At 38.7% G+C, this 144,179-nt stretch overlaps 6 protein-coding genes across 11 annotated transcripts; 3 read left to right on the plus strand and 3 right to left on the minus strand.

Moving 5' to 3' along the window:
- Positions 1–2,410: 2,410 nt before the first annotated feature.
- Positions 2,411–5,709, plus strand: LOC306863644 (neuroguidin-like). Its single transcript, XM_079407137.1, has 11 exons — positions 2,411–2,467; positions 2,683–2,742; positions 2,853–2,924; positions 3,016–3,153; positions 3,790–3,874; positions 3,965–4,017; positions 4,349–4,463; positions 4,585–4,759; positions 4,915–5,062; positions 5,196–5,256; positions 5,343–5,709. Exons 1-11 carry the CDS (start codon positions 2,444–2,446, stop codon positions 5,360–5,362), a joined length of 951 nt encoding a protein of 316 aa, XP_079263263.1. The 5' UTR covers positions 2,411–2,443; the 3' UTR covers positions 5,363–5,709.
- Positions 5,710–6,597: 888 nt separating this feature from the next.
- Positions 6,598–18,790, minus strand: LOC306863243 (polyadenylate-binding protein 2-B-like). Of its 3 annotated transcripts, none has more exons than XM_079406487.1 (7): positions 18,176–18,635; positions 16,602–16,710; positions 16,235–16,302; positions 15,982–16,088; positions 15,228–15,315; positions 13,364–13,515; positions 6,598–7,268 (listed from the first exon to the last, which is right to left on the minus strand). In XM_079406487.1, exons 1-7 carry the CDS (start codon positions 18,308–18,310, stop codon positions 7,073–7,075), a joined length of 855 nt encoding a protein of 284 aa, XP_079262613.1. In that variant the 5' UTR covers positions 18,311–18,635; the 3' UTR covers positions 6,598–7,072. The 3 variants fall into 3 exon arrangements, 2 of the variants coding, with proteins under 2 accessions (XP_079262613.1, XP_079262614.1); XM_079406488.1 differs by having other exon boundaries at positions 6,605–8,241; positions 18,176–18,790; XR_013783663.1 differs by lacking the exon at positions 6,598–7,268 and adding an exon at positions 12,671–12,734 and having other exon boundaries at positions 13,269–13,515.
- A 949-nt stretch (positions 18,791–19,739) lies between these two features.
- LOC306863478 (uncharacterized protein) lies at positions 19,740–32,054 on the minus strand. 2 transcript variants are annotated; one of them, XM_079406822.1, is made up of 5 exons: positions 31,915–32,054; positions 29,194–29,352; positions 28,993–29,050; positions 23,198–27,255; positions 19,740–22,253 (listed from the first exon to the last, which is right to left on the minus strand). In XM_079406822.1, the coding sequence occupies exons 1-5, from the start codon at positions 31,918–31,920 to the stop codon at positions 21,879–21,881; spliced, it is 4,656 nt and encodes a 1,551-aa protein (XP_079262948.1). In that variant the 5' UTR covers positions 31,921–32,054; the 3' UTR covers positions 19,740–21,878. The 2 variants fall into 2 exon arrangements, with proteins under 2 accessions (XP_079262948.1, XP_079262949.1); XM_079406823.1 differs by lacking the exon at positions 31,915–32,054 and adding an exon at positions 29,490–29,555.
- A 773-nt stretch (positions 32,055–32,827) lies between these two features.
- LOC306863538 (thiamine-triphosphatase-like) lies at positions 32,828–36,257 on the plus strand. The gene is made up of 4 exons (XM_079406935.1): positions 32,828–32,906; positions 33,273–33,349; positions 33,814–34,353; positions 35,101–36,257. Exons 2-4 carry the CDS (start codon positions 33,280–33,282, stop codon positions 35,199–35,201), a joined length of 711 nt encoding a protein of 236 aa, XP_079263061.1. The 5' UTR covers positions 32,828–32,906; positions 33,273–33,279; the 3' UTR covers positions 35,202–36,257.
- An 11,144-nt stretch (positions 36,258–47,401) lies between these two features.
- On the minus strand, positions 47,402–87,134 carry LOC306863118 (junctophilin-1-like). The gene is made up of 6 exons (XM_079406307.1): positions 86,438–87,134; positions 83,796–84,558; positions 64,172–64,290; positions 51,299–51,969; positions 51,121–51,217; positions 47,402–49,653 (listed from the first exon to the last, which is right to left on the minus strand). Exons 1-5 carry the CDS (start codon positions 86,814–86,816, stop codon positions 51,137–51,139), a joined length of 2,013 nt encoding a protein of 670 aa, XP_079262433.1. The 5' UTR covers positions 86,817–87,134; the 3' UTR covers positions 47,402–49,653; positions 51,121–51,136.
- On the plus strand, positions 81,521–98,290 carry LOC306863119 (ganglioside-induced differentiation-associated protein 1-like). Of its 3 annotated transcripts, none has more exons than XM_079406309.1 (6): positions 81,521–81,564; positions 93,069–93,261; positions 94,741–94,914; positions 95,909–96,003; positions 96,199–96,313; positions 97,474–98,290. In XM_079406309.1, exons 2-6 carry the CDS (start codon positions 93,156–93,158, stop codon positions 97,824–97,826), a joined length of 843 nt encoding a protein of 280 aa, XP_079262435.1. In that variant the 5' UTR covers positions 81,521–81,564; positions 93,069–93,155; the 3' UTR covers positions 97,827–98,290. The 3 variants fall into 3 exon arrangements, with proteins under 3 accessions (XP_079262435.1, XP_079262436.1, XP_079262434.1); XM_079406310.1 differs by lacking the exon at positions 81,521–81,564 and adding an exon at positions 86,629–86,774; XM_079406308.1 differs by lacking the exon at positions 81,521–81,564 and adding an exon at positions 92,289–92,650.
- Positions 98,291–144,179: the final 45,889 nt, after the last annotated feature.

The raw sequence follows: 144,179 nt of genomic DNA on the forward strand, positions 1-144,179 counted from the left end.
CGATTACAAATGATGACAATAGAAACAATCAAAACCAACAAAAGAGCAATAATATGCATGTGCTATGACAAGTCTTGCTTAGCCTAACGCAGTACACTTAGCAAGTTATATATATATATATATAACAAAAATAAAGATAAAACAAGATAGAATAGAAAAAGTATAGAGAAAGCTAGTGAATTATTAAGGCACACACACAACATTTATCTTAGTGTCTGAAAGAAGCATATATGTAAATGTATGATTCTTTGGTAACACTTAGATGAGGGAACACTATTCACATGTAACTAGTTGCTTACTAGCATGCATATTGGCTGTTTATTAATACTTATAAAGCACATATTAATGCCTTATTCTGCATAACTCTGCCTAACTGCAACAACTACTTTACTTGCTATAAATAAGCAAAAAAAGCTTAGTTAATAGTGAATTTGTGTTTAGTGTTACTGATTCTTCCATTAGGATAATATTTCTAAAGATTTTTTAAGAGATAATAATTTTAATACAATGGATTGCATTAGTTTTAAACATGTCTGTTTAATTAACTGTGTCATAATGTTACATTTGTCATAATACCTCTATTTTGGGCTTATTATCAAGCTAGACATTTAAATGAATCCTTTAGAAGAACTATAGACGGTGATTTAAAATTTGGAAAAATGTCCTTTTTTACTGTCCACTTTTTCCTAATACAAATACATTCAATTCATATAGTCTTAACTGCTTATAAAATGATTCCATGTAAGTTGTCATTACCATCGCAAATTCTGTATACACTGTAAAAAAAACATGTAAAAAAAAAGTTGAGCCAACTTAAAATTTTAAGGCAACCATCTTAGAGTTCTCTCAACTTATTTTTGTAGGAGATTCTCAACTATTTGTTGTATGAACTTAAAACAACAAGTTGAGAAAACTCAAAAATCTGCTGAAGCTGGTTGCCTTAAATTTTTAAGTTTAAAAACACTGGTACCTCCTTTTTGGAATCAGGAATCATTTGGCAAGTCATACAAAGAGGAGTGCAGATACAGTGAAAAGCATCAATAAGCTTCAAGAAAAAAAGACTTTCATTACACTACTGTAAAAAGATCTCAGTAGATGAAAAGCACTAGAAAAGAAAAACTCAAATAGCAAAAAAAAAATATATATATATAAACACACAATTCAGTAGGCTATAATATAGAAAATAAATAAAAAATTCAGCATCCTCAGCCAAATTATGACAAAATACTTTCCCTTCTTCCCATAAACAGTCATATCTCAGTTCTGCAAAAATACAGTACATGTAAGAAGTATTTAGCTACAAATCGATTCAATGATTACAAGTTGGAGGGTGTACAATATTTACAAAATTCTCTCATCTAAACTATTGTATCTCATCTACTACACTGTAATCTTACTGTATGTGTAGGTCTAATGGTATAAAAACCCTGTAGACGAGCCTGTAGGCTACTCTAAAGGTACTCTTCTGCTAAGAGTACCTTTGTTTCAAACAAGTTATTATTTCAGAATTTAAGATCACAAACAACTAATTTAACTTTATCTGCATATTATTGAGTTAGGCTATTCCAAACTATAATTATCTGCATCAGTAAGTACAAGGCTTACGCTATATGTGATTAATGTTATAACTAAAATGAAAAAAAGCATTTGAAGTTTCATTTTTTAAGTGACCAGAAATGTTCATAATGTAAGAATCATACAAATATGTAATGCACAGACTGCATTGACTCACATTCATCACTCCTGTGCTTCCTGAGGGATGTACTCATGGAGTCATCCGCCATCTTCTGGTGAAAGTCGAAAATCACTAATTCTATTTTAGAAATGTGAATTAGCAACAAATACATGCGTGCAATTTGAGCCTGCTCTGCTGTATTTATATTTGGTTAGTTACTGGGGTAAGTTATTTGGTAAACTTGTTTTATGAAACATGCCCCTGCTGAAAAATGCTCCCAAACTCGTCTAAAACCAGTCAACATCATCCTAAAACCAGCAAGAGAACCACCATATGCTGGATTATGAGTTCTAGCAGGAATGTAAACAAAAACTGGATTATGAGTTCTAGCAGGAATGTAAACAAAAAACTGGATTATGAGTTCTAGCAGGAATGTAAACAAAAAACTGGATTATGAGTTCTAGCAGGAATGTAAACAAAAACGGCCTTATGAGTTCTAGCAGGAATGGTAAAGAAAAATAGTGTTGAAAATGTATATTGTGACATGTCGTACTTGATGTATGTTTTTATTTTACTCTTAATGGCTCAAATATCAGCGTTTTCTGTCGTTTATCTTCGTGTATGTAATACTCTATATAATAATTCACGCATATTTGCACACGAAATACTCCTGTCCATCATGCTGACTTTTGTTTTAAAACGATTTTTGAATTGCGTGCTGTGAGTTTTGTCCTTACGTGGCATCCGTATCAACTTGGTTAATCCAAAATGGCGGCTACCACCGTTGGAAACGTGAGTTGTTCTTTAACTAAATAAATTTGTCCTTAATTGAACCTAAACATGGATGTGCCGTGATGTAACCGGTAGATTATACTGATTTTATTATGTTCTCGTTGAATTGTATATTATTTCACGGATAAATTACCAAATATAGTGAAACTGTCCAGTGGCTAACCTGATAGCCTTAATGATAATGTACTTAAAACTAATGTAGTTGTATTTTGCAGGAGCTTATAGACAATGATCTTCCCTCTGCTGTTCGTCTACTCAACAGTCTCACAGAACAGGTCTGTTATGTTAGATTCTATTATACGGTCTTATTTTGTGTTCAGCACCACAATTGTTATAATACACAAAGATATGAGAAGATGGTGATTGACACTTGTCTTATTTTCAGGTTGCTTCAGTAACAAGTCATGTCCGGGACCTGATAAAGAAAGTCCGAGAGAAAGCTTATCAAACTTCTAAGGTAGAAGTATTTTTATGATATTGATAACATATTAAATACAGTCACAATTTTCAAAACATGTTTGTGAGCTTTCCTATCTTTTTCGCTCCAGGGTTTGTCTTTTCTGGACTTGAGATATCATCTATTACTGTTTTACCTTCAAGACATCACACATTTGATGAGTTTAAAGACAGAAGGAGAAAGTCTGCAGGACAACAGCGCCATCCATAGGCTAGTCACCATAAGGACGGTACGATATTAAGCACATAACACTCAGAATTTGTATTCCCTTTGTTAAAACAAAACAAAGTGTCATCCATTTTTTGCCAAATTCCTCATCTGAATCAATTAATTCGCTAAATTAGTGCTGTCAAACAATTAATCGCGACTAACTGCATCCAAAATAAATTTTTGTTTGCATATGTGTGTATACTGTGCATATTTATTATGTTTATATATAAATACAAACACATGCATGTATATATTTTAAAAAAATATGTTACGTTTATATATTAAATATATGTACATAAAATATAAGAATATAAATGTATATACATGTAAATATTTTAAATATATATACTGTGTCTGTGTGTGTGTGTGTGTATATATATATATATATATATATATATATATATATATATATATAAATACATAATAAATGTACACATACATACATTATGTAAACAAAAACTTTTATTTTAAATGTGATTAATCACGATTAATCGTTTGACAGTACTACACTAAATAAGCTAATACAATACTGGCAATTCTGGCATTAAATCAAATATATTGATACCATAGTATTTTAGAAATGAATCCTGTCTGTCTCGGTTATTTCTGACTTCAATATATAATGTAAATGCAATTAAATGTTTTTGTTGTATAGGTTTTAGAGAAGATGAGACCCCTAGATCAAAAGCTTAAATATCAGATTGATAAATTAGTGCGGACCGCAGTAACAGGCAGCCTTGGTAAGTCTTTCATTCTTACATGTTTTGTCATTGATTGCGTATATTAAGAACACTGAAGTTTACTGACTCGATTGATGGTGTTTCTTTCAGCTGAGAATGACCCTCTACACTTTCGGCCTAACCCTCAGAATCTGGTCAGCAAGGTAATGTTTCATTTCATTAAATTGATTTAATTTGTGCATATTTTTAATTCTAGAAGCAGAGCTAGGTAGATTACTTACAAATTGTAACCCGTTACTGATTCCTAATTACATGACAAAAATTGTAGTTAGTATCATAATCCATACATTGCTGTATATATGTGTGTAATGTGTATATATATATATATATATATATACACACACATATACAGCAATGTTTAGGTAAATTTTTATATATATATATATATATATATATATATATATATATATATATATATATATATATATATATATAAAATTTACCTAAACATTGCTGCATTTCCTTCCCACATAGCTGAATGAATCTGAGAACTCCGATGAGGACGACGGAGGAGGAAAATCAAAGGGGCTAAAAGATCCCTCAGCCAGCAGGAAATACATACCTCCTCGAATTGCTCCAATGCATTATGGTAAGTCTTTTGATTTTGTAGCAGTTCACTTTGGTTACCTAACTTTAGGATTTAGATGTAGAGACATACAATAACATTGCTAGTTAATACTCATCCCAAACCCTGCCCTGTCCATACACAGACGGAGACATGACAGAAGCAGACCGGCAGAAGCAGCTGATCGATAAACAGAAGAAAGTGGCACTCCGCAGCTCTGTGATCCAGGAGCTCCGACAGCAATACAGCGATGCTCCTGAGGAGATCAGAGACCGCAGAGACTTCCAGACCGAACGGGAAAGCAGAGAAGAGCTCAACAGGTACATAATATGAAAGTTTATGGTAATATTATACTTTAGACATTAAATACAGTAGATTCTGTAAACAAACAGATATAATATTGATATCAAATAATATTGATTTTTTAATTAATATTTTTTTTCCCCTTATAATTTTGGAAAAATGTTCATAAAAGGAAAACCTATGAGGAGTCCATGTTGGTGCGACTCAGTACGACACGTGAGCAAAGACTCGGGAAGAGAGGAATGGTGGGAATGACATCACAGCTGAGTAAGATCACACGATTCAGTGACATCAGCGCTCTGACAGGGGGAGAAGCACAGGTGAGCTGGCGCATGGCATCATGGGTAGTTTTACATATCTTTTAGAAGTTCTAATGATCATTGTAGTGACGGTTTTTGTGTGTATTTCTATAACGGGTTGATCTATTCTGAGTGAATTTTCTCTTTTTGATAGGATATTGGTAATACTAAACCCAAGAAAAAGAAGAAAATTATCAAAAAAGGGAAAAAGAAAAGTAAGTATTTGTTTTGTAAGTTATGTGAGTGCTTTAAAAAAATAAGTGTCCAGTGTTGTATATTAATTCATATTTTATCTTTTCAGTTTTCAGGAAGCACAAGTAAACCACTGATGCTAAGGAGAGATTTTAAGATGAATTTCAACAAAATGATTCTTTTCATGTTTAAATATATCTTTCCTTTCATGAACAAGGGTGTGGAGCCTTATGTAAAAAGGTTAATCCGACTACCTTGATTTGCATATCTCTTAAATTTCTAATAAAATAAGGTGACTGCATGGCATGCTTATTTCTTCGTGTATTCAGTGGTGAAACATTTTTGTAAGTGGTGGTCTTTAGGATCTTAATACGGTTACACTAATTTCATATTGGATCTATTCAATCATTGTTTGATCTGATGAACAAAAATGTCCCAATTCTTGACAATTATGTTGAAATAAATGAAGACAAACTAAAATGAAAAGTAGTTAAAATATTCATTAGTTTCATCCTAGGCAGAGCCTGCATGCATTAGTTACAATGGCCGTCACTTTTATGGGGTGTTCTTATGTTTTTTGTCCCACTCAAATCACAAGTTTGCTGTACTGTGGCAAACCAAATTAACCATATAATTTTTGCTTTTTGAAAAGCAATATTCCTTTCAGATGAATCATGGTGGCCTGTGGCAAGCCAGAAAAATCCATACAATTCTATGTAAAAAATACATTATAAGGGTTTTGAAGTAAAGCTAAGGGATGACCTCAAAATTAGGAGATAAAACTTGTTTCACAGGATTTGTTCAAAGTTTAATGTAATGGACAGGGTCTAATAGGTGTACTGTATAACATTACAAAACCTATAAGTGTGATTTCAAGATGAAGGCACATTATCATTAACATGATTGTTGAAATAGACATTTGCTAAATTAGTCACAGCACAAAATGTGAAATTATTCAGAGGCTACTAGGATAAGTCGTCTTTTTTTGGAAAGAAAAAAAAAATAAGGTTATGCATAATTATCTGGCTTTTATTTTTTCTTCTATATTTTAAATTATGGTTATCCGATTACGTGTTTATCATTTATTGCATTAAGTAAAACTAAAGCATGTACAATTCAGGTTGGAATGAGTAAAATACATTGTACATCAAGTTGGCATGAAAACAAAAGCATAATCACTATGGTGAGTTTGGAATGAGTGACCAGTTTGGATAGAATTATCTTATGGACAAATTTTGTTTGCACTTGAGGATTTTACGTTCATTTAGGCTTTATTCTTATTTTACACTTTACCCAAAAACATGGAAACCTAGCATGGAAGTCATAGAATACCCCGAAAGAAAGACCAAACAAACACTTCAGATACTTTTTACACAATGTCTTTTATTTTTTTTCTAATTACAGACTCATGGGTTAAAAATAAAATAAAAAAAGGAAAACATCTTTTCTCTTTTTGTCCATACCCACTCCCCCATCTGAAAAAGGAAAACGAACAGAAACGAGAAACCCCTCCACATAAACCCCCCTCCCTCCCCCCGAAATAAAATCTCCGAAGCCCTCCTTAAGTAACCGATACCTGTAGCCCACGCGTTAGTGCTCCATCATGCCCTAACTGCACTGTGCACTGAGAAAGACAAGGCCCTAGAAGAACCCTCCCCTTCAAGCTCTTTCTAGTCCTGCCTCTCTCACTCACTCGCAATTTAAGCAGCCATTGCTCTATCATGGCTCTGCCTTCACGATATATAAATTTGTGTGGTGGATGTGTGTGGTGTATGCGGTGTCTGTATGTCTGTGTTAACATGGGCCTGGTGCATCTCTGTATATTCATGTTGGTAAAGCTCAGCGCTTGTTATTGTAATAAATGCCTCCCGCAGTGGGCCGGTGGTCGCCCTGTCCCCCTCCCCCGCCCCCCCACACGGAGAGGATGGGGTGAGTGTGCATAGCGGGTGCAGAAAGAGACAGAGACGCCGCCGAGACGGTAGGGGGCGCCGCGGCCACAGGAGGAGGGGTAGTCAGCCTCCACTGGTCCTGAAACCTGAAACGACAAGAAGTGGTCTAATATACAGAGAGAGAGAGAGAGAGAGAGAGAGAGAGAGAGAGAGAGAGAGAGAGAGAGAGAGAGAGAGAGAGAGAGAGAGAGAAAGATAGAGAGAGAGACAGAAGGGGAGAGGAGGAGAAGCGGCACAGGAACAGGGAAAGGATGGTCGAAAATGGCATATGGCAGTGTGAGACAAAATAACTTTTCAAACACAAAAGAAAAGATCTCAGAGCTCAGGCCATGCCATCTTACAATAGTCGTATGGTGTGGAAGATGGTTCAAGAACAGTAAAACGTAAAAACAACGCCCAACTCTAAACCACTGTTGGAATAACACAGGTGGAGGAAGTAATCCGAGTGAGGGATGAACGGGAAAGAAACCAGCACTGGGGGGGGAAAAGGGATTCCAGAGAGCAGACAAAATAATAGAGAATGTGATCTCAAATAGCACAACTTTGTGAAAACAAACAACATTCTTGCTATTAAATTGTTCACATATTCACGTTACAATCATAGAAAAAAAAAAAAAAAAAAAAAAAAAAGTTAACATTTTTTTTTTCTGTTTGCCTTTCTTGAGTGCAAACATAAGAGGTGCTGTTTGCTGAGAGAAAAATCACAGCCAGACAAAAGGACACATCTGCAGCCTGAGATTACATCATCATCTTCTCAAATTTAAACAAATGCCACCAAATCTCCCCGACAGCCATATTGTACCTTACCAGGGCGATCGCAACACCTCCTCACACGCACGCGCACACACAATCGCACACTGCGGCCAGTCAGTCTGTCTTTCCTGGAGATGCTCTTTTCTTTCTTTTTTTTTTTTTTGTCCTTTTTTTCTTCCTTTTTTGAGGGGTCTTTTTTTTTTCTTTACTAAAGGGATACAGGATGATAGTGGGGGGGGGGGATTTCATAGGGGGGTGGGGAGGTATTAGTAAGGGGAGTACCACGATGTTGTTCGCCCTCGGCCCCTGGAAAAGAGAGAGAAAAAGAGGGTGAGTTCTTTTTTGTAGTTTAAGACGACGGACACCAATTCAATTTTTTGGGGATATGAGCGTTTGTATGTCAGTAATATGCATTTTAAAGGGCCTTACAAGGTGGGTGAACGTTTGTGCACTCATGTATCAGGTATACACAATTCATAATATGAAATGCAATGTATACCCCTCTTCTAGTGATTAATGCAACCATGTATAAAGAAGGCTTAATATAAAGGGAAGCTGAGGAAGATTATCCAACAGCAAAATGTGTGTGTGTGTTATATTCAGGCTTTAGAAATTATCTAGTGTCCAGTGTAGGGGACAGTGAAAGCACGCTCTCCCTCTTTCTCTCTCTCTGAACGGGGCGGCTCCTGTGGTCTCTGTAAAGGAGAGATCCTGGGGACATGAACCCTCCTACACATGCACAGTTACAGGCGACGACACAGCTCTCCACATATGGACTGGGCCACACACACACACACACATTAATAAATGTAGGGGCATCCATTCAGGCAGCCAGAGACGCTCTTCATTCACACATACCCCCTCCAGGAACAGCCTGCGCGCTTTATGGCACAGAATCCTCTGTGTTATTGGTTGGATACTAAAACTGTCAATATCAGGCTGCAGGAATGAACCCTCCATTCTGGAAGTGAACATATTGTTAATCATGCGAGGGGGTGAAAATGAACCAAAATGGGCTTTTCTGAACCAAACGTGCCTGAGGTCAAACACACACTTGCCTTCAAGTTATTTAGAGCTGAGCTTGACATCAGCTACATGCTTGATGTGGTTTATCTTGTTTTACAGTTTAATCCCATTGGCTAACTGTAAAAATGTACAACCATATAATGACCTACTTAACATATTTCAAATCTGGGTATCAGGTTGGGTGTGGGATAAAATAAATATTTAAACTAGTGCTGTCAGACGATTAATCGCATCCAAAATGAAAATGTTTGTTTACATAATGTGTGTGTACTGTGTATATTTATTTATAGATAAATACACACATGCATATTTAAGAAATTTTACGTTTATATATTTATGCATGATATAATTTATGAATATATACATGTAAATATTATAAAAATATATGCTGTATGTGTGTGTATTTATATATACACATAAATATACACACACACACACATATATATTATGTAACCAAAACCTTTTGAATTTATTTTGGATGCTATTAATCGCGATTAATCGCTTGACAGCACTAATTTAAACCAATCAAAAAACATTTACAGAGCATTAATCCAAGCTCCACTCCAACAAAAAAAGTCAAAGTGTGGCACTGTACATACAAGATAGGGCTGGGTGATATTGCCTGAAGAAAAAAAAAAAAAAAGATTCACAAAAAATCTGACTTACGATTTAAATCGACCCCCCCCCCCTACTTAAAATCAATCTGCAGATGCCAAAGAAATTGTTCAAAACAAGTTCTAACTTTACGGAGTGTCTATTTACACTAAGTGCAAATAGCCGACTTTGTTGGCAAAGGCCATTTACACTAACTGTGCGTTCACACCACCGCCGGCGAGAGCGTCAAAAATCGCCCTGGCCGCCCTGACTGCGACGCTGTAGAAAAGATTCGTGGACGCGCTAACGCTCTGACGTAGATCGTACGCTCGTCTTGTATTTAAAGGAGCCGCAAAGGAAACAAGCAGGTTGATCTTGTGCAGACTGACCACAAGTAGAGTATAAGTTAACCTCATGAAATATTTTAAATGTGAAAGTGAGAAATTGATCGATGGAAAGAACTTAATTGTAGTTACATGTTTGCTAACCAAATAAACCAATTAAAAGCCATTTGTGTGGTGTGGATTTGTGTTCATGGTTAAGTGCTAGTCTAATTTCAACATTATAGGAGACATTTACTAGTCTTGGTCTTTAATTAACATTAATTTGTGTGCAGCCTACATTACAAACTGTCCAGATTGAAGTGTAGCCTTAATGCAATTGGTCAAATCAGTGTTGTTTTGAGCAAATAAATTGAATTCCCGCTGAAAAACAAACGTTGTAGCGGGAAAATGTCCTCTATAATTTTTATTTATTTATGTCCCTGTACACAAACAGGGACACGTCAAATATTATCGGGAAACCCGCCACAGCAATAATTAATCTCTCTTCCATTTTGCTTGGGAACTAATGTGGTCGGAACCAAAGTTTACAGGACTGCGTTCTCTGGAACCCTCTCAAGCGGAGGACTTCTACATTCCGATTGGTTGCCGCCCAACCGCGTCATAGCTCATTACCATAAAGTTGACCTGATTTCAACTCTCCTCGACGCTCTCACCGTCCAAGACTCGCCGCGCCGCTCTCGCCGGAGCTCGCCGCCGGCTCACATTGAAAATGAATGACTTCCGGCCACTTTGACGCTCTCGCCGCCGGCGGTGTGAACGCACAGTAACTCCGCCCCCCAACGTGCGATTGACTTAGTCAACAAAAAGATGCCCATATAGCATCAATTTCAGTGGTGTAGATGGTAGGCCTATGCTTTTTGATATAATCAACCCGAGTTTGAGACCCCTTATACCAAACTTTTTTTCTCCCTTTTCAAATCTCATATCGCATTGGAAAGGCATGTATTAAGGAAATAATCAAAAAGTTGAAAATAAAAGTATCTGGTAGGGTTAGGATAGGTGTAGGGAGGGCTTTATTGTCCCAATAAGGTGGCATCCATTTAATAATTTGAATTAAGCAAATACAATTTATTTATATAGCACCTTTCACAGACAAGGAGTCACAAAGTGCTTTACAACACTATCAATAAAACAAATATTCAGTATTCAGAAAGGCACAGGAAACAAATAACGATTGCTAACGGTTGCCTGTTACATTACCAGTGTTTCCCACAGACTTGGACTTTATTTGTGGCTGCATAGATGCAAATTAATTATCTGCCAGCAGGAGGCGCTTTTAGAGCAGGAGAAATAGCGGTTTCCCTGGTAACGCTGTACACAAATTAGCTCCACTCACAAACGCTGCTTTATCAGACATTATGCAAGATGAAATGAAAATGACATCCAAAATTTTCCGAAGAGAGTCTGTTTCCTTCAGAAATGCAGTGATATAAAGACACCTGCACTGTGATTCGATTCTGAAACGTGCAGTGCTTGCTTATTCAAAGTCAAAGCTTTTTGAAAAAAAAAAATCTATTTGTGGCGGTCAGTTTTGATATTGTAGCAGGCCGCCACAAATAAATCAATGTATGGGAAACACTGCATTACAGAACATAAAATTTCACTTAGCCTACCACATAGAGTAAGGAGAGATGACTGAGGACGATGACGAATGATTTGCAGATCCTGAGCACCATGACAAACATCTAATCTTGTAAAATGTGTGGTAAGTAGGCTACTGCCGCTCCATAGTAAAAACAGCGCACGTGCGATCGCCAATCTCGAAAGTGAAACTAAAAAGCCATCGTGCATTCAAAAGCAGTTTCAATGCCATGCATAATAGCGGCTCCCTGATGCCCGCAATTATGATTACCTAATGATATAACTGCGAGAGAAAGTATTGATATTTATCTCCTATCTCATATTTATTGGAGTTCTGTAGTATACATCTTTTTTTAGAAAAAACGATTTTCATTCAAACAAGTCGACAAACTACACATTCGAGTTAATCGATAAAATTGATTTATCACCCAGCCCTAGTACAAGAGTTTCCCAACAAACTGATGTACAAGATTCTGATTCATAAAATGCTTTCACCCTACCAGATCTTTCAATATAAAATCTTCTATTTACATCCCTTCATCGCCAAAACTTAAGTGCTAAATCCATTCAGAGGGCATAAGATTTGGGTTGTGTCCCAAAACCTACTGAAGCGCCTATCTAGAGAGGACCACAGGCCTGTTTAAAAATTCACCACTGTGTAAGCAGCTCACTCTGTTTTGAGACACAATGCAGAAATCATCTTCACATTGAGAAGCAGACTGACTTCTAAACCTCTGGTGAGTGTGAAGGCTCATTCCATGCTCAGAATCTTACACTGCAGGAGGGAAATGGACAGCGATGATGACGATGGCTGTGCATGTGTGTTTAATGGTTTGTAATTCTTCCTCAGTTTCTCTTTAAACATGACGACACAGGAGTTTGTACAGAGAGTGCAGACTACAAATAAGAGTGGTGCTGTTCTCTCCTCACACCCAGAGGCATTAAACAGGGGCATGCGTACATACAGAGGCAGACTGTCACAATTACAGATTAGAACAGAAATGGTAACAAGCTAAAAAATATATAATAATAATAATAATAATAATAATAATAATAATAATATGAACAAAAAAGGGGGGAAAAAAACTGATTGAAAAAGTAAAAAAACCCGACTGGCATGTTGTTATAAAACCAATAACCTGTAGTCTTGAAATGAATTTCATTTTCTGATACATTATTTTTCTTTTTTTGATACATTTTTCCAGCAGTGCTTAGCACAGCGGTTCTCAATTCCATTCCTCGTGCCCCCCCGCTCTATACATTTTGTATGTTTCTCTTATCGTTTCAGACGTTTGTTCTATTCGAACGTAAGTGCCCTGCGAAGTGGACATCACAGGATATTCCGCAATGATTCCAGTTCGAAGCGAACGTATGCATTTCATTCAAAGTGCATTGAAGTGTGCGAGACGTGAATTTAAATTGTATTTACAGAGGTATATGATGTCCACCCGTCTGTGTGTGAAGACGCTGCGCAGCGCAAATCCGTGAATGAATGTTTTCCGAAGTGAAGTAAACTTCAACGGATTTCCCCTGCTCAGGGAGTAAGGAGCAATGGACACCGTGTAGGGATCATGTCAATCGGAACACAGTTCATACACGGAGCTCACTTCTAACAAGCAGATTATCTGAATCAGGTGTGTTAACTAAGAGAGACATGCAAAATATTCAGAGCGGGGGGGCATGAGGACTGGAATTGAAAACCGCTGGTTTAACATGACAAGATGGGATAAATAAAATTAAGCATCGACATTTAGAAAACTTATTTTAGATTGTCCCCTGTCCCCCCACCCCGATGCACACACACTTTCACAGCAGCACTCTCTGTCAGGATGGAGCCTGTGTGTCAGTCACTGTCAAACGTGCAAGGCTGGCATGGAGCTCACCTGAAGGCCCGTCCTCTGCCTCTGGGGGGTGTGTAGCCACTGTAGTAGCGCGCCCGGGATGAAAAGTTTCCTCCCCGTGAGCGGAAACGGGCCCGAGGGAAACCGCGGTCTGTGGTGCTAATGCCAGGACGATTTGTTCTCTTGGCCCCAACCTGTAAGAACAGTTGGGAAATTTATGATTCAAATTTCAAAAGAATTTTAAATATTATTTTGTACAATCCCTAAAAATTTTGTATAAAGCCTCGTGCGCTTATCGCCAGCGTTTTTCGATGCATCTTTGTGTTCATACCCAAGCGATTTTCGCTGGCAATGAGCCGAGTGAACATGCAAATTCACTCCCTGACATTAGATGGCGCGCCATGAAAAACAGAAATACCCCGGTACACATCGTATCCTATCTGATCTGCAATAGACCCTACGTTCCATTCGGAAGGGCTCATCCCTATGCCCTAATGCCTTCAAAGGGTTTACCCTCCGGAGTGAGTGCTTCGAAGGGTGTAGGGGACCAAACAACTGTTTCTTGAAGTGCTCTTCAGCGTCATTATACAGAGGCGCCATCATCATGCAATGAATCAGCGCAAAGGATCATGGGAGCCCAAAGTGTCCATCGGTTGTACCTTTCGAAATCTTTCATTCTGAAGGGCCCTTTGAAGTGGCTAATTTTGAGCACTTCGGTTTGCAACGACACTTCAATATGGCGGCCATAACTGTTTTCACTCCGAAGTGCCCTTCAGAGGGCGATATTGCCCGTTTGGAACGCACCGAGAGTGGTGGAACTATGATCTCACTTTGTAGGCGAAAACCCGGAAGTTAGCATTTTGGCACTTCCGGTTCCATCGTCCCAGAGTCAATGGGTTTTTTGAATGGGATTTTAGTTAAATCCCTTAAATAAGGTCCATGGTTCACACAGGCTCAAGATACTTTCACGTTTTATTCTACAACATAAAACACGATTGCTAACAAGTTGCTAAATGGGACTACAGGCGCTGTCTGAGACATTCAACGTCATCACGCCGAACAGTTTATCAATTTACAGTATTTTCCAGTTGTAGTCAAAAATGTATTAGCAGTATTAAGCCCCTTTCACAATGCACGTTGGTCCCAGAAAATTGCCAGAGTGCCTTCTGTGTGAACGCAACCACGACCCGGGATTGATTCCAGGATCAGTGGGGGTGGTGATGGCTCAGTGGATAAGACACATGCCTTTGGTGTGAGAGACCCGGGTTCGAATCCACTGTGAGACACCAATGTGTCCCTGAGCAAGACACTTAACCCCTAGTTGCTCCAGAGGCGTGCGACCTCTGACATATATAGCAATTGTAAGTCGCTTTGGATAAAAGCGTCAGCTAAATGAATAAATGTAAATGTAAATGCAATCCCGGGTTGGGGACCTAGTAATATTGCCGGGTTCAGTCCCGGAACGAGCACTGTGTGAACAAAAGCCGGATAAATGCTGTAAAGGCTGATGACGCGCGTTATCGTGCAACTCTTTTACCGGGTGTTTTGAAGGCAGATCAACATTCACACAACAAAAAATGTGTAAACTGGAATGAAGCAGCGATCGGAGCCCCTCACTATCCGCGCAGAAGCTGAAATCGTTCGCCAGTTTAGCTTTTTTTTTTTTTCTCCGTTCACCAGTTTAGTGAAATGGTGCGCGGCGCATTATATAGGTCACATGAAATGTCACGTGTCTTTACTGGATCTTTACGGGTTGTATGTGAACGCACGCACAGATTCCGGTAAATCACTGGCAGTGTGAATGAACCAAAATCTAACAATCCGGGAACAATTGCCGGAACACATTACCCGTGTATTTCCGGAATCTCTGTGTGAAAGGGGCTTTAGTTGTAATGCCTCATCTCACCTTAATCTGCCTTCCTCTGAATAAAGACTCATCCAGTGCCATGGCTGTCCTAACAGACTCCTTGTCTGCGAACTCTATATATGCAAACCTGAAACATGAAGAGGGCAAATGATCAAATGAGGGCAGCTGAGGTCAATTAAAAAAAAAAAAAACAGGAAAGCATACGCTGAAACCACTATGAATTATTTATTGTTGTAAGCATATATGCGCACACACACACACATATATATATATAAATAATCAAAAAACTAAATATGCATAGTGTTAAATTTATAAAGATATGAACAGTGTTCAAAGTAGCAGTGATTAAAGCATTGCATCAAAAGTTACCCCATGCAATGATTCAAATTATTAATGGGAGCAGCTTGAAAATACTGTGCACCAGAATAGCACAATAGCTAAAGAACAATCTCACACTTCACAGTCTCGAGTCCACATATAAATAGCGTAAAATCATGCCATGTAACAAAAGGCCATATTAATTACTGCAATGTGGCCATTCAAAAGAATAAATAAAGGTCAAATAATTTGTGATTAATAATGTGCTTTATTGTTCAAAATTTCTGAACATTTGAATAATATTTCAGTGGCTACTGTTCATTTTGTGGGTTGAGGTGATGCATCAATGCCTACTCTAAACCTACAGTGCCTATTCGGAGCAGATGCTTTAAAGCAGAAGAAAATAAGATGCCCAAGATGATGACGAATGTTGTAAGTTAAGAAAGAAAAACCAACAGAGGAACGCATGAATTACCCTTTGGGGTGTCCTGTAAACTTGTCACATAAGATGGTGACTCTGTTTACGGAACCACAGCCATGGAAATGCGCCTCCAACTCCTCTGCCGTCGCACCATAATCCACCTGCAAGAGACAAAATCGAATCAACACCACTTCGAAGATGTCATTAAATCAAGCATGTTAAGGAAAATATTACATGAGACATATAAAGGCAACAAATACATGAATACAGCTGGTAGCCAAATAGGTATAAAAATTATTGCACATACATTTCCAACGTAAATAGATCTCCCATCTGCTTCCATCTTCTCTTCAATGGACATAATGACAGGGCCAGCTGCAGAGAGAAAACACTGTATTCCCATGCAGCTCCAACACTCATGCATTTGTGATTTAACACAGAAAAGAGTGTCTGCAAGCTTACTTCATAGCTTCACAGCTGAAATCTAGGTTACATTCTGTTTCTAGTCATATCTTGATTGACCTCAAATGGTCCACAACTAGTTTTTCTTCTCCCTCTAATGCAGTCCTATTCATCAGTACTGTCTGTTCTGCAGTGCTCTCCTTAGAGCTCAATCTTCCCTAGACTTGCCCGTTCACCCTCCCTCATTCATTCATTCGTTTAGTCTCACTTACCAGGTGGAGGACTGAGATTCATCTGTTTCTCCACCTCGTTCTGAAGCTCCTTCAGTTTCTCTGCCTCCTCCTCCATCTCTCTCACCCGGGCTTTAATTGCCTCCAGCTCCTGAAAAGGCAAAGAAATGCACATATTGACTTCAACCATCAAAAACAAAAAACAAAACACAGATTGTTAAGACATTTAACAGAACTGGAATGGAATATTTTGCATAACTCCATCCTGAATAAATGATTTTGGCTTCCCTCATCGACAGCTACATTGGATCTATATTGCATCAATATGATGTGTTGCTGCTAAACCCATTTTGAAATGCGCAGCCGATTTCTTCCCAGAATGCACACTCATTCATTCTTCTCACCAGTGATCGTGGACACAGCATGCACATGCACTTTCACACGTGATTGTGCACCGAGCTCTTTCAAACCATCATTTATTATTGTCCAGTCAGCAAGACGCCCTAAGCATGATGCCATCCGCGCACGCATTGTTGTGCGCGAGCAAACACACTTTTGGTGTGTGTTCACACGCACGCACACAAGTTTGAGCAGTGCTGCATTGCAGGGCAGTGGGAGTCGCGCTGGATCGCGAGTAAAGTAACCCAGCATGGATGTGATGGCCTCTTTCACGCAGTTAAAACAAGATTTTGCATGATACGAGCTAGCATTCACAACCGATCACAAGCGCAACCAACAGTGACTAATCATTTAAATACTACACATCCTCATTGCATGATGAAATAAAGTAGACATGCATTCAGCATGCAAATGCATGACCTACTCTAGCTCCAATAATGTTAATGTGCACGAAGAGAAACGCACCAGCCCAGCCCTAATGCACCATCTCCATCACAAAATCACCAACAAATGATGCAATACATCACGAGCGGCATTTAATCTTTAGCGCACATCGAATAAAATGATCACGGCGATGCAGATGTGCATCAAATACAGTGCGCTTTGCCCACCGACAACGCTGTAGTTTTCCTTAATGTTACCAATTTGACGCAAAATCTGAAAATAAAAGCATCTCACGTCTCTTTCAACATGTCACGTCGCATAAAGATTTATTCCATTGCAGAGGCCAACTACAATCACGCGCAGTTACCAACGCGACTTACTCTTCCACGCCACAAATATTACTGATCAGAAAAGAGGCGTGTTTACCGGGAGCCGTCTGCTTCTTTGCGGATGGACCCACACTGCTGAGGCTAATGGCGGCCTGTCCTACCCTCGCCCCTGTCTCTTACATCTCCCGTCTCGCATTTTTGCGATGAAGATTTTTTTTCCCCCCGCTAGGTCGACAGATCTGGCGCAGAGAAACCAAGACCGATGTTGCGCCAACATGGCGGCCAGCAGCACGCATGCCACTCACTAATTCTACTGCACTGCGTGAGCCACAATGGCGGACAAACCGACTTGGCAAAACCGGTTTTGCGTAAACATGAGTATTTGGTTTTCGTATGAAATTCACACATTTCTTTTAAATGTAACACTGGGGGAAGGAATTAGGATGAAAACCTATACAGAAAATGAAACGTTGTTAAAGCGAGGAAAATGCGTCCTTCACTCACCGGGTCTTCAATAGCGGCCTCTCCCTCATCTAATCCCGGTTCTTCATCGCCGACGCCTGGGTCTTCAAGTTCTGAGTGTCCCGGGTCTGAGTCTAGCAGAGATTCCTCTGCCAGTCCGTTACCAAACTCCGCCATCGCCTGATTCCCGGTGGTCCGACGCGCCTCGTGGCTGCACTACAGGCCGCGACTCTCACAGGGGGGAGCGAGAGAGAGGGGTAGGGGAGGGAATAAAAAAAACGGCGGAAAACGCCGCTCACTAAAGTTAAAATGGGGAATAAAAGCCCGCCTCGCTTCTTCTGGAGCTCAAACGTGTCCTTCAACGGAAAAAACAACAACACTATTTATCCAAATATAAATAGGTTTCACTTCGTCGATATGTCTATTTACATTAGAAGACAAATTCAGAAAAGCAAATGTGTATTCTTCGCGAGGACTCGTGTGTTCCAGAACAGAAATGGAAGCCGTAGGCGGGGATTCCGAGCACTGCAGGCGCACCAGCGACGGGTGATTGGACAATTCCTCACTTTAGACACGCCCTCTTAACGTATCGAGGACGGGTATTGGTGTTCTCTCGGGGTATTTCTCTGCGCTCGCTGCTTAAGACTTTACAACAGCGACTGTGATTGGATACAAGCAGCGTCAATCACGGCTCACAGACCACCTTTATATTGAAACGGCATATGCTACTATGAAATGTTGCCATGTCCGGACAATATAATCCACGTGGACTTGTATTTTACATAAAGTTGTATAGATAATATATATTTAAACTTACTTCCAGAATACAGGCCCATAATTAGGCTTCCTAGTACTTGGCAAAAATAGTATGACCAACCACTTAAAGCAGTTCAAATGTCAGGAATAAGATTACATTATGCTTTTTTCATTTTTTCTCCTTCCTTCTCAGGATGTTTGTCACGTTCATAAAAAAATAATAATAATAAATGAAGAAAAATAAAGCATGCCCACTAAAATAGCTGTTGTTAAATTTCCTCACCTACTGTCCGAGTTATTACGTACTGTATAACGTGTGTGTGTGTGCACAAAATACATTTAATCATTTTGATTGTAAGTAGTTGTAGATGACCTGTACGTGATATATTTTAATACATATTTTTTTTTAAATAATGTACATATTTAAAGAATATTTTCAAAATTCAATGCACTCGTTTAATATATGATTTATGAAAGAATCACTTATTTTGGACTGTTTTTTCAAGTGAGATCTGGCAACAATGCGAAACCTAAATCTTCAATATAACTTAACCCAAGGCCATTAAATCTATGCATATTCATCTTACCCACTATGCGACACGAATGTTGATATCTCTAACAAGTAGGCCTATACTTTTTCAGTATTTTGCCTACCACATCAAGCAACATATGAAGCTCAAGCAGTGTTGGGTGACACAATATACATTTAAAATATTGTGCTTGTTTCTCAAATAGTCCCTGAAAAGATGGTCCATAATAGTTATATTAATTAGTGCTGCCAACACACAACTTAAAATATAAATGTATCTACATAAATTAAGGGTAATTTACATAATGAAGAGAAACAACAATACATGAACTTCAGTTTATTTGTTTTCTGCATAAGAAAAAAGGAGAACCAACACAAAATGAAGGTACAAGCTTAATCAATATTCTAATTTTTCATAAGACTGCCACCATTATCGTTCAATATTTATATCAATGACATATCTAAGTCTGAGATGCAATTAAAACCGTTATGAAGCAATAATAATCAAAAGTGATGAAAGTACTGAAAAATAGTAGTACAGTTATAACAAGTGATAATCAAGTGTCAATGAAAAAGTGAAAAGATAATATAAAAGCATTTCTCCATATTCTACCGATATACTCTGCACAGTGCAACACCGTGTGATCCCACGTCCTGTAGCACTGCACTACAACCCAGTCCATGTTCATTTCATATGAGCTACAACTTGACACTAGTTGAAGAAAAACAACTTGTATTTGCTGGGATATATACCGAAAAACAAAACTTTTCTATGAACTTCAAGTGTTCCAAGCGGAGTTGTCTGAAATGCATTTCTCTGTAGCTCATGCTTAAACCCTGGACTAGTTCAAAGTGTCAAGGCATGGGAGCTCCATTTGCGTTTTGCATTACGAACACTTCCAATCAAGATTGCTTTTTGGTTTCTTTAATGAGACAAAGCAAGAAGAACAACTTTGGAATATCATTTTCTTAATATAGTTCATTAAAAAATCTTTTTTAGTTTTGCATTTTGTTAAAGTATTAATAGTATCAATAATATTATACAAAATAAACCAAAAAGGAAAATCGTCTTTAGTATTTTATGTCCTTCAAATCACACCACCTGTTGCCCTGATGAGTAGTTTCCAGGTTCACTAAAGCACCCTGTCTTCTCTCCTTGTGAGTTTTAAGAAAAATACTTGAATCTACTCAGTATGAGCACTCGGTTCGCAACAACACAAAACGCTCAATGAAAGTACAAGAAAAAAAGATGACCACTCTCTCCCATAATTCTAAAACGCTTTTGCTCTTACCATAAATAAATGACTTTTGTGTTTAATTTATATCGACAAGCTGGGGTTACTCCCTAAAAAATCAAACCAAACCAAATGGTTTATGAAAGGGTGTAAAGTATATAATTTCGATGTTCCACAAATCCATATAAAATTGTTTAAGTACAGACTTGACTTTGGCTTCGTGCACAGCGTCTAGGTCTGATCCATATTTTTTTTGTCTGTTTAACTATGTGCAATGCAAACCTTTTAAAAATGATATTAAAAGCTGATTAATACTTCTTTATAGTTTGACATACAGTAAGATTTCACAACAAAATTATGTTTAATTTGCGGAACATGAAAACCTAAAAAAAGTTTGAGACTTTAAAAGGGTCAAAGTGCTGTATGATGACCATCTGACATCTTGAACTTTCAACGAGAGCTCTGCTGATGACTATAGGATTGTCATGATGGTTGTTCAAAAATAGCTATCGTATTGTTAATGTCCTCGTTTATTATCCATATTCCAGAAGACACGTATTCTCAGTCTTACTTGCCATTTCATTACCATCTAGCATTAGCGTAGTCTAGTTATTTCTTTCAACTGAGCCAGAAGGAAAACGTCTGTTTACAGAATACATTTTTTTGAATTAACAAGACGATTGGAGATAAATCAGCTTAGAAATGACTCTTCTATATAAGCTTTAAAACAGGCTAAAGACCACCCTGGCTCAAGCAAAAGCAGTACCACAAACATAATTGAGAACCCAGAGCACTTTGGTTGAGTTTTTGGGTGCTTCAATACCATAGATTCTCCCAATGAAATAAAGTGTTTTGTGTAAATGTGAGTAGAAATATTACCCAACATAATAGGAGTTTAAACCGAGATGAAGCTGTGAAGATGGATCATAATCACATAAGCATTAGCATGTCCATGATTATCATTTCAGTAGATTATTTATAGTAAAATGATGCTGTGGCAATAGGTCATTAAAAGGAGCCCTGTAAGCAAAGACTCTACATCATAATAACAATGTCTCGCTGATATCCAAGGAGAGAGAGCGAAGATGGCCAGTGTCAACTGGGCCTGCTCCAATTTTAGAGCCTCAAAAGAACATTAGCTTAAAAAGACCAGCACCCATCTTCTGTCCATTGAAAGCCAAAAAGTTTAGTGGGTCCGCAGACGATACCAGCTTCAATTCATTGTTTAGCTGGAGCTGCTAGCTGGTGATGGGGTAGAAGACTGGCTGGCAACACCAGTAGACCCCATACCAGATCCATTGCTGACCAATGATGCTTGCTGACCAAAGTTAGTGGTTCTCAGAGTGGCAAGATGTCGAGCTGAGAAGACATGGTCACGTGCTGCAGCCCTGGATTCGAATTCAACCCCACAGGCCTCGCACTTGCCTCTCAGAGTCTCACGGCCTGTTGTCTGGCCGATGCTATATGATGGAGTTGGATCCATAACTGTCAGTTGTACAGGTTTGGGCAGGATGGGACGGTTGGCTCGGAGAGCATTATATTGTAGGTAGCTACCCGAACTGATGTCTACCTTCTTAGAAGGGTCATTGGGATTAGGAGACTGTGTGAAGATGTAAAAAAAAAAAAAAAATACAATGTTAGTTTCATTTAATTAAAATAAAAAATAATACTAAACAATACCAATAAAAATGAAGAAAAGTGAAAAATTCAATGAGAATCCCTCTGTTTTAAAGGAAAAAAATTGGTCATTTATTTACTTGATGCAGCTCAGTAACCATGTGCCATTTGTCCCAAGATGAATAAGAAATTCTATTCTTACAATCTTTTTGCTTAAAGGGATAAGTCTTTGTAAACATGTCAGAAGATTTTGAGAGAATGACTTCTTTTTTGCCCAGCCTTACTTATCTGAACCAGAATATACAGACGATGAACTAAGAGATATGTACGTTCTACATCAGAACTTTGACTACTGGGTCAGCAGCACCACATGCATGAGTCGTGGTACTCTCTTGAACGCACGGTGGAGACTGACACAGAAGAGAACAAATTGTTGAATGAAGTCATTATTTTTGTTTTCTTTGCGCACAAAAAGTATTCTTGCAGCTTCATAGCATTACGGTTGAACCACTGATGTCACATGGACTATTTTAACAATGCCCTTGCTAACTTTCTGGGCTTTGATTTCATCACAAATATCTTAATTTGTGTTCCGAAGATGAACAAAGGTCTTACGGGTTTGGAACAACATAAGGGTGAGTAATTAATGACAATTTTCATTTTTGGATGGACTATCCCTTTAAGCAATTAATGTAAAAAAAGAAAAAATATTTTTATTCTTATGCATTTTACACCACTATGTTAAAGGGAATAATACAATTTTAAAGGTGCCATTTTTTCTTATCTCATCTACTGCATCTGGCACATATCTTGTGTTGCTATGGCGAGAAAACATCTGAAGTCCTCGAAGGCCAGTGACATTGTAGCAAAATACTATAATTTGACATGAAAACAGCTGCTTTGCAATATTAAATAAAATGTCCTCACCATTTTCTCTTGCTGAAGCCTCCAGCGTTTCTCCTTGGCACGTGTATTTTGGAACCAGATTTGCACAACCTTTAGTGGAAGCCCAAGCTCAGTCCCCACCGCCTCACACTCCAGTGCATTAGGATGAGCACATGTCTCGTAGCACGACTGCAGGATGGACAGCTGAAGAGAGTTCAGGTGAGTTCGAGGTCGTCTTGGGGTGGAGTTCTGCTGCATATAACTTGTTTCTTTTTGGCTTTGACCAGAGGATGCTGTAACCGTCACAGGGGATGGTGTGGTAGGGGTGGTGGTGGTAGTGGGCATGGGCGTGGGCGTAGGTCGCTGTGAGCTCAGGCCTAACTGTTCTCTTGACAGGGTGTTGATCTTGAATGGTCCTTTCTGAGACCAATATTTGAGCCCATTGTGTTTCTGAGATGCCAAGGCAGAAGACTTGTTAATTGGCGTAGTGGACAGTTTTGGCACAATATGGCTGGTAGTCCCAGACTCGACCCCTTCTTGATAATCATCGTCCTCTTCATCGGTATGGTCCGACTCAGCTCGCACCTCTTCAACCTTCCTTTTCAGAGCAGATCGAGATGTAGGAATCCCACTGACAAGCAGAGGGACAGCAACCGGTGTGGCCACTGTCTTAGGAGCTATTTTAACCATGATGGGAGATGCTTCTGCTTTGGTCTTGTGAACTAATGAAGGACCAGTGGACACACCGGTGAAAGAGGGTGTCTGATTTGGTCTACTTGGACCTTGAGTGGGAGTTTTCAGGGGCTCCTTGACCTCCTTCACCTTATCCGTCTTTGGAGGAACATTTCCAGTTTGGGGTTTTGCAGAGGCCCAGCCGGTAGAGGGACTTGGGTTAGTTTTAGGTGGGGTTGAGAATATTGGCTTCGAGAGTGGCCAGGTGAACTTAATTAGTGGTTTCCCAACAGCTGCCAAAGTGCCATCACTGATAAAACGGACCTCTCCCTTTCGCTCCCTAGCTCTCATATTCTGGAACCAGATCTGAACCACTTTCTTTGGAAGGTTCACCCACTCAGATATTTGCTCAAATTCATGCTTTCCAGGGTTTGGATCTTTGAAATAACATCCATAGAGAATATCAAGCTGGTCAGCATGGATGATGGTCCTGGACCGTCTCATGTCCCTGAACCGTCTAACTTTTGGCCTCTTTTGTTCCCGCTCTTTTTCTCGTTCCCTCTCTTTTTCCCTTTCCATGAGTGATGTGCTAACTTTTTCTGCAGCCCTCATGTACACAGTGCTAGTTTTAGCCAAATTATTGCGATTAGTTAGAGTACTGTTATTGGAAGATGGCATAGCAATAGCAGAATCTGGCTTCACCTGAACAACAATAAGACTTCCATCTGTAGGAACCCCAACAGTTGCTGGTCTCAATCCCAGACCATCAAGCAAATTACTTTTCTGCATGGAGGGCTTGTTAAGTGCGGAGACAGATGATGATGTTGATGATAATGTAAAGTTGTGGTTTTTCCCCATGCTAAGATCCAAAGCAGACTCACAATCATTACCATTAGATAAAAAGGAGTGTGTAAGAGAGGTGGCTGCGGGTGCATTAAGGGGGTCTGAAAATGCTGCTGGACTTCGAGTAACTGCTTGAGTATTTGAAAAGGCCATTTTACCCCTACCACCTTCAGAAACACCAACCCCAATAACTGATGAAGGAAGCGAGAGTACATATGGACTGTATAACTGGGTGGAAAGTTGAGTCAAAGACAGGGAAAGGGGCAGTGACTGAAAGATGCCAGCTGGAACGCCCCGATGATCAATTGCAACAGAAAGAGGAGTAGGAGGGTCTGCTTGTGCCTCCAGCTGAAGATCAAGATCTAAATCTTGCTTCTCCCATTTGATCTCCACCTCTTCCTTATCAATCGCACTCTTTCTCTTTTTCCTCTTCATACTTTGTTCATCATCATATTCATCCTCTGCATCTGAGAGGAAGACTGTGGTAGAGCGAAGAACCTTTCCACCACCACCTGACCTTTCAGCTGTTGGCTCTACCTGTGAAGACTGTTTGACTGGGCTACCTGACTCTTCCCTCATAGAGCTGCTTTGACTTTCTTCATCAGTAACGATAACAGACGTGTAGAACTCTTCATTTTCAGAGTCAGATGTCAACAGCAGTTCTCTTGGGCTTCCCTTACCAATCCTGTGTCTTTCTGCACTACTGGATAAGTCAATGGCATGACTACCTGTCGCTGATGGACTATGTCCATCTTCACTCTCATCAATCATTAAATTACCTTCTTCTTCCTCCATACTTCTGTCTCTTTCATCATGGAAGCGGTCTAATCTCTCCCTATCTTTGGATTGCCAGGCATCTAAGAACCACTTGCGTACCTCTTCTCCACTTAGCCCTACCTCCCTGCCGAGGGCTTCGCAATCCTCCCGCTGAGGACTAGATGTTTCAGCATCATCTCGTGACTCTAAAAAGGCCCATAGAACCTGAGACTGGAATTCAGTGAGCACAGGCCGTCCTGAAGACAAGAGCAGTTGATCTTTTGCACTTCTATGGCCTGAATATCTTAAGGCAAAATTAGTGTTACGAAAGGTACAGTTAGCAGCAGCAGAGCTGTTAACAGTATGTGTATGGCTGAGACCTTGGTTTGGATCCAAAGCACATAACAATGGACTATCACCCTGAAGGACCGGGGCTGCTGTGGATTTAGTTACTTTGGAGCTTGCTTCTTCCTCCTCGCACACCTTTTCACCCATCTCCTCGACTTCCATTTCACTTTCTTTTTGCTCTTTTTCATCACATGTTGTGCTGTTGCCCACCATTTTCTCACTTTGCTCCTGTGTATTCTCAGCCTTTTTACACATCTCTTTTTTTACACCATTAATTTTCCAGTCCTCTTCTGATTTTAGTGACATTTGCTGATCGCAAGGCTCGACTTTTATTTCATTGCATACTCTCATGTCTGCACCTTTGTCCAGCATCTTGTTGGTCTCCTCTAAACTCATATGAGTGGTAGTTGGGGGGCCAAATGCAGCCCACTGACTTTGTAAGCCACTGAGTCTTTGGGCCAAGAGAGCTTGTTGTGCAGCACTGAGACCAAGGACTGGCACTGCCTGCTGCAAAAGTTGGTTTGGAGACTCTGGATTCTGGCCTTGGATTTGGGTTTGGAGTCCATTCAACACCAGGGGCATGAGCATCTGAGGCTGGGGTATAAGCTGCGGGGTAGCTGCTCCTGGTGTTGCAGACGTCCCTGTTGTGAAGAGAGAAGGAAGAATGGAGTGTGGGAGAGAATTTGGGCTCGAAGTCAGGAGAGTGAGAATAGCAGACATGGCTTGTGCAGAGGCCACCGGAGAAGAAAGTAATGAGGGAGCTAGCTGAGGCTGCACCTGCTCTCCGTCTTTGGTTGGTACTGCTGATGCAGTCAGGTTTGCTTGGGTTACACAATTGCTGGTGGAGGTGTTAACTAACTGTGTGGTGCTTCCAACAGTGGTCGCAGCCAAGTTTGTAACCATGGATCCAGTTCCTGTATTTGCAGTGGAACTAGGAGTAGCATTCCCAGCACTCCTGCTGCGACTCTGGTGCAACACAGATTTTAAATGACTTTCCAGGGTGATGGCATGATTGTAGGAGACACGACAGACGGCACACTGGTATGGTTTGTTGGAGATGTAAGGTCGAGCCAGGAAAGGGGTTGATTCACAGTCTTTCAACATCCCGGTTCTCATCCTCTGAATATGGGTGGTTGAATTATAATGCACACTCAAAGCCGTTCTAGTGGGAAATGACTCCAAACACGCATTACACTTGAATGGACGGTTGTCACCTTCAGAGGCTACACTGTTTTTACAGGCAGATCTGCCATTGCTGACAGAAGCCTCTGATATTTTTATAATTTGCTCCACATGGTCCTGATCTGACTCCAGCACCCCCGCATCACTTTCCTCATTTCTCCCTCCCTCCATCTCTTCATCCAGCTCTTTTTCCTGAGAAGAACCACCCTTGTCACCTGCATCTGTAGATTCGCTCTCATTTTGGGAAGCCATTGAGGGGGATTTTGTGTTCTCTAAATGTTTCAGCTGAGATGTGTCATCTGATGAATTAAATAATTAAATATTAGTAAACCTTTAAATAAATAAATAAATAAAGTCCAAAATAAGTTTTGTAACACTACAATTTGATAATATTATGCCGAATATACAAGACAGGTCTTGGACAATTTCACAAATTTTCCACTAATTATTTTTATCTTTTTGTTTTTCCAAAATAAAGTGTTTATCAGAAATACTTAATACATTAAATAACGATTAACCATAGCTAAACTTTATAATAAATATATTCTAAAAGTAGGGTTGGGTATCGTTTTAATTTTATAAATTCAGATTCCACTTATCGATTCCGATTCTTTTCGATTCCAAGTTTTGATTTCCAATAAGATAAAAAAATCCAATATAAAAAAAAAAAATGAAGTCAGACATTTATTCAGTGTCTTTTTACAAAGCATTCTGTTGCAACCGAATAACATGAACAAAAATCTGCAACCTACAGAATTTAGGCCTACAAGAGGAACTTTTGTCTATGCTTTTTACAAAAATACCACATCAAAAACAACTAGACTAATATAAATTTCAAATATTAAAGTGTTAAAGACAAGTACATTTACATTTATGCATTTAGCAGACACTTTTATCCAAAGCGACTTACATTGCATTCAAGTTACAGTTTTTACAATCGAACCCATGACCTTGGCGTTGCCAGCGCCATGCTCTACTATTTGAGCTACAGGAAAGTAAACAATCATTTAATAAAACAGGAACAAACAAATCGATTAGCAATAGCATAAATAAATACAACTGAATCAAATTTCCGGTAAACTTCCAAAAAAAAAAAAAAAAGTTTAAAAACACTGCATAGATTTCTTTTCATAAATAAAACAGATTCATTAATAATACTTAAAGATATTCATTCAAGATCAGTGAATGATTTTATTTTGTTATTTGATTAACATTAATGACAGGCAGTGCGTTTATTAAGCTGCTGTCTCTTTAACACCAAACGTACGCAGATCTAAAAATACTGTACATTTGTGTTTTCTCTCTCATCGGTTTACATTCACTTAAGACAAAAACGTCTGTGTTTATGATGATATACTGACGTAGTTTTCAGCACACTGGTCGATGAATATGAAAGAAGTCAGTTCTGGCCCGGAATAACCTTTTCTGCGGTGTAAATGCACGGAACGGTTCGAGGATGGACACAAAACGGGAATCCGCACCGAGACCACTGATCTCTGTGCTTGTGCTTCAGACTTGGAACCGGTTTTCGATACCCAACCCTACCTAAAAGTAAGATTTTGTTGTTTTTGCAACATATCATAGGTACATAAATTAATATAAAACTATACACGTTGTTATAAGTCATGCTTAAAACACAACACTCAGTTTATACAGTACGTAACGGGGGTCCCTGGTCCATTCCTGACTCTAGAAATTTTGTGAAACCCCTGATATCCAACATGAAAACAAATGCTGGACATCAGGTTTTCAAGATTTAAAAGCAGAAAAATTTCAATAAATCTTTTTCAATCATTAAGTCCAGGAGTCAGCACAAAAACTGAATACTTGTGGGGGCTACAACCTACAGGTGTTTCATTGCCATGGAGACTACTGAAGCGAGGTGGTCATCAACAGGTTATTCACCACTGGACACACAATTGGCTAAGCCGGGTATCAATAACACTGGAACCCTGGATCTCAGTGCTGAGATAGTGTTGAACCACTGTGGCACAAACAAACACTTGAGAATAACTTTATAGATGATCAAAAGTCACCTGCATCATTTTGGGCTATGGATTCTTCTTCAGCAATGGAACGGTGCTTAGGAGCAGCCTTATGAAAAGAGGAAACCAATTATTTACTTAAAAACAAAACACTTCTATAAGCTTGTCATTACTTTTGTTTAGAGCCTGCACCATCAAAACGTACATAATTACACTTTTTATTTTAAATGTGCTCTTTGTAAATGTACTCACAATATCCAGTAACTTATCAAGGCAAGCAGGGAGGACACTGTGTTTGTCCGTAAGGTGATGAGAGAGATTCTCACGGTCTGGTTGACTTTCCTGACATAGAGGGCATAACCACATTGAACCCCTGTTATTGGCACCTCCCAGAGTTTCTCCTGGCTCCTCCTGAAACCAAAGTCACATTATTATATGTAATAGTATTTAATCATATCTAAATAAGGCAAATATTTCTTTACTCATTCATTTTCAGAATTCTTTTTTAGAAATTTGATTATATTTTACAGTATTTTTGTTTAAAGTACCCTCAAGCTGCATAGTGTATTTGAATTGGTCCTTTTTTAACACATCAGTGATCTGAAAGAAATCTGACATTAACAAATACATGAAACAAAATGCAGTACTTTATAAAGCTAAAGTCTTAATGGGCTAGCTCACCTTAAAATTAAATTATGTCATCATTTAGGCATTAATGCCTCATGTCATTCCTAACCTGTATGACTATCTTTGCAGAATACAAAACAAGATGTTTTGTAGTGTCCAAACAACATTGGACCCCACTGAGACATTTTTTTTAATCTTTTTAATAATTTTTATGTTTCAGAGAAGAAATAAAGTCATGCAAGTTTGGAATGACACAAAGGTGAGTAAATGATGACACAATAATAATACTTTATAGACAGCATCTAATGCAATAGAATTCTTTCTAATGTACAATCAGCACTAAACAGTTGTTCAGTTCAAATAAGCTAAATCATCAAAACTTATACTTTAAAAAAAAAAAAATCAACAGTTGTCTCATTAATTAGATTAATTGGCTTTGATGTATGCTGACACTTACAAATCAAAACAAAAATACTATGCATGATAATGTTAGGACATACCACCATATATCAAACCACCCCTTTCATCTATTTAGAGTACCTTTACAATAAGCTCTAACATTTTGTCTTGCTTGTATAGGCCATACAATCTATGCTATGTACTTAAAACAAGACATCAAATCGAATTCACAGATGCATTTGTTCTTTTTGCTAGACACAACATACATCTGTACAATCGATACCTTGTGGCTTGTTTATAATTCATGCATTTGAATGTACATCACTTCATATGAGGCATCCCATGTTAATCAGATAAAACCTGGAATTATGCATGCATTTATCATTTCTGCAATAACTAGGTTATTTAACGTCAGAGGAGGCCTACATGTTGACCTTGACTGGTCTTATAATATGCTGATATGAGAGAAATCATAGTGTTAATCTGTCAATATGTTGCCCCTTGTAAATAACAGCTAATGGGTGCAAATCCCCTGGGATGTTAATGGAAGTAATGTCTCTTTAAAACAATAACCCAAATAAATAACACATACGTCCAGGACAGAGACATACACATCTTAATTGACATCTAAACGACTTAATTTAGCGTATGCATGCAAAATCATTTAAATGATAGTTTCTGGCTTCGTTTTTACATGCCACTGTCAAGGAACGAACAGACATCAAATGCCAACAGTGCTACAATGCCACGCCAATTAGCTTCCCTGCTAGACTGAAAACATGCTCTGAATCCTCAACGCAAGTACTATTAACTTCTCCTAAAAGTCAAAGACAGATGAACCCATACGCCGCGGGACACCGCCGTTCGACAGCGAGCTCATATGGCCGCCATAACTCTTGATGATTTCGTTAATTAACCCACAGCCTAATTAGCAAGACCCGTGTGCTGTTGAATCAATTGGAAACGGAGAGCTTTAGCCTGCCTCGCTAACACACACATAACGTTACATATACAGACTCACTCCAATGTAATCATGCCAAATACCCCATTAAAGTGCCCTAATTACCCCCTTTTCCAACTTTAATCGCTGCAACGCGACTGATTTGAGCGATTATTTACTTGAAGGGTGACGTTAAAACAAAAGAAGCCGTTTCTCATAAACATTCGTGGCACTTCACATGGCTAACGCAGCTAACAACACACTCAACAAATTGGTCAACTAATTATGCATCGCGTATCAAGCCACAAATCGCCCACAAACTTCTCAAAGACGCAGAATTAGCGCTACGAGAATAAATTAAACGCTAAAACAATCGCATCGCTCGAGATGCTGCAGTACAAGTCTGCTTTAACGCACTAATTGAATTGTGTAAATAGGCTTTCGGCTCTCAGATGTAAAACCTCGGGCTTGATTAGTTCCTCGCCCCCCTGATTGTGGCCTGTTGGTCGGGCATTGAGACATTCCCCGCCCGCCGTCCGCTCCACAACGGAAATTGCGGCCTACTTCGACTAAGCTATTTAATTAATGAATTTGGGTTGCTTCGTACAAGATGTGTTAAAAACAACCCGTTTGCCGTCCCCCCTTCAGCGTTTATCTTACCCAATCCCTTGCAGTTGGCGGTCTAAGTTCGCCGTTTAGTATATAATGTTGTTATTGAGCATTAGAAGTGTTTTAATAATTGCAGTAATTAACGATTGCTGCTCGAAAAGAGCGACGTGCCACACAACGAGCAGCGAAAGGGGGTGGCGGGGCCAAAATGAGAGATCGAGGCAGAAAAGTTGGGATTTTAACATACATAAATATTCGCAGTGAAATGGCATGCATTTAATTATTAGTCGTGCTCGGGACGCGATGAGATCCGCATCGCCCCCTCGATCGCAACTTCTTGATCAATTCGGCGTCAACATCGTTTAATTAACACTAAAGCAATTAGCTAAGGCTTTTACCTGCATGGTTGGGACTCCAGCACACGCTTCCTCTCGCTCTTTAAAACTGAAAAGTTTTCTCTCTCTCACTCACTCACTCACTCCGTCAGTGCTCTCTCTCTCTCTCGCTCTCTCTCTCTCTCTCTCTCTCTCTCTCCTCTAGTAAACACACGACAACTCCCCCAAAAGCGGAGTGCTCACTCTCTCCAAGAATGTTCCTAATGGTTTATTAAACCTTAAAGCATGTTGGAACAATGTTGTTTACTGACATTAATTCAGTTATTTGTAACTCTATTTTAGATGTTCGTCTGAAGAGGCGACGTCTTTAAAAAACCACGTGGGTGATTGTAACATACAACTAATATATAAATATATATGTTTTATTTAGTCCTGTTTTGTTATTATTAATGTTATATGCTATCTAATAACTACATACAATAGTTCTAAGCGAATAAATGTAATCTAATAATTAAAATACTATTTTAACTAAAAATATTGTTTTACATTTATTCATTTAGCAGACGCTTTTACCCAAAACAACTTAAGGTTTTTTCTTGATTAAATAAAAACAAAGTATTAATAAAATCGAATTAGTGCTGTTCCACTTTCTTTTCAGCTTGTTTTTATTTATAACAACTGGATATTTGAGCAGTCTCATGGTCCTAGCATGAATCTAGTATATATTTGATTATTATATATTATACGATATTTACACTTATATGTATATTGTTGGCAATGCTGTTGTACATTTTGCTGTCTATATATTTAATACAAAACCAAACTGGATAAAGTATCAGTATGTGTTATGCAATAACATATATGTAAAATGTCTAATCTTGATAGAAATGCAATATTTGTCAGTAAGTAATACTTGTAATAATCAGTCTGTTGCGTAGGTTATGCAGTGCGCTTAATGACGCGCAGATATTAGGCTGTCCGTAAATATGCCTGAACGGAAAAGCTGCACAGGACCCCGTTTCCGCGTTTGTCCTCATTACACTACTGATTGATCAGTAAGTTTACTTGGTTTTTTATAGTTTGTTTAAAATCTCAAACGGATTTTTTTTTTTGTAGTTCCAATATAATTACCAATTGTCTGAGCTAACAATTAATTAACCTTTTACCAGGTCCCGGGCAATATTTGCTGTTGCCTGTGTCTCGAAACATAACCAGGTGCCTACCTAGGCAGCATTTTTAGTCAGCACCGAAAACGGAAAACTACTGTCTTACTAGGCAGCTCTCTTGGTTTTGAAACACAGCTGACCTGATTTGATTTGGCACTACAAAACTACATATTGTCCATTACTGCAGTCTTTAATTAATATAATGAATATGCCAAGATTCAACTCTTTCTTGTTTTGATTTTTTATGTCTCATAGAAAAAAAATGACTGTAGAGGTTGAGAGAAAATTCGTTTGTTATGCAGAAATTATGGGAAAACTACAAGATATTGGAGGTGTGTTCACATCTTCTCATTATCCAAATCAATCATTGACTTTATACTTATATTCATTATTATACAGAATCCCAACAGTATTAAATACCCTTTCATTTGATGTCTTTTTCTTATATTTTCAATTTAGTGCTGTCGCGATTAATCACATCCAAAATAAAGTTGTTGTTTACATAATATATGTGTGTGTACTTTGTATATTTATTATGTAAATATAAATACACACACATACAGTAAATATTTAGAAAATATTTACATGTATATATTTATATACTTATATTATATATAAATATATTTAACATATAAACATAAGATATTTTTCATAAATATATACATGCATGTGTTTGTATTTATATATACATAATAGTAAATATACACAGTACACACACATATATTATGTAAACAAAAACTTTTATTTGGGATGCTATTAATCGTTCGACAGCACTAAATATCATATCTCTGTACAGCTGAATGCATCGGTCAGCGGCAGCTCCGAGACCAGTACTTCGACTCACCAGATTTCATCCTCACACTAAAAGATTTCTGGCTGAGATGCCGAGAGGGATTGTGGGAGTTGAAATGCCCTGCAGTTTCAGAAACTACTCCTGGCAATGACACCGAGACCCTTTGTACACGATACAGAGAGATAACCAGTCTCCCTCTGATTCAATCAGAAGTCAGCAGGATAATCAGGGAACACACCGCTGAAGGGAGTGAATCAAATTCCTCACAAAGGGAACAAATTGACAAAGTCGCAGAAAATGAGGACACCGAGATCTGTTCAGCAGATGACACAAAGTGGCTGGATGACCTCAATCTGGTCTGTTTTGCCGAGTTCAAGACCGAGCGCTGCTCTTACACGCTAGAGAGGGAGGCCGGTGCAGTGCGGGTGGATCTGGACCAGGCTGATTTCAGATATTGTGTGGGAGAGATTGAGGTTCTGGTGCCTGAAGGAGGTGACATGAATGCAGCTCTGCAGAGGATTACAGGCATTGCTGTAGAACTGGGTGAGTTTATGTCTGTGGACACACAAATCATATTGCTTTAGTACAATTGAGATTCTATTACAGGTTTGATTCATTATTAGCTAATTATATTACTAATAAATGCTAATACTAAAAGTTTTTTACGCTGATTTTAGTTCAAGTAACAAAAATATTATTTTATGGTTTCAGTTTCAGTTTTAGTATACTATAATAAACATGGCTAAGAAGGTTGATATCTGTTGCCTAATAAACCATAAATGTGACCATGGACCGCAAAACCAGTCATAAGTAGCACGGGTGTGTTTGTAGAATCAAAATGATTGATTTTTCTTTTATGCCAAAAATCATTAGGATATTAAGTAAAGATGTTCCATGAAGATATTTAGTAAATTTCCTACCATAAATATATCAAAACCAAATTTTTGATTAGTAATGCGTATTGCTAAGAACTTCATTTGGACAAGCGATTTTCTCAATATTGAATTTTTTTGCACCCTCAGATTCCAGATTTCCAAATAGTTGTATTTCAGCCAAATATTAACCTATCCTAACAAACCATACATCAATGGAAAGCTTATTTATTAAGCTTCCAGATGATGTAGAAATCACAAAAAAATACCCTTATGACTGGTTTTGTGGTCCAGGGTCACAAATGTCTAAAACACTTTGGCATCTATTGTTTATTAATAACCCTTTAGAATTATATATAAATAAAAACCTCTTTTCATTTAATAATATATACTGTATTTTTCTTGTCTCTCTCCACAGGTTTAAGCTGTGAGAAGAAAGTAAAGGGGAAAATGGATGTTTACCTTCAAAGATATCGACCTGAACACTATGCAAAGCTTCTTAGTGCTCATATTTTATGAGGAATCACTAGTGTAACATATAATTTGTAGTTTTTAAATTCTGTTTAATTTATGATTCATCTTTAATGCTCATATTTTAATGAGAAAATAAGCACTGGGAACATAAATTATAGTGTATTATTGTGATTAACAAATATATTAATTGTGTTTACGTGAGGTAAAGATTAATACAGAAAAATACAGTAGTTAATAAAAAAATAGTATTTAGGTAGTTATATATCATGGCAGTTTAGGTCAGTTAAACAGATATCTGATTAAAAATATGAAAACCTTGCAAGTATCTGTCTTTTTTTTATATATATATAAACAACAGCTTATTTTTTTCTATTTCTGTTATATAAATTTGAGTTATTGAGTTATAAGACTGCTCTCTTTCTAACAAGATTACATGTATCATGGACAATAGGTAACAACTAGCTCTTCAATTAAGTGTGCAGTAATTTTGTTGAGTTGCATATAAGTTTGATGTTAGATTGTTTGACCAATAGAATCATGTCTTATATGAAAATATAAAATATTGCAGATACTTTTATTTTGGTAGTTGCAAAATCTTGCAATTTGACCTAAATAGATTAGTGCATCATTGTAAAAGTCAACGTTTGCTCAGCAGAGGGCGCTGCTATCTTTGTTTTGAGCTGTTCGCTCAGCAAGCCAGCAGTTGGCGCAATGTTCCTGGACAACCACGGACAAGTTCATTCTAATCTGTTTTCACACCAGGTGGTTGGGTAATCTATACTGAACAGAATTCGAAATTATTAAAATGATACTAATGATTTATGACACATCAATTATCTATATATATTACACTGATTCATAAATAGCAGAAATAGATGTCCAATGATCACACGACACAACTGTAAATATGTTATGCTATTCTCAATGCTTTTCTCTTATGGACATCATGCCACCATGAAATATTTTTTATGATTCATAAATATTTAATTCTGTAACCGCAATACATTTGGTGTCAAATTGTTGGTATATGGATGTTAACACTATTTGCAAAATACATGTATAATTCAGAATAGATTCTAATTTACTGTAGGATAAAGTGTCAGAAAAAAAAAAAAAAACATTAATAAGAAGTCTCTTCTGCTCAACAAGCCTGCATATATTTGATCCAAAGTACAGCAAAAACAGTAACATTTTAAAATATTTTTACTATTTAAAATAATTGTTTTCTATTTCAATATATTTTAAAATGTAATTTATTCCTGTGACTTCAACGCTGAATTTTTAGCATCTTTACTCCAGTCACATGATCCTTCAGAAATCATTCTAATATTCTGATTTACTGCTGAAAAAAACTTTATTATTATGTTGAAAACAGCTGCGTACATTTTTTTCAGGTTTCTTTGATGAATATGAAGTTCAAATGGACAGCATTTATCTGAAATATAAATATTTTGTAACATTATAAATGTCCTGATCATCACCTGTGATCAATTTAAAGCATCCTTGCTAAATAAAGCTAAATAAAGTATTAATTTCTATAATTATATATATATATATATATATGTATATGTGTGTGTGTGTGTATATATATATATATATATATATATATATATATACACACACACACTATATTGCCAAAAGTATTCAGTCACTCCCCGTCTAATGAACAGGTTTGACTACTTTAGTAATTTCTATGAGTAGAAATCTTAATGTTTAAGCATATAATGATATTCTAGGGAATTGTGTGCTTCTAATTTTATAGCAACAGTTTGGACAGGGTCCTTTTCTATTCTAACATGACAGTGCCTCTGTGTATAAGGCAAGGTTCAAAAAGAAATGGTTGATTCAGTCAGTCTGGTCTGCATAAAGCAAAGTCCTGATCTCAGCTGAACACCTCTGGTGTGACTTTAAATGCAGACCTTGAGCCAAAAACTCATTACCAAACACCAATGAAAGTTGTCAAACCTGTTCATTAGAAGGGACTCTTGCACTACACTAACTGTTGCATGCCACCTCAGACTACAATTCCCATCATCCATTGCACTGACGACACGCACAGCTGATCACACACCCTACATAAACCATGGACTTCCTCTTCCTCTCTGCCGAGTATTGTTTAGCATATATCCTAGTGATAGCTACTCCACAGAGCCCTCTCAGTTGTTATAGTTTTGCCTTGTAAGTTTTCTCGTGTTTGATACCTGCCTGTGTTTCCTGGATTAACCCTTTGCCTTGCCGTTTGGACATTGTTTGCACCTCGTTTGCACCTCGTTTGGATTATTGCTGTGTGGATTCTCTCTTGCCTTACCCCTGTTGGATATTGTTCGCCGATCAATTGATCCCCACGCTTGCCCTAGGACTACTCTTTGTCTTGCCATTTATATACCTGTTTGACCCATGTCTGTGTGATGACCTTGCCTTTGAATAAAGCTTGCAAATGGATCCGCTCGTCTCACGTCTTGTTTGCCCCATAACAATATATACTGACTCCAAGCTTTTGAATGATATAGTGCATAATGTTACAAAAGCTTTTATTTCAGATAAATGCAGATCTTTGGATTTTCTTTTTAATTATTCCTCAAACAATCCTAAAAAAAATGTACTCTACTGTTTTAAATATTGATAATACATATATAATAAATAATAATAATAATAATAATAAATGTTTCTTAATCAGCATATTAGAATAATTTCTGAAGGATCACGTGACACTGACTGCGGAAAATTCAGCTTTAATCACAGGAATAAATTACATTTTAAAATATATTCAAAGCAGTTATTTTAAATGTAAAAAATATATCACAATATAACTGCTTTTGCTGTATTTTGGATCGATTCAACATCCATGTTGATCCTGGAATAACATTCCAATCAACCAATCAGAATTCAGGGATAAGTTTAAAAGAAATGTCAATTTTAGCCTTACAACTAGAGTTAGGTGCTTCTATACCCTTGTTATTCAACTATCATTTCCCTCTGATTTTAGGGATAAATTATGGATAGGGTTAGGTTTAGGGGTAGGGATAGGGTTAGGTGTAAATGCAGGCTGACATGGATCAACATTACTGTCCAAAATTATAGATTTAACTCAATCCCTACCCCTAAACCTACTCCTACCCATCATTTATTCCTAAAAGAGGGAAATGATAGCTGATTAACACCTAACCCTGATCAAAGTCTAAAACAAATATTTCCTGAAAAGTTATCCCTCAATTCTGATTGGTTGATTGGAATGGCGTTCCAGGATCAACAAGGATGTTGATCCAGGAACATGTTGTACTTGGTGAAATCAAGCTCACCGTGAGCAGAAGAGAATTCTTTTAAAAAACAAAAAAATCTTACTGTTCAAAAAACGTTTGACTGGTAATACACACACACACACACACACATGTATATATATATATACATACAAACCCGATTCCAAAAAAGTTGGGACACTGTACAAATTACAAATAAATAAGGAATGCAATAATTTACAAATCTCATAAACTTATATTTTATTCACAATAGAGTATAGAGGCCGGAAAACCATACTGGATGCCCGTGATCTTCGGGCCCTTAGATGGCACTGCATCACATAAAGGAATGCTACTGTAATGGAAATCACAACATGGGCTCAGGAATACTTCCAGAAAACATTGTCGGTGAACACTATCCACCGTGCCATTCGCCGTTGCCGGCTAAAACTCTATAGGTCAAAAAAGAAGCCATATCTAAACATGATCCAGAAGCGCAGGCGTTTTCTCTGGGCCAAGGCTTATTTAAAATGGACTGTGGCAAAGTGGAAAACTGTTCTGTGGTCAGACGAATCAAAATTTGAAGTTCTTTTTGGAAAATTGGGACGCCATGTCATCCGGACTAAAGAGGACAAGGACAACCCAAGTTGTTATCAGCGCTCAGTTCAGAAGCCTGCATCTCTGATGGTATGGGGTTGCATGAGTGCGTGTGGCATGGGCAGCTTACACATCTGGAAAGGCACCATCAATGCTGAAAGGTATATCCAAGTTCTAGAACAACATATGCTCCCATCCAGACGTTGTCTCTTTCAGGGAAGACCTTGCATTTTCCAACATGACAATGCCAGACCACATACTGCATCAATTACAACATCATGGCTGCGTAGAAGGAGGATCCGGGTACTGAAATGGCCAGCCTGCAGTCCAGATCTTTCACCCATAGAAAACATTTGGCGCATCATAAAGAGGAAGATGCGACAAAGAAGACCTAAGACAGTTGAGCAACTAGAAGCCTGTATTAGACAAGAATGGGACAACATTCCTATTCCTAAAATTGAGCAACTTGTCTCCTCAGTCCCCAGACGTTTGCAGACTGTTATAAAAAGAAGAGGGGATGCCACACAGTGGTAAACATGGCCTTGTCCCAACTTTTTTGAGTTGTGTTGATGCCATGAAATTGAAACTAAACTTATTTTTCCTTTAAAATTATACATTTTCTGAGTTTAAACATTTGATATATCATCTATGTTGTATTCTGAATAAAATATTGAAATTTGAAACTTCCACATCATTGCATTCTGTTTTTATTCACAATTTGTACAGTGTCCCAACTTTTTTGTAATCGGGTTTGTGTATATATATATATATATATATATATATATACAGTGCCTATAGAAAGTCTTCATACCCCTTCATTTTTTCCCATTTTGTTATGTTGCGTTATGTTAAACTGCTATAATTTACCCCTCCCCCCCTCCCACATTAATCTACACCCCACTCACCATAATGACAAAGCAAAAACCAGATTTATCACAGCTTGGCAATTTTTTAAAAAAGGAAACACTGATAAAATGACATTGCACAAGTCTTCATACCCTTTGCTTTGAAACTAGAAATTTAGATCAGGAGCATTCCAGATTCACTGGATCATCTTTGAGATGTTTCTATACTCTGACTGGAGTTAACCTGTGGCAAATTCAGTTGATTGAACATGATTTGGAAAGGCACACACACCTGTCTATATAAAGTTTAACAGCTGAAATGGATGTCAGAGCAAAAACTAAGCCATGAGGTCAAAGGAATGGCCTGCAGAGCTGAGAGACAGGATTATGTTGAGACAGATCTGGGGAAGACTATATAAAAAAAAATCTGCTGTGTTGAAGGTTCACAGGAGCATTTGGCCTCCATAATCCTTAATGGATGAAGTTTGGAACAATCAGGACTCTTCCTCTGGCCAATCTAGCCTCCTGGCCAAACTGAGCAATCGAAGGAGAAGGGTCTTGGTTAGAGAGGTGATCAAGACACTGATGGTCACTCTGGTTGAGCTCCATGATCTTATATGGAGATGGGAGAAACTTACAGAAGGACAAACATCACTGCGACACTCCACCAGTCTGGGCTTGATGACAAAGTGAACAAACTCAAGCTTCTCCTCAGTAAAGACACATGAAACCCTGCTTGGAATTTACAAAAAATACTCCCAAATAACTCTCAGACTATGAAAAAAAGATTCTCTGGTCTGATGAACCTCAATTCCTTATTCATGTCTGAGGGAAACCAAGCAACGCGTATCACCTGCATAATACCATCCCAACGGTGAAGTATGGTGGTGGCAGCATTATGCCATGGGAGTGTTTTTCAGCGGCAGGGACTGGGGAAGTGATCAGAGAAGACAGAAAGCTGAATGCAGCTAAATACAGAGATATCCTTAATGAAAACCTGGTTCAGAGCGCTCAGAACCTCAGACTGGGCTGAAAGTTTACCTTCCAACATGACAATTACCCTACGCACACAGCCAAGACAATGCAGGAGTGGCTTAGGGACGACTCTATGAATGTCCTCGAGTGGCCCTGCCAGAGCTGGGACTTGCAACCAATCAGACATCTTTGGAGAAACCTATAAATGGCTGTCCACCAATGGTCCCCAGCCAACCTGACAGAGCTTGAGATGATCTAAAGAGAAGAATGGCAAAAAACAACAAAACAAATGCAGATGTGCAAAGCTTGTTGCATCATACCCAGAAAGACCTGAGGCTTTAATTGTTGCCAAAGTGCTTTAACTAAGTTTTGAGTTAAGGGTATGAAGACTTGTGCAATGTCATTTTTTCAGTGTTTCCTTTTTAATAAATTTGCAAAGTTGTGATAAATTTATGTGGGAAAAAAAAGTAATTTATAGCAGTTTAACAACGCAACATAAAAAAAAATGAAATGAAGGGGTATGAAGACTTTCTATAGGCACTATATATACATATATATATATATATATATATATATATATATATATATATATAAACACACATATATATATTTATGAGGAGTTTATTTGCAAAAACAGATAACTCAATTTTTTAAGATTGTCAAAAATCATGTTTTTTATTATGTTATATATACAGTGTGTGTGTACAGATAGATAGATAGATAGATAGATAGATAGATAGATAGATAGATAGATAGATAGATAGATAGATAGATAGATAGATAGATAGATAGATAGATAGATAGATAGATAGATAGATAGATAAACACGTCAGGGAAGGTCATGAAGGTTACAAGCTCACATGCAAGGCTGAAATAAAAGAGAGCTGGTATGGTAGAGAGATGCAAGAGCTATTTATTTCAGCCCGAGACTACAGCTTGAGTGTGGAGAGAAGGCTTTTATGAGGAAATATTAGGAGAGGTGAAATATGTTTAATAAGGCCTTTTCTATTTCTATTATTTATAGAAATAGAAAACATAAGGCCTTTTCTATTTCTATTATTTCTAATATTTTATATTGATATCACTGAGAAAATGACTCTAGATATTTGCTTTTGATAGACTAACTCTCTTCTTTGTTTTTTAATTTTTATAGTAATGAAAGGAAGCTATTGTTCAAGGTTTGACAGGATATAATTAAAGTGCCATTATTTCAGAGGAACCTTCAGATGGGAACTGGGTGACAGAGGGAGACAGAGGTGTATTTTTCGCATCAAAACCATTGGAGGCCTTGTCATTTTTGCTAATAAAAGCTTTAGCTTATCTGCTTACAATCCCGCATGAATTCATTCACATTCAAGTTCTCACAGTCTCACAACCCCCCCCCCCCCCCCCCCCCCTCTCTCTCATTCCAAACAATCAGTGACCTTCCTGTCATCTATTACACTTACACAGGTGATCAAATGAAGCCACATGGCGCTGTTGCTTTGAAAGTTCTCACATTTGACTCCTCTCACAGCAGCTGCTTTACACTATTTTGGTTTGGCTTTGGCAGAGTCTGTGACTGCAGCCCCTTTACACACACACACACACACACACACACATCTGGTTTTAATCATCTCCAATGAGTAATAAATGAATCTAAAACACATCTGCACTGTGTATCTTTAAGAGAGCACACCTAACATATTCAGAGGACTTTTGAAGCATGTTAACAAGTTCTCATGTGAGGTATCAAGGTCCAATGTATGCAGTTTTGTGTATTTTTGCGACTTTGGCGCCCCCTGGAGTTAGTGGAATTTACTGTCGTAAATATTTTTTAATATAATAATAACAGTGGAGGCTAGAAGGGATATACCTCCAACCGGAAATGAACAAGGAAATTTAATTTTCTATCTATTAGATTGTGTTTTATTAACGTCTACACCTACCCCTTACAATAATTAAAAAAAAAATAGTAATTGTTGTACAGTGTGACAAAAATTACGCTGCATTGATGTGCGTAAAAAAGCATAACGGCTAATGCTAACGGAAAGGAGACAGAGGCACTTCTCGTTCATTCCTATGGTATCCGTAAACAGTGATTGGGTGTCGCACAACTCTTTATTGAAATTCAGTAACGTCAAGGCTGTAATGCGATTGGTTATTACGGCACACGTGATCCAAGTTAGCTGTTACACTTTCTCCAATAGTAAGTATTAAGGCCCGTTCACACCAAATATTTATCTGATTTTTTGTAACTTATTTCAAAGAGTGAAACTTTCATAAGTTGTAGATTCATTACGTCAAGTAAAACATATCAAAAGTTTTATTTGTTTTAATTTGGATGATTAGGGCTTACAGCTCACGAAAGTCAAAAATCGAGTATAGGCCTATCTCACATTTGAGTTTCAATTAATGACCATCTCTACAGTATAAATTCCGGGTATCTCTTGTTCTTTGAAACCACTATAATGGGGAAGACTGCTGATTTACAGTAGCAATGGTCCAGAAGACGATCATTGACGCCCTCCACAAAGAGGGTAAGTCACAGAGGGTCATTACTGAAAGGTGTAGCTGTTTACAGAGTGCTGTATCAAAGCATATTAAATGCAAAGTTGACTGGAAGGAAGAAATTGGGTAGGAAAAGGTGCACGAGCAACAGGGATGACTGCAAGATTGAGAATACTGTCAAGAAAAGCCGATTCAAACACTTGGGACTGAAGCTGGAGTCACCACGCTCAGACATCTTCAGGAAAAGGGCTACCAGGCCACTTCTGAAACAGAAACATCGTCAGAAGCATCTTACCTCGGCTAAGGAGAAAAAGAACTGGACTGTTGCTCAGTGGTCCAAAGTCCTCTTTTCAGATAAATTTAAATTTCATTTGGAAATCAATGTCTAGAGGAAGACTGGAGAGGCACAGAACCCAAGCTGCTTGAAGTCCAGTTTGAAGTTTCCACAGTCAGTGATGATTTGGGGTGCCGTGACGTCTGCTGGTGTTGGTCCATTGTGTTTTATCGAGTCCAGAGTCAATGCAGCGGTCTACCAGGAGATTTTGGAGCACTTTACACTTCCATCTGCTGACTAGCTTTATGGAGATGCTGATTTCCTTTTCCAGCAGGAATTTAGCACCTGCCCACAGCGCCAAAACCACTTCCAAGTGGTTTACTGACCATGATATTACTGTGCTTGATTGGCCAGCCAACATGCCTGACCTGAACCCCATATGGAATCTATGGGATATTTTCAAGAGATAGATGAGAAACAGTCGATCCAACAATACAGACGAGCTGAAGGCTCAATAGTGCCTCAGCAGAGCCACAGGCTGATCGCTTCCATGCCATTCCTCACTGATGCTGGAGTTTGTGCTAAAGGAGCCCTAACAAAGTATTGAGTGATTAAATGAACATACTTTAAAGAACTTGAACTTTTCTGTTTTGCAAATCCTTTTTTTGATTGATCTTAGGAAATATTCTAATATTTTGAGCTACTGGATTTTTGACTTTCATGAGCTGTAAGCTGTAATCATCAAAATTAAAACAAAAAAACTTTTAAAATATTTGACTTTACATGTAATGAATCTAGAATATATGAAAGTTTAACTTTTTGAAATAAGTTGCCACAAAAACCTTTTCAAGATATTCACATTTTTTGAGATGCACCTGTTTATATAACAATAAAGATATAGTTCTATATTAAAGAATAGCAGAGTCCACACCACAGCTATAACGGTAAAGGCACAGAGAAACAATATTGTTGGAATCACTTTCAGAACGATTTTTTTCAGCTGATGAACAATAAAAACTTTGACAGCCAATCAGAGTCAATGCTGTTATAACTAGCTCAAGAATTTAAAGCAGCAGACGAGCGTGCACTTTCAGACAATATCGTCCACTGGTGAGACCGCTAATATTGTTATCTTTATAGTTATCTTTAAAGTTATCATTCTTGGTGTGAATGTGACTTTACAGACAATCTCTGAACTGGCTGTACACTGCTTTTGTTGCTGCCATAATGCAATCTGCCCTTTTGGGCGGAATTTTGTCGCCAAACTTGCAAACTCCAAAAACAGACATGGGAAAGAAACAGAAGCCATTCATCTTATTAGAAGTCAGTGTGCTGTCAGAATGAATTTGAAACTGATATCGCAAGGTGAAAAAACAAAACTAGCAAACTTACATACAGTTTCTTTAAGTAACCTATGTTTTTGAATTATTAAGGGTTAAAAGTGCATATGACATTGCGAGATGACATGTTGCGCAATAGTTTTTTTAGGGTTAATTAGTGTGACAGAAATAGTTCATGCATTTGATAATATGATACAAGGTCAATAAATCATACGACGAAATGTTTACATGCAGCTGTTGTGGCTCACCCAAGTAAATAAATAAATAAATTGATGAATCATATTGGAAATAAAGAAGCAGTTTAATATTTCGATGCATTGCAATGGGTGATGTTCAGAGGTATATGTGACCCTGGACCACAAAACCAGTCACAAGGGTAAATTTTATTTTATTTTGCTGAGATACAACTATTTGGAAATCTGGAATCTGAGGGTACAAAAAAAAAAAAAAAAAAATATATATATATATATATATATATATATTTATTTATTTATTTTTTTTGCAGGACTGTTTATGCATGCAATTGTTTTTACATAATTTGCATATATATATATATATATATGTTTAGGACTTAAATTAAGAACAGTAGGTTGCATATACAGTATAGACGATAATTGTGGGTTTTCTCTCTAAAAAGAAAAGCAATGTCCTATCTAATTTATCATCACACTCCTCTGAGGCTATAAAGCTACATCCGAGTTCCTGTAACAGTTCTGTCACTTCTCATTTCACATGTGTGCATATCTAAAGGAACCAGTGACCCAGGAACTTGAGCTCTCAAGTCTCTTATCCTTATGTATCAACAGTTAACCAAAGGTTAAGCCATAATTCATTTGTCATAAACTGATGATTCACCCACGTATCCCTTAACTATAATGTCATTTGTAACCATTTTATTGAAAGTTTGTTTTGATGACAAATAATGTAAATATACTATAATTGTATTACTTATTGTATAGGCAATACAATGTAAAACTACTGTGAGCAATTCCCTGTTTTAATTATCAGTGCCTTATGGCAAATTCCTAAAATTAATTAGACCAAATCACATCCAATGGCCATTACAAAATAAACCCAGAAATGCTTCTTTGGCCTAACCAAATTTGTAAACTAAGCTGAATGTGGAATGCTGTTTATTGCATGAAACAATCTAGATACACATATTTTACATTCTGACAGCTGTTTATGTCAGGAAAGCAGAGCCCAGGTTTGTTTAGACTACCAGTATGCGAGTCATTTGCCAAGTATGCTACATTCAGACTTTGGTTTTCTGAGTGCTTACAACTAAGGGCACAAGGGTGATTCACTACATATGATTCATTATAATGTCTACTAAGTGGAAACCAGTTATTCCGATGGTGCTAAGCTAAATAGAAATATAATTTTGCTTATGTGAATGTCTTAGCGACTCTGTTTTAAGAAAACGCATAACCAGCGATATCCCTTCACTGCTTACTAGTCTTAATCCAATTTCAGCAACACTTTGCATTCACTTTTTAGAAGCTGGTAGAGCTTTGGCCTCTGAAGACGTTTAAGATTACACATGTGAAACTGATTCTTTAGTGTGGAGCACAGTGCTCACGCTATGCATGTCTACATTTAGTCATGCAAAAGTGAAACGCTGAAAGTATTTTAAACGGTCAGAGGGTAAGAGCAACATGCACTGTACTTCTGTCTAGTGCAAAATAACCCAACAAAAGTGAATAAATGTGTATTAAAATAGTGCTATGCGGTAACAAACTGGTTATCGGTGGATGTTAAGAGATTTTTAATTTAACTGATATCGATTGATATTGGATATTTAATTGTTCATGCTCATTTTCTAAATTTTTACTAGTGCTGTCAAACGATTAATCGCATCCAAAATAAAAGCTTTTGTTTACATAATATATGTGCGTACTGTGTATATTTACTATTACGTATATATAAAAACACACACATACAGCATATATTTAGAAAATATTTTCATGAATTTACATGTATATATTTATATTCATATAAATATATTTAATATATAAACATATTTTTATTAAATATATACATGCATGTGTGTGTATTTATATATGCATAATAAATATACACAGTACACACACATATATTATGTAAACAAAAGCTTTTATTTTGGACGCAATTGATCGCGATTAAGTACTAATTTTTACATATACAATATTAATATTTAAACCAAACAATAAAAATAATAGTTTAAGAAAAATCTTTAGAGCTATCAAAATATATTTCAAAATTTTCTTACTGTATATTACACCGTATAGTGATACCTAAATTCACTTTTAGCATTTTAAACGATTGATTGTAGTTTTGAGTGTTACCATTTTATTTGATTTAAAATTCTATTGCATAGAATTTAAATATCATCCATGTATCATTAATAAAGTATCTTATCTAATCAGTTTTCGTATATAACAAATAATTGTAAGTATCGCTCCCAGAATTTCCTAACTAAATAAAGGAAAAACAGTCAACACAATTTGATTCACTGATTCAGAATCAGTAACCAGTCCTTTAACACTGTACTGGGATCAGTACATCGATGTGTTAAATTTAGCACAATAAAAAAAAGAAATCATGCAGAAATCAGACTTACAAGGCATAACATTTTATTATACAGATAAATACCATACGTTTTCAAATGATAGAAATACGTGGGGCTAACCCATGGGCTTGAAATGAAACAGAGATGAGTTTTTTGCATTCAAGGGTTCAAAAAGAATTCCTGCATCCTCAGCATTTCAAATAACGTCGAATCATATAAAGGCTTAGCATCTTAATTCTGATGATGTGTGAGATGTAATGCTTGATATAAAGGAGCTATACTGCTTTTGACAAAATACAATTGTGCATTTCTATAGAAAAATATCTTAGAATTCATATTGTAATGGCTGTGCTCTGTAAAAATGCTTATAAATAGAATAAACCTCATATAGTATATAAATGTTTTTTGTTTGTGCAACATTTGTTTTTAGAAAAATAACTCCATGTCCTGCCCTTTTAGCATAGGAGCTCATAACTCTCCTTCAGAAAACATATAAAAAGAGCCCGTACACATTGCACTGCATTGTTCCACAGAACTGAAATCCAACCAAATAAACATCACATCCTTCAAGAGTAAAGTTTTATGCCTTAAACATATTTTACCTTAGCTGTTTTGAATCAAATATACAGGTGTTAATGCATTTAAAGACCCCATGCAAACGAAAACTAAAAGCAAAAGAGGGTTTGAAGAAGAGAAACTGAGTTTTCCAAGCCCTTGTACACTCACCAAACACTAGAAACGATATCTAGAATGCTATATATAATAAATAAACCTTCTGAAGAGGGAAACTGCACATAAATATAAGAATAACAAATAAAAGTCAAATTTCAGGATGTACCAAAAAACTAATTTTACAATATAGTGGCACATTTAAATTGAATCCCCAATGACTCTTGTCAGTCAGAATTTGCATACTACAGATTTAAGACAAAGACTTCATCTCATACGAGGCTTTTATTTCCTTTTCTATGTTGTTTGAGGTAAACTGAAGTACTGTTAAAGACTCTTAAAGGCAATGTCCTACTTCCTCTAGCGCCACCCGACTCTGGCACTACCTGACTTTTGATATCCAAAACATCCAAGGTCATAAACATGCAAGCAAGCCCTCGACATCGTCTTTTTTTTTCTTTTCTCAAAACATCTCACCTGCTGTCACATGTCAAACCAGACATCTGAAGCACAATAACTCTTGCACAACATCGCATGCACGATGGCAAAGGCTTAATTTACATAACACGACAAAACAGTCAATTCCCAGAATTCAATAAATAACACGCTTTATAAGACTTTTTGATTGGTTTTGCCATGATCTAAATGGATGTGTTCAACAGAGAGTGGGAAACCACAGATCTTGAACTCTAAACTTTTCGTATTTTTCCATCTCTTAAATACTGGGACAGAATTACAATGCCCCTATTTGGTGAACAATTAAACTATGCAAGTGTAAAAAATAAATCATATTGCACATTTTTAATAAATAATATAATATTTTCCCTTGTCAAAAAAAGTGGGAGTGACTTTGCTTCGCATTGAATTCAAACACGATTTTCAATGAGGTTAACAAACATAAAGTTACATGAAAACAAAAAACTAAACGTGAGGAGTACAGTAGGGAGCATCGATTCAAGAGCTTCTGAGAAGAACTTAGGAGATGCTAGAAGAAACTGCAGTGGGTCGGTAAAGGGTGTAAGACGGATAAGTGACGCTGGTGTGCGCGTTCGGTTTCCTCGGGCCAGGCTGGCTGGAACGTATGCCCGCTGCAGCAAAGCCCCCTGAATGCATTCCTCTGGCACTGCAAGCACATCTCCCAGTTACACGTCAGATGGTAAATGAGTAAGGCAGCTGCTCTTGCCCATCACGCAAAAGTGCATCATCAAACATTTTCAGTTAAGTCTCTGCCAGAGACCTATGGAGTTGCTGATATTAAGGCTTTCCGTCAGCAGATAAGAGTCGCGTTGCACTGCATTCTCTTCTTCGGTTTCCATTTTAATGGTCATTTTTCCCCAAAAAATATTTTCATCTCTTTTGCCAGAGCCACATGATATTAGACCACACCATTCTCAGAGATGATGCTCTGGGTTTCAAACTCCCATATGCTGATTCTTCAGCTCCCTCTGCCCTCTGGAGACTGCCTGGTGCCATTTGGATTTCAGAAAGGTCATTGACACTGTGTGGGTCGCCATCCAACACTAAAAGTGGTTATAATAATGAAATACAGGGTTAAAAGTTACAGTACATCCATAACAAATGCAGATGGGGCTAGTTGTCTCAGAGGCTGTAGATAGCAGGTCTTATGGATGTTGGCTTCAAACAAAACTGTAAAAAAACTCTATTTTAAAGGTTGAACGATCTATGGAATGTAGAAAGTAGACAGAAACAATTAAGGTCAACTTATAGGTCATTTAGTATGAGCAAGAAATTATGAACGTTAAGTTTTGTGGTGAGGGGTCAACTAACAGGTTGCTGAGCTTGCTCAGTTTGATGCAATATATATATATATACACTTTTCAGTGTCTAAAACTTGATGTCAATTGTTAAGTTGATACAACTGTTTTTTTGTGAAATATATTCTCCAATCACCATATGTTGGTAATAACTGTTGGTTAAAAAGTGAAAATAAAGAACTATATATAATGAAGATAGAACTTATAATTTTTGGTACAAGGTTAAAGTCATCAAAGATTTATTTTATATTTATATATTTTATTTAATTTCTGTTGGTAAAATCAACTCTATTGTGCTGATTTCTGAATTAGCTTTTTTGCAGAATTTTTTAATAGTGCTGTCAAACGATTAATCGCAACTAATTGCATCCAAAATAAAAGTTTTTGTTTATATACTGTATGTGTGTATACTGTGTATATTTATTATGTACATATAAATGCACACACATACAGTATATATATTGAAAATATTTACATGTATATTTATATTCATAATTTATATTATATATATTATGTAAACGTAACATATTTTTCTTAATTATATATATGCATGTGTTTGTATTTATATATAAACATACACAGTGCACATACATATTATGTGAACAAAAGCTTTTATTTTGGATGCGATTAATCGCGATTAATCTTTAGACAGCACTATTTTTTATTATTATAATTTTGCTGAAAAGCATATAATAGGCTGTTTGACAGCAGGCTCTGACAGCTTACCCATATAATGTGATGACATGCCTCGCTATTATATTAGATGAATGGTCAACGTTTTAAAATGATGAAGTCTAAATTTTTACTAAATGCAATATTACATGCAATAATAAAGCAATGGTAGAATTCATTACAATGCACTTGGTGAAAAATGTCATCAAAAATTCACACAGAGATTATTAAGAGAGTTGCTGAGTATATTTATGTCAATTTTTTCAGGATTCTTTGATGAATAGAAATTTCAAATCTTTTGTAACATTACAAATGTATAAATTGTCATTTAACATTAACATTATAAAAAACTGACCTCAAACCTTTGAATAGTATAAAAATTGGTGTATAAACTATTTTCACTCAGTAACAAGTTGAATTAAACTTGACATTTTGAAGTAGAAAAACAAATAGTATTTTCTTATAAAATCTACTTCAGTAATCTTTGTCTTTTACAGTTTTGGAAAATCAAGTATAATGTATGAATATAAAAAAGTTTACCTGAGATGGTAGTGTTTCATGTAAGGAAATGGACAAAAATGATTGCCAATCCAATATTCAAAAGCATCACCATGGCAACCAAAATTGAGTTAGGACCCTGAGTTAAAAGAAACACAATGTAACAATTCCAGCAATAATCCATAAAACACATATCTGTAAGTATAAACAAGACACTTACAGATTCTTCCGCTACGGTTTCATTGGCCATATCTATGCTGGCTTTCTTGGTTTCAGCTAAGCTCTTTGGTTTGATAGACTCTTGTTTCCTGATCTTGGGCTCTGGTTTGGGAGTGGGCGCCCTGACCATTTTGGGTGGTGGAGGCATCCTGGCCAGGCTAGACTGCGTCATCTCAGGCTCTTCATCTTCTGGTTCCTCTGGTGGAGGCAACTGCACCACCGGCTTCACGTAGTAACTGTGATAAGCAGCATGTAGCTGGCCATTACCTGTGCTGGCAGGTTTGGGCAGGGGTCCAGGGGCCTTTGGTGGGGGAACGTCCTGTAGCTTGATGGCCGGTACAGGAGGAGGGGTGGATACTTTGGTGATCTCTGTCACAATGGAGGCTTTCTCTTCTTTGCTTGTCTTGCGAGCTACACTACTACTGTCCTTGCTTATCTTTCGGGCTACACTGCTGTTGTCCTTGCGGCTGGCGCTGGGGTTGGGTGCTTGGCTCTGTTGAGGGGAGTGAGGAGGTGACGGGGTTGGGCTCTGGGCAGGAGAGTGGCTTGGAGTCGTGCCGCGCCGATAGAAAGGGCTGCCAGAAGGCTTCTCCTTCTCCTTCTCCTCTTTAGGTGCTTCCTCCTTGATCTCCTCCACCGGCTCACTGAACTTTTGTTTGATGTAGTCAAGTCCTGAAAGGGAGGCATAAAATGTTGGACAAAGTCAGAGAAATTATAACACAAGTTCACCAGCAATTTGACAATTTATGATATAATTATTACAGATTATCACTCTATCAGTGTCACTCTGGTTCTTAAAGAAATATTGTAAAGGGATATTGTGTGTTAAAGGGATAGTTCACCCAAAAATGAAAATCCGAGAGCTTTCTAACCCTGCATAGACAGCCACGCAACTGACACATTCAGTGTCCAGAAAGGTAGTAAGGACATCGTTAAAATAGTCCATGGTTCAACCTTAATTTTAATTTTTTTACAATGTCCTTACTACCTTTCTGGGCCTTGAACGAGTCAGGATCAGGATTTCATCAAAAATATCTTAATTTGTATTCCGAAGATGAATGAAGTTCTTAGGGTTTGGAACGACATGAGGGTGAGTAATTAATAACTTTAATTTTGGGATGAACTGTCCCTTTTAAATGCAGCTTCATGTGTTACTAATGGAAACCTTCTCAAGTCTATTCTGTAAAATAAAAACAGTTTTGGTAATGTGTGCGAATTTTTCTAGTTCTAAAAACACGGTTTGCTCAGTCACCCTGTCAATGAAAACTCTGTCCAATCTGGATCAATTAACTGGTGAAACTGCTTAGATGACAGCAACCAAACTATGAATGACGCAGTGCTAAGTTTGCATAATAGAGCTTTCCGGGAAAATCATACGACTCCAACTAGCTTAAGCCCAAACAATTTAACTGCAGTTTAATTCACTTGACATCTCTGGCATCCATGATGACCAGCTTCAAAGAGTGCGAGGGCATTCTTAATGCTTAAAGTAACCTCTGAAGATAATTTCTCACAATAACTTGATAAGAGCTCATACTTTATGGAGGGTCTATTCTGCTTCTTTCTGTCTGATCTGAACTCCTGTCACAAGTTCCTGGCATTGTTTGCATGATTTACTGGTCTAAAGAGACCATGTTAGCTCACTGCAGGCATAATTCACTGCCCGTCTCCTCAATGCAAGGTGCACAGAAGCCAGGTGCTGCCCTGACCTTATGACCCCCAACAGTTCATCTCTCTCTTTCTTTATTTATGCCGTTTCAGTACAACCTGTCATTTACAGAAGACATTTATGTACTTATATGAGCAGCTATTAACTAAATTAATTGTTCTTAAAAATCATTAAGCAGAACACATACTAATGAAAGAAAATATGTATCTATCAACATTCAGATTGATTTTGATCATATTATGTCTCATGTTACAAGCCATTGTATAGAGTGTTGTTCTCTAACCCACGCCAAGAACTGTTAATCTTGTAGTTGCGGAGCAACTTAAAAATAAAGTCCACATAATGCTCTAAGATTGCTTTGATCTCTCTTTAATCCTCAAGCAAGGCTCTGAAAGTGGAAGTCTGCTACCCTGGGATGGCACAATAGAAAAATACTGTATTTGATAAACAAAACAATTAATACAATGTACTTGAGCAATTTTATTCAATATAATTTTAATATTAAATCCTGCATTACTATAAAATGCTCAGCACACATAAATGAAAAAAATGTATTAACTCAGAAATTGCTTGTATTTTTTTGCGAAACTTTCTCCAATACTCTATTTACAACTTGACTAGTGCTGTCAAACGATTAATCGCATCCAAAAATAAAAGTTTTTGTTTACATAATATATGTGTATGTGCAGTGTATATTTATTATGTATATATAAATGCATGTGTGTGCATTTATATATACATAATGTTTAGAAATGTTAACAATGTTAAGAAAATATTTACATGTAATTACATGTATATATTTATATTCATATAATTTATATTATATATAAATGTATTTATTATACAGTATAAACATAAATTTTTTCTTAAATATATACATGCATGTGTTTGTATTTATATATACATAATAAATATACACAGTACACACACATATATTGTGAACAAAAACTTTTATTTTGGATGCGATTAATCATTTGACAGCACTATTTTTTACTTACACAACTACAAAGGCAACACAAAAATGCACAATAGAAGTAGAACAGTGATTCCTAAACAGAGTTGCATGTAAACTGAACTAGCATATATATATATATTTTAATTGAATCCTTTTTTTAGAAGAGTGAAAAGATTAAAATAAATAAATAATAAATATATTTAAAGGAATCGTTCATGTAAATAAATGTTACTTTAATTATTTAAATATATATATATTCTGTTTCTTTGTATTTTCCACAGATGACGGCTATAATGGATAATCCTGGCCATATTCCAGCTCCATTAGACAGTGCTATGTGGGGGAACGTTCTGTTTAAATCCTCTGGAGCATTGCACCCTCGCCGACCTTAAATTAGACCAAACGTCAATAACAAGAGGTATTCATTTAATAGTTGATGGGATGGAAAGGCCTCATCTTCTAAGGTTGTGCCGGAGTTACGCAATCACATCCGCTGCCTTTGTGGATTAGATTATGGCACCTGTGCTGTGCAGTTATAAAAAATTATTTTCTTAAATCAATATATTTGCCTTGTTTTTCAATAAAAAAGAAACATCCAAACATCGTTAAATAAGACTTGTTTTCAGAGAAGATATCTTGAATTAGGTTCTCTAACATTAATTATTAAAAGCCAGAAAAAACTTAAGTGTATATATATATGTATATAAAGACAAAGACAAAAAGATTAGAAAATGATTTTTATGTTGTAACAATACAAAAAGCAATGCTACTTGTTAATTAAATAACTCAATTCTGGAAAGTCCTTGTTACCTTAAAAGAAGATCACAATATGAGGCATCAAGATGTATAATGAGAGCTGTCATGTTATCATGTGAAATTCAACTCCAAAAATAAGTGGTGGCAATAGAACCTCACAGGCTCAAAACCAGCATAAGGCATTTGACAAAGATCCAAAGGCCTCTCTTATGACATTAGAAGGATTATGAAATCTTTTCACTCACAGTTAAGAGACACAACTCAACACAACACATCCACCCCTGACACGAGGGTGGATGGCACTGAAGCGGTACCATTGTCTCAACATGCAATAGATCAAATTCAGAGACGCACAAACAAACCAATCAGAGGCATGACAAACATACAGATCCAGTCTGTGCAATCAGCCTTAACCTTTTGTTTATTATCTACATTGTGAAGAATATTAATAGGCTCCCTAACCTAATAAAAGAGCATGTGATATGGGGGGGTTTGAATTTATTAAGCACTTCATAAATTCATGCCAGTGGAGTCTTGTGTGTATTTATGAAACATGCCATAATGTATTTCATGCTGACAGACGTTTGATGGAATAATAATGACTGATTTATAGTCGATCTATGTATATTTATTTTTTACATCTCTCAATGCTAAACCAGATTATCTGTGTACTTTCTCAATACATGTTCCTGGCCTTCTTATAAAATAAAACTAATAATTAATTTGTTGTGCCTCGGATGACTGGACATTTGCGATCACATCCCCCTCTCTCCACCACTTCCTGTACTTTTGCAATAAAAGGCAAAAATGGAAGAATAAAATAAAAAGGATTTATTGTTCTGTGATTTTAAGTAATTGCGACTGTATTAAGAAAATACAGTATAAATAAATAGAAAATAGTAATAATAATAATAAAATTTATCTTATTTATTATGTTTGTTTGTAATGAGATACATTTATTTTTCTTCTCACAGTTACAACTGTATTTATTTTTCTTACAACTGCGACTTTAATTGCGATTGTATTAAGAAAATACATTATAAATATGTAAATATGTACATATACAAGAAATAATAAACATTTATATAAAACATTTATAATTTATTTACTTATAAATACATGTTCTTATCTGTCTTTAATAATAATAATAATAATAATAATAATATTTTTCTTATTTATTATGTTTGTATATTATGAGCAACAATTATAACTGTGAGAAAAAATAAATACATGTATTTGTCTCACAACTGTTACTTTAAGTAGTTGCGACTGTATTCGTAAAATACGTTATAAAAATGTAAATACGTGCATATATTTAGGCTACATATACAGTATTCAAAAAAACAATAAAAAAATAATACATATATTAATCAGCTATTTACTTATGAATACATGTTCTTGGCCTTAATAATAATAATAATAAAACATTATTACATATGTGTATTTAATACTCTCAATTGCAACTTTATGTATGTATATATATATATTTTTATGTATGTACATATATATATACATACATATATATATATATACACATACAAACGTATTATACACATATAACATAGTAAGAATGTGTGTGGACCAACAAGTATACACACACATAAACACACCCACACAGATTTTTTTGTTCTGTTTATACAACAAACAGTCAAAATTGTAAGATAAATTAATACATTATACATTATTTATTTATTATAATTATATATGTCAATATCTGAGCCATTACGGTTGTACTGAAACGGCATAAATAAAGAAAAGAGAGAGATGAACTGTTGGGGGTCATAAGGTCAGGGCAGCACCTGGCTTCTGTGCACCTTGCATTGAGGAGACGGGCAGTGATTGAGTAATTTAAAGGGAGGAGGGAAGAGGAGGTACAGTCAGGGTTCAAAATGTCTGACTGAAGGAATGGACAGCTGCAGTCAGAGCCCTGCTCGCTGTCCTGCCATTCCAACTATCCCTCCTGCTAGCTCCCTGTAAAGGACACACTCGCTCCAAATATAGTGCAATTAACGTCACTCTATAAACCTCGTCGGGTAGACCATTTCAAACAGGGCCTAAAGACAACCATGGCAACAGTGCAGCGTTTTTTCCTGATGTGTTACAAAGGCATACTTAACCTCCGCACTAATCTGCCATAAGCCAGAAATGTCAATTACGAGTGCTGGTGTTTACTTCTGAGCGCGATGCGATGTTTGAGAGCTAGTGGGAGAAGCAGGCAACGATGGGGATCAGGCCAGATCAAATCAGAAAGCCACTTTGTTTCCATATGATACTTCAAATTGAAGTAGGTTTGTTTCTGCTATGAAAACATCATTATATAAAACAAAAATAACTGTTTTCCATTTGAATATATTTTAAATGTAATTTATGCAAAGCTGAATTTTGAATTCTGTCAGTCTTCAGAGTCACACGATCTTTCAGAAATCACTCTGAAGGTCAAGAAACATTTGAGTCACAAGGCGTTTGATGTTGCACTGAAAGTGTTGTTTAACTGGTTGCACTGTTTGTTCAAGCACACTGTGTGTAGTTAGGAAAGATGATGATATGGAGATATTGCCTTTGTTAAACAATAAAAGTCTAAGCATTGCAAATGAGCAAACAGGACCAGGAAACGACCAGGAATTTCTAATTAACATGGAAACATATGGGCAGCATATTGCAAGCGAGTCCTGTAAGAGAAACCTCACCTAAATAAATACACAGAGAAGTGCTAACACTTGCAACTCTTGAAATGTGAATGTCTGGCCAGTTTTAGCATGTAGGGTATGTACTGAAAATGTATCGTATTAAATAAACACATGGCTGTTGTGACCTCAAGTGTGTTAGTCATTAAATCTGGTGGCACTTATTATTAGCTCATTAACAAATTATATCCTCCCTTGGATTAATCTGAAGCGCTACTATCAAAATGAACCTGTCTATTTGGATGAATCTAGCCTGACACATCATGCCCACTGAATTCAACTTATCAACAAAAATGTACTATTATATGCAAATTTACATATACCATTCAAAATTTTGGGATCAGTATATTTTTTAGGATGCATTTAATTACCAGTAAAGACATTTACAATGTTACAAAATATTTTTAATAAATGCTGATCATTTGAACTTTTTATTCAGAACCAACTCATTATAATGATTTTGAAAGATCATGTTACACTGAAGACTAGAGTAATCGCTGCTAAAAAATTCAGCTTTACCATTACAGAAATAAATTACATTTTAAAATATAGAAAGCAGTTATTTTAAATTGTAATATTACTGTTTTACTGTATTGTTGATTACAAATACAGAATTGATGTGCATCAGAGGACTTAAAAACATTTAAAAATTTTACAGACCCCAAACAGTAATTTTAACAGTAATGTGTAGGGGTGGGTATATATTTTTGATCCCATAGAAATTTCATAATTCTTGTCACCAGTGTCAATATCACAAAAAACGAATACAAGCCAAAATAATAATAATAATAAAAAAAACAACTCGACTTCACTGAAGACAAGTAAAGTAAAAGAAAAATAAGAAACTAATTACATGCAATAGGACAAAAAACTACAGTAGAACAAATACATAAATGCTGCAAACAGTGTATAAAGTAATCAAATGTACAATAAAAGTGCATATTCTTCACTGTGCAATTTAAATATATATTTCTTCTTATTAAAGTTCCAAAAGTGATTTAGTCAAGAGCAGTGAGAAATGTTCTCTCTTTTGTTGATTGATTAACATCAGTGACAAACAGTAGGAATATTAGACTGCTGTCACTTTAAGAGCTCCCCGGATCCAGTATACTGTTACACGTGTGTTTTTCTTTCTCATCTGTTTGCTTTCACTTAGAACCTAAATTACTGTGTTTACAAGGAAGTGTGTGTATTTAACCGTTCAAGGTCTATAAAGCTGTAAAAATAAGTCAATTCAATAATCCCATGCTCTATGAGCTCCGTCTTCATGTGCATATGGCGAAATGAGTTCTCTTTTGCAGCGGATTGCGTTTCAACGGCTTAAAATCACTTTTTCTTTTTTTTTTAAACGCAATTGTTTTAAAAATGCATGCAAATGATACGTTTTCGTGACCACGTAGCACAATTTTCTACCGGTTAATCGTGTCTACAAGTACATCGCCCACCTGTAGTAATGTATGTATTTTTGATGCTTATGTCCAGTTACTCTGTATTTACTCTGCAGTTCATCTTAAATATGCATTACAAATTCTTACAAAACCAGTTTTGCTTCTTCACTGAACAAGCCAGAATAAGGTAGTGTTGAACAATCTGGCATTAGATTTCACAAATAATGGATTGTAGTTTAGACAAAAGGGTAAATCAGGTCACCAAGAGAGCAAAAATAAATGGTAGAACAAAAAAGTGAGCAAATCTGAGCAACAGTAGTTCTCCAGAAACAGCTCAGTTTAATTAAGATTTTATCTCCCTGGCGGCTCTCACAAAGATTTCACAGGTATCTGTAAGACATGATTCATTTGCGCAGTCATATCCTGTCCAACACGAGCGTCTCCTTGTGAAGGTGATTTCCAGTTATAGATCTGCAGAAGGTTGTGTACTAGGCCCCTTGTGAGTTTGACCTTTATCCCTTGACCTCCCTTTGCTCAGCTGGCAAGAGTTTATGGTGTAGTTTGGGTGGGGTTTGCTTCTGAAAACTGAGAAGTGTTTCTGGAACCTTTTCCATGAGAGGTGAGCGGCACAATAGAGCTGTAACTTGACATGCCCACTTCTTATCTGAATCCGTCTACTCATAGCAATGTGCCATACGCACGACGCACTCAACAAGCCTTACATTCCTCATCCAGAGAACATTCTCGGTTTGATATGGACGACATTCTTTGGCTGCTGTCGGATGTATTTCCAAAGGGAACTAGAACAATCACAGAGGAACAGTCTACTAATATTAGTGCTCTGTAATGTTGAGTAATAAACATAGTAAAAAACTTGTTTTCCCTTTGCATTTAAGTTGCATTTTTTACCGCACTTAATATTGTTCATTTCTTTAGAAAAACAAACTTAAGTACTTTTGCTTTTGCTTAAATCTTGATTTAAGAATGTTTAAATATTTGTAGTGTAAATATATTATTATAAGTGTAAATTTTTTCTTTTAAGTTTAATATGCTCATTGTGTACAATTACTGACAAAAATAACATTAAACATAAAAAACAATGTTGCTAATCCGCTACCACATCAGTATTATAATTATATGTGAATCTGCAAGTGAAATGTTTACAGGGACAATATTGAGAAAAACGCATTCCTGTAGCTGCTAACAGTAGAGAACCAAGGTCATAGGTTCGATTTCCACTAATGAACGGACAAAATAGAAGTTCCTTTAGATAAAATTGTCTGACAAATGCATAAATGTAATAAAAATTGTATATGTATTACATAGTGCCACGTTTCTGTTGTGTTTTGCCATGTCTTCCTTTGACCTAGTTTTCCTTAGTTGCCCTGATTAGTTAATTAGCTCCTCACCTGTTTTTGTTTCCCCATAATTACATTTAGTATTTAAAGCCTGTGTTCTCGCCTGGTCCTTTGTCTGCTATTTGTTTGATCGATGCGTTTTGCTACCCCTCACTCCTGGATTATCTCTGGTCCTTGTTTGACTTTTCATTAAAATACTCTATTTTTGATTATTCTCCTTCGTTGTGCGCTTTACTAGCACTACACGTAACAGAATAGCAGACCCTCAAAGTGAGTAAATTAAGCTGCGTTTTTCTTTCCGTTTATTTATTTTTTCCGTTCCTCTCCCGGAACAGATCTGCCCACCGTCCAACTCCTGTGCCTGGAGCAGATGGACCGTTCGCTGGAGAACCATACCAGGGACTTTCTCGATCTGGCGTGCCTTACCCACTTCCCGGATCGCTCGCTCTGTTTTCTACATCACCAGCCTGAGCGAGCGGTGTAAGGCACGCCTGCTAGCGAACGGTCCCAAAGAGGATTTCCCGCTTTCATGGAGTGGGTGCTGGAGAACAACAGATCTCCACTCACCATCTGCCCCGCTGATGAGGACATCTCCAACCCCACTCCCAAACCAGAGACGAGTCAGCTGTCATCCCGCTGCACGGAGCTACTGCCTGAGCCCACTGCAGATGGAGAGCCTGAGCCGGCTGCGACTGAGTCGACCATCGCCACAGAGCCTGAGCCTCTCTCATCGTCTGACTAAGTGCCTGAGCTGGCAACATCGTCCGTCCCTGAGGGAGTTTTGGTGGTGATCGAGGGCTTTGAGGGAAGCCCCCGCCCACACTCCCGCGACTGAGGGTGAGCGGCATCTGATTTCTGGGAGCTATAAAGAGGAACTCATGGACATTTTCAAGATGGACCTAATAGACTGGTTTGGAGCAGTATTAACCTGTGCTCCTGAATCTCCTGCGTCTCCGCTGGTTCCGTCCAGCTCATGTCCTCCTGTGTTCCCTCCCAACCTCCCTCTCCCGCCTCCTCTCAAAGCAGCTAGTTCCTCACCTCCATCTCCGCTGATGCCTGTCAGTCCCTCAGGTCACCCTCAGTCAGAGCTCTGATCTGCCGCCTCGGGATTTCCAGTCTCCAGCTCCACCCAGGCATACGGATCCCCTGTCTCCATCTCCAACCTCCGAGCCTTTTACTACACTTCGTTCCTCCGACCCATCGGCTCCGCCTTGGCTCCTAGCTCCCTCGTCTCCACCGTGGCCCATCATCCCACTTGCTCCACCGGGCTCCCTCATCCCTCCGGCTCCGCCTTGGTCAGTCGTCGACCATCCACCGCCTCGGGACTCCACTCCTCTGGCTTCGCCTTGTCATTCCGTCTCTCCGGCTCTGTCAGGCTCCACCTTCATCCTCAGTCGCACTGGCTCCACCACGCTCTTCCCCGCCTCCGCCTCAGTCGCCAGAGCCTTCAGCTCTCCCTAGGCCCTCCGGATCCTCAATTTCGCCCCGGCTCTCCGTCTGCTCGGTTCCACCTCCAGCAGCTCAGTCTCCGTCAGTCGCCCCCCAGGTGTTGTCGGTCCCTTCTCCACCATGGCTCCTCCCGCTGTCAACTCCACCGTGGGCCGCCATCCTGGCTGGCCTCTGGATTGCCACCTGGCTCCTCCCACCCTCCACTCCCCCATGGACTTATTTTTTGGACCGTTTTGGTTTCTGCCCCTTTCCCATTGCCTGCCCCTCATCTGCTCCTCGCCCGCCACCTGAACACCCACCCTCCCTCCTATGTTGGACCTTTGTCGGCACGAGGATGCGCCATTCCGGGAGGGGGGCGAAATGTCACGTTTCTGTTTTGCCATGTCTTCCTTAGTTGCTCTGATTAGTTAATTGGCTCCTCACCTGTTTCTGTTTCCCCATGATTTCGTTTAGTATTTAAAGCCTGTGTTCTCGCCTGGTCCTTTGCCTGCTATTTGTTTTGATCGATGTGTTTTGCTACCCCTCGCTCCTGGATCATCTCTGTTCCTTCTTTGACTTTATATTAAAAGACTAAATTTTTGATTATTCTCCTTCGTCGTGCGCTTTACTAGCACTACACGTAACACATAGAGATATTCTGATATTTACCATCACTTCCCAGTCCCACTGCATTTAAGAAAACTATAGCTGCAAAACTGTAGTTTCCAAAGAAAAAATAAAATAAATAAAACCCTAAGATCGGCATTTAAATGCTATTTATAGATAAATATTAAAGCTACATAGTATGGCATTTATCTTTATTTTAATTGTAATATTTTATATATTTACATTACAAACACCCAAAGTTTGCATTTAAATAATATTTTGACATTTAAATAAATCATATTCTTTTGGCAATTGTCATGTTATTTGTCTTATAACCGTGAGTACAGCAACATTTTTCTACTAATATTTACATATTAATGTTCTGAAAAATGAAAGCGAGAACTACACTGACATGCAAAGGTCAGACAATCACGACAGAGGTCTGAAATCCTAAAGGTAAAGCCTGATAAACAAAAAGAGAGAGCCTGGATAATGTCATATCACTGTCAAAAAATCTGGTAACACTATTATAGAGACCAATTCTCCCTATTAACTAGTTGCTTATTAGCATGCCTATTATTAACATATTGGCTGTTTATTAGTACTTATAATGCACATATTCTGCATGACCACTTTTCTGCATCCCCAATCCCACCCAATACCTAAACTAAACAACTACCTTACTTTTAATAAGCAGCAAAGAGTTTGAGGCAAAAGTCATAGTTAATAGCAAGAAACCTTAAAGGGGACCTATTATGCTCCTTTTTACAAGATGTAAAATAAGTCTCTGATATCCCCAGAGTGTGTATGTGAAGTTTTAGCTCAAAATACCCCACAGATAATTTGTTATAGCTTGTTAAAATTGCCACTTTTAGGGTATGAACCAAAACGCTCTGAATTTGAGTATGTTGCTTTAAAGCAAATGAGCTGGTGCTCCCGGAGAAGAGGGCGGAGCTTCAAGAGCTCCAGCTCCGCAGTAGTAGTGCTAGCCTTTGCAAATAAACATTCCAGATTAGTACAAGCCTGTTATCTTTACAGAAAACATATTCGGTTTCAAAGTCAGTCATCTGATTATACTGTGCATAATAAATTTGCGTTTATGAATTACACAGACGGAGAGCACGGCGGGATAAAAATAACAACATAGCTGGTCTCGTGGTGCATGGCATGCTATCACAAACTTTATAAGACCCACTCGTGATTATGAGCTCAATAAACTCAAGCGATCGACTCACATTGCTTTCATATGCAACTTTTAACCACCACATTCCTATTCACGATCATTCATGAAGACAGCACCAGTGAAAACAGGCAGAGTCGATGGCAGCTTTAGAATCATTAGCCTTACAGAGTGCCAAGAAGCTCTTTCAGAAGGGCAATTTGGAAAACAAACGCGTGGTACTTACTTTGTCTGGAGCTGACTTTCGCGCACGAAGTGTTGGTATTGATCCCTACGCGTATTGGGGACTTTACCGATTTTTTCCAGGACATTTCCTTAGACAATGAAACTTGACCAAAGTGTCCTCAGCGGCGGAGGCGGACCACAGCTTCTCACTCAGGGCTGTGTCTATGCTTATAGGGCAGCGTCACAAATGGGCGGGACTTTTTCCCCTCGGTGACGTGAACAGAGGGAGAATTTGAAACTGCTCGTTCCGAGAGCCTGTTTATGATTTTTTTAGATTATAAAAAAACAAATGGGTGGATTTTTACCATTATAGGCTGGTTGTTTTCACACACTGCGGCTACACAACTGTGTTCAAACACCTTATAAAAGTGATTTTTGCATAATAGGTCCCCTTTAAAATAAAATGTGACCAAAAACCTTGATCAGCTTGATTAGAGCCTGGGAAAAACATTCATGTACCCTCAGCAGAGCTCCACTGAGCTAGGTTTATGTGAAGGTAAGTGTCTGTTGTGAAAAATGTAAGTGAGGGTGTGTGGTTATAATCTGGTGGCTTTCATCAGGGGTATTTAAGTCTTATATTCAGGGTGTGTGTGGGGGAAAGTAAAACTTTTCTTCTGTAATTTACCTGGTTGATGGAAGCTTGGAGATAATTCACAGGCCACAGCTCTGGCTAAGTCTGATTCCTGACACGCTGCAAGTGCGGCCTGGTCTGCTGCTTCACTCTTAGTCCTTGCATGGGATGTCCTGTACACACAAGACAGAGAAAGTTATAGCATGCATTATATATATATATTTTTTTACAGTATTTAAATAAATGTAAATAAAAGTTCTGCTGTGAGAGTGTGCTTGTGCTATGTATTTTAAATTCTGAAATATAAATAAATATAAGTGTAATATATTAAATATATTCTATTAACGGTCATTAATTTCTTTGAGTGCTTTGCTGAATGCTTGTGCTTTGGTTTTGAAATGAGGATGCATAAACATATGTACTGATGTGGGCTGCCTTTAGCTGTGTGTAGGGAGGAGGAGGAGGGGGGCAGAGGGGATCTGTGTGTATATGCACATGTGTGCTCGCAATACATATGTGTATAGGGAGGTAAATAGTACTATGGGGTGTGCTGATCCCCCCGGTTTTGTCAAATCCAGCTTTTACAAATGGATGGGGACAAAGCATTTAATCCGGTCAGAGAGCACAGTCCACAAACAAACATCCCTCTTACTCAGCAGACAACATACATTGCGAGAAAGCTAAGTCTTGTATTCAAAATAAATAAATAAATAACATTATTTAAATTATTTACAGCATATAAAGTAATTTTTTTTAATCATATATTTTAATATTCCAATAATAAACGTACTTATTCAAATAATATTAAATATTAATACAGAAATTAGAAAATTAATAAATACAATAAATCATATCTAATATGTGTATATGCTTGGTTGGGACATGCCTGAGGAAGTTACCAAGAAAAAAAAAACATTGTTGATATTTGAAACTCTGGAAACATGTAAGATTACTAAAGTCTTTTTCTCAAGAGCAAAAGCAAAAGTCTTCAAATGTTTCAAGGAGGAAAAAAAAAATCATGAACACAGGGTGTGATTATGAAGTAAACAAGCACAAAAAACAAAAAGAGAAAAAGGTTTATGTTGGGATCATGATAGGCTTGGCCTCTGGGTGGCTTTAATGAAGCCTGCATCATACTGAAACACAAGCTTATGGACAGGAATCAAGAGGTGACCTGCTTCTCAAATCCCTTCAAAACCCCCGACGTGCTGCAACACACACTGTTTTCATCTTCTCACAGACCAGCCAGATTGAGTCTGTGCAGCGTATGCATTAGGCATCGGGGATTTTTCCCATCGGTTCAGGGATATTACTATAACTATTACGCAACCTAGCATCAAAAGCACAAGTTAAACACTCTAAAATGCAGCGGATTAGTCCAACTTGGTGCTTCAGTCAGACCAACCTCCAAATACGCGTCAAAACAAGATGCATAAGCAGAATGGGTAGTCTGAAAGGAATCTTTAAGTGCTTTGTATATAGAAATTAAAGCTTTTAGTTCCCTATAAAGTATCAATCAGCTCCTTCTTGTGGCCATGATGGATTGAGATGTTTACAACTTCGTTACACCGTTCTTAGACAAAGTGGACATCTGTTTTAATCATTAACCATATTTAAAATGCAAGAGGCCAGATGCTTTGGGATAGTCTGGCTGCCAGTGCAAAAAATAGCTTATCATTGAGGCACAAAGAGGTACTTTCTGCGCAGCTTCGGATTCTGACACATATGGGCCTCTATTTCCGATAGTCACATAATAACGATCATTGTAGAATCCTCACGCAAAAGCATGCAAAGGAAGTGATGAAGTGTGAGGGAGTTCTAGACGCATCTATTTGGGGCATAAGACAGGCCGTGGGGTAATGAAGGTCAGTCTTTGAGCTCCTTGTTTAACATCAAGGCCCACCATAAAACTCAATAAGCAAATCCATAAGATATTATGATAAATACACCATGTAAGCCGAGTAAAATCTTTTTTTCAACTCTTTACAATAAAACTGTAATGGCACATGAGATAGCCTACTGAATATATATACCTTTAAAGAAATGTATAGTTTCATACAGCCAGGATGCATTAAACTGATCAAAAGTGAGAGTAAAGACATTTATAAGGTAACTAAAGATTTCTGTTTCAAATAAATGCTGTTCTTTGGAATTTTTAAGAATTCTGAAAAACTAAATTATCACAGTTCCACAAAAATATTAAAACAGCACAACATTAAGTTAATAATAAGAAATGTTTCTTGAGGAGCAAATCAGCATATTAGAATGATTTCTGAAGGATCATGTGAAAACTGATAATAATGTTGAAAATTCAGCTTTGCCATCACATGAATAAATTACATTTTAAAATATATCAAAATAAGAACTTTAGGTTACACTTTATTTTAAGGTATCCTTGTTACAGTGTAATTATACATTTAAGTACTGAGCAATATAATTAACTACATGTACTTACTATATGGGTGTTACATGTCAGTCCTTGTCTTGTGTTTCCCCTCCTCTCGTGTCCCTATTTGGCCTTCCTGTTCCTGTCCTCGTTTGTCTTCATTAGTTTAATTAGTCCCTAGCCCTGTGTTTTGATTAGTCCACACCTGTTCCTTATTTCCCTGTGTTTATAAGCCCTGTGTTTCCTAGCCCCTGTGTCCGGTCATCACGTCAGATGTGTTCGTCTCTCCCCATGATCCCTGTTTGTCGGCTGGTTGATAATAAATGTGCTTATTGGAACTCCTACGTCTCCTCGCTCCTTGTTTCCCGAGAGGGAACGTGACAGATGACCGGACCTACAAAGTAAGCGGCGCTCCTTTTCCCCCGTTTTGTTTTCCGTTTTTGAAAGTTTTTTTGTTTGCTCCTTTTTTCCCGCTCCCTCCATGGCGATGGAGTTCGCCGCCCGCCTCCGCGCCCTGATACTCCGCGATCTCCCCTTCGTGGAGTACACGGAGGAGTTCTGCGAGCTGGCCGGGAAGGCGGAGCTGCACGACGCGGTCATCCTCCAGCTCTTCCGGCTCGGGGCCTGTCACCACCGCCCCATGAACCTCCCAGACACCACGGGATTGACCTGGAGGCTGGGGATATACCGGTGTCTGGGAGACTTCCGGGCCCGAGTCGAAGCTAGCCCGCCGTCGTCAGCGGCTCCCCCGAGCCCGCCGCCGCTCGCGCTTCCAGAGCGCCCCCGCGAACTCGCGCTTCCAGAGCGCCCCCGCGAACTCGCGCTTCCAGAGCGCCCCCGCGAACTCGCGCTTCCAGAGCGCCCCCGCGAACTCGCGCTTCCCGAGCGCCCCCCCGCGCCGGCTCCACGCACGTGCCCTCCAGTGCCGGCTCCACGCACGTGCCCTCCAGTGCCGGCCCCACGCACGTGCCCTCCAGTGCCGGCCCCACGCACGTGCCCTCCAGTGCCGGCTCCACGCACGTGCCCTCCAGTGCCGGCTCCACGCACGTGCCCTCCAGTGCCGGCTCCACGCACGTGCCCTCCAGTGCCGGCTCCACGCACGTGCCCTCCAGTGCCGGCTCCACGCACGTGCCCTCCTGAGTCCCCGCTGGTTCCGTCCAGCCCTCCTGAGTTCCCGCTGGTGCCGTCCAGCCTTCCTGAGTTCCCGCTGGTTCCGCCCAGCCGTCCTGAGTTCCCGCTGGTTCCGCCCAGCCCTCCTGAGTTCCCGCTGGTTCCGCCCAGCCCTCCTGAGTTCCCGCTGGTTCCGTCCAGCCCTCCTGAGTTCCCGCTGGTTCCGTCCAGCCCTCCTGAGTTCCCGCTGGTTCCGTCCAGCCCTCCTGAGTTCCCGCTGGTTCCGTCCAGCCCTCCTGAGTTCCCGCTGGTTCCGTCCAGCCCTCCTGAGTTCCCGCTGGTTCCGTCCAGCCCTCCTGAGTTCCCGCTGGTTCCGTCCAGCCCTCCTGAGTTCCCGCTGGTTCCGTCCAGCCCCGCGCTGCAAGAGCGCCCCCAAGTGTCCGCGCTTCCAGCGCGCCCCCAAGTGTCCGCGCTGCAAGAGCGCCCGACAGAGTCCGCGCTGCAAGAGCGCCCGACAGAGTCCGCGCTGCAAGAGCGCCCTCAAGTGTCCGCGCTGCAAGAGCGCCCTCAAGTGTCCGCGCTGCAAGAGCGCCCTCAAGTGTCCGCGCTGCAAGAGCGCCCTCAAGTGTCCGCGCTGCAAGAGCGTCCTCCTGCATCTACGCTGGTCCCGTCCAGCTCTCCTTCGTCTCCGCTGGTTCCGTCCAGCTCCGCGCCTCCCGTGCGCCCCCCAGTGCCCGCTCCTCCAGAGCGCCCCCCAGTGCCCGCTCCTCCAGAGCGCCCCCAAGTGCCCGCTCCTCCAGAGCGCCCCCAAGTGCCCGCTCCTCCAGAGCGCCCTCTAGTGCCCGCTCCTCCAGAGCGCCCTCTAGTGCCCGCTCCACCAGAGCGCCCTCAAGTGCCCGCTCCTCCCGAGCGCCCCCAAGAGCCCTCTCCTCCAATGTGGGCCCCAGAGGGGAACTTTCCCAAAGAAATTTTGGGGGGGGGGCCATATAGTCCCAGTCTGTGTGGCCAGGCCAAAGGCCAAGGCCACAAAGGACCCCGATCCACCAAGGCCTCCCAAGGCTCCAGATCCGCCATGGCCTCCCGAATCTCCAGTCCTGCCATGGCCTCCCAAGGCTCCAGATCCGCCATGGCCTCCCAAGGCTCCAGATCCGCCATGGCCTCCCGAATCTCCAGTCCTGCCATGGCCTCCCAAGGCTCCAGATCCGCCATGGCCTCCCGAATCTCCAGTCCTGCCATGGCCTCCCAAGGCTCCAGATCCGCCATGGCCTCCCAAGGCTCCAGATCCGCCATGGCCTCCCAAGGCTCCAGATCCGCCATGGCCTCCCGAATCTCCAGTCCTGCCATGGCCTCCCAAGGCCCCTGATCCGCCCTGGAGGCTTCCCTGGTCTCCTCCCTGTCCGGGCCCTGCTCCAGCCTCCAGAGCGCCCGCCCCCCCCGCCCGTGATGTGTATGTTACGGTGCGGGACGCACCTTCCGGGAGGGGGGCGATATGTTACATGTCAGTCCTTGTCTTGTGTTTCCCCTCCTCTCGTGTCCCTATTTGGCCTTCCTGTTCCTGTCCTCGTTTGTCTTCATTAGTTTAATTAGTCCCTAGCCCTGTGTTTTGATTAGTCCACACCTGTTCCTTATTTCCCTGTGTTTATAAGCCCTGTGTTTCCTAGCCCCTGTGTCCGGTCATCACGTCAGATGTGTTCGTCTCTCCCCATGATCCCTGTTTGTCGGCTGGTTGATAATAAATGTGCTTATTGGAACTCCTACGTCTCCTCGCTCCTTGTTTCCCGAGAGGGAACGTGACAATGGGTAGGGTTAGGATTAGGGTTATTTTAGAGTTTAGTTATTTTAAGGACACCTTAAAATAAAGTGTTACCAACTTTTAAACTGTAAAATTATTTCACTATATTACTGTATTTTTACTATAATTTTGATCAAATAAATGCAGCATCGATGAACATAAGAAAAAAAAAATAAGGGGAAAAATATATAAGTTTGAAAGGCAGTTTAAAGTGGAGTCCACAAGTCTGAAAAATGCTTCTGTTTCACATTTATTGAAGAATTTAATACGATATTTTCCTCATCAACGTAAATTAATAAAATTTATTTCTGACTGTTTTGGTATTTGGCATACATTTATGAATATTAATGCTTGTTTGTTTTACATTTGATAAAAATACAAAAAATGCATTAATATTGCATATATTATTTATTATATTTTATTATTTGCCCGTATTTTCAGTGTGGTCTCAAGAGGTTTAGACCCGACTGTACAGATACTGTACAAAAGCATGCGAAGCATTATAAAATATGAATAAGAGACTAATAATTAAAAATTTCTCTCTATTTCATATACTCCATCTCTTCAAAACGCATCAGTTTCTGTGTGTACCTACTTCAAGACCTCGGGTATTTAAAACCCCGGTATGCATCTCTGCACCCCTCTAATTTTAATGGTGCACTTGAATTTCACCCCCTCTCTGTGACCTCCTTTCAGGCCAAGCAGGCCTGAGACAAATCAGTGTCTATGTGCCTGCGGGATTGGCTGGTCCCCCCTCAGGCCATTTGCCCACATTGAGAAGAGCCAACATGGCTGATCTAAGATCAGTTTTGCAAGTTTTCATATAATGCTTAAGATGAGGATTCTAGTAGCACAGGCTGCCTCCAGATCACAGCAAATGTCCATTTCTACCTGGAGCTATTTGCGGAATCTCTGCTACATTTGCTGACACCGTTTAGCTGTGAGCCGGTGCTGGCAATATGTGCCCGCCTCTCTCTCTCTCTCTCTCCGTGACCTTCTCCCTCCCACATTTCCTCAGTTATACAGGAGATATTTGCATTTTATTCAACAAGCCAAAATCTGCCCTCCAAGATGTTTACATGGTACACAGACATAAATCAAACTCTAGGTCTCAGTGATGAATCATAGCAAAGACCCGAGTATTGTGCATTTGAATAACTAATAAAAAGGGAGGTTTTGGTTATATCACTTTGAATAACAAATACTTGTAGGCTATGAAAAGGGCTGGTGAAGCACTGGATAAACAGTACCTAAAAGGGATAGTTCACACAGATATAAAAATCATGCAATTATTTACTCATCCTCCTCAAGTCGTTCCAAACCTGTATGACTTTTTTCTTCCATGCAAGTTTTCACAGGTCTTTTGCATACAGTACATTGTGCCCACATCTGATACGTTTGCCACAAAGGACAAAAGGGCTCAATAAAAGTATCATAACTATGCTCTACTGTTCAAAAGTATAGGGCCAAAAAGATACAGCAAGATTAAATTGATCAAAAATGACAGTAAAGATATTTATGTTACAAAAGATTTATTTTTCCATTTCAGCTTTGCATCAGAGGAATAAATTACATTTGACAAAATATTAAGAAAACAGTTATTTTAAATTCTAATCATATTATTGTTTTACTGTATTTTTGATCAGAAACTGTGTTGACCTTTTCATTTTCTAAAAAAAAAAAAACTTGAACAATAGTCTAATCCATATTGTTTTTGGATAATATTTCAGTCATGTGACAGCTTTGTGTGAGGATACAAATTTAAGTTCTTATTCACTCTTATTCCAAATCATTGAGTCATGAGTTAAATGCAAATCATTAGCGTGAAAGATTCGTTTAGGAATAGGACTGATCCGATTCTTGACTACAAGCCAGTTCAAATCTAAAATCTAAGAAATACTAACTCAATTTGAGTCAATTCCTCATACAAAGCTGTGATATGAAGCAATTTATGTTGTTTTTAGTGGTTATCTTAATTTTTTTTGAGACTTGACATGGAGCTTTTTCATGTCAAGGAAAATACATAAGTGCAGGTTCTTCAAAAAGATCAAAGTGTTGTGAATACCACAGTGTTAGATTGAGTAAATGATGAAAGAATTATTGCTTTAAGAGAAATTTCACAGTATATTTTGAAACTGCAGTACAATAAAAGTAAAATGCATTAAGCACAGAGTGGAATACACTATAAATAATCAGTCAGATCTGTTTAAATCTAGTGTTTAGCATGCTTTAAATTGTATACACTTACCACAATGCTTTTACATACATGCAATGTCTAATGCTAGCTAGCAGATGGGAATGTGGAATTACGCTGACATAATTAATGCTTTGCTAAAATAAACAACAAAACATAATCATTTATCCAAGCTGTGTTGATTTGCAAATGAGTTGAGGAACAAAATGGTATGCTGAACATAGGCACGGCAACGTACATAAACATTGATAACATTCAATCTAGAAAAAGCAGACCCTAATATTTCTCTAGTATAAAATGAGAGAAGACTTTAAGGATGAGATGAAGGCACTGGCATTGAACAATACAAAAACTAAACTGTACTTTATACTTTAAAAAGCAGATAGTTGGCACAACAAAAGAAAAGACACACTCTTGACATCACTGTATGGATCCTCTCCAAGGTTTTTCAATATAGATCATCTTTCAACATTTGCAGTGGGTTTACTATAATAATTTATGCCGATAAACTTTCTTGGTGTAGGCATACTCTGGTGAGCAAAAATAGGATAAAAAAAAAAAGTGTGATCTCAGCCTCACATATTCCACCTCATCCAACTTGTCGCTCAAATTCTGATACAGGGGTGGAATAAATTTGCACATTTCAGAATTTCTGACAAGGCTGAAATAAAAAGAAATCTGGTTTTCTGTTGCAGGCAAGTTCATTGTCAGGTTAGTGAGATGTTCAATGCATCGATATACCAACATCTCTTCAGCATCCATTACTAAAACATAGACAGATGCTTGGCTGGGAGAAGAGTCAAAATCAGCTTTGATTAAATAGAAAATACCTTCCATTTCCATGTGATGAACCGGAAGTAATGTCAGCCACAACATGAATATCTTTCCTTCATCTCGACTCATTCTGTTGGACTGCCAAATGTTATGTTAAGAAGACATTTGTTTTAACGCAAAAATGAATAAAATGAAAATTTTTCTGAAGTTTCACTTGATCCTTAAATAGCAGGCAGTGTGCAGAGTATGCAGTATGCATTCTGAATATGATTTCCCATTTCTCATCTGCTGAGAAAATAGAAAATCTTCCTTTAAATAAGTACTTACTCCGTATTCATTTAAAAAGTACATTCTATACTATAAACGTAATCTGGAGTGGACATTCTACATTTATGTTTTCATTGTTATGTGACCAACAATGTCAGCTGAGTTGCTTCACCGCCATTCACAAATTATCTCCCGTGGCCTCAAGGGATAGTAAAATGATGCAGGGATGACGTATTTTTGTAGGCCAAAACCCAGAAATGTGTTAGCTTACTTCCAGTTCCATCGTCCTGAAGTCAATGGGGAGTTTTTTTGGTTAAATGTCTGAAACAAGGTCAACAAGCTCAACAAATTTTCATGTTTTATTCTACAACATAAAAACCGTCTTTAAAAAGTCAGTTGCTAAATGGCTAAATGGGACTACAGAGGATGTCAGGGACAGGGGCGTTACCTCTGAGGAGGCAAGGGAGGCAGTGCCTCAAAAAGTTGGATGAGAAAAAAAATTTATAGTACAAAAATAAAACAATGCAGATATTACAAAATATGACATTAAAAAGTGTTTAAATAACGCATGTTTTTCTAAAGGAAAACTGTTTAACAGCAACACCAGCAGGTAAAGTTACAGTGGGAGTCGCATCTGTCGTGCCTCCCCTTAGCCCTTTGAGTTTTAATAGACCCCCCCTAAGCATGCAGTGCCCTAAGCAATGGTGGCCAATGGGTTGAAGGTCCAAATTGCAGTTTAAATGCAGCTTCAAAGAGCTCTACAGGATCACAGTTGAGGAATAAGGATCTTATTTAGCAAAACAATCTGTCATTTTCTTAAAAAAATAATAATTATATACTTTTTAATCAAAAATGCTCATCTTGCACTAGCTCTGCGATGTGCATGCAAGTCTTCACGCATTGCAATCCCGTTGGAAAGGTCGCACACAATTAGTTCTTCATTTGTGTACTCCAGTTCCAAAAGGCAGGGTAGGGTGAAAAGTCTACTCCAACTTCAAAATCATCCAACATCGTTGTTCTACCTTTTTTTGTAAAAGGTGTTTGACTTTCTTTGCATGTTCGCTTTGTAAACACTGGGTCGGTACTTTCGCCAACATCAAGCGTGCATGATTACATATTGAGTGAAGACGAGCACTTGTGGTTAAAAAGTATATAAATTTGTATTTTGAAATTGCAATTTGGACCTTCAACCCATTGAAGTCCACTATATGAAGAACTATACAGAAGAAAGAAAGACATTTACATCTTAGATCACATGGGGGTGAGTAAATTATCAGGAAATTTTCATTCTGGAAGTGAACTACTCCTTTAAGTAAAAGCCACAAAACCTTTTTAATTTCATGGCATCTTTAAGGCTGAGAATATACATGTATCACTGATTATCAAAGACGTCCACTTGTTCATCCATTAGTGAACCTTATTTATATCTGCCGTGTTTTAGCAAGAGCTTGTAATCTTTGCATCCGTTCAGTGAGATCTGCATCCTGTTTTTTTATCTTGTGATCAGTACACAATGGTCACGCTGCTATCGCTTTCTAATTTTCACTCTTTATTAAATTAATGAAATAAATAAACAGGAAATAGGAGCGAACCATCTGCCTCCCTCACAGTAACACTTCTACTGCAGAAAAAGCAGTGCATGGCTGACAGGATGACTGGATGCAATCGCCATGGCAACGCTACAGCTCTCTGGCAGGTGCTTCTACACATCATCTGGCCCTGTGTTAACAAATAACAAGCGCTTTACAAACCAAGCGGAATAAAGACTTTACGGCTATGGCACGAATTGAGGATCACATATACTCACTTAACACTGGTGTGTACAAACACCCATCTTCCAGCAGGGTGGGTTAGTACATGTCGTGCATTCAAGCGAAAGCTTTGGGAGCTTAAACACACACAATCACGCACGTCGTTGAGAAACTTGATGTCTCTTGTACAGCGTTCACAGCACTCTGTTAGAAGAAAGGTCACATTGCCTGGCAACTGACTGCATTGAGCTCCAGCTCCAATTTTAATTAGGGTAAAACTGTTTCCTGCCCTCTGCTTCCTCTCCTTCTGTTGACAAGCATGCGGTCGATACAAGCAGGTGAAGTGGGCACGTCTTCCACTTCACCGCTTTGATTCACGTGCAAACAAATTCATATGGCCCTAACGGTCAACTCCAGCACACATCTTTCATTACAATCTAGGTGAAAGGGGAACAGGACAGTTCACTTCTTAATACTATTAGTATTAGGTCTCAATACTAATCTATTGTTTACTTATGCATTATTGATATACATTTTTTTAAAGAAATTAAGACTTCTATTCAGCAAGGATGCGTTAAACTGATCAAAAGTGACAGAAAAGAAATGAAAAAAGGCTGAATAAATAAATAAATAAAATAAATGCAGTTCTTAATAGGCCTAAATGCTGAAAAAAAATTGTATTTCACCAAAATACAAAGCAGCGCAACTTCTATCAACATTGATAATAATAAGAATTGTTTTTGAGCACCAAATCAGCATATTAAAATGTTTTTGTAGCATTCATGTGACTCTTAAGATTGAAGTAATGGCTGCTGAAAATTCAGCTTTGCCACACAGGAATAAATCACATTGTAAACTACATTAAAATAGAAGCAGTTATTTTAAATTGTAATAATAATTTGCAATATTAAAATTTTTACCGAATTGTGATCAAATAAATGCAGCCTAGGTGAGCTTAAGAGACTTCGTTCAAAAACACTGAAAAATATTACCAACCACAAACTTTTGAATGGTAGTCGAAAAGAAACATTTACATTAAATCAAAATTTATCATACAGCAAAATTATTTTATCATTTCAATCCAGAATTCATCTTGAATTATCTTGATTTTTATTTTCTTATCCCACTGGACTGGTTTTTTTAATAAAGGGGTCATCGGATGCAAAATTCAAGTTGTTTGAACATAAATGCGTGTTGGAAGTGTGTGTACACATCCATCCTATAATGATAAAAATCCATCCAGTGGTTTTTTTAAATCCCTATTTTAAAATCCCCTGTCTCAAATCAGGCTGTTCTGAGAGTCCTGTCAGAATGACGTAGTTCTGTACAGACCGCTCATGCGATAGTTGATTGACAAGGCCGTCTTATCTTAGACCCGCCCTGAGTGAACTGTAAACAGTCCGACCACCGACTCCGGTGCAGGGGAAGACGAGATGTCTCAGATTAAGCGATTGAAGTGCTTTGTTGTTGGATGTAATAATGAATAAAGCAGTCATTCTTTACTCCCGACATCTGAGTCGCTGAAGACGCACAGGATAAACGTTACTTTCATCCTGGAGTGAATGCGCCGATCCCCGATCTGCCTAAATGCGTCTATGTTCGTGCGAATCATTTGTGATCCAGCTTCATCTACAGAAGAAGTGTGTATAAGGGTTTTTTTATGAATCTTTGCAAATCGCCTTTCCTAATAACATGCTAGTTAGCCAGTTTCGCAGCTAAAGTAAACAGTACTGCTTGTCATCCCAAGGAAGAGAGGGGCGGGGTCAATAGAGCTCATTAGCATTTAAAGCAACATGGACTAAAAAAACGGCTTGATGAAAACTGATTTTGACAGGGTAAAGAAGGTGTTTTTTACACTACCATTGAGAAATTTGACTTTTTATGACTTTTCATTAAGACCCTAAAGAATCATATCAACTTGTGGAAAATGGGCATCCGATGACCCCTTTAAGGTTACATTTTAATGATTTTATGCTCTATAAATACATTATAAATATAAATATAATTTAAATATAAAAACTTTTTGATCATTTATATCTCATTTTATGGTCACTGAAATAGTTTTACTGCCATGTAAGAAAATATTTTTTTTTTGCAGTGTGGCACTATACCAATTATTATATCTATATTGGGTCATTTAGACTTCCATAAGCTCTATAATAAGCGCAGAGGATTGGAAGGTTTCTGAATTATATAATGAGCTTAGGAAACGGTGGTGGCATTGAACAAAGGCCAGAGTTATAGCACTAGGAATTGAAGAGATACATTGTGATTAGTAACAGCCAGAGATTGTGAAGGCTCTTCAACACGGGGTTGGTCTGACCAGAGGTGCGGATCAAAGCAGTTTTATGTGCCAATGCCATGCCGTTCCTAATATTTACTGTACACAGAGATCTTTCTGTTATTAATACCATGTGATGGTCCGAAAGGGAGGGTGAGGCCGCATGACAAAGCTGGCAGATGTTTTGCCTGACAGTGATACACTAATCTTGACTTTAAACGCAATTGCTAATATCAATCACTACAGCTGTGCATCATTAGATATTAACATAAATTATGCAAGCGTTTGAAAAAATCATGTCCATTTAAAAATTTGCTTAAATTAAATCAAAACTGTCATCCTACTTATCCAGTAATGGACTTCACAACTGTACAAACTAATTATGGCAGCATTCTGAGTGAAACTGAGATGTGATTGAGCATGCTTTCCATTTTCACCACAGCTTTAATTTATGTGTCCTCATTCCAGAACGCATTCATTAAAAATACGATGGCTGCGTCTATCAGTCTTTTTATGTGTTGCTCATATTAAGCTCTAGTCAGGGGACTTGTCTGGAGCTCGACATCAGCATGTTTAATTTTAGTGGTCTGTGTGCTGTGCTGGAGGGTGGGCTTGCGTTGAGCTGGATGTGGAAAGGCTCTTCACTCATAACCTGTCAACATGAAGTAATCCCTCGCTGCATTTCGGCCACAGCGATACACAGATGAGAGGGATTGGGTGGCTCAGGTAACGAACGGCTTCTTGAACCAATCAGAGTTTGTTCTTTCCTGTAAGTGTATTTTTCACACACTGTAAAACACAGTGTGCTTTCAGAGATGGTTCTGTACCTTCTCTGAAAGCACACCCTAAAATTAATTCTCTAATAACATATACTCAACTGTTGAAGCATTGGCTCATGCAATATTTATTTCTTAGACTGACTGTTTGTTTGGAGAGATGGGCACATTAAATTGATCAAAAGTGACAGTAAAGACTTTTAAAATGTCACAAAAGATTTCTATTTCATATAATTGCTGTTCTTTTGAACTTTTTATTCATCAAAGAATCCTAATGTACGACAGTTTTTCCACAAAATAAAATTGATAATAATAAGAAATGTTTCTTGTGCAGCAAATCGGTATATTAAAATGATCTCTGAAGGATCATGTGACACTGAAGACTGGAGTAATGATGCTGAAAATTCAGCTTTTCCATTAAAGGAATCAATTACATTTAGAAATTATTAAAATAGAAAACAGGGATTTTACATATATAATAATATTTTACAATAATTTACTTTTTACTGTCTTTTTGATCAAATAATTGCAGCATAGGTGAGAATAGAGTTTTTTGTTTTAAAAAAAAACACTGAGCAATTTTTTACCATAAAATTTTGAACACTAGCAATATGATATGATATGATAACGACATTAAGAATTTACTTAAAAACGTATTTATATTTGATTTTTGACAATTATAAAACAATAAAAAAGAAAAAAGACAATATACTTAACATGTTTTAGCAATAATAAACATTAAAATAATCGTTTTATGATATAATATTCATGCAATGTTGTTTTCTGATCTTAATTGTCGAGCACAATTTCACCTGTAAACTTAATTTGATAAGTACTTAAAGTTAGTAGCTATCCAGCCAACTATCCAACTATCCATCTATCTATCTATCTGTGCATGTTCAATAAAATGATCTGTACTTTATACATGTCATTATTAGAATCATAATACTTGTCCTTTCCTTCCCTAACTAATTGGCTCAAAGTGTGTGTGTCATTGAGTTTATATCTGTGTACTTGCATGTGGGTAAGTGACAAATGCAGATGAAGTCATTGTTGCGACTGACGATAAACATTTGTGAAGTCTATTGGCACGTAGGGCAGATGACAGCCAGGCAGTGATGGGCTACTGTATCAACTGCTACTGGCTTATGTATTTCTGTCCAGAGCTGATAAGTTGACTCCATCCTTGCCTTATTTAGTCAGCCTGAGTTCTGTGCTGCTGACACACCAGTGAGCATAGGAGAGAAAGAGAGAAAGACAGAGAGAGAGAGCACAAGGCTGTAGGTTGACTGAACAATTAAATGTTCCTCTATTCCCTCCTTTTTATGGTGAATGACTAATATCAAATGAAGCTGAGTGTGAAGAGGGTGAGAAAAGATAGGAGGAAAAATTGAAAGCCTCTTTTACCTCTCTGTCTCTCATTCATAATCACTTGCATAACCAGGGGCAAAGCTGTCATTATAAATGGGGGAGGAGGGGATTGTTTATGATTCTGCCACATTTATAAATTTATATGAATATGTTCGTGCCACCCAGCTTTTTGAGAGTTAATAAATATTCATGCCTTACAGAGACCCTCACATTTTTCAAATCGTAGCTAAAGTCATATTTTGTCTCAAAACCAAAACAAAAAAACAAGAAATGTTATTCTTCATAAAGAAAGGGAAACTTATTTTTAGCATTTTTATGATTTTTGAGAGTGGTACTCTTGTGAACAGCCGTCGAAGACTGACACGGAAAAGAAGAAATTGTTGAAATACTGTTGAACCACTGATGTCACGTGGACTATTTTAACGCTGTCCTTACTACCTTTCTGGGCCTTGAACATGATACATTGCTGTCAATGGGAGGGTCAGAAAGCTCTCGGATTTCATCAAAAAATATCTTAATTTGTTTTCCAAAGATGAACAAAAGTCATAAGGGTTTGGAACGATATGAGGGTGAGTAATTCATGACACAGTTTTCATTTTTAGGTGAACTATCCCTTTAAGAAGTGATAGCAAGGAAATGCTACTCATTTGTCCATTAATACGAGATTTAATCTAATAGTAGGTTCAAACTAAGTTAAAGCTCACTCTCATCAATGATTTTCTTTGCTAACACCTGAAGTGAACCTGTTATAGTTGTCCTGAAACTGGATCTATCACATTTCCTTTCACAGTGAGGCCAAGTACGCCAGTTAACCTTTCACATTACCTCCTAAAACAGCAGATTCTGTTGACCGCAGCAAGAGCCCAGCCCCTGAAGGAAAGGCGGGGTGGGGGGGGGGGGGGGGGGCTCTGGGATTAAATTTACGACCCTTTGAAGGGAATATACTCTAGAGTGGATTGAAGATAGTGAGGAGTATTACTATATCAATCTTTAAAGTACTGCTAGTCAGCCAAGACTCTTGCTCAGCTGTAACTTACTGAATGCAAGTAATGCATAGTAAAATGGCTTTACTTTAATTTCATAGCACTGGTAATGACCCTGGAGCGTAAGTCTTGTAACCCTGACCGACTGCTCACTAAGGGAGAGGTAACCACAGAAGACAGGCCACTCCTAAGAGGGACAAATACCAGATAGTCGGCTAATGGTGCCCAGTTTGTGTTATGTGGCTTATTCAATGTTTAGATAAATACAGACACTGTAAATGGCCTGAGAGTGGCACTCAAACCAACTGTTAACCTGTGTGAACCCTCTGAACACTAGCAGCACAAGTGCTGCCTATATTCTGCATCATGTTATTTATTTATTGATTGGCTGATCACTAACATGAGGTCAGAACATCAGGGTCATCAGACGGCCGAAACACATACATGAGGCAGACGTGCACATATACACACACCAACAGTCATTTAGTCATATTGGTGGTCTTGGACCCAAACAATTTATATATCAGGGCTGAAATGTTAAAGGGTTAAAGGTTACATACAGGTTCAGTCCCAACTTGAAAAAAAAAGTGTCATTAAAATGTCACATTCTGACTGAAAAGATGGAAATTATTTAGCCTACACTATACCGTTTAAAAGTTTGGGGTCACTAAGATTTTTAATGTCTTTAGAAAAGATGTCTCTTTTGCCAACTACAGCTGTATTTGTTTGATAAATACATTACAGTAAAAATAAAAAAAAATTATAATATTACTATTTAAAATTAATATTTTAATATATTTTAAAATGTAATTTATTCCTGTGATGGCAAAGCTGAATTTTCAGCACTCTTCAGTGTCCCATGATCATTCAGAAATCATTCTAATATGCTGATTTGGTGATCAAGAAACATTTAATATTATTCTAAATGTTTTGCTTGATATTTTTGAGGAAACCTTTATACATTTTTTTTCAGGATTCTTCTTTGTTTTTTAGGAAACTTCAAAAGAACAACACTTATTTGAAATAGAAATTTTCTACAACAGTGCAAGTTTTTATGGGAACTTTTGATCAAATTAATCCATCCTTGCTGAATAAAAGTATTAATTTCTTTTAAAAAATAAATAAAAATAAAACCTTTTTAGTATACATGACAATCCATTAATTCCACTGCATCTGATCACTTGAGCAGGACAAACTTTGTAAAACTGCAGAATTTTTGTCTAATTTTCCAGTGAAAACATCCAAAAATATTTTAATTAATTTACTTAAAAAGGAAAACTGCATAATATATTTAGTCTTACTGCTCTGGCAGATTTCCCCCCTTTTTAAAAAAATCTAAATCAGTTAAAAACAAGTTGAAAAAAGAAATGTGCCAGTGCAGTAACACAAAATACACTTCAAGATACAATCTATGACAAGTCTTAATATTTTATTCAGTGTTGCTTCTCATGAATCCTCTTATTTCTAGTGTTTAATAAATGACTAGGCTAATTAAAGCCCATTAATTACAAGCCCACTAATTTGTGAACCAAGGGTTTTGCTCATCCAGTGGGTTCAAGGACAGCTTGTTTCAGGACAGCTTTCACTATATTAAAATGTTTGTTCACTGACTTGGATACTCCTTTATTGCAAGTAACCGTTTTAATCCATGCAGTATGTTCATAAAGTGTGTGTATACATTCCCACATAACTTCTACTTGAATATTTTCTAGATGTTCGACAGAGTATCTGTTTGGTTGGTCAATGGAAGGAACATGAGCATGTGAGTTTCCCAAGACCTGTCTAGGATGTTATGAATTTGTGTGCCTTGAATAAGTGGTTTACACAACACATCCATTAAAATGTCTGTCTAGTATGGCTCTTGGCAAGAGAACAGACATCATAATAGTGTACATGAGATGCATGACCCCATGACTGCTCCCTGTGCGTCTGAGCTATGGATAAATAATAGACCCCGATCCTCAAAAAGGCTGCTTACACAACCTTTCAAAACTTAGACTTTCTAACCATTTGAGAAGCTTGAACAAAGGATATCTGATAAAAACACCTGAGCTTTGCAGAACATTGTTGTTGTGTGAAGCAACATCTTAAAATAGGTCTATGGCATATGGTTAATGAATGACATTTAAATAAATGCCCCATGCGCCATACGTCTGAACCATGCAGACATTGCAGCTTAACAGTACAAGTAGTAACAATCTTGGGAATGTTACAGAAGCGTTGATGTGGCTGGTGCACTTGATCACAGAAGTTTCAAGTCAACCTGTCGTGACTGACATGATATATTACGAAATTGTGATTATTCACAGTTCATATATTCTTGTTATATTGTATGTCATCTTTTACTCACCTTCATTTAGTTCCAACACACATTTGGCTTTTTTACATGGACTACAAAAATTAGGATAATGAACTGGCCACATAAATGGGATCCATGCTGTTGAACTCCAAAATGAGAAAAACCCACCAGTAAAGTATCATTAAAGCAGTCGATACAACTGTGCTATTTAAGAATGATTAACAGACCGAAAACTTTGACTAAGTTTGACCGAAAACGTTTCTGTACTGAATATGAATATGTGTAAGTGCAACTAAGACATAAAAGCTACAGTGGAGCAGTGTTAATTTAGCATTATTTATATAGTGTTTACTAATATTTAGAATTAGCTTTAGTTTAAGTTGTAGTCATTTTGTTATGTGCTTTAGTGATTTTTTAAATTAATTTTGTTTTTCAAAATGTATATTTAGTTTTTATTAATTTCTATTTCAGTTTTGGTATTTTTTTAAAGATTTTAACCTAAACTTATTTTATATTAGTCAGTTGCAAAGGCAGGGTTAGGGGTCTATCTATCTATCTATCTATCTATCTATCTATCTATCTATCTATCTATCTATCTATCTATCTATCTATCTATCTATCTGTATGTATTATTTAAAGGGGTCATCGGATGCCCATTTACCAAGTTGATATGATTCTTTAGGGTGTTAATGGAAAGGTTTATAACATACTTTGCTTAAATTGTAGTGTAAAACAACACCCTTTTTACCTTACCAAAAACAGCTCTTCACACAGCAATTTTGTTTTTGTTGCATGTCTCTTTAAATGCTAATAAGCTCTGCTCACCCCGCCCCTCTCTTCCTTGGGGTGACAAGCCATACTGTTTAGCTGCGGAACTTGCTAACTAGCACGTTATTAGGAAAGGCGATTTGCAAAGATTCATAAAAGAACCTTATGCTCACCTCTTCTGTAGGTGAAGCTGGATCACGAGTGATTCGTACGAACATAGACGCATTTAGGTAGATTGGGGGGCGCATTCTCTTCAAAAACAAAAGTAATCCACAGCGTCTTCAGCGGCTCAGATGTCAGGAGTAAATGACAACTGCTATATTCGTTATTACTTCCAACAACAAAACACCTCAATCGCTTAGGAGACATTCTTGTCTACCCCTGCTCCGGCGTCGAAACAATGGCGGACTGATGACAGCTCTCTCAGGTCTGTGTGACGTCACTCAGCGAAGAAGCTGAGAATGGCTTGATTTGAGAAAGGGGATATAATTTATAGGGATAAAAAAAAAAAAAACACTGGGTGGATTTTTATCATTATAGGGTGGATGTGTACAAACACTGCCAATACACATTTATGTTCAAACAACATGTAAAAGTGAATTTTGCATCCGATGACCCCTTTAAGCCTCATTTAATTAACAAAAAATATTTTCAATAATTTCAGTTTTAGGCAAAAACTGCAGTGGATGGAAAGATTAGAATTTGACTCACACAAAACCATTGTATGGCTTCAGAAGAATTGGAATATAGCATTTTTTGTCATTCTGCAGCTTAACAGCTCAGATCCCCATACACTTTCTTTATATGGAAAAGAGTGGCTATCACTTTGGCCACACGAGTTTGGAACCACATCAGAATTTGTAAATGATGCCAGAATTTTCATTTTTGGCTTTACAAAAGGATTTTCAGCAAAGGAGGTGCCCTACCTTGACACTGCTATTTCCACTTTAGTCCTGGCGATAGCTGCCGCCCTTCGAGCCCCCTCCACGGCCCGGTCCACTTTTTCTTTAGTTTTATGGTTTTTAAGAGGAATAAGCTGCTTCCTTATCCCACGCACCAACACGTTATTTTTATACTTTCCCTCCTCTTTGGTTCCATCTGGGAATATTGTGCATCCGTATCCATGCCTCTTGTTGTTCATCCATTCCCCTTCGTACTTCAGCCCGTTGGATCGCTCACTGACTCCAAACCCATTGCGTTTGTCATTCTTCCACTCGCCCATGTAGGACTCTGTGGTGGTGGCGTCCACATGGTCCTCCATGGGGGTGAACTCATCAGGCACCTCTCCATCTCCATAGCTGATGGTGGAGTTGGCGTCGCTGGAGCTGATGCGGCTCATGGTGGCGTCACTAAGTGCCGAGCTCCGTTTGCTAGAGATGGACGTTTTGGAGTCGGATTTACGTAGCTGGCGGAGGCTGCCGAAGAGGGATCCGCGGCGGAACAGGCCCTTCTTCTTCCCGGTGACGACTTCGGTGTCATTGTGAAAATTCAGCACGAAACCACCACGGCTTCCAACTGGTGTGTCGGGTAAAGCGTCCTGAAGAACGGCACCATTACTTTGCACACTTCTTAGGGAGGCCAGGGAGGTGCGAAGCGGAGAGCGGATAACGGTAGCCATTCCATAAGGCACGCTCTGTCGCACGCCGTAGCCATGTCTCATGCCCCCCATCCACTGGCCTTGATATGTGCCTTATGAAACAGAATGGAACATTAAACTCATGTAGATCAAGTAAGCAAACAGTGCATGAAGTGTCATACCTTGCTTAATTTGGTTTGAAGCGTATTCAGTGGTAATATTAATGATAAAAAGCATGCACTTTAGGTACATTAGCATATCAAATATCAATTAATGTTTGTTAATAACTCATGAACCTTAAGAGCGTAACTAATAAAAATTGGATAATTAAAATCTCTTGGCCCTTCAGTGATGCATGACCAATGTGTTTTATGTTCAGTGTTCATCAGTCAGCCTAATCTAAAATGTAAGCTCTGAAAATGCTAAATGTTGGATGTCACATTGCAATGCCATGAAATGCGTAGAGTAAATTGTGGCACAAGTTTAATTAACAATCTTGGACAAATTATGTTGTGCGTAAATTACTATATGTTGTGCATTTATGTCAAAGAATATAGAATATATAAATATTCACCCTTATGTCACCAGCATTTCTTCAGTGTACTTTGAAAAAAAATAGGTTTTATTTACACCCAATAACAATGACCTGTGGCCCGACAGTTGACAAAATCATAATCATCAGGAACCTTGAATTGGTTCTTTTTCATGTTGTTCTATTATGTTATAGATTCTCAAAATGTCATTCTTATGGACATTCTCATCCTAGTATTCGGCTGGAAGACCTTTACTGAATCTATAGCTCAAAACATACATCGATCAGTGCAGTCTGATTCCTAAATGAAGGATTCTCACCAGCCAATTCTTATTAGTGACCCAAAAACATACAGCGAGACCAGCTTGTTCACGGTTCCTGAGTAAATGACTCTCATGATCAGGCTCTTTTTAGAGAGTATATAAAACTACCAATATGTACACATATAGTCTAACAGTATGTTTATTATATGTACAATTTATTTATTTTTTTCTTTAATCTTATTTTATTCATTACAACTTTATTTTAATATGATTTTTGTTGTTATTGTAATAATATAAGTGTCCTTTTCTTGTCATTACTTTTGTTTATAATGCATGGCAACATTGCATATAAAAACAATGCCATATAAAGTACTTTAAATAGAAACTAAATTGCAAAATAAATAAATACAATGCGACCAGTTTATGTCAGTAATCCAGAAAGTTCTGAGATGTATTTACGAGCAAACTAATTTTCAAACGAATGACTCGTTTGATCCGATTCTTTTTAGAGAATCAAAAACATTGCCTGCGTCCCAGTGTGCATACTATCCATCCTAAACTCTGTGATATTAGTCATTTTCAATACTATTTAGGGCAGATAGGGTGGATAGTATGCACATTGGGGACGCAGGGATTCATCTCTATCAATCCGTGTTCGACACCCGAACGAATGACTCTTATGAACCAGTTCTTTTAGTGAATCAAAAACGATTATGAATCAGACGGAGAGGTTACTGAATTTAATCTGACTCACTTAACTTACTTACTGAACCGCAAATTATTACTTTCGCCATGTCCGAGTCGAAATGAAGCAACAGATGTTACAGTGTTATGTTGTACTTAAGACTCCGAGGCTTAAATCAGCGTCTGACTGGTTGTTCATATGACAAATTGTAGTCAAAGATATGAGTTTTGCTGTATGTGTGGATGAATTAATTAAAGAAATACGTTACCATGTATGTTTAGGCCTGCAATTATGATTAGGACTAACATTTGTCTTGAAAATGTAGGCTATCCCTGATTTGTTATATCATCATTCAGTAACAGTCTTCTGTAAATCAAAGAATGTCTTATTTCCAAACATTTATTTCACAAAAGTACTAAAAGAATCATTAATGGGGCATCGACAAGAGGGATCGTAATGGTTCAGCTGCTTACGATTCTCATCCCTAAACATACATTTGCAGTGGCACTTACCACCATCCCCATAGGTTTCGACTCCATAGCCATCCTGTAGTCCATTACTCCACGTCCCATCGTATCTAGCAGGTGTATTGGTGCTCTGCCGAACTCCATAGCGACCCTTGAACCCGTGACTCCACTCCCCACGATAAAGCCACTTCCCCTTGGTCTCAATACCCAGCCCGTGGCGTTTGCCCTGCGACCAGTAGCCCTGGTATGTATTCCCGCTGGGCCAGGTGTAGACACCGACTATCTCGAAACCGTGGGACCAGGACCCGGCGTACTCGCCTTGACCCTTGGGTCCAGTGCAGATGCCGTGTCCGTGGGCTTTCCCGTCCTCCCATCCGCCACAGTAAGTGCCTCCATCGTCGAAGTCGAACCGTCCGCCCGTCATTCAGAATGGGATGAAAATAAAAACAGTCGTAACGTTGCCGTGCGCTTCTTCTTGTCTTTCTCTTTCATTAAACCTTGTTTTCTAAACCGAGTTCAGCAGCAACGACGAGTCACAATGGAGATGTTGTTGTTTGGTATTTCTGCTTGGGTTGTGAGGGTATGAATGAAGAGGCAGGTTTAGTGCATCGTTACCGAAGCCGCACGCGCTGGAACCGCCGCTGCGTTTCACCGACTCCCTCCGCTCGCAGGCGCTGCGCAGAGCAGACACAGCGAGACCGCGGCGCGGCGGCGAAACCGGCTGCCAATCCTCCGCGGCCACGCCCACTTCACCCTCACCGGGATAAACGAGAGGGCACAGGTTCAGAGTTTGAAAGAAATGCTCTTTTTTTGTTGTTGTTGTCTCTATTCTTTTCCCGGAGCCGGATCTTTTTTTTTTTTCTTTTTCTTTTTTCTCGGTCTTCTTTATTTGGTTTAAAAAAGGAAATTGCTAAACAAATTTTGTATAAATAACTAAATTAAAGAAGTATACAAAATACTGCATGTGTAAGAATGTTTTGGAAAGATTTAACCTGAATTTCACATACCTGTGTGAATTTTTTGGTCTGGAAAAAAGATACATTTTGCATTTTTCTATTTACTGAAGATTATTCAGAGATGATTTGGAAACCTATATTTACATGAACACATGGGATAGAAATCTGTGTATTTGCTGTGCTTTAGTACATTAAGTAATTTTTTTTTATTAGGATAATTTCATATATTTAAAAAATTCCATTAGGCTATATATATATATATATATATATATATATATATATACACACAGTAAATGATGTTTCAAACTTTACGTTCAAGAAAAGTAGTAGAAGAAAATTCTGTGTTCATTTCTTCTTTTAATTCAATATGTACTTGTTATTTATCTTTGTAATTATTTGTGAAATTTAGTAGCAATTTAGGCAAATTTAAGGCTTTTAGCAAGCCTTTTTTGGTTTACATTTTATAAAAGACTCACATAAACCTTTTGGAATAAAAAACAAACAAACAAAAAAAAAAAAAACCATAGATAACAACTTTTTAAAACCACTGTTTTTGTTTTTTTTATGTTGTTACTGTGAATATGTATTACCGCTTTTTCTTGCGGCATTGAATTAAAAATGGTCAGGGTGTTCAGAGTACTTCTGTAATAGGCCATAATGTCATGGACAGATGATCTGCTTTGGTTGTTGAAAAAGATGCATTAGCTGTGATAAAAGCATATAAGAATAGACATAGGCCTGAATTTGTTCATCTACTCTTTTTGTTCTAGAAAGTTCTTTAATTTTTATGAGACCAGAGACCTGGGAGCCACTAGAGGGCTTCAGAATACTTCCAAGGGTAATTTCTATGTAATAAATTACAATAATCTAATTTAATTCAAACACTACAACCTGCCATGAGGTAGGCTACAACATGACATTGTGTTTCTTAATTTAATCTTTCCCAATTTTAATTTGTCCCCTCAACTAATTGTGGTTAATTATATTAATAATTATTTTGAATATAGTCTTGAACAGTGCGGGGCTTTAAGACCATTAAATGATACAATATACAGTATCTCACAGAAGTGAGTGCACCCCTCCAATTTTTTAAAATATTTTATTATATCTTTTCATGTGACAACACTGACGAAATGATACTTTGCTACAGTGTAAAGTAGTGAGTGTACAGCTTGTATAACAGTGTAAATTTGCTGTCCCCTCAAAATAACTCAACACACAGTCATTAATGTCTAAACTGCTGGCCACAAAAATGAGTACACCCCTAAGTGAAAATGTCCAAATTGGGCCCAATTACCCATTTTCTCTCCCCGGTGTCATGTGACTCGTTAGTGTTACAAGGTGTGTTAAATTTGGTGTTATCGCTCTCACTCTCTCATACTGGTCACTGGAAGTTCAACATAGCACCTCATGGCAAAGAACTCTCTTGTGTTTGGGAAATAGACGTATGAGTGCTGCCAGCATTGCTGCAGAGGTTGAAGGGGTGGGGGGTCAGCCTGTCAGTGCTCAGACCATACACCGCACACTGCATCAAATTGGTCTGCATGGCTGTCGTCCCAGAAGGAAGCCTCTTCTAAAGATGATGCACAAGAAAGCCTGCAAACAGTTTGCTGAAGACAAGCAGACTAAGGACATGGATTACTGGAACCATGTCCTGTGGTCAGATGAGACCAAGATAAAAATTTTTTTGGTTCAGATGGTGTCAAGCATGCGTGGCGGCAACCAGGTGAGGAGTACAAAGACAAGTGTGTCTTGCCTACAGTCAAGCATGGTGGTGGGAGTGTCATGGTCTAGGGCTGCTGGCACTGGGCAGCTACAGTTCATTGAGGGAACCATGAATGCCAACATGTACTGTGACATACTGAAGCAGAGACTGGGCGGCAGGGCAGTATTTCAACATGATAACGACCCTAAACACACCTCCAAGACGACCACTGCCTTGCTAAAGAAGCTGAGGGTAAAGGTGATAGACTGGCCAAGCATGTCTCCAGACCTAAACCCTATTGAGCATCTGTGGGGCATCCTCAAATGGAAGGTGGAGGAGCACAAGGTCTCTAACATCCATCAGCTCCGTGATGTCATCATGGAGGAGTGGAAGAGGACTCCAGTGGCAACCTGTGAAGCTCTGGTGAACTCCAAGCCCAAGAGGATTAAGGCAGTGCTGGAAGATAATGGTGGCCACACAAAATATTGACACTTTGGGCCCAATTTGGACATTTTCACTTAGGGGTGTACTACTTTTGTGGCCAGCGGTTTAGACATTAATGGCTGTGTGTTGAGTTATTTTGAGGTGACAGCAAATTTACACTGTTATACAAGCTGTACACTCACTACTTTACATTGTACCAAGATGGCGCCGCTGATGGCAGCTATTGTGCGTTGCTCTTCACAGTGTTTGTACTGTTTTTGTATTTGTCAGCGTACTACATCTGCCTAATTACCAGCTGATCAGAGCAGATCGCGACGCAGAATCAACGGGGAAATCGTGCAGCGGCGGGACGTGCTTTTACATCAATGAGAGGTGGTGTACAGATGTAACTGTGTTAAAGAAGATGTGCTGTTCTGATCTAGAAACGCTCTTCATTAACTGCACGCCTTTCTACATTCCACTGCAAGCGCACGTGAGCACAGCTTTACAGAAACTCGCTGATATGATCACAGAGAGTGAGCAACAACACCCGTTTTAATAATTCTCGGGCACTTTAATAAAGCAAATCTCTCCCGCGAACTGCCAAAATACAGACAGCATGTTACATGTCCCACCAGAGAGAGTAATATATTGGATCACTGTTACACAACAATAAAGAACGCATATCACTCGGTTCCACGAGCAGCTTTAGGACTCTCTGATCACTGTTTGGTTCATCTTATACCGACCTACAGGCAGAAACTTAAATCTGCAAAGCCTGTATTAAGATCTGTTAAAAGATGGACTAATGAAACAGAGCGGGATCTACAAGCCTGTTTCGACCTCCCTGATTGGTCTGTTTTTGAAGCCGCTGCCATCGATCTGGACGAGCTCACAGAGACTGTAACATCTTATATCAGTTTCTATGAGGATATGTGCATTCCTAACAGGACTCATCTAATCTACAACAATGACAAACCATGGTTCAGTGCAAAACTCAGACAGCTCCGTCAGGCCAAAGAAGATGCTTACAGAAAGGGGGATAAAGTCTTGTACAAACAGACCAAATACACACTGGAAAAGGAGATCAGAGTGGCAAAGAGGAATTATTCTGACAAGCCAAGGAAAAAATTATCTTCCAGTCATCCTGCTTCAGTGTGGAAAGGAACGAAGGATATCACCAGTTACAAGTCACCATTCCCCAGCGCTCTGGAGAATCAACAACTGGCAGACAACTTGAATGAGTTTTATTGTCGTTTTGAAAAATCACCCCACACCTGCCCTGAACACCTCTCCACACAACCATTAACACCTCCAGCAACCCCTCTCTCCCCCACACCTACAATTCAAATCAGCGAAGAAGATGTGTGCCAGGTCTTCAGGAAGAGCAAAAGAAGGAAAGCACCAGGCCCAGACGGTGTGTCACCAGCCTGCATGCCTAAAAATCTGTGCTGACCAGCTGGCCCCCATCTTCACACAGATCTTCAACAGCTCACTGGAGCTGTGTGAAGTCCCCTCATGTATCAAACGCTCCACCATCATCCCCGTCCCAAAATTACTGGACTTAATGACTACAGACCTGTGGCCCTAACGTCTGTTGCCATGAAATCATTTGAAAGACTGGTTTTGGCTTATCTGAAGGACATCACCGGACCCTTACTGGACCCCCTGCAGTTTGCCTACAGAGCAAACAGGTCTGTGGATGATACAGTCAACATGGGACTGCACTTCATCCTGCAGCATCTGGACAGACCAGGGACTTATGTGAGGATCCTGTTTGTGGACTTCAGCATTTTATTTTTATTTTCTCATTTCTAATTTCTAATTTGCACATACTTGACCTGTACATACATAGTTGTCTATATTATATATTGTGTTTTTGCTGCTTTGTACATTGCCTATTTGGATATTTGTATATTATTATTTTATTATCTGTGTCCTGTCCTGTTGCTGTCTTTCTGTTGCACTGTGGAGCTTCTGTCACTACAACAAATTCCTTGTATGTGTAAACATACTTGGCCAATAAAGCTCATTCTCATTCTGATTCTGATTGTAGTAAAGTGTCATTTATTCAGTGTTGTCACATGAAAAGATATAATAAAATATTTACAAAAATTATTTTATTTTTTCAGGTTTGATGCCTAATGTGTTACTCAACACTGATGTTTTTTTTTTATTTTATTATTTTTTTTGTAGAGATGTCTCTCTATGCTTCCTCTCAACAATTTGGTTGATATGTTGGCTGCCATTCCTTTATGGTTATGTAAAATCTCTGTGATTTGGATAGATTAATCATATTGGCCTACAATATAATCAAACCTTGGGTGTACTAAATCAAATCGTCAATTTATGTGTTTTACATGCAGGTAATAGTTTACAAAATAATATAGTAGGCCTATTTGTAAAACTTGGCAAAGTTTAGTTTTATTGTGTGAAAGACATTTATTAGCAGTATACTGCATATTATAAAGTATATGAAAAACAAACTCTTGGCTAAATTTTCAAACTTCTCATCAGAAAAAAAAAATTCTCAACGTTATAGCAGTGAGTTTGTAATAAACGGCTTAATGTAATTTGATAGAGAAGATAGTCTAAAGAGACATCTGTTGGTTCATTTCAAAAGTGCGCTTATGATTTATAGCTGCTCTATTTGAAAATGGCTAATATGTAAATATTCACAAAAAAGCTGCTGTTTTTATTTTAGATCGATATAAAAAGTAAGAATTAGCTTTTCACTTGATTGAAATAGAAAAAAAAATAAAAATAAAGAAAATAAATATCTCATTTATATTAGGGTACATTTCGTGATTGTGAATGCGAGTGTGTGTCCTTAAGAAGTTGGGTACCACCAGTGGAGGCTTCGCCGTTCGACACACTGGCTGTGTCTCAAAACCTAGTGTGCTGACTATCTAGACAGCATTTGTGGAAATCATAGCGAATGCTGCACGCGCCTAAGATGCACAGACATGTCGTCGAAGGCAACTAGATTTTGAGACACAGCCAATGTCTGATAAAATGGCGGTGGAAAACATCGGTGAATCTCAAGATGATAAGGAAATCCTTATTAAGAAGGATGCACTGTCACAAGACAGCGGTGAGGTTGTCGAGAAAACAAAAAACAAAGAGTCTAAACTGATTTTGTATCACTGGACTCAGTCATTCAGCTCTCAGAAGGTAAGTGATCCCATAATTCAACATTACTAGCGTAGGCAGGCCAAGAGCATCAGGGCGGATGCAGCATCTGAGCTGTTGTTTTGATTGTGATATTCACATAGGCCTATTTGAAAAAACTTGCCATTATTTGGATTATTCCTATTCATGTGGCTGTCATGACAGCATACATGTTAATCATTCATAAATTATACATTATTAATGAAGTGTAATGATGCAAGTGTGTAGGCTGTGTTGAATTACTGTAATCATAATGCCTGAATTACAAGTGTATTGTAGAATTGTTAAACATGAGCATAACCTGCTGTTGTTTTCTTAAACAAGATGAGAGTACGAGTGCAAAATAACTGCTGTCGTAGTCTTTCTTTGGTGTAATGATCTAATGATACACTCAAAGTAACATTGTGTTTTTCTGTCATAGGTGAGACTGGCCATAGCTGAGAAAGGTCTTCAGTGTGAGGAGTATGATGTGAGTCTGCCTCTGAGTGAACACAATGAGCCCTGGTTTATGCGTCTGAACCCCACTGGAGAGGTTCCTGTGCTGGTTCACAACGACATTGTCATCTGTGACCCCACACAAATCATGGACTATTTGGAGCAGAACTTCTGTGATGGTAAACGCTCAGGATTTTGGGTTAATGTCATGTGTAAAACAGTATTTACATTACAAATTGCATGATTTGCTGTGTAAAATGTACTGAAGGGCATATAATGTTGTTGAACCCTTTGATGCATGGCATCCACCACACTTTAAAATCCTTTTAATAATTCAGGGTGTGATGTCACATACAAATAATCATAATAATAATAACAATTCTATATGACTGTCCCTTTAACTGTATATGTCATTTTTTATTGATTTATTTAATTAAACACGGCTAACCAAATATCACTAGACTACTAGTTTGACATAATTAAGATTTTTAATGTTTGTGAAAATGTCTCTCCAAGGCTGCATTTATTTTACAGTAAAGAGTAGTATTGTGAAATATTATTATAATTGAAAATAATTGTTTTCTGTTTTAATATGCTCTAAAATGTATTCCTCTGATGGCAAAGCTGAATTTTCAGGTTAATTATCATTATTCCAGTCTTCAGTGTCACAAGATCTTTTATAAATCATTTTAATATGCTGCTTTGCTGCAATAATATTTTTATTCAGCAAGGATGCATCAAATCGATCAAAATTGACAGTAAAAACAATTATAATGTTACAAAAGGTTTCTATTTTAAATAAGCACTGATCGCTGAATTTTCTAGTCATTAAAGATTCTTGAAAAAAAAGCACAGTGATATGGTTTAAACAAAAATATTAAGCAGCACAAACTGATGATAATAATAAGAACCTTTTGAGCACTAATAATAATTGATAATAATTGCGTTGCAAATCAGCATATTAGAATGATTTCTGAAGGATCATGTGACACTGTAATGCTGCTAAAAATTCACATGAGTAAATCAGTACATTTTAAAATACATTGAAATAGGAAAAAGTTATTTTAATTACACCATTTTACTGTTTTTTTGTCAAATAAATGCAGCCTTGATGGTATATGATGCTTATTTTAAATACATTAAACAATCTTAATTATTAAAATTTACTACTTTTGGTCTGTAGTACTTATAAATTAATATTTCTGTTATTGTTTTAAAGTAAAAAGAAACATTAAGTTTTGTTTTAGGGATTTAATAACTCATGCATTAGAGGGATCAATAAATATATGACTAAACAAATTAACTTTTGCACCTGAATATACATTTAATAAATGCATTTAAAACACTCAATTTTCATTATGTTTGTATTAGATGTCATTTGTGTTAATAGCTGGAATTATTTGGTACAGCAGGCTTATGTTGGATTTTTTATTTATGTATTTTTTGCTGTGTTCAGCGCATTTGTTATCTTATTTTCATTTGGTTGCATTTATGTTTGCATGCACCATGTTACGTTCAGCATGCCTGTGCAGAAATTTGGATAACATGAGAGGCACTAAAGGGTGAGTCAAAATATGATATTTTCCCTTGAGATTGCAGCTGCATTTTTGGGTCATAATGCATACTGTATATGTGCTTTGTGCCCTTCTCTGAATCAGAGCACACCCCAAAGCTGATCCCAGAAGAGGGAAGCACGTATTATCATCGAGTTCAGCATTACAGAGAGCTGCTGGACTCCCTGCAGATGGATGCGTACACCCATGGCTGCATCCTCCACCCAGAGATCACAGTAGACTCCCACATCCCAGCTTACGCCACCACCCACATTCGCAGTAAGAAGGGGACTGAGCATAATAACTTAATATGAACCTTCAATTATTGTGAATACTGTGAATTAAATGAATAGTTCATCCTAAACAAAATTGAAAATGCACTCACCATGAGGCCATCCAAGATGTAGATGAGTTTTTTTTCTTCATCAGAACAGAAATTTAGCATTACATCACTTGCTTATCAGTGGATCCTCTGCAGTGAATGGGTGCCGTCAGAATGAGTCCAAACAGCTGGTAAAAACATCACAATAATCCACACGACTCCAGACCATCAATTAACATCTTCTAAAATAGCTGCACGTTTATGAGAATCAAATCAACCATTAAGGCATTTTAACTTTAAAACATTGCATCTGGCCAAAATACCAGTCCATAATCCATAAAATCACTTCCTCCAGTTAAAAAATCCATCCCCTGTAGGCCTCTCAAGACAAAACCTACTGACATATTTGTTTAGAACTGTTTTGGACTGTTTTCGCTTGTAAACTGTGCTTGATCTGTGCATATTTCTCTCCCAATTCAAACGGGACAGCTTTTTTCACTGGAGAAAACAATATTATGGATGGAGGATTTGTATTTTAGCTGAAGGCAACAGCTTGAAAATGTTAAAAACATCTTTGTGGATATAATTATGGATCAAAATATGCAGCTTTTTGCCTCATTAGGAGTTAATCGATGAACTGGAGACGTTTGGATTTCTTCTGGATCATTGTGATGTTTTTATCAGCTGTTTGGACTCTCATTCTGACGGCACCCATTCACTGCAGAGCATCCACTGGCGAGGAAGTGACGTAATGCTAGATTTCTCCAAATCTGTTCAGATAAAGAAAACAAGACACAGGGGTGTCCAAACTCGGTCCTGGAGGGCTAATCTCTGCAGGACAGTGGCCCTCCAGAAGCAGGATTGGACACCCCTGGCCTAAACGTCTGTAAATTATGAGAAAATGCCAGTTTTGGGTGAACTATTCCTTTAACAGCGATTTTTGTCTTATAGCACAGATTTTAAACACAGAATCTGAACTTAAGAAACTAGCAGCGGAGAATCCTGATCTTAAAGATGCTTATATTTCAAAACAGAGACGTCTGAAAGTAAGTAAACATTCATGCAGTGTTCAGTTTAAATTCTTCCCTTCCCAAAGAATTCTCTTTGTAGCAGACCTCAGATGATCTCAATGATTTTATTCCTTTGAGTATGTGCACTTAATTTAGATTACAATCTTGTTTACAATGCCAAGAATGTGATTGCTGAATGTCACAAAACTCTATTTGTTTGAATCTCTCTAGAGTAAATTGTTTGACCATGATAATATGAAATACCTAAAGAAACTCCTGGATGAACTGGAGCATGTTCTGGATCAAGTTGAGACCGAGTTGCAGAGGAGGATTGAGGAGACACCAGGTGGGAGAATTTTTTGTTAAACAGTAAAAGCACAGTAAAAAAAAACTTTCTTGAAACTACATAAAAACCCATGCCAGACCAACAGAAGTTGCCTAATTTTTGTCCCAACTAGTCTATTGTGTTTGTAAAGAGCTCATCTTTTTATAAGTGTTGAAGCCTGTAGTATGTTCAACCATTTAAAAGTATATCCTGGATGTCTTTGCTTTGTAGGACGATTGTTCCTTCACAAACAAAGATAGCATAGTTCACTTAACATGTCAAGTGTCCTATATGATTACAGCTATCAAAAAATAAATTAATTTATTGTTACTTAATAAAAATTTGCTGAACAAGAAAATCATTAGTTGTCTTGACGAACGTATTGGCAGAATGAGGCATTTTGCATTTAGTGAACAAACAAATTGAAATTGAAAAAACAAAGTAGTGTCACTTTGTACAATTATGAAGACAATAGTTGAGAAAACCTAAAACGTTGCCTTGGGTTTTTAACTTTTATATATTTTATATACATTTTTTATGGTGCATTGTACACGTGTTGTCAAGTAACTTTGAACAAGTAGCTGGTTTTATTTAAAAAAAGCAAAAAAAATTTAACTCTCTAAAACTTTTAAAACATTTAAGGCCTGTTCACTCCAATGATAATGATAACTATAGAGTTTTAAAAATCATCTTAAATTTTTTAATTTAGTCTGTACCACAACTATAACTCAATCTGTAGAGCTATATAAGCTATATAAGCCCAGCACATGTCATCAGCGAGAAGTCTGTCGTTTCACCATAAGATAGAGTTATGATATTTTTGATTAAGGGTTGTGAATAATTGTTGGTACCGTGGGCAGTGTGCGACATGTAACGTTGTTGCGTTACGGGTGTCCCAAGTTCGATTCCCGGCTTGAAGACATTTCCCGATCCCATCCCTCTCTCTCTTTCTCCCACTTCACTTCCTGTCTACTCTACACTGTCCTATCGTAATAAAGGCAAAATAAGAAGAATTGTGAATAATCAAATTAATAAATAAAATTTGTATAGATTAACTGTTTACAGTAAAGTCATTAAGATGCATTTAAGGAACAGTTTTCGTTAATAAATTTCCATTTCATGTGACTTCAATTTTTTTTTTTAAATCTAGCTTCCTGTTACTTATCATCTTATCTTTCCAGAAGAGGGCTGTCAGCAGGCTTGGCTCTGTGGCGACTTCTTTAGCATTGCTGACGTCTCCCTCGCTGTCACCCTTCACCGCCTCAAGTTCCTGGGTCTGTCCCGTCGGTACTGGGGAAATGGGACCCGGGTCAACCTGGAGACGTATTATGAGCGTGTCCTGAACCGGCCGGCTTTCTGCAGAGTTCTTGGACATGTCAACAACATCCTCATATCTGCTGTGCTGCCCACCGCATTCAGGGTGGCAAAGAAAAAGGCTCCAGCTTTTGTTGGTGCTACTTTATTAGTAGGCTTGATAGGGGGCGCCACTTACCTGGCTTTCACTTATTTTAAAAGGAGACTTCTCATGTCTTGAGACAGCTATTGGGTCTCATTCAATATTGCTCTGTCCTGACTTGTGTATGTTTATTATCAAATTTGGCTTATATATACTGTAACAGTTTGATGATTGTTGCACAAGAAGCACTTTTTTGGCATAATAAGAAGCAAAGCAGTTTGAAAAATAGATACAATTAATCCTTTCATTGATCGGTTCATTAAACAGACTTAAATGGCTTCAGTTCATGCTGTAGGTCCTATATGGCCTTTGTGTTTTGTGCTAAAATGTTTGCATTAATGTCTGGTCACAAATACAGTAGAAGCAATTACAGAAACAAAACTTCTTAATTTTGTCTAAGAATTTGTCTGTTCTGCATTAGTATGTTTCATCAGTTCAGTCATGCTTTTCTCTTGATAAGTCAAAGGATATATAATACTATATATGCAACAGTAATTTCTCTGCACAGAAAAGTCAAATATAATAAAGCATATTTCTCAGTTATGTAAGTGTCTGTTTTACAGTAATTACAGTATAGTTGTGTCGTGTGTGTGTGTGTTATATCTTTTTAGATAACTGATATCAATCTCAGACAGGTTTGTTAAATAGTTTGCCAGGTCTTTTTAGGTAAATGGAAAACCATTAGGGCTTGAGGTTATTCCACATTATTAAGCAAGTCACAGTTCTCATGCAATATGGGGAGGAAAAAATATATTACAAAAAACTGGGTAGAGCGTATCAAAGTGATTAAGAGCACAGAAGAACTCCGGTCAGATAAAGGTTTATTAAGGAAAGTTTCTGTCAAACAAAGGTGTGCCTTTAAGCCCATTGTTCCCTTTTATTTATATCACTGAATCATAAGTTACCATAAAATAAAAAAGGTGGTTTACTTTGCATTGTAACATTGAAAGTGGAAGTGGTGGACGAACACAAATCAAGTACATAAGAAAAAATAGGCTACAGATACTCTAATAAAATATTACAACAGTAAAATTAAGTACTCCCTTTTAAATTTACTTTAGTAAAAGTATTAGACTTGTAAGTAAAAAGTACCGATCAATGAGTTATTTTGAATTTTGAACTTACTTTTCTATTTATTCATTTTATATTATATAATCCTACTGCTCAGGGAGGGAGCCATGTCATACACTAGCAAAACATGAAATATTCTAAAATATCAATTTAGGTTACTGAAGAGGTGGACAAAGTACACAACTCCATTACTTGAGTGAAAGTACTGATACTGCTGGTCATATATTACTCCATTATAAGTGAACGTTGTAAAGACAGATTTGTACTTAAGTAGAAGTGCAGAAGTACTTGCTTTTAAAAGTACTTAAGGCAAAGCAAGGCAAGTTTATTTATATAGCACATTTCACACACAGTGGTAATTCAAAGTGCTTTACATAAAAGGAAGTGAAAAATAATCACAGCAATAAAAACAAGGAATTAAAAAAAATAATAATCACAACAATAAAAACAAGGAATTTAAAACAAACATTAAAACTCTTCCGCACTAAGTGAAAAAGCCTTCCAAAACACCTAACTATTCCACTACTTCACCCCCTACTTACTTTGACCATCATAAACCTAACAAATAGAACTCAGAGGTCCTACCTTCAGCTGATTAACCAAACACACTTGTCTTTCTTTGCCCACATTCTCTTTACCATAACAGCACTTACTTTAACCTTCTGTTTAAACCTTTAAAATTATATAAAAATTTATTTAAAATTAATTTAAAACAGTTAAGGATAGAAAATTATTATACATGGAACAGTGCAATGAGTTTGGATGTAGCACAGTGCTCATTTAACAAATGCACAGCTAAACTGATGAGTTTTGAGTCTGGATTTAAATGTGGCTAATGTTTTAGCACATCTGATCTCTTCTGGAAGCTGGTTCCAACTGCGGGTGGCATAATAGCTAAAAGCGGACTCCCCTTGTTTAGTTTAAACCCTTGGTGTTTCTAACTGACTCGATCCTAATTATCTGAGTGGTCTGTTAGGTTTATATTCAGTGAGCATATCTGCAATGTTTTGGCGTCCTAGGCCACTGAGTGATTTATAAACGAGCAAAAGAAGTTTAAAATCAATCCTAAATGTAACTGGAAGCCAGTGTAAGGACCTGAGGTATGCTCAGATTTTCTGGTTCTAGTCAGAATCCTGGCAGCAGCGTTCTGGATGAGCTGCAGCTGTCTAACGGTCTTCTTGGGAAGGCCGGTGAGGAGACCATTACAATAGTCCACCCTGCTGGTGATAAAGGCATGAACAAGTTTCTCCAAGTCTTGACTGGAAACAAAACATCTAATTCTTCCAATGTTTTTGAGATGATAGTATGCTGATTTAGTTACTGCTTTGACATGACTACTAAAACTAACGTCTGTCTCCAGAATCACCCCAAGATTTTTGACTTGATTTTTAGTTGTTTGACCCCTAGAGTCAAGGTATGCATTCACCTTGGGAACTTCATCTTTGTTTCCAAATGCAATGATTTCAGTTTTCTCCTTGTTTAACTGAAGGAAGTTTTGGCACATCCAACTGTTAATTTCATCAATGCATTGGCAGAGGAAGTCAATGGGGCTATAGTCATTTGGCGATAAGGCTAGGTAAATCTGGGTATCATCAGCATAGCTGTGATAGGCAATTTGGTTCTTCCTCATTATTTGACTTAGTGGGAGCATATACAAGCTAAACAAGAGCGGTGCACTGATTGAGCCTTGTGGGACTCCACATGTCATGGCCGTCCACTTAGACTTATGCTCTCCTATACTCACATAATAACCTCTCCCTTCTAAGTATGATCTGAACGATTTGAGTACCATCTTAAGTACCAAAAGTAAATTTCCTTTTTTATGTCAACGTACTGTTTTATTATTTTTGTATGTAATACTTGCAATACCTCTGAAGGAACTTACAATATATTTTGCCTACTGAATACGCTGAGTAGCTTGTATTATCTTTGGAATAAAGGGCTTTTAGAGCGGTAAAAACCTATAGAAATGAAACAAGTGAAGTTAAAGTCACAAGTTTCCAGAAAAAAATAATATTCAAGTAAAGTACAGATATGCAAAAGGTACTCAAGTACATGTACTTCCTTACTGTCCACCTCTGGGTTACTGCTACTTCATATGTGCAAACAAGTGGAATAAAATTAAATTAAATAAAAAATATAATGTCTAATATAGTATAGTATAAAACAATGACAAAAAACAAAATGTGTGTTGACAAACAATATACTATCAAAAATATATCACATAAGGCAAAATGTATACAATTTTAAGAAGAATGCTAGTTTGAAACTCATTTGAAACTGCTTTGGCAGTTGGGAATATAGACATGCCTTAATTGTTAATTAGTAGTGAAGTAAAAGTTTCTAAAAATTAAAAAGAAGTATGATGCAGTCAGGAAGTTTCAAATTGCTGAAATAAAATAGTTTGAACTGTTGTTGAACTGAAAAACTTTGCATCAGAATGTTTAAATAGAATTATGATGGATTTGGTATTTCTACATTTTTGTATGTTTAAGGTAGATGTAATAGAAAGTTGGGTTTAAAACTATTTAGTTTAATTTTATTTTTATACTTAATTTAAGCATATTTTTACACCTTTTGTTTTTCTAAACTATTCCACAGACCCCTGGGTTCCCTGTTTAAAAACCTCTACCCAATCGGAACATATTTAATAACATCAATTACAAACTAAATCAATTTAAATACTTTACATAACAAGTTTTACTTATCAAGCTGTGAATGTGTCAAAGGATATACATCCTAGGATATATACCCCCCCCCACACACACACACAACACACACACACACACACACACACACACACACACACACACACACACACACACACATGTTGGGTTTCCATGTTTTATGAGGACATCCCATAGGCGTAATGGTTTTTATACTGTACAATCTGTATGTGCTATTGCCCTACACCAACCCTACACCTAAACTTAGCCCTCACAGGAAACATGCTGCATTTTTAGATTTTCAAAAAACTTTATGCTGTATGATTTATAAGCTTGTTTCCTCATGGGGACCAAAAAATGTCCCCACAAGATTAAGATTTACTGGTATTACTATCCTTGTGGGGACATTTGGTCCCCAGGACGTGATGAATACCAGGTGCACACACACACACACAAACACACACATGTTGTTTTTTGTGGTTTATGGGGACTATAGGCGTAATGGTTTTTATACTGAACAAACTGTGTGTGCTATTGTCCTACACCAACCCTACACCTAAACTTAGCCCTCACAGGAGACTTTGTGCATTTTTAGATAAAAAAAAAAACACCATTTAGTATGTTTTTCAAGCCTTTTGAATTACGGGGATATAGGCAGTGTCCTCATAAACCACCTTCATATTGTAATACCTCTGTCATACCCATGTCATTATACAAATTTGTGTCCTCATAAACCACATAAACATGCGCGCACACACACACACACACACACACACATACACATTTCCCCACTAAATATCTTGCTGTCTGCAAGTATGGTGCCATTGATGCATGTTGTGTAGAACCACGGTCACCATGAGGTGGCAGTATTGCTATGTAAGTGTTAAGACTGAAGTTATAGTGACCTCTGAGTGGACTGAGATAAATTCAAAGAAATATTGCATTCACCCATGCCTATTCCTCATCTGATTGGACTTGACATCTTGCTACAGTTGTTTAAATCTTAGCAGGTGTGTTTCAGTAACTTGGTGAAGTTCTCATCATCTTGTAAAATTTAAGACATATGACTAAGTTCTTCAGTTATCCAAATCACTTGGTGTCGGGTGTGGTTCTTATAAATATCACAGATGTCGTCATATGAATGTGTCCTGGCCAAACGTAAGATACATCTGTATGATTCACACTTAACAGAGTTCACATTTACACTAAGGCCCATTAGATTGTCATAAAACAAATGAATCTGTAAAAGCAGAGTCTCGTCTATGAATACACAAAGTGTCTTAGCAAGTATTTTATAAGCTCCAGGCTTTGTGCATGCCGCTTTTGCTGACGTGGTGCGCTTGTTTGAACCATTTCCCATTTTGAGTGTATATTCCAAGACTAGTCTCATCTCAACAAAAAGACAACATTGAAATCCAACACCACTTCTTTAGTGTCACAACACACTTGACTTGTTTGACCATAATTTGTATGAACAATTGTGTTGCTCACACAACAGTTGCTTTTAAGTAACCATAACACTTGAGGAACAGTTGAATTTATATAAACCAGGTTATATTTAAATTAAGGAAATTTTCATGAAACTGGTCTTGTGTGTGGTTTATATTCACTGCAGACTGATGCACTTGTAATCAAGGGACTAATGGCTTTATAAATATATCTGCATAAGGTGAATATTTGGCCTCTTCAATTCCCTAGACTGTTCAAGACCAATTAACGCGTCTTAAATTTGAGAGGACATCTGTCCTGCTTATATTTAAGGAGGAGCAAAGGCTTGCCCTTCCCTCAAAGAAAGGAAAACTCTGATCAGACAGACTGTAATAAGACGAAAGAGAACCGAGTAGGGGAAAGGGAGGATTTTGGCCTGGGGTATAAGGTAAATATCGTCCCACACAGCTCAATGTGGAGTGGCAGCAATCCCGGTCTTCGAATGGGTGGGGTGGATGGAAACTTCCAAGGTGCTTTTTCTTGCCAGTCCATCTTTGCGGCCCAAGTGTCGTGCAAGAGAAAGACAGACGCTAGAGGTGGGCAGAAAATCCAGTTTCTATGGACACGCCATACACTCCTGAGTGCTTTGCAAGATCCCTAGAAATATTGCTTCATGTGACTCTGTCTGTTGTCTGTCATTGGCACATGAATATATGTTTGATGCTCTTACCATATACTCACCGTTCAGCAGCCTTCGCTGCTATTCTCAGAATATGATGTCAGGTGTTTAAGTTACAGCTTTCATAGCGTTACTGTGAAATCTGACTTTTGGCCAAACCACAGCACTGACATTCTGCTCAAGCGCTTTTGCAAATGTACCAAGAATAAAATGGTGATTAGTATCACACTGAGGTCATTTGAGTGACCTTGCCACCACTTGGCTTCTCTTTTTTTGTAATTCTGGCTGCCAGTGCATGGGTGCAGCGTCATTTATATGCACTAAATACTAAAAGCCCTCTAGTGGGTTATGGTGACCCACGAGAGCCACACAATAAATAATTTGATAAATCAGTAAATCAGCTGAGAAATCAGTAAACCAATTAATTAGATAAAAAACAAAAAAAAAACAAAAAAACAATACAATTACTAAAAACAGATAAATGAAAAATGCAATATTCAATTGCAATAATTGATTTTTTATTTACGTTTTTGATATGCAATTATAGAATTATTCTTTTATTGTTTTTACATTTTCAATATGCAATTATATAATTATATTTTAATTGTATTTAAAAATTTAAATGTATGATAATATAATTGTTTAATTGTATTGTATTGTTTCATTTTTAATATGTGATAATATGTGATAGTATAATTGTTTAACTGTACTTTTACATTTTTAATGTGTTTATATAATTATATTTTTAATTGTACTGTATTTTAATTTTTATACTGCATATGTGTTCAAAATTGTTTAATTGTATTTTTTACATTACATTACATTTCATATAATTATATTTTTAATTGTGTTGTATTTTTACTTTTTAATATGAGATTACATAATTATATTTTAACTGTGTTGTGTATTTACATTTTTAATATGATTAATATTTTTAATATAATTAATTATACAATTGCATTTTTAACTGCAGCGTATTTTTAAATTTTGAATGTGATTATTTAATTGTATTGTATTGTTTTTAACTATACTGTATAGTCATGTTATTTAATAACAACATCTGGTGCTCCTCCCCTCAGTGGGAAATTGATAAAAGGCTAATATAATAGGGGGAAAAAATATTATAAATAACTTTACAATCAATAATTTCATTATACATTTTATTGCTAAACAGAATATTGCATTTTTATTTGTATTTTATTGATGTTTTTATAAATGAAATGTTTTTGATTATCAAATTGTTGATTCTTTTTATCTTTTTATCCAGATGTTTATAATTTCTCAACTGATTTATCCATTTCTCAGTTGATTTATTGATTTATAAAATGATTATGGTCCCCAACAAAAAAGAAAATGTTTTGCACTCACGTTTGGTGCCGTTACACATTCTCCTCAGACTCGAGGAGAAAGACAATTTCTCTCAAATGTGTTGGCCCATCAAAAGCCATTCTCAGAAAACAGCCTGTCTTCCCGAAAGGTCTTTCAGGGTCTGTTTTATGGTATTGACTGATTGGGCTGCTTGGATCCCGGGCTGTTGACACGAGTGTTAGAATGGCCCCCTGCAAGTTTGAACATCGTAACTTCCTGATGAAACCTGCTGCAATCATCCATCTGTTCATGTGCTCCTCAAATGTTTAAACAAGCACTGAATACAAGCACAGTCACCGCTGCTGGGTCTCTGCACTGTAAAGCCTACTTACTGAGACTGTCTCAGCCAAGCAAAGCATACCAACTCATTTTACACACTTAATTAATTTTCTGAATGTGGAGAAATTAACTTGTTGCATCCACAGCAAAAAGGCACTGCTTCAGTTGGGACTGTATGATCCCGCCTCATTGTTTTAAAATACCAGCTCTGTTTAGTGAAAATTACATGTTATATAAAGCCAATATTTGGGACATCATTGTTGGTAGATATTCAGGCTTTTGTCCTTTCTTGCTGACAAAAGGCAAAATTCTTAACATAACTACAGCTGGAAATTGGACAGTTTTGGTCCAAACTGTCACAAGCAATGAAATACTACGTATTTTAAATGTCTAGAAATGTCAAAAATCAAACCATTACCATAAAACATCTTTCCTCATTTAAATGAGAGAGTAAAACCACATTTATTGTAGACCTACTTGAAATCTTATTTACAGATGCTCAGTTTTGGAGTGCTTTTGAACCAGTCACATGAGCCATAATTGACATGTGACTAAACACATGTAGCGGCAGGAAAATGATCCCTAAGGGTTTATGAAGGAACTGCAAGGGTTTGTACGTTTGTATTATTCTACTGTATACTGAATTATTGGTTTGTGTAAAAAAAGTGTAAAATAATAGTACAATACTGTATTATGTGTAAAAAATAAATACTGCAATACTAGATTATTCATTTTAAATTACAATAGATAATTATAATTTTTTTTTTTTTATGTATACACAGTATTAGCAATTGCAAAAAGAAAATAACAATAGAATACAAATATTTTTAATTCTCATATACAAACATTCATGGTCCTACAAAATTCATTGTATTTCAAAAGGTTAGCATTACTTAAAAAATGCATGTCAAATTTGTCACATTTAGATGACAAAAAGTGTGATATTTACTGGATTAAAGGATTTGCAAGTTATAGTCTTATTTGAAAGGCCAGTATTTATCTGGAATGATGGACATTCTTTTCTCAAATGCTTTCAAATCTGTGTATTGTGAGGCTGCTTTGAGCCAAGCCAGCGCTTCTGGTCTCATGCACTGTTTGGGTCTCTGTGTCTCCTCTCACCAGCCTGTGAATACGCATGTGTTTGCTACACAAATATGCCAAGACCATCAGTGTCCAACAGCTTTGATCTATAGCGGCTCAGGCCATGGGTAGATACTTAAACATGCAAATGTGAACTCAACATCCAAATGAATGCAAAGGCTTTTCATAATGACTGCAAATAATACACAAGAGCTGGCTTTAAAGTACAATCATATACTGTAGATAGGACAAATTTTGCACTGAAATGTCAATGTCACACTCATTTCATATAAATAGAAAATGCTTTATCATTTTCTGTTGCATCCTGTGCCATGACCTTACAGGATGACCTTTTGATCCCAGACCAAATCCTGCCAAGGTCCTCACAGTCGAGTCCACACTTCGGGAATGTAATATTGTGTAGAGTTACTATCAATGTGAACTTGGCAAAATGGCAGATAGCCAGTGCACATGAGCACCTTTCAAAATCATAAAATGATAAATGGAACATGCTTATGGACTTCACAGACACGTGTAAGCAAGGGTCATCGCAACTCTGGAAGATAGAGAGTTCACATAATGTCAACCATTTGGGCCAGGACCTTTGAAAAGCAGGTTACATGATTGTCAAACACACTTTAAGTTTACAGTGTGACAATAGTGTTATTTTAGTATTATTGCTGTACTATTATTGTATGATATACTATTATATAGCCTGGTCACACCGAGAATGATAAAGACAATGGTAAAGCTACATTTTTAACAATCATTCTAATTTTATGAGAACAGTGATGTTCACACCAAAACTGTAACAATAACGACACAAAGGAACAAAATGGGTGGAATCACTTTCAGAACGATTTTTCCAGCTTATGAACGATAAAAACATTGACGATAAACAATAAAGCCAATCAAATAATAACTCCAATCAAAATCCACCCGACTAAAAAAAGCAGCAATGACAAAACTGTGCGTGCACTTCTTATAAACTAAATGTTTTTGTCTTAAGTCAAGTCAATTTTATTTGTATAGCGCTTTTAACAATGCAAATTGTGTCAAAGCAGCTTTACATCGGCTTGATATAAAGCTGGGTGGCTTTATATCAGCTTTACAGTATTTAGACAGGGAAATAGTTTTTCGAAATAGTGTCATTCTCCTCTGGCCAGACAAAATCAGCAGTTTAAATCTAGGCTAAAGCAGAATCAGATTGTGCAAAGGACTCATCTGGTTCCTGTGGTCTTGTCCCGATGGCCGTCTTGGAGACAGGGTCTTCACTGGGGATCAGTCTCTGGGGCTCATCTAGGTGTCCTGGCTGTAGAGGTCATCTCTAGATGCTGATCCACCATCTGATCTGGATACAGTCTAGACCTGGGTGGCTACGGTGACCTCGGAATAAGAAAGAAACAGACTAATATTAGCTTAGATGCCATTCTTCTAACAATGTAACAAGCACATCAGGTGTTTTTGGAAATGTTCCCGGTTCCGGTTGACCTTTGTGTGGATGCAGGACGCTAATAGAGTTAACGTTATAGCTATATCTTTACCGTTATCGTTCTTTGTGTGAATGAGTCTTTAGATTTATTTTACATTTTCAGTTTTAATTTTAATTTGAGTTTAATTTCGTTATGTTCTTTTATACAGAGCCCCACACATGACATGGAGGGGGAAAAAAGTAAAGCATGTGCACAACGTATTCATCCGTTCCCTCGTTTTACTAAATCGTGCGTACAACTTTCTAACTTGTTAAATTGTGAACAGTGCACGATATAATAATTTGCTTGTTCGATTTGATTCAACTAAAACGTGGCCACAAGTTAGCAATGTTGTGCACACAACTTACTTAAAACGAGGGAACAAATTATGTAGTGTGCACGATTTAGTAAAACAAGGGAACGAATTATGTAGTGCGCACAGTTTAGTAAAACGAGGCAACAAATTATATTGTGCACACAATTAATTTGTACTTTAATTAATTAATTTGGCTCTGTACTTTTGTCATTTTTGTTAGATTTTTTTCATTTATTTATTTTTATTAGCTTTAACTTATTTTATATTTCAGTAATTTTAGTCGTTCATCTATTTTTATTTCAGTTAGTTCCACTGCAACTTTTAAAATTTGTATAACATTTTTATTTTTTATTTTTCATATTCTTTTGATTTCAGCTTTATTTAAATCAACAAAAACAAGTTTAATAGTTTTAATTTTAGTAAACAAAAACAATTCTGGTCATTTCTTGGCCACTACTGGCACCGGAACTGCAAAAATAATGACTATAATAATTCAAACCGTTTTTATGAAAGCTGGTCGTACAAACAGATAGCACCAGCGTTAACTCATGCCACTGGTTCAGCCAATGTTTCCATGTCAGACTGAAAAGTGTTGATTTTCTGACCCAAGTCATCCATTAAGGGAAACTATTTGAGGTAAAAGCTATGAACCATGAAATCTATTTTGGCTCAGAAAATCTGCCAATACTGTCTGTGAGTGTAATATTCCGTTTTAATGTTGCTCTTCATCACAGGTATAAATGTAATGTCCTGAATGTGAAGGTAATCCAGAGGGCTCACAGTTTGCAGGGATACAGCAGCGACAAAGCTAGACTGAATTATAAATCCATGCATTTGCCATTCTTCTCACAAGGATTGGCTTTTTTTTTTGCAAAGCTCAGTGCCAGTAGACTGCACATGAGATAATATAACAGTATGGTGTATCCTGGTACAAATGTCTGGGTGTCAAGGGTCATTTCAAATTTGAAAGCAGAGTTTATAAGACGTGTTCCCATGATCCCCATTATCATATACAGATACACATATGAACAGAATCTTGTGTCCATCCTCAAAAAGATGGGGAAGTATACACTGCTGTCACAACACAGTAAATCACAGCATTAAAAACATGCATTTCACATGGGACTCAAACAGTTGAGCTGCAGTGCTAGGTAGAATTCAGCCAGACCCAGTGCTGTTTGCATTTTGACAGCCGAGCTCAAACACAGGCAAGTGTTAAAACAAGCCACTCAGGTGTCTGCGGTGTGGTAAACATGGTAACGTTCTTCTGTTTTTTAAACATAAGCATTTAGGATTCCGGAAAACGCTAAAACATTAGGCTATAGAGTTAAGGAAATTATCCAAATTGACAAAAATAAAAAAAAATATTTGGTTACAGTGCATTTACAGTTGAATGCATTCTGGAGGGTTTCAGAGAAGAAATTTTCAGCTTGTATAAATGCTATATAATTTTTCTTCTTCTTCTTCTTCTTCTTCTTCTTCTGATTATTACAAAATGTGTCTTATTTGAGAAGTGGGATTCCAGATGGCTGAATGCTATTTTTATGCATAATTCCTGTTATAATGTTTGTCTATGCATATTACTGTTATAATCCTGTTATATACACGGTTATATGAAAAAAAAATGAAAACATTTAAAAAGTTATTTAAAAAATCTAAAAAAAAAAAAAAAAAAGATAAATGCTAGAAAAATAATAAAATAACATTTCCAATAAAATATACACACACACACACACACACATATATATATATATATAGTATAAAATATATGTATTACGATATTAAGATATGTATAAAGTATGTATTTATAAAGTATATATTTTACACATATGAATAATATTTAATTATTTTATATGTGCTGATTGGTGCTCAATTATTACGGATGCTCAGTTATTAATAATGATTATTAATAACAGAAATTTGAAAGTTCAAAAGAACATTCTTTTTTAAAAATAGAATCTTTTGTAACATTATAAATGTATTTACTGTCACTTTTGAACAATTTAGTGCATACTTGCTGAATAAAAGCATTATTTATAATTAATAAATAAACACCCACAACAGTTTAAACAAATTTATGTACAGAAATCATTCAACGTGTTTAATGATTTCCAGACTTTAAATTTGAACATGCTTTCTTGTTTAAACATGCTCAGAGAAAAAAACCGTCTGTTTAGATGAATGCAGTCCACTGGATGCATTCCTAGAAAAGTGACCCTCCTGCCAGAGATTTTCAAGAAACACATTTTAATTAGTAAACACTACTTGGTAATAAGGCCAGCTGACGTTTTTGGTTAATTGCAGATTTTGGTCCTGTTTGAGGTCCTCTTTGGTCTGAAAAGACAAATACAGTTTGATCGGGCCACAGCCAAAGATAACAGCAGCCACGGTTTCTTGGCCAAACTGTGCTTGTGCACTTGGCTCACTGCTGCATTTGGCAGGAGACCACTGGCTTTCATGGGCCTATTACTATGATCTTTATCAGCCACTAATAATGCTAATGACCATGAGGGGGCCTGCTTCACATCAAACACACACAGTCATGTTTATAGGCCAAGAGGGAAGCTTGTGAACATGCTGAACCAGAAACAGTGTTAGTGATCCATTAAGATATAATATCATTCATAATCAAGAAATAATAGAAAGAATAAACAAGTATTTATTCAGAAATACATAATTCCATCAAAAATAAAAAATCTGATTATATTAATTAAAATTATTTGAACTATTCATGAGGGCTGCATCTTGATCTTTGCAAAAATAAAAAAATAAAGCATAAAAAATTATGGTGTATTACTCTGACACTAAGTGATGTTTTATTAACAAATTTCGGGAGAAGCACGCGCAGATAATTAACACGGCCAATTCATCATCAGCAATTACACCACCTATCCAATCAGCATGAGAGACAATCCCTATAAATAATCAAGTAGTCTTACCATCATTATCTCTCGTCTTCCAACATTGGCACACCCAATTCGCAGAAACATGTCAGAGATAGAACTTTTCGCAAACGAAAATTCCTTCGAAGCCACGGATCCTCCTGCATCACCAGCAGCTGTCCAATACACCAGCGCTCCGCAGGACATCACAATCGAGCCCACGGCTGCAACACGGGGCCGCCGGCCTTCCCGCGCAGCACCCGCTCATACATCCAGGCGCCGAGGCACACCATCACCTTCATCTTCAAGGCGGCAGCCACCTTCTCCAGCATCCTCCTTCTCGTCAGCCATTTCTTACGCCCCAGCTGTGGAAAATTGGACCGTGGCAGGACTTCGCCAGGTATTCACCAGTGCCGGTGTCATCATTCCAAGCCGTTCTACAAAGCCGGATCTCCTCGCCCTCTACACTTCTCTCCAGTCCGGGGAGCCTTCAAACTCTTCACCTCCGTCCAAAGCAGTGACTAAAGCAAGCCAGGGCCGCAGCGTTCCTTATTCACGACCAATTCACCACTCACTCGGGGACGGGCCTCCGGCCACTAGGCCGCACCAGAAGGCCTTCAGCAAGCTTAGGCCGCACCCCGGATGCCGCTGACACCAACCCCCACCCTCCTCCTCGAGCCACCGAGCTAGTAACCCATCCTGGCGAAGAGCTGGCCTTCGCCTCCACAAGCCGCCGTGTCAGAGCGAGCACACCTCGGCTAACGGCGAGGAGCCACCCAAAGCCCCGGCCCCACCCCACTCCCAATCCCCTCCCCTACCCATGGCCAGCACCCCCACCACACACGTATAGCGCAAGTATGCCTCCGCAATCGGTGCAAACCCCGGCGCCCGCCATTCCCCCTCTCTTCCCCTCCCTTTCCTCTGCTCACCGAGCTTGCCCAAGCGCGAGCATGCCTCCGCTAACCACGGCGCAAACCCCGCCACCCACCATTCCCCCTCTCTTCCCCTCCCTTTCCTCTGCTCCCCGAGCTTACCCAAGCTCGAGCATGCCTCCCCTAACCACGGTGCAAGCCCCAGTGCCTGCCATTCCCCCTCTCTTCCCCTCCCTTTCCTCTGCTCACCGAACTTTCCCAAGCGCGAGCATGCAGCCGCTAACAGCGCAAGCCCCAGCGCCCACCATTCCCCCTCTCTTCCCCTCCCTTTCCTCCGATCTTCGAAATTTCCCAAGCACAAGCATGCCTCCGCTAGCTTCCTCGGCGGCTAACTTTCCCCTTCCCTCCGCCCGAGGTCCATTCTTACTTTCTTCAGCCACACCCCTACCCATCCCGCCAAATGCGCTCGCACTGGAAACAGCCCCCGTAGCCAACTCCATCAGGACACAGATCTTGTCAGGTGCGGATATAGACCTTTTTTCCCTTTTGTCACCAATTTCTCCTCCGTCCACTGATCGCCAAATTGATTGCGGCGAGTTTTCCGTCACCTTAAAAAACATAGCTAACAAACCGTCACGTATCTTATCATTCACAGAATTCACGATCGTTTTCACCCGCTACACGGAAGTTATTTGCACCGAATTTCCCCACAGGAGACGCGAGCTCGGTGACTATCTTGCGATAGTTGGCGAACTCGCATTATCATACGGAGGCTCCTACTTCTATACGTACCACAAACTCTTTGCAGCTAAATGCGCCATTCGAGTGGCCCAGTGGAACCAAGCCCCTTACTGGGGAGCCCTGGACACCGAACTCCATAACAGAATATTTTTAGGCTGCCGTAACATTACATGTGCGGTCTGCCGATCCATTTCCCACTCCACCACCTTATGCCCCTTCATCAACCCATCCATTCCCCCCTGCCCAGAATCATCTCAGCCCAAATCCACCAGCTACGTGCCAAGCATTCCAAACATCTCATTCAACCCATCTCCTTTACTTCGCCACCGCCCATTTTCCTCTGACAGCCAGGTCTGCATCAGTTTCAATACGGATAGATGCTCAAGACAGCGCTGCCGGTTTATGCATGTTTGTGATTTTTGTGGCGGTGCTCACGCCCGCTTGATTTGTCCAGTTAAAAAAGCTGCAAATAAAAATACTAAAACATATTTATCGACTCCTGTAAATGTTTCTTGTTTATCCACAGAACTGCTCCATCACCCCGACCCTTATTTCTTCGATTATGTCATATCAGGTCTCTCACACGGTTTTCACCCTGGCGTCGGAAATCTCCCCACCCAAAGCCTCATCTGCCCCAATCTCCAGTCCGCTCTCACCGAACCCGAAACCATCGATATCCTAATAAAAACAGAAATAGACGCAAACTTCATGATCGGCCCCTTTTACGTTCCCCCCGTCAACATTTTCTGAGTTAGTCCCATCGGCATAGCCACCAGAAAATTTTCAGGTAAACAAACGCCTCATAATGAATTTATCATCACCACACAATTCCCCATTCCCGAGCATTAACAGCCTCATTCCGCTCGAAGAATTTTCCCTCCACTATCGCGACATTGACCAAGCCATTACCCTGATCAAAATCGCGGGTCGTGGTGCTTGGCTGGCCAAAGTCGACATCACTTCTGCCTTTAAATTAATGCCCATCCACCCAGACTTTTGGCATTTATTCGGCATCCGCTGGCAGGAAAAATTTTACTTTTCCGTCTGCCTCACTTTCGGCTTCGGCTTCACTTCCTCACCAAGCGCCAAAATTTTCGACATGTTGTCAGAAGCTATCTGTTGGATCCTCTCAAACAATTACGATGTACCTTATCTAGTACATCTCTTAGACGATTTTCTAATCATCTCACCCCCCGAATCCATCCTAGCTGCGCATCTTCTGACAACTCAAACGTTTTTTTCAGAGCTCGGGATCCCTCCTTCCGTCGGTATTGGAGGTTTTTATCAAGGCCGCTGGTACACATCTACATGACCCCCCCAGCTGCTAAATCTACCTCAGCCTCTAATGTCCTCAGCATTATTTGAGCTATAGCCCTTAGTCGTCGCAGCCCTTCTGTGGGGCAAAGAGTGGTCTGCCACTAGCATCATTATCCACTGCGACAACGCGGCTACAGTGCACTGCATTAACAAAGGCCGTTCCCATTCACCCACGCTAATGCCCTTGCTAAGACACTTGATTTGGATTTCAGCTCGCGAGCAATTCATCATAACTGCAAAACATATTCCCGGGTCAAAAAATCTAATAGCCGACTCTTTCTCTCGCTTTGCCTTCCAGAAATTCAGGACGTTGGTGCCAGAGGCGGACCCGCTCCCAACCCCGGTACCTCCCTATTCAGAGCTGATATTCCCATAAATCATCCTCTGAAACCTCTCCTCGAAGCGTCCCTCAATTCGATTCTTCAAGCAGTCTTCCCCAGGACCCTACAGTCTTACCTAACAGCATGGAAATGCTTCAAAATTTTTCACTCTGCTTACAACCTGCTGTTCCCCGACTTTTCCCTGCTCTCCATCACCTCTTTTATCTCCCACCTTAATGTCAACAAAAAGCTCCAAATCAGATCTATTAAAGGTTATCTAAGCGGAATTCAATTTTTCCACAAACTTTTATATGGTTCCCCTTCCCCCCAAATAGCCAATTCTCAAACCTCCCTACTCATCAAAGGTATCCAAAAAGCCCACCCCATCCGCCCAGACTCCAGGCAACCCATAACATTAAAGATTTTGACCGAATGTATTTTCACCCTCCGCAGAGGTTACCATTCCGTCCACACCGCCCGCACGCTCGACGCCACGTTTATCCTGGCTTTTTTCGGCTTTCTCAGATGCTCTGAGCTCGCTATTACATCTAGCTTTAACCCAATCATTCACCCCACCATTTCTGATCTAGCGGTGCTGGACGATGAAACTATCTCTTACTTCATTAAGCAAAGTAAAACAGACCAGTCAAAGAAAGGCCACTTCATTTACATCTTCAACCTCCTATCGCCCATATTACCATACCAAGCCCTCCTAGCTTTCCTCCACCTCAGGAAATCACAGGCCAAAGTCCCATCCAACCCCCTGTTTACAGATGACTCCAACCGCCCCGTCACTCGCTTCTGGTTCCAAAAGCACCTTAAGTCAGTCCTGCTCCTATCTGGTACCCCAGCCAAAAACTTTTCCAGCCATTCATTCCGAATAGGCACAGCAACCACAGTGGCCCATAAAGGCCTTTCCCAGCAGCAGATACAAGCGCTTGGTCGCTGGTCGTCAGAAGCTTTCAAAAGCTATATTCGATCAGACCGCTCCCACATCAAGGAAGCTCACCAAACACTAATCGGCCAACCCCTCTAATGACATACATCCCTGGGAACCCAAACTTCAGACCCTCCATAGCCAACCCCTCTTAACATCACCTATATCCACCTTCAACGGCCCATCCCCACTCCAATCATTCCAACAGCACTACATTCAGCCTTGTCTGTACTCTCCCACTGCCGCTGCAGTGACAGCTCCCGCAGGAGCCCTATCTGTATTTCTCCACTGCCGCTGCAGTGTCTGCTCCCGCAGGAGCCCTATCTGTATTTCCCCACTGCCGCTGCAGTGACTGCTCCCGCAGGAGCCTTTTCTATATTTCTCCACTGCCACAGCAGTGACTTCTCCAGCAGGAGCCCTATCTGTTTTTCTCCACTGCCGCTGCAGTGTCTGCTCCCGCAGGAGCCCTATCTGTATTTCTCCACTGCTGCAGCAGTGACTGCTCCCGCAGGAGCCCTATCTGTATTTACCCACTGCCGCTGCAGTGACTGCTCCCGCAGGAGCCTTTTCTATATTTCTCCACTGCCGCAGCAGTGACTGCTCCCGCAGGAGCCTTTTCTATATTCCTCCACTGCCGCAGCAGTGACTGCTCCCGCAGGAGCCCTATCTGTATTTCCCCACTGCCGCTGCAGTGACTGCTCCCGCAGGAGCCTTTTCTATATTTCTCCACTGCCGCAGCAGTGACTGCTCCCGCAGGAGCCTTTTCTATATTCCTCCACTGCCGCAGCAGTGTCTGCTCCCGCAGGAGCCCTATCTGTATTTCTCCACTGCTGCAGCAGTGACTGCTCCCGCAGGAGCCCTATCTGTATTTACCCACTGCCGCTGCAGTGACTGCTCCCGCAGGAGCCTTTTCTATATTTCTCCACTGCCGCAGCAGTGACTGCTCCCGCAGGAGCCTTTTCTATATTCCTCCACTGCCGCAGCAGTGACTGCTCCCGCAGGAGCCCTATCTGTATTTCCCCACTGCCGCTGCAGTGACTGCTCCCGCAGGAGCCTTTTCAATATTTCTCCACTGCCGCAGCAGTGACTGCTCCGGCAGGAGCCTTTTCTATATTCCTCCACTGCCGCAGCAGTGACTGCTCCCGCAGGAGCCTTTTCTATATTTCTCTACTGCCGCAGCAGTGACTGCTCCCGCAGGAGCCTTTTCCTATTGGTTCAACTTTAAACCAAATGGTGTGAGTTTGGGGTGGGACCATATGTGTGTCCAACCACTTCAGCTTAAAACAGTTTGGTATATTCCTTTGGGGAACAAGCATTAACAATAATTCATTGTAATACACATCTATTAAATGAGATGGCAGGAAGGTTTATTGATATAAATAATTCACTGTTTTCTCTGTTTTCTCAGCAAGGGCCAAAACCTTTGCTTTGGCAAACTCAAAACCAAGCTATTTTCCACTGTTTAATTTCCAGTGTTTAATTTTTAAACTAAACTCTAACAAGCCACACTCATCAGCTCCAAATCTACTCAATATAAACTCGACTGTTTCAGCAGCTTTCACTGTCCCTCACACGTCAACAGCACCTATGTCATTTACCTTTACATTTACAGTATTTTCTTGGCAACCGCTTTCTTACCAAAGACGATACAAAAATATATTTGTTTGTGAATACTTTATTTACTAGCTATGAATAAAAATCAAGCACAATCTACATAGAGCACATACAGTAATAATACAGCATCAAAGCAATCGCTATACTTTACTTTTCAGAAGAATCATATTTTTGAGGTTCTACTGTGTGTACTTCTATTTATATATATATATATATATATATATATATATATATATATATATATATATATATATATATATATATATAATATATTTGTGTTCTTAAGATGAACAAAAGTCTTACGGGTTTGGAAAGACATGAGGGTAAGTAATTATGTCTGAATTATCAGAATCGCTTTAAAATCACATATAGTTCAAATATTTAAAATAAAAAGTTAAAATAAAGTTCAAGGAAGTTCACCAAACAATGGAAAATTGCTTAAAATGTAATCATCCTCAGGACATCCAAGATAAAGATAACTTTGTTTCTTCATCAGAATGGGTTTAATTTAGCATAACATCACTTGCTCACCAGTGAATCCTCAGCAGTGAATGGGTGCCATCAGAAAGAGAGACAGACCATCAGTTAACATCTTGAAGTAAAAAGCTGTGTGATTGTAAGAAACAAATCCATTTTAAGGCATTTTAACTTTAAATCATCACTTCTGGCCAAAATAGAGTCCATAATCCATAATAATGCTTCCTCAAATGAAAAAGTCCATCCCCTCAGTTGTCCTCTTACATCAAAATCCACATTGTAAGAATCTATAATCTGCCTCGACCCAGCTTCCACTCCACAATATGTTTGATCATGCTCATTTCCCAAAATAGCTTAATTATTATAGAGAAGAAGAAAGTCAACAGTTACATTATGTTGTTTGTAGACCATTTTAGATGATCACATCCTGAGCAAATGGTGACCAACTGTAGAATGGGAGCAAGTGTGGAACACTGAGAACCACCTCAGACAAAGGGGTGTCAGAACTTAATTAACATACAGACTACAGCTGATACAACAGGAGCAACTTCATTTACATGAAGGGTAGTAAACTGAAAATGTAATAAAGGTTTGAATTTAGGATGTTCTGGGTTCATTCCAACTCCGTTAAACCCAAGGTACAACATGTACTTTGTCACTGCTATTCTGCAATAAACATCTTCAACAAGATCTTCAACGTCTTCATCACTTTTTCTTACAACATATATTAGAACTGTTTTCGCTTGTAAATGATGCTTGATCTCCTGATTCAGATGGGGCGACTTTTCACTGGATAAAGTAATATTATGGATAGATAGACTTGTATTTTTGCTGTAAGCCAAAAAAACATCTGGAGTCGTGTGGATTATTGTTATGTTTTTATCAGTTGTTTGAACTCTCATTCTGATGGCACCCATTCACTGGAGGATCCTCTAGGATCCTGGAGGATTTCTCCTAATCTGTTGAGATGAAGAAACAAACTCAAATTGGATGGCTTGAGGATGAGTACATTTTCAGCAAATTTTCATTTTTGGGTGAACTGTTCCATCAAAGTCTTTGTTTTAGAGAACCTGGCTTATTCACAAAAAGCAGAAGAAACTCTTTGCAAACGTCACGGTGATAAAGCCCTGGAGACATCTCAGCCGTGCACGTGCATTTAAATCACGCTGACAGGATGTAGTCCGAGAGAAAAAGGGTTTTGCTATCTTAAAATCACGCCAGACGTATCAGCTTTATGGGTCACTGCAGAAAATGGAAATTTAACAAAGGTGTTTAATATATGTTTGGCTTGGCTGTACAGTATGCAGCATCCTGGAGTTCATTAGATAATGTAGGCGAGTGGATGTCTGGCATAGCCGTTGATAGCTCTCACCCCGCCGAGCTTGAGTGTTTGCATAATGAGGATAAACTTCTGGGCAGAGTCGGTGTGAACAGTCACTATGGTCATGAAAACCCAGTTTTACGTTATATTACTGGCTCTGAATGCAGCTGTTTATTGTCTTTAGTTCAGACGTTAGATAAGCCACATGATTCATATTGGTTTCTCAAGAATGAAATGTCCACAGTGGTGACCTCTTACCAGAACATCTTGGATACGCTTCAGTCTTCTCTTAAGTTATATTAGTATGGTAAAAGTTGAGTGTTTTTCCTAATGCCCTCGTCATTTCTCCTACCTTTCTACTCTTCTAGCTGAAATCTCTTGAAAACCATATTTCAGAACACATACTGTCTCCACTCTCCCATCTGGCATGGAGTGGTATGAAACTGAGGGATTCCTGCACAAATAAAATGACAAGGCACAAAGGATTCAGAGAGGATGAATTGCAGACTCAGTGAGATACAGTGGTCATGCATTCTTGCAGACACATTGTGGATATGTGCTCTGACAGCCTCATATAACCTGTCACCAGATACCATAGAAACAGTACATTCTGCTCCATAATACACATCATCAGCCAATCCAGAGAGATATTGAGCATGGAATGTGCCTCGGATGGTGTGAGATGTGTTAACAGTGGGATATTTTCAGTTTTCACGTCCATATTCTTCTGCCAAAAACAAAGTTAAGGCATTTGCTGCTAGCAATGGCAAATTACAAACTGTACTTCTTTACATAATCAAAAACTAGATTATTGCTTATTCTTTATAAACAGGTATGGCAGTTTCTGAAAAGTCAATGATACGCTGTGAAATAAACAAAAAACACTCTAAGCTATTAGCTATAATTAGGAAATTATTTAATTTGGTTGCAGAACATCACAGTCATATTAGTATTAAATACAATTATATAAACAGGAAGTTAAATTCATAACGTTTCAAAGTTGACCAACGAAAGTAGTTCCAGAAGAAGCCATGAAGTCCCTAAACAATACTCGGACTGGAGTCACGAACGTATCTGACTGGAATGGAGCAACAGTTATTTATTCTTCAAGTTCAAAGCCTCGGTACTCGCGCCATGTTTTCCATTTTCCGCTCTTCGTACGTGGCCTTCAAGTGGTGCTGGAAATATCATATTTAGGCTACAGTTTCGAGTTGATGAATGACAAAGCCTAATCATATTTATAAGTGAGAAACCTGGAAATCTGAATGATACCCTGAATGAGTGTGACGTCGGAAAGGGGAGTTTAAAAAATGGCCACAATCAAACTGTAATGTGGGGTTTGGGTTTTGTTTTTGGGTTTAGGTTTTCATGTCTTTTATATTGATATTTTGCCTTGTTTCATGATCCCTGTTTGTGTCATGTTTCCTTGCCCTCATGTCTTCATGCTATTGGTTCCCTTGTTCTTTGTGTCACGTTCTGATTGGTTCTCTTGTTCATTGTGTCACGTTCTGATTGGTTGGTTCTTGTCATGTGTCCAATTTTGCTATAAGTAGACATCTTGTTGTCACTGTTCCTTGTCATGTATTGATGTTGTAACCTGCTATCTGTGAGTTTGTTTCATGTCCAGTCTGTTCATGCCAAGTCAAGTCGTTTGTTTGAATTTTTGGATTACACTTTGTTTAATAAACTACACTTGGGTTCTCACTACGCTCGCCTCCAGTGGATTCCTTGTTACACAAACCTAAATAAAAAATGAATGATTTTGCAGAGAATGCAGTGCTTGAAGTGGAAAAAAAGAAGTGTCGGTACTCCCCCCGCCCATTTATTTATTTATTTATTTATATTAATAAATAAATAAATAAGAAATAAACCCTTATTTATAAATGAATTCTTGTAATTCAACATCTCTCTGGTGTTGAGACTCTTTCCTGTTACGGCTGACCCCTAGCGGTCGTAACGCATAGAAAGGGACTTTGATTTAACTACTTGGATCTTACTTTGCACTCAGTAAAGCGCATTTAATTGGCCATCTCAACCTATTTGTAATTGACAAGCACTGTTAGACCGTTGTGGCAGACTATTCAAAAAATTTAACTTTTAAATCAATTTTGGAAATGTACCGCAACACAGCAGCATAAAAAATATCACGTTTCTCCGTCAAAATGTATATGTTGCACAATGTGGCTCATTACCACAGTTCGGTTACTGTTTTATCTCCGTTTATCTAGACCTGCCAAGATTGACTGCTGATTGTAAGTGCAGGTGGTGCACATTTAAAGGTCAACTAGTTAGAATGGGATACCATATCTTCCATAAAATTAGTTAACAAAGAACATTAGGTCTTGAATTAACAAATCTATCAGCTCTTTTTTTCCCCAAAGTGAAAAAAAAAACTGAATAGAAAATGTCTCTTCCACTCAAATTGCCATTCTCATGCCAAGGTCTTGTGACACTTGGATGGAAAATATTACCATGTTAAGTTAATTCACAGTGGGAAAATACATGAACTCAATACCCTCTTGTTTATTTACAGCTTTAAGGTTTTAGTGTTTACACTTCCCAACTCCAATAAACAAGGCGGACCACAGCCACATTGCCATGCATCTGGCTCAAGACCTCACAGCCAAAGCCAAAAATGAGTTTTGAGTCTGTGAATAGCCTCTTCATTCTCTCCACTTGTGCAAGGATTTAACATTTTCTTAAGTGGGAAATGCAGCCTAAACTCCCATCATGCAATGCTAGCAGTTTTGTAATATTTATCATAGCTAACTGAGAAAGCCTTTATCAACAAATTGACCAGAAATAGCATCCAAAGACAAGACCAAAACTATCATATATAACCGTCTGTCTATTACAATTGCTTTTGGCCTAGTAAAACTGTGACAAGAAAGACTTGTTAATCACCTTTTTCAGATACAAAGATAATGTCCAGGTTTCCTTTGGTGATCACATTAATCATAACCAGCAGAACATAATCTTGGAAAAAGCAAAATGGCTTGATAATGGATAATAAAATAAACTCTTCCCCAAAGGAACAGTTCAAAAGTATTTAAAGTCCACAGAAAATAACTGCCCACAAGACTTTAGACAGTTATATTTCCTTAAATTGTTGAATGTTGGGTTAGAAAGATTAATGGATATCTGTAGGGCATGATAAGGATTGTACCGTTCTATCCAAACAAAAGAAATTACGTTTATTAATTAGGTTAATATCATCAAAAGAGGACACAATTGGAATGCTGTGCCATTTCTGATAAAATCTTTAAGAGGATTTTACATTTTATTTCTAAATATCTTCATTTGTATTCCACTATAACATTCAGATAACTGTATTTAGGCTTTTGGTCCGTTGAAGGTATCCAAATAACAGAGATGTTTGTAGGCTGGAAGGACAGGATATCATTGAGAAATAAGCCCTGGATGACCATTTAGTCTGGCGTTTACTTAAGAAATCTCGTAAATCAAACAACATCAGCCCATTTATCATTAGGACCTATTGCATTCGCGAGAAAAACTCCCCAAACATTAACAGTGGGAGTGTGACCTAATTTATTACAATTTAACTGGGTTTTGGAAACATGTAAACGTCTTCAGAGAGCTGTAGTGTGAACTTCTCTATGCTACATGCACTGAGAGGATGTGTATTTGTGTAACTGCATGAATGAAACCAAAATGTTATGCTTCATCCATTTTAGAGCCTAAGTCTTTGTGGCAGCTTGCGTCACTGTGCCACAGGCTCCCCAACAATAATAGATAAGTTGCATTTTGGGATTGATGTCAATCAGTGGTATTGGTTTTTTGTTAAATGTTACCATTATGAAATAATCTTACCAGCTATAAGTGCTTGCTGATTAGCTACAGAGATAAAATCATGCTCTATAGACTTTGCATTCTATCACTGCTTTATATTTTCTAATTCTACTTTGAAAATTAGCATTAAACCTTCAAATTCAGCTATTTTGCTTTCAACATGTATAATAATAGAAAATGTTACTTGAGCACCAAATCAGCATATCAGAATGATTCTGAAGGATCGTGGGACTGAAGACTGAAGTAATGGCTGCTGATAATTCAGCTTTGCCATCAGGACATAAAACGGTTATTTTAAATTGTAATAATATACTGCACTATATTACTGTTTTCTCTGTATTTTTGATAAAATAAGTGCACACTTTGAGCATAAGAGACTTCTTTCAAAAATATTTAAAAAATCTTACAAACTTGTATGCATTTAAAATTGTAAACAAATTGTAAAACTGAAAAAATGAATAAATAGCTATAATTAAAAACATTTATATTATTATTTTTTATGTTTCTGTCCATTTAAGAATTTACCTGACACATATTAATACTGGTAAAGTCTACAGTTGTTATGTCAATGTGGGTTTAGCTACCCTTTTGGAGCCACAATTGGTTTTCTCATCATCTGCAGCTGGAGGGGCTCCCCGTGGGGTGAGAACAAGCCTCATAGGTATGTCTTGAAGAAAACAACTCTTTTTTTTTTCTTTACCACAGCCACAAGAAGATGGCCACGCTGGAGACAAGTATTGTAAATAAATACCTCAAAAAGCTTTTTTTCACATGTATGCATTCATAATGATAATATTTATCCAATAATCTTCGTCATTGACCCCACAGATGTTGGTCACTGATGAAAGTAGTCTTGAATGAATGGAATGTTTTTTTGGGAAGGTTAATAGAATGTTCTTTCAGCGTTTTACGTCACTACCAACCACAGTTTTCCTCAACATATGGACGGGTAATATAAGTGTTTCCCTGTCTGCCTCTTGATGACAAGGGTCAATTCACTGACAATCACTTCTTAAAAATCACATGACTAGATCCCAAACAATGGCGTAGCCTTGCAATAACAACACTGGACAAAAAATGAGTGTGGTTGCTGAGTCTAGCATGCTGACATTAAATTGAATTTGACCGGGCAAGGTAAAAGTTTGATTTGGCAAGATGTGAAACTAATCGTTGATTTGGAAGGATGCACAATGTTACATAAGCAGTTGTAGAGTAGACATACTTGACTTTTTTTCAAATTGGCTTGAATAAGATACAAGATTATCATGGCTAAAGACTGACCTTTTCTATATTGCAGATGGGCTCTAACATTCTTTCTCTGCTCCTGTCAGTGGAAATAGACTAATGGATGTGCGCTCTATGCATGATAAAATAAAATCTATGCAATTGCCAAATTTTGCAAATATCCAGTATTAAGAAATATGAAACGATCAGAGTATACATAAGTCCTCCCATACTACTCAATTTCAGTTGTTAATTGTGGGAAAAGAAAAGTAAGCTTTATTGGATAATCTGTTTTACATATGATATCATTGCTGTTAGAAGTAAAGCAGTCCTGCTGAGCAGATCATCAGACAAGCACAAGTCACCAGCACCAGATGCCAGTAAAAATGAAGACTTGTCAGGCAATATAGCCTATGTTAAATGCCACTAGGGCTGTAGAAGCACATTCTTATGCATTTATCTCAGAGCTAAAGCAGAGCTGCATTACCTTAGGTTTTAAAAATCATGATTTATGGTAAACTGCCAGTTAAAGTTTGAGTACTTGACTAAAATTTATGCTTCTCAAGATGATCAAAAGATTGAAAGTCTACGTTTAAATACGACAATATAAACTGTCTATGAATAATATATATATATATTATGTTTGCTATTACTGATCAGTTAGTTATTGATTTGACTGTTATTACAGTACTAATACACTATTATATGTACTATTGCAATATTATTTATGAATACATATAAACATACAGTTTGCTTATAAAGTAGGATCATACTTGCAGGCCAACTTACCAACTAATGGTCAACAGGTCTGTATGAATGTATGATTTCACTTTATTGTATTTTTTTTTTTAGATAAGAAGTAAATAAGAGGTTTTTCCCACTGTGAAAAGTGAATGTGTCATTCTTCGGCATGCAAAAAAGAAAAAATGAAAGAAAAACCTAAGAGCAGTCTTTTCAAATGGCAATTTATCAAAAAAAAAAAAAAAAGCAAGAAAATTCGTCACACCACCATTGTGAATTCAAATGATTTAAGCAGTTATTTTTAAAAAGAAATTCTTCAAAAACTTTGCAACGGATTAGAGTTTTCCAACCTATACGCCAACGTCATGTGCCATTTTCAACAAGACATGCTTTATAAAGTGATCATTGGTATATCTGATATATTGCACATTCAACTAAACATCCCACTAAAATTGTCTTTTTAAGTTAAATTTATATGCGTGGATCACAACCTGCAAAAATATATCTGCAAAACAATGGCAAAGACAAATACCAAAGGTGCCATTACTACGTGAAGTAGTATGACAAGCATGTGCCGTCTGTCTTTTTATACAACTTACAGGTGCATTAATTCATTCTTTCCACTTGAAACTGTTTTACACTGAAAGGACTGACTTGTACTTCTGACAAATATGTTTACAAATGCATGGTGGCTGCCATGTTGAGATCATATGACCAGTCAAAAACACTTTCAGTTGTTGAATCAATTCATTATGGGTAAAAAATACATCTGTGAATGGAGTGTTTCAAGGGCTGCATTTTTTATGACCTTTCCTCACTAATTTCCCTCTGTCTCATTGACTCTGATGTACGTCATTGATTATGTTGCACGAGTGCTCACTACTAATTACTAATCGTAACACCCTATAATCTGCTATAAATTTGATTTATTATTTACATTTCCCCCCCTTACAAATTAGTGTAATGCAGCATTCTATAGAGGTATGCTTGGGCTATTTTAAATATCTTACAAATAATGTCATATATCATAGTGTTGCATTGTGATATATGGAGCTGCCTGGAGTGTATGTGTAACGGGGACGCTGAGGCAGAAGTTGAATCCATTTGCGGATGTTTATTAAGAAAAGCAGAGTACACAAAACAGGTAGGACGTCGGTGTCAGAAGGCAGATGCAACATAAACGTATTCCAGGCAGCGGTGAGATAAAGCAGGCAGAGGGTCAATACCGGGTGATCAGTCCAATTAAACAAACGTAGCAAGAAGGGGAAATCGAGAGAGCAAAAGACAAAGGCAGGCAAAAGGGGTCAAACCATAAAGCAGTCCTCACTGGCAAACAATCCAAAAGGGGCGATCCGTAAACTCGATAATCCAGAGGCAAAACAAGACGGCAACAGGTAATCAGACAGGGTATATGAAAAACGCTCGGTAAGGCAGGTGAAACTGGCAATACTTCGCAAGGTGGAAGCACATGGTGATCGCTTTTAAAGTACCAAACAGGAAGTGGAAGTAGAAGCAGCAGAGGGAGCATGCAGTCAGTATTCAGGTGAGGGCTCCCTCTGCTGGCGTGGCGTTACAGAATCCCCCCCCCTAGGAGCGACTCCCGGAGCTCGACGTGGCCGCCCCCGTGGTCGTGGTGCAGGTCGGTCGGGTCTGGCTCGATGAAATTCCTCGATGAGTGATGGGTCTAGGATGTCGCGGGCGGCTACCCACGATCTCTCCTCAGGTCCATATCCCTCCCAGTCCACCAAGTACTGGAGCTGACCCCCTCGCCGACGCGAGTCCAGCAACTCGTGCACCTGGTAAGCGGGAGTCCCGTCAATGTCCAAGGGTGGCGGTGGTTCTGGGGCTTCATGGCCGGGGTCAGCATCCGGGTGGACCGGTTTCAGGAGGGAGACATGGAAAGAGGGAGAGATACGATAGTTAACAGGAAGCTCTAACTGGTAGGTAACCTCATTAATTCTACGAAGAATTTTAAAAGGACCGACGTACCTTGGGGAGAGCTTCCTGCTGGGTAGCCGCAATTTGATGTCCCGAGTGGAGAGCCAGACCCGTTGCCCAGGTTGGTAGGGAGGGTGTGGACGGCGTCGTCTGTTAGCCTGTATTTCCTGTGTCCTAACAGCCCGCTGAAGACGAACATGAGCACTGTCCCACACCCTCTCACTACGCCTTATCCAGTCATCGACCGCTGGAACCGAGGAGGGTTCGCCAGACCACGGGAACATCGGTGGTTGAAACCCCAGGACACACTGAAAGGGGGTGAGACCTGTAGACGAGTGGGTGATCGAGTTTTGGGCGTATTCTGCCCATGGGAGGAATTCCGACCATCTATGTTGTTCACGGTTACAGTAGGTTCTCAGATATCGTCCAATCTCCTGATTCAATCTTTCCACCTGGCCATTGGCTTGAGGATGATATCCTGAAGTCAGACTCACGTTAATATCCAACTGTTTGCAGAATGCCCTCCATACTTGAGAAGTGAATTGGGTGCCCCTATCACTCACTATGTCTTCCGGGAGGCCATAGATGCGAAACACATTGTGGAAGAGAGCAAGAGCGGTTTCCATGGCAGAGGGCAGGCCTTTTAGGGGGATGAGACGACAGGATTTGGAGAATCGATCGATGGTTACCAGTATTGCTGTGAAGTCGTTGGAGGGTGGTAGGTCGGTGATGAAGTCGATGGATAGGTGTGACCATGGACGTTGTGGTATGGGGAGTGGGCGTAGAAGACCAGAGGGCAATTCTTTGGGGGTCTTAGACTGAGCACAGAGGGAGCATGATTTCACAAATGTTGTTACATCTCTGTTCATGGAGGGCCACCAGAATGTGTTCTTAGTTAAATGGAGAGTACGTGAGATACCTGGATGCCCGGAGCTTAGGGAAGAATGCACCCATTGCATCACTCGATTCCGTAGAGTACTTGGTACAAATTGCTGGTTGGGGGGACAGTTTGTGGGTGGTGGTTCGTTCTGTTGCTCACGCTGAATCTCCTCCATGATATCCCAAGAGATGGGAGCCAGGATAACCGTGGGAGGAAGTATTGGTTCTGGGGATTGTTGTTCGATAGGAGGATCGTGGCGTCGTGAGAGAGCGTCCGCTTTACTATTCTGACTGCCCGGCCTGTAGGTTACCGTAAACTGAAAGCGAGTGAAGAAGAGTGCCCAGCGAGCCTGCCTTGGATTTAGACGTTTCGCTCCCTTGATGTATTCTAGGTTCTTATGGTCTGTGATTACTTGGAAGGGGTGAGTGGCACCTTCAAGCCAATGTCGCCACTCCTCAATTGCTGCTTTCATTGATAAAAGTTCCTTGTTCCCCACGTCGTAGTTACGCTCTGCCTGAGTCAGTTTCCTGGAGAAGAAAGCACATGGAAACAATTTGCCTGGCTGACCGTGTCTCTGTGACAAGACTGCCCCTATACCACAATCAGAAGCGTCCACCTCCACTATAAAGGGCAAATTTGGATCAGGATGTTTCAGGATGGGGGCCGAGGTGAATCTCTCTTTTAGGGAGACGAAAGCTTGACTGGCCGCTTCGGTCCATGCTAGTTTGGATGGTTTACCTTTTAGGAGGGATGTTAAGGGGGCTGCAATCATGCTGTAATCACGGATGAACCTCCTATAAAAGTTAGCAAACCCCAGCAACCGTTGCAACTCCTTTACTGTGGTGGGTTGCGGCCATTCGACGACTGCTTGGATTTTGGAAATGTCCATTTTAACCCCTTGATGACTGATATGGTACCCGAGGAACGAGGTTTGACGAACGTGAAATTCACATTTTTCTGCCTTTACATACAGTTGATTCTGTAGGAGTCTTGATAGGACGGTACGTACATGATCAACGTGATCTTCCTCTGTCTTGGAATATACTAGAATATCGTCAATATAGGCGATCACATACTTGTTGAGCAGGTCCTTGAAGATCTCATTGATGAACGACTGAAACACAGCTGGAGAGTTGGCCATCCCATACGGCATCACCCGGTACTCGTAGTGCCCCCTAGTGGTGAGGAAGGCGGTTTTCCATTCATCACCCTCACGGATTCGAATGAGATTGTAAGCGCTTCGTAGGTCAAGTTTGGTGTATATGGTGGCTTCACGTAACTGTTCTAAGGCAGAGGGTACTAGAGGGAGGGGGTAACGAAATTTAACTGTGACATTATTCAGGCCTCTATAGTCTATGCAGGGTCTTAGTCCTCCGTCCTTCTTCTCGACAAAGAAAAACCCTGCTGCCGCGGGAGAAGTAGAAGGTTGTATGAATCCGGAGTCTAGAGCCTCGTTAATATATTCCTCCATGGCTTGACTTTCCTTTTGTGAAAGGGGGTAAACTTTACTTTTAGGGGGCATGGCATTCGGGAGGAGCTCAATGGCACAATCCCAGGGACGATGTGGTGGAAGTTGGGCTGCCTTGGTCTTACTGAACACCTCAGATACGTCGTGATAGCAGGATGGAATGGTAACGTCCTTGTGAGTGAGGGGACTTTCTACCGTGGTGGTGTAACAGGGTTGGGGTTTTGCGGAAAGACAGTTCTTTTGACAGAAGGCGGACCAATGTGTTAGCTCACCATGATACCAGGAGATGTCGGGGTCGTGAATCGAAAGCCAGGGGAATCCCAAGATTACCTCATGCTTGGGAGAGTCAACGACGTAGAATGAAATAGATTCCTGGTGCAGCAGGCCGACCTTGAGTGTGAGTGTCTTGGTTTGATAAGTGATTCCTTCTCCGATGAGGGCGTCATCAATGGCTTTGATCTTTATGGGGGGTGTGCAAGGTTGAACGGGGATCTGGTATTCCTCCACCACAGTCCGGTTGATGATGTTTAACGCTGCTCCCGAGTCTATCAAGGCAGTAAGTTCAAGAGACAGAGTATCATTTTCTAGGGTAATGGGAAAGGTGAGAGATCGGTTGGTAAGTAAGGCAAAGTGGTTAATATTTACCCTGGTGTTGGATGGACGTTTCTGAGGGCATCCTAGACTGCGATGGCCTGTTCCCCCGCAGTAGAAACACAAGTTGTTAGTGCGACGTCTTTCCTTCTCCTCCGCTGACAATCTTGAAATGTTGATCTGCATGGGTTCCTCCCGTGGAGAAGATATGGGTGTTGGTGCTATTGAAAATTTACGGGGGTTACTCCTTTCAGGTTTGGGTTTGGAGTGTTGTCTCATGAGGTTATCAATCTTTACCGTGAGCGAGACGAAATCAGAAAAGGACAAATCCTCTTTGCGGCAAGCCAGTTCAGCCTGTAGAGCAGGATTAAGACTGTGGAAAAACATAGCTTTCAATGAGACATCATTCCATCCACTTTGAGCAGCCAGAGTTCGGAAGTTAATGGCATATTCCGCAGCTGTACGATCACCTTGCTGAAGTCCGATCAATTGTGTCGAAACATCCCTGCCCCCTGCGGGATATTCAAACACCTCACGGAGTTGGTCCATGAAATAGTTAACTGAGCATCTGAACCGAACGTCCGCATCCCACACTGCTGAAGCCCAATCGATGGCTCTGCCCGTTAACAGTGTCATAAGGAAAGCACACTTTGTTTCTTCGGTTTCGAATTTGTCTTTCTGGTGGTCGAAATATAACTTAACTTGACGAATAAATCCTTTACATAACTCAGCAGTACCATCGAACTTGTCAGGGAGAGCAAAGCTTACCGTTCTAGGCGTGGGAGGAGGTAGCGATCGGATGTACTGTGTTAGGTGCTCGTTGACGGACTGGAGTTTGCTGAGTTGTTCCTGATAGCTCTTTAATAATTCTCCTTGATAAGCAAATGCCGCTTGGAGGTTAGAAACATCCGCTGGATTCATTGTAGGCGAAGTATTCTGTAACGGGGACGCTGAGGCAGAAGTTGAATCCATTTGCGGATGTTTATTAAGAAAAGCAGAGTACACAAAACAGGTAGGACGTCGGTGTCAGAAGGCAGTCTAAGGCAGATGCAACATAAACGTATTCCAGGCAGCGGTGAGATAAAGCAGGCAGAGGGTCAATACCGGGTGATCAGTCCAATTAAACAAACGTAGCAAGAAGGGGAAATCGAGAGAGCAAAAGACAAAGGCAGGCAAAAGGGGTCAAACCATAAAGCAGTCCTCACTGGCAAACAATCCAAAAGGGGCGATCCGTAAACTCGATAATCCAGAGGCAAAACAAGACGGCAACAGGTAATCAGACAGGGTATATGAAAAACGCTCGGTAAGGCAGGTGAAACTGGCAATACTTCGCAAGGTGGAAGCACATGGTGATCGCTTTTAAAGTACCAAACAGGAAGTGGAAGTAGAAGCAGCAGAGGGAGCATGCAGTCAGTATTCAGGTGAGGGCTCCCTCTGCTGGCGTGGCGTTACAGTATGAAGTAGACTCACTCCCTTGGTCAAAATCGAGGAGTCAAGGGTCAGCCCATATAAACTTCCTTCGTCCACTTCACGATGTGGAATGCACTCATAATGCAAGTGGGGATTCCCCTGAGGGGAAGTGTTTATGAAAGATTGCAAGTGTGTGTCTACAAACAAATTGGAACACAGGCTAAAACTGCTTTGGTAACATTTTTACTGCAGTGCTGGCTCCACACCAGTAGGCGTCACTGTAAAGTCCAAGACCACTGCTGTTTTGGTTGTTAATGAATGTGAATAAGAGCCAGCAATCTTTGTTGAGATTTGGGAATTAATTTGGTGCAATGCTCAAAGTACATTCTAGCCACTTTACTTCAGTTAGAATCATTATTGAGGTGCATTATGGGATTACAAGTTACTACAGTAACTGAGGTTTATTTAGCTTTTTCTTAATATTTGTCTATACAATTGCACTGTCCTTGGAGCAGACTTACACTGTCCTGACTTACATTTCACTGCTGGTTATACTCTGTATAATTGTGTATGTGACGAATAAAAATCTTGAATCTTGACATATGGCTTCCTTTTTGCATGATATAGCTTTAGTTGGCATCTGCAGATGGCACGGCGGATTGTGTTTACCGACAGTGGTTTCTGGACGTATTCCTGGGCCCATTTAGTAATGTCAATGAGAGAATCATGCCAATGAGTGATGCAGTGTCGTCTGAGGGCCCGAAGACCACGGGCATCCAACAAAGGTCTTCGGCCTTGTCCCTTACGCACATAGATTTCTCCAGTTTCTCTGAATCTTTTGATGATGTTATGCACTGTAGATGATAAGATTTGCAAAGCCTTTGCAATTTGACGTTGAGGAACTTTGTTTTTAAAGTATTCCACAATCTTTTTACGCACTCTTTCACAGATTGGAGAGCCTCTGCCCATCTTTACTTCTGAGAGACTCTGCCTCTCTAAGAGATCCTTTTTATAGCTAATCATGTTACAGACCTGATGTTAATTAACTTAATTAGTTGCTAGATGTTCTCCCAGCTGAATCTTTTCAAAATTTCTTGCTTTTTCAGCCCTTTGTTGACAAATTTTTTGAGACCTGTAGCAGGCATCAAATTTGAAATGAGCTCATTTAGTGGATAAAAGTGTAAAATTTCTCAGTTTAAACATTAGCAATGTTCTTTATGTTCTACTTTGAATAAAATATTGGCTCGTGTGAATTGAAAGACTTTTAGTTTTCATTTTATTCAAATTTAAAAAACGTCCCAACATTTCCGGAATTCGGGTTGTATATACATACAGTGCAATATACCAGTGTTGTTATTGTTAACCAGAATTAATACCATAAATTTGTTAACTGAAATAAAGCTGAAATAAAACAAAATATAATATTAAAAAAGTTAATCTACATTAACACATATGCATTAAGGACTGAGGTACCTGAGAGAAAACCTACCTAACATCACTTTAAATGCACTGGAGAAACCATTTCCCTCAATGACATTAACACAAGAACAGTCGGGGGAGAGATCTCTCTGAACTTGTTCCCATCAAATAAACCTCAGTTACTGTAGTAACTTGGAGTTGAAGCCAGGAAAAGCAGACTCCAAAGCTCCAAACCTCCAAACATGGTAAAAATAGTAGTAAAGCAAAACATTTCATCAGTTAACAAAGATAAGAGAACTCCGTCATAGTTTGGGAAACCTCTAATGTGACTGAACACTTTCTGGTATATGATTTGTTGTATGAGGGTTCACGTTGTGATGAAATTAAATAAACAAACTCAGAAAAGGATGAACGTCACAAAGAGAGTTCACGAACAGCAAGTATCTCCAGTAGCCTAATTGCGTCAGCAGCTAAAGTAAAGTGACGTGTGGCTTATGTAATTTATATAGTGGGAATTTATCATAGAGATCCTTAATTACACATATTCTTAAACAGATTTTTTAGAGATGATATTTGAATATTGCATGACATTTATAATTTTTAGGGATAAGAATGTCTTATATAGTGCACCATTTTTAGGGGACAGCCAATTGTAGGTGTCTGAAACAATAGTTGACATTAAGCGCACTCATTCAATCCCATAATGCACCTCAATAATGATTGTAACTGAAGTAAAGTGGCTACAATGTACTTTGAGCATTGCACCAAATAAATTCCCAAATCTCAACAAAGATTGCTGGCTCTTATTCACATTCATTAACAACCAAAACAGCAGTGGTCTTGGACTTTACAGTGACACCTACTGGTGTGGAGCCAGCACTGCAGTAAAAATGTTACCAAAGCAGTTTTAGCCTGCGGTCCAATTTGTTTGTAGACACACACTTGCAATCTTTCATAAACACTTCCCTTCAGGGGAATCCCCACTTGCATTATGAGTGCATTTCACATCGTGAAGTGGACGAAGGAAGTTTATATGGGCTGACCCTTGACTCCTCGATTTTGACCAAGGGAGTGAGTCTACTTCATACACTCCAGGCAGCTCCATATATCACAATGCAACACTATGATATATGACATTATTTGTAAGATATTTAAAATAGCCCAAGGATACCTCTATAGAATGCTGCATCAAACTAATTTGTAAGGGGGGAAATGCAAATAATAAATAAACTTTATAGCAGATTATAGGGTGTTACGATTAGTAATTAGTAGTGAAAAGTAAAAAAAGAAAAGTAGAAAAAAAAGAATAAAATAAAGGATAAAAAAAAATATAAATATAAATGTGCAGGTCAGTGTGTTGTTGACATAAATAGTAACAACAGGAATGTGCAAAAGAATGTGCAAAAAAGTTGTACAGGGTATTTAAATAGCAGCATATGAGGTAGAAAAAATTATGAATAGCTTATTGATATAGTGATATTTACATGGAGTCAAGTGATGTTATGACACAGAGTTAGAGTTTCGGAGCCTGATGGCCTGGGGGAAGAAGTCTTGAAGGAAGTCTTGAATCCAGTCACAGAGTGAGGAGTTTAGGCCGAGGTCAGTGAGTTTAGAAGCCAGCTTGATGGGGACTATAGTGTTGAAAGCTGAGCTATAGTCAATGAATAGCAGCCTTACATAATTCCCATTGTTGCTGTCCAAGTGTGTGAGGGAAGAGTGGAGGACGTGAGAGATGGCATCGTCCGTAGATCTGTTTGGGCGATAGGCAAACTGAAGAGGGTCCAAAGTATCAGGGATGGAGGAGCAGATGTGGCTCTTTACAAGTCTCTCAAATACCTTCATGACTATAGATGTGAGGGCGACTGGGCGATAGTCATTCAGGCAAGAGGGTTTATTTTTCTTTGGCACAGGGATTATTACGGATTTTTTGAATGAGGTGGGAACCACGGAGGTAGCAAGGGACTCATTAAAGATAGACGTGAACAAACCAGCGAGTTGATCAGCGCAGGACCTCAGAACACGGCCAGTTATCCCATCAGGTCCGGCTACTTTCCTGACGTTCACTTTCTTAGCGGCTCTTACTGCGCGTCGGAGAGCATAGCACGATGCTTTGTACTCGCTCATATTCCCGGTCAGAAGAGCCTCATTGTAAGCGGCAGTGGGTGTGTTAACCGCAGCACGGATTGTTCTGTCCACCCACGGTTTCTGGTTGGAGAATGTCCTTATCGTTATTGTTTCTGTAGCTTGCTCGGTTAGCGTGTTCACAAAGCTTAATGCTACTTCCGTGAACTCGCTGACGTCAGAAGAACTCGCCCGGAACATGTCCCAGTCGACGTCATCAAGAGCAGCCTGCAGCATAGCCTCTGAGTGGGAGGACCAGCGTGTCACTACTCTCTGCACCGGAGGATCCTGAACGTGTTATGAAACACAAGGATGATGGAAACAAAGATGCAAGTAACCAGTTTATTGACAGACGGTGAAATGGCAGAAATGAACAGAAAGGATGAATGAAGTCTCTCGGATGGGTAGGTGGTGCAGGGACTTTGATGGTCAGCGTGGTGATGAATGGTGAAGAGTGATCCAACGTAGAACTTCCAAAGACACGATAATCAAGACAAGACAAACCAGAGTTTCCAAGGACGAACACACAACGAAACAATCCACTGACATCAAACAACGATCTGACAAACAGGAGAGATTGCAGTGAGTTTAAGTAGCCAAGAGAAGATGAGCAGCAGCTGGAGAGGGTAATGAGAACAGGTGACGGGGATACAAAATAATGAGGGCTAAACCAAATCAGACAGATCGATGGGGGGAGACAATGGGAGAAACCAAATCAGAACAATGACAAATACCAGAAACACCAGGAGACATGTAACACACGGACCTACACAAGTACACGTGACTGAAGAACACAATGGATTCATAAACCGTGACAGAACGAGCCTTTGTTTGTATTCCGGTGTGAGGAAAATGGCAGCATGGTCTGATTTGCCAAAAGCCGGAAGTGAGCGGGCTTTGTAGGCATTCTTGAACTGAGTGTAGCAATGATCCAGTGTGGTTGGTCCTCTAGTTGGACAGGATACATGTTGTTGAAAGTTCGGCATGACCCGTCTAAGGTTAGCTTTGTTAAAGTCCCCCGCGATGATAAAGGCAGCGTCAGGATGTTTGTTAGTGTAGCTGCTGAGCACATCGTGAAGTTTAGTCAAAGCCAAGCCGGTGTCCGCCTGTGGTGGAATGTACACAGCAGTAACAATGATCGATGAAACCTCCCGGGGCAGATAAAATGGGCGGCAAATAATGGAAAGATGTTCCAGATGAGGCGAGCAGGACGCGACAGAATGGAGATATTCCTGGGATCACACCATTTCTTGTTAATCATGAAACACACTCCTCCACCCCTGGATTTACCGGCCTCTGTTGTTCTGTCCATCCATAAAACAGAGAAGTTATCACTTGGCATTACAGCAGTGTCTGGGACCATGGACGAAAGTCATGTTTCTGACAAACAAAGGATATTACAGTCCCTTATGTCCCGTTGGAAACTAATCCTGGCTCTAAATTCGTCCATCTTATTCTCCAAGGATTGGACATTTGCAAGCAGAATGCTCGGAAGGGGAGGACTGTGAGCCCTTTTCCCGAGTCTGTCTCGAATCCCAGTGCGTTTCCCGCAGTGTTTCTTGATCCGTCGCCTCGGGGGGTTATTGTTCATCTCTGTGTTCCAAAGAATCTCCAGAGGCCATGCTGGATTCCTGGATAAAATGTCCTGAAACAGGTTGGTGTAGCGGTTTCCAATGTCCAAAAGTGTTTCTTTGTTATAGGTGATCAGTGCCGACGTGAGATGTGTAAAAAGAGAAAGTAAAACTAAGTAAAAAAGTAGATAAAAACATAATCTTAGCGGAGCGACCTGGACAGCGTCCGAACACAGCGGCGCCATCTTGAAAAAAAAGGACCATGTGAACATGGTCCAGAAGCGCCATCGTGTCCTGTGGGCCAAGGCTCATTTAAAATGGACTGTTTCAAAGTGGAAAAGTGTTATATGCTCAGATGAGTCCAAATTTGACATTCTTGTTGGAAATCACGGAAGCCATGTCCTCCGGGCTAAAGAGGAGGGAGACCTTCCAGCGTGTTATCAGCGTTCACTTCAAAAGCCAGCATCTCTGATGGTATGGGGGTGCATAAGTGCATACGGTATGGGCAGCTTGCATGTTTTGGAAGGGACTATGAATGCTGCAAGGTATATAAAGGTTTTAGAGCAACATATGCTCCCCTACAGATGACGTGTATTTCAGCAGGACAATGCAAAACCACATACTGCAGCTATTACAACAGCATGGCTTCGTAGTAGAAGAGTCCGGGTGCTGAATTGGCTTGCCTGCAGTCCAGATCTTTCACCTATAGAGAACATTTGGTGCATCATTAAATGAAAAATATGTCAAAGACAACCACAAACTCTTCAGCAGCTGGAAACATATATCAGGCAAGAATGGGACCAAATTCCAACACCAAAACTCCAGAAACTCATAACCTCGATGCCCAGACGTCTTCAAACTGTTTTGAAAAGAAGAGGAGATGCTAAACCATGGTAAACATGCCAACTCTTTTTGAGACCTGTAGCAGGAGCTCATTTTGTGCATAAAATTGTAAAATTTCTCAGTTTAAACATTTGTTATGTTATCTATGTTCTATTGTGAATAAAATATTGGCTCATGTGATTTGAAATTCTTTTAGTTTTCATTTTATTTAAATTTAAAAAACGTCCCAACATTTTCGGAATTCGGGTTGTATATTAGGGTCACCATTTGCAGGCCAACTTGTGGTCAACAGGTCTGTATGACTGTATGTTTTCAATTTATTGTCTTTTTTACGATAAGAAGTGAAGAAGAGGGTTCTTCCCACTGTGAGAAGTTAATGTGTCATCCTACCCCATGCAAAAAAGAAAAAAGAAATTATGGTAACACTTTATTTCGATAGTCCACTTTAGACATTCTACTAACAGTAAGTAACTTTGCAACTACATGTCAACTAGCAGTCATTAGAGTATTAGTAGACTGTCTGCTTCTTCTAACACTTTATTTTGATGGGTCCACAACACACAACATACTGAGTATGAGAAACTTTGCAAGTATATGTCAACTTATTCTACTAACCCTAAACCTATCCCACCTCAATAGTTAGTAGACTTGTAGTTGCAAATTAATGAGAATTAGTTGACATGTAGTTGACATGTAATTACAAAGTTACTTATAGTTAGTAGCAGTGGCTTGCACAAGGGGGACGCCATTTGAGGTCTAGCGCTAAAGTGCCCTTTTGGTCCGGTGCCCCCGGTCTGCGATTTCTGCCGAGGGTAGGGGTGTGCGATATGAAGATTTTTGATCGTGGACGATAAAAATGTCTCCACGATCTGCTTTTGAAGAAATAGCGTAGTATCGTGCAACAGCGCACCATTTGCCCCTGCCTGGTGTCTGTGCACGCCACTGGTTAGTAGAATGCCTAAAGTGGACTATCAAAATAAAGTGTAACTGAAATTATAAATGAAAGAAACACCTAACAGCAGTCTTAGTTATCAAGTTATCAAAAAAAGAGCAGCAAGAAAATTCGTCACACCACCACTGTAAATTTAAATGATTTAAAGGGTCTCAAGGTTTTAGTTAACTTTTAGTCATGTTTTTTCAAAATATCTACAACATCTTTATTATAGCATGCAGGACAGGTTTATGACAAAACAAGACATTAACTCTGACTTTCTGTGTGGCTCCATCTGGATTTACTATGGTAGTGTGTGATGTTCAGGGTCATAGATCAGCTAAAGGTTTGTCATTCTAACAGCACAAAGAGATAGCTCAGGGTCCCAGCTTTCTGGAAGGGAGAGAAAACTGCAAAAGGAGTAAAAGGTGACCTCACAGATAAAACTAAAGTGTGTCATCAACATTTAAAACCCACTGTGTAACAAGTGGTAAAATATTGATACAGTGCAGTTTTAGGTCTATAGTACCAAATGCTAACATATTTTTGTTTATGTTTCAGTTTCAGATATGGCCCTGACCACCAAAAAACAACTTCAGAGACTCATTATTTATTTTATGATAACTTGTAGATACTACTGGCTCCGATGTGTAGGAAAAAGCATCTATAACAGATCATACATTTTCACTGTATTCAGAACACCTGTATAATACACACCTATATCTATAGACTAGAAATATAAATGCATTAGCTATTTATCGACAAGTGCCAGCAACATTTAGTGCATTGCCGATGCACTTAAAGGCCATAGAAAGAACACCAATGAAGACTTTTTGTTCATTTTGACATTTTACACGGTGTAATTTCATATGTAAGGCTAAAGACTGAGGGTGTGCTGGTATTCTATTGAAATACACTGCAGAACTGTACAGGAAATGCCCTTTGATGGGCTTCTATACTTGTGCTGAAGAGTGAGACAATGCTCTTTAATGTAATGGTACTGAAACAGACAATAAATATATGCATTATGCTTACAGAAGTTCTGTTCTAAAAGTTAGTTTCCCTCTAGAACTTTATCTGAAATCATGTAGCTTCATAAATGGCTGATTTTGAATGATTTGCAATTAATTAAAGTTGGATGTTAGCATGTTGCTAAGCTAATAGCACAATATTCCAAAAAGCATACAATACAAAACACACAGAAATTTGGGGTAAAACAGCGAATTTTGATTGCACTAAAAAAAAAATTTTGTTTATTTATAATCAACCTTATATATATAAACATCAATCTTGTATATAACCAGCTCATCTGGCATTATCTGAAATGATTGTTTTTAATATGACAGAATTATGATTATCAGATGCATGCTGATTAATGGAAACTGCTGAAGAAATTCAATGTGAGGTTTGCACCAGCGACCACATGGCTACTGTTTGTGGAAAATCACATGAAGTGAAGAAGTGAAAAGATGAGCCCAGCAAGCCACTGAAAGCCTGCTGGCAGGATTTTCATTACAGTGACGCACTATTGATTTTCAGTCGAATTTAATGAAAAATGAATCTTCTGGTTAAGTGCTTTGGCGAGACCTAAACACCATGCAGATGTGGTAAAACATGATGTCATGGTTTTACTCTTCGGGGTGTTGGAAGTCAAAACTTATCTGGGGCTATAACTGCTAGACGCACCTTGCATAAATTCATAAACAGAGCTAAAAGTAATTTACATTTTCCAGCCACTTTATTTCCAGGAAACAAGCTTATGTCTATGTTGCGCAAAAAAAAGGGCTTGTTATGGGAATGAAAGCCAAAGGAAAAATGGTGGGTGAAACTGACCAACGGTAGAGCCGAAGTCAAAACAAAGACTGAGGTGATGCAGATTTGTGTGTCTACTTGAGTCCAAACACTAAAAAGTTGGATTCCAACAGCACAACGTCTAACTAATTATACTTTAGGGTGTCCGGTGACGTATTTTGCACCTGGAGTGGCTACGTTTGTTTGGTCTGCTCAACGCTAAAACAGCAGAGTCGAATATAAAATAAAAAATTAATCCAGAAACATCAAAGAATAATTCCAGTACACAATAATTGTGATAAGGCAGTGTTTTAAAACACACACGACTGTTTATATTCAGCTTTAAGTTAAGGAGAGATGTGATTTATTAAATTGTATAAGGCACAAACAGACACTCAATCTCGTTTCCCCCTAAAGAATCATCTTACTCGTGCAAGTTTCTTTTCATCATCATGTGAGGTCAACGTTTGGAATACAGTGATGGGAATAAACCCCAAACTAGTCTAAAACAACATTCTCATGGTCATCTCTGGGTGAGCTAGCTAGGTTTCTAGCCAAGTTTTCATTGTCTCATTAAACAAGACAGTATCACGCCTTACTGTATGATTTGTTTGAAATTAGAGAAAGACCTCAAAGCGAACCACCCTATTTGATATTTGATAAAAGCTGATACACCCTGACAGAAAGCTTTTTTAAATCAAGACCTGCTGAGCACGTACATGCAGCAGGCCAGAGGGCCGAGCCTGAAAACTGGGAGTGTGATACTCTTTGTTTTTGGAGACAATGAGGTCATGCGGCACAGTTTCACTTAGAGTGATGGGTGACAGATTTAAAGACACTGAAATCGTTAAATTGTAATGGATTCTTTGTTGAGTAAGCCAAACAAAAGCACAGAAATTATGATGGATTTTCAATCACCATCAATGCTGCCAACATGCCTTAAAAAGCCTCTGAATAGAAACAGCCAAAATGGTCAATTAAGGGGACACAGTGTAACGCTGGAAATCTTTCATTACCAGCTTTAAGCGCTTAGATCAACCTCTTTTTGAAGGATTGAGTACAATTTATCATTAAACCCTGTAGTGTGCGGTTTCTTTGGCTCTATCTTGTTACCTTGGAAGTTGCATTGAGAACATTTTGTATATCATTCATTGAAAACAGAACTCTTTTTGACAATACAAGGAGATGTCATCCCTTATGTTGAAGATGATACATGCCCATCTCCATGACATTTGGATCAAGTGAATCACATGGAATAAACTCTGGACGAGTGCGGCTCTCAGGAGCTATATTTGACATCACTGGTCTATAACAACTAGTCTCAGCCTCAGACGTCACACCCATGAACCGTTGGCTGAATGTCTGATTCATGTGGCACACAAAATTGGAAACACTTTAGGAGTTTCGAAGTCGTCATTAGATTGGTTAAATTATACAGGATTTCTGGAAGATGCGTGTGTCGTGTTCTTTAACGTTATGCTTGAAAACAAAGATGCCGTTATGCCAAACTCCCTTACGAAAGAAGAGAGCAGTCATGTTTACCCCTATGACAATGAGCACTTATCAGGATCAACTAAATGCTGGATTTTCTTCTTTCTTCTTTCTTCTTTCTTTTATTTATAGAGCACTTTCACACAACTACCAGTTGATCCAAAGTGCTGTACAATACAGCTAAAAATACAACAGATATAAAACCAAAGTACATCACAACACAATATAACAATACAATTGACAAGGCTAGGTAAAAGCTATTGACAGAAGATGGTTTTTAAGATGGCACTTAAATACAGGCAAGGAGGGCGCAGCTCCAATAGAAGCTGGTAAATTGTTCCACAGTGTGGGGCCAGCAACAGCAAAGGCTCGATCACCTCTGCAGCGAAGCCTCGATCTAGGAACAGAGAGGAGACCAAGGTTACTGGATCTTAGGGATCTGTTAGGTTTATAGGTAGAAATTGCCTCAGAAAGATAGGACGGGGCGAGATTATGCAGAGATTTAAAAACAAAAATTAAAATTTTAAAGATAAATCTAAATTTAACTGGTAAACAGTTTAGTGAAATAAGAATGGGCGAGATGTGATCGAACCTTCGTCTGCCTGTCATTAATCTTGCAGCAGCGTTTTGGACCATCTGCAGACGCATTATAGAAGACTGACTTATACCATAGTATAATGAATTACAATAGTCTAAACGAGATAAAACAAACAAGTGAATAATCTGTTCAAACTGTTTTACAGAGAGTAAGGATTTAATTTAGGATAAACGCTGTAAGTGGAAGAAACGTGATTTGACCACTGCGGTAATTTGTTTCTCAAAACCCAGGTTGCAGTCAAAAAGAACACCAAGATTTTTGGCACAGTGTGTAAGGTAGGAAGAGAGATGACCAAAGTGAAGGGCACAGTCTTCATATGACTTTAAACCAAACAGAATGATTTCAGTTTTGTTCTCGTTTAACACTAAAAGATTCTGCTTTAGCCATATTTGCAATTCGTTTAAACAATTCAACAGAGGTCCTAAAAATTCTTTACTTTTGTGTTTCAAGGGAAAGTACAACTGAGTATCATCCGCATATAAGTGGAAGGACACTCCATATTTCTCAAAGATAGCACCCATTGGTAGCATGAATATAGAAAATAAAACTGGGGCAAGAATTGAGCCCTGAGGCACCCCACAGACAAGTGGGTGTGAGGACGAACTATGTTGGCCAATGGAGACACTAAAACTTCTGTTTGCTAAGAAAGATTGAAACCATTTCAATACCTTTCCTTGTAACCCAACACAACTCTCCAACCTGGAAATCAAGATCGTGTGGTCAACCATATCAAATGCAGAGCTTAAGTCTAGAAGCACCAAAGCTACAGCATTCCCTTTACCTTTTTCTATTAAAATATAATTTACAACTTTTAGAAGTGCTGTGTTGAGACTTAAAACCCGATTGGAATTTTTCAAGAATATTATTTGACATCAAATGGGACTGTAGCTGAGTCAACACAATTTTCTCAAGGATCTTTGAAAGAAATGGCAAATTTGATATAGGCCTGAAATTATTCAAATTTGAAGAATCAATATTAGGCCTCTTTAATAATGGAGTTACTGTAGCTGTTTTTAAGCAGTCAGGAACAACCCCAGTAATTAAACTAGTATTAAAGATTGATAGAAGATCGTGTCCAATGATATTGAAAATCTGTTTTAAAAATCTAGATGGAATAATATCTTGAGAAGACGAAGTTGGTCTTAGACGTTCAACAATGCCTTTACAGAATTCAAAGGAAACAGGCTGAAAGTTATTCCATAGCACTTGACCACTTGATCTCACAGGTTGGGCTGAGTTCCCCAAGGACAAGTTAGATCTTAATTGAAAGGATTTCTCGTTAAAAAATGTACAAAATTGTTCACACAGTGATACGGAACAATCAGGAAAAATGATGACAGGGGGACTGAGCATGGAGTCAATAGCAGAGAAGAGTGCCTTAGGTCTGTTAACAGCTCTCTGATATACAGATAAGGAATCTCTCCAAATTTCATAAGAGACCTGTAATTTATCCTTGCACCATTTTCGCTCTGCTCTTCTGCAGGCCTTTCTAAGCAAACGAGTTGAATCATTAAGCCAAGGCTGATGTTTGGTGACAATACGTTTAGGTTTTAACGGAGCAATGAGATTCAAAGTAGACAAACATTTTTGATTAAAGAAATCAAAAAGTCTGTTCACATCCTGCAGAGAAGAGAACAGTTCAGGCAAAGGTGGGTCAGTTATAGCATAGGAGGATGCAAATCTCTCACATGACTGAGTGGAGAAATAACGATTCAAACGAGTCACTGGACATGAGGCAGCAACTGGATCAGGAAGATGAGAGGAAAAAAGTAAATCTGTGGTCAGAAAAACAAGTTTCACTGATTTCAATGTCCGAAATTTGAAATCCACGTGAAAAAAACAATTCCAACATGTGACCATGAGCATGAGTAGGCTCTTGCACCCACTGCACAAAATCAAATGAGTCAATAAGATTTTTAAATTCAGTCACCAGAGGTTTAGTGGGGCAACATAAATTATATTAAAATCACCCAACACTACGATGTAATCAAACCGAGGAATCAGTTCTCCAAGTAAATCAGAAAAATCATTTAAAAAAACATTGTTAATATGCGGTGGACGATAGATATTAACACAAAAGACTGGACGTGCCAAATCTATTTGAAGAAGCTGTACCTCAAAGCTCGAATAGACACCAGACTGAATAATACGTGTAATGAAGTTTTGTTTAAAAACAGCTGCCAGTCCTCCTCCACGTCCAGTTTTCCTGGGGCAATTATAAAAGGTGCAATCCAGAGGAACAAGTTCAGAAAAGGGACTGACATCTCCCTCTTTAACCCAAGTTTCCGTCAAAAATATAAAATCCAAATCCTTTGAAGTAAATAAATCGTGCAGGATAAAAGTTTTATTGACCAAGGAGCGAACGTTAAGTAATCCCATTCTGATCGGCGGGGACTTGCAGGGCGAAGGATGACCTCGATTCAGTGGACGGAGAACGCCGTGGTTAACACCTCCACCACGAATCCGGGGAGAGATGGGGCGCGCAGACACATCCAGGAAGCCGGGGGCAATCGGACGAATCCACCGATAGGGCTTCTCCAGCGAACCTCTTGCCACAAAACGACCGGACTTAATCCTGGTAGTAACACCAACCCGCTTCCCTCGTCTTCTGCAACGCCTTCTCCGCGGCACGTCGAAGGGCCGTCGACACAGAAAATCGGGAATGTTCGGAGCGAACGGCGGTGGACGCGTATAAGCTCCACTCCACTCGACATCAGATGAATAAGAGACTAACTTTCCAATATCAAGTAATGTTTGACGGTCA

The sequence above is a fragment of the Barbus barbus genome (genome assembly GCF_936440315.1).
Source record: "Barbus barbus genome assembly, chromosome: 44".
Lineage (NCBI taxonomy): Eukaryota > Metazoa > Chordata > Actinopteri > Cypriniformes > Cyprinidae > Barbus > Barbus barbus.

Bases quoted from the DNA above. Each gene is read 5' to 3' on its own strand.
- LOC306863644 (XM_079407137.1), top strand. From the start codon at position 2,444: ATGGCGGCTACCACCGTTGGAAAC. The intron at 3,154-3,789 runs GTACGATATTAA...TTTGTTGTATAG, and splicing joins GGCTAGTCACCATAAGGACG to GTTTTAGAGAAGATGAGACC. The intron at 4,018-4,348 runs GTAATGTTTCAT...CTTCCCACATAG, and splicing joins CTCAGAATCTGGTCAGCAAG to CTGAATGAATCTGAGAACTC.
- LOC306863243 (XM_079406487.1), bottom strand. From the start codon at position 18,310: ATGGCGGAGTTTGGTAACGGACTGGCAGAGGAATCTCTGCTAGACTCA. The intron at 16,711-18,175 runs GTGAGTGAAGGA...TTGCCTTTTCAG, and splicing joins AGGCCGCTATTGAAGACCCG to GAGCTGGAGGCAATTAAAGC. The intron at 13,516-15,227 runs GTGAGATGAGGC...CTGTTCTTACAG, and splicing joins TCAGAGGAAGGCAGATTAAG to GTTGGGGCCAAGAGAACAAA.
- LOC306863118 (XM_079406307.1), bottom strand. From the start codon at position 86,816: ATGACGGGCGGACGGTTCGACTTCGACGATGGAGGCACTTACTGTGGC. The intron at 51,970-64,171 runs GTAAATTACAGA...CCTCCCTTTCAG, and splicing joins TCCAAGCTTCCATCAACCAG to GACTTGACTACATCAAACAA. The intron at 51,218-51,298 runs GTAAGTGTCTTG...CTTTTAACTCAG, and splicing joins AAACCGTAGCGGAAGAATCT to GGTCCTAACTCAATTTTGGT.
- LOC306863538 (XM_079406935.1), top strand. From the start codon at position 33,280: ATGACTGTAGAGGTTGAGAGAAAATTCGTTTGTTATGCAGAAATTATG. The intron at 33,350-33,813 runs GTGTGTTCACAT...ATCTCTGTACAG, and splicing joins AAAACTACAAGATATTGGAG to CTGAATGCATCGGTCAGCGG. The intron at 34,354-35,100 runs GTGAGTTTATGT...CTCTCTCCACAG, and splicing joins AGGCATTGCTGTAGAACTGG to GTTTAAGCTGTGAGAAGAAA.
- LOC306863119 (XM_079406308.1), top strand. From the start codon at position 92,480: ATGTCTGATAAAATGGCGGTGGAAAACATCGGTGAATCTCAAGATGAT. The intron at 92,651-93,068 runs GTAAGTGATCCC...TTTCTGTCATAG, and splicing joins AGTCATTCAGCTCTCAGAAG to GTGAGACTGGCCATAGCTGA. The intron at 93,262-94,740 runs GTAAACGCTCAG...TCTCTGAATCAG, and splicing joins GGAGCAGAACTTCTGTGATG to AGCACACCCCAAAGCTGATC.
- LOC306863478 (XM_079406822.1), bottom strand. The intron at 27,256-28,992 runs GTGACTTTTGAT...TTAATTCATCAG, and splicing joins CATAGCCCAAAATGATGCAG to ATGACACATCTCAGCTGAAA. The intron at 22,254-23,197 runs GTGAGGACATTT...ATCTTCACACAG, and splicing joins GGCTTCAGCAAGAGAAAATG to TCTCCTAATCCCAATGACCC.